The sequence below is a fragment of the Schistocerca americana genome, chromosome 2 (genome assembly GCF_021461395.2).
Source record: "Schistocerca americana isolate TAMUIC-IGC-003095 chromosome 2, iqSchAmer2.1, whole genome shotgun sequence".
Lineage (NCBI taxonomy): Eukaryota > Metazoa > Arthropoda > Insecta > Orthoptera > Acrididae > Schistocerca > Schistocerca americana.
This window is the reverse complement of record NC_060120.1, coordinates 718,429,230-718,573,408: the sequence shown is the minus strand read 5'-3', so window position 1 is coordinate 718,573,408 and position 144,179 is coordinate 718,429,230. Positions and strand designations below refer to the sequence as shown.

The window sequence follows — 144,179 nt, the reverse complement described above, 5'->3', positions numbered from 1 at the left end:
TGAGCCATGACACAACTGTTGGCACTGATCTATAGGTACTGTTCCATGTAATAACATCCATCAGGAATTGCAAGCAACTATATATGCATCTAACAGCAGCGACTTCTCCACAGTTAACTATGACTACTCAGTTCCTCATGCATATTAATCAGTAGAAACGGCCCGATAAATACTCATGGAAATCAAATGCATTTGTACATCGGAAGACCTGTTTGTCGTTTTTAGTACAAATTATCGATGGAAAGTCAATAGAATCCGTGAAACATGGTCGTCCTTTCTGTAATATATAAATGCCACAGAATGGATGAATGCTTGAGGCACAAAGTAAAATGGTAATTAGTTAATTGGGTAGTTACATCTCTTGTGATGTAGCTCTTGCCGCGAAGAGGTTCTTTCAGTTTAGCTAACAGGTCGTAATCACGCGGAACCATATTAGGTGAAGCGGTGGATGTTCCCAGTATCTTCCGCCTCCACATACGTAGAACCTTCTGCACAGGTTTCACTGTGTGGTGTCATGCAGTATCTTGAAGGATGGTGGGATGCAGAGCCAGAAGGTGCCGCCCCTTTCTTCTCAGTGCGGGACGTTGGTGATGTCGCAAGAAATTGCATAAGCAGGCTGCAGCCTGAGCCTGTCTCTGAGGTAATACGTGATGGATGAAGCCATAATAACCATCACTTTGGTGCCAGCTGGTTCACGACGAACTTTCTGTGGGCGAGGAGAACCAGGGCGTTTCCATTCATTGGATTATTGCTTCAGTCGTGATTCGTACAACCAAGCACAAATTTCGTCCATAGTGACGATCCTTCCAGGAAGGTCTTCACCTACCCTTTGATAGTGATTGAGAAATTCTTCTGCAGGTGCCTAGCGATGCCACTATTTCACCTCGGATGTTGAATGCAGTCCCCAATGTGAGGGAAAACTTCACCAGTGCCGTAGGGCGGTCCTTGCGAAACTTCGACTGAGATGGAGAGCTGACAGTGAAGGACGTCTCTCATCTCTGTTCGAGAAGGTGATAGGATCGAGAAGCTGAACGATTATATTGAGGGCGTGTAATAAGGTGAACGTCAGTCAATAAAGGCTGGTAGAACATTATGACCACCGACCTACAATCTATATAAACTCGTTCAGGCGATAGCAGCGTCACCTGGCGAGGAATGACGGCAAGTAAGACACATACACACACACACACACACACACACACACACACACACAGACACACACACACACACACACACACACACACACACAGTGCATGTAGTATCAGTAGGCGTGCTCTCCGTGTGTAGAACAGGGAAGGCGTGCAATATATCTGAGTTTGACCGATGGCAGAGTGTGATGACCCACAGGGTCGACACAAGCATCTCGGAGACTGCATGGCTTGTCGAGTGTTCGAGAAGTGCTGCGCTGAGTGCCTTCAACATGTGGCGAAACCAAGGTGAAGCCGCATCCAAGCGTCGTTGGGTTGGGTGACCAGGCTTCATTACACACGTCGCACGTCGTAGGTTGGGCAGACAGGTGAAACAGGACAGGTGGCGAACTGTGACGGAACTTCGAACAGACTTTAATGTTAGGCCGAGTACAAGCGTGTCTGAACACGCAATGCACCGAACACTCTTAAAAACAGGCCTCTGCAGCCGACTACCCACGTAAGTGCCAATGTTAACACTACGACGTCGGAAACTACGACTGAAATCGCCATGTGACAATCGGCACTGGACATTGGCGCTGTGGCAGAGCATTGCATGGTCTGATGAATCGCGTTACCTTCTTTATCAACCTGCTGGGAGGGTGCAAATCCGTCGTCTTACAGGGGGACAGCTCATTGACACCTTCCCTGCCGGACTGGGGTAAGCTGGCGGCGGCTCCATTATGCTTTGAGGAACATTCACAAGGATATCCATGGGTCCAGTAGTGCTCGTGCAAGGTACCGTAATTGACAAGGAGTATCATACATTGGTTGTAGACCACGTACACCCCTTCACGACAATCATGTTTCCCGACGGTAGGGTTTTAAACAAGATAGAGCGCCATGATGTCAAAAGACCAGGAGTGTGATGGAATGGTTCGAGGAACAAAATGGCGAGTTCCAATTAGTGTGCTGGCCTTCTTAACTCACCAGGTCTGAACCCGATCGAACACATCTAAGACGTGACTAAACGTGGCGTCAGAGCTCATCACCCGCCCCCCCCCCCACACCCCCCCCTTCCCGGAATTTACGGAAATTAGTGTGGTGCCAACGGCCCCCAACGACATACCAAGACATCATTACTTCCGTCATGCCACGGTGCGTCCGTGTGAAAGGTGGTTTTTCGTCGGTATGCAGTTTTCTCATTTACGATGGAGTGCTTACGACGATTATCTTAAACGAATCGTATGCAGGTCGCCCAATTCCATAAAGAGCTACTTCAAGGAGACTTCTGGTGAACACCACATGTTACTCTTACTGCTTGCTTTTGTGAGATCGATACTTCCTTTCAGGTGATGAGTTACCCATTGACGAGAAAAATGCTTAGTTAAATATTTTTCTAATAATTGAGATTGGCTTCCACCGTCATCTCTGAGGGTTTGTACTACTTATGAAGAAAATTCGTGCGGTTCTTCAATATCTTCAAAGACTCGCAATTCTTTTTTATATATCATGTAATGAGCGGCGGTACTAACTTGGATTTCTGGTTTTACCTCTGCCATGGGATGCTTGAACATTTTCAGCATTATTGCTTAAGGCAGTTCCTTGGTGATACTATGCTCTGCTCCATTACAAGTTACTGTTTCATTGTATGTTGAATTGATATGTCAAAAATTCCCAAATATGCAGCTGCTTGTCAATTCAGTTGCCTCAACAGTAATATGATGTCCTGAAAGGCAAAATCTTGTCTTTGAAAAGCTGAAAGGCATCAGACCTTTTCCTGTAATTATCCTACAGCAAAGTCTTTGTATTGATATTTCACAAGCAATTAACAGTCTGCCTTTAACATTTACATCCAAATAATCTTTCCAGACTTCTTAATTCTTCAGAATTTGTTATGCCTTTCTCACACATTGTAAGTAGGCTGTTTAGGTTTTCTTATTGGTAACGCCACGTAGCGCTCTGTATGAAAATCACTGGCTGTGCTGTGTGCAGTCTGTGGTTGGTTACATTGTTGTTCGCCATTGTAGTGTGTAGTGTTGGGCAGTTCGATGTTTACATTGCGTAGCGTTGCGCAGTTGGAGGTGAGCCGCCAGCAGTGGTGGATGTGGGGAAGTGAGATGGCGGATTTTTGAGAATGGATAGTCTGGAGGTGTGTCCATCAGAAACAGTAGATTTGTAAGAATGGGTGTCATGAACTGCTATATATATTATGACTATTAAGGTAAATACATTTTTTGTTCTCTATTAAAATCTTTCATTTGCTAACTATGCCTATCAGTAGTTAGTGCCTTCCGTAGTTTGAATCTTTTATTTAGCCGGCAGTAGTGGCGCTCGCTGTTTTGCAATAGTTCGAGTAACGAAGATTTTTGTGAAACGTATAGTTTAATGTTAGTCAGGGCCATTCTTTTGTAGGGATTACTGAAAGTCAGATTGCGTTGCGCCAAAAATATTGTGTGTCAGTTTAAGCACAGTGTTATACAGTTTTTCTAAGGATACCTCACAGGAATCTTCTGAAGTTTTCTTGTAGTTTGTGTAATTAGTGTAGCTATTGTTTATTGCTAGCGCGTAATTATAGAGAGAATTTCCTTTATAGTTGTAGTTTTTCATTGTTGTACAGTAAAACACTTGTGGCATGCATATAGATTTGCACCAAGTATTTCGCAGCTGCGCTTGCAATTAACTAGATATTATTTTCTGTGCTATGTAATGTGTTTTCTTATTTTGCTCTTCAAATTGTGCTTTTCTGTGTTGTCGTGTGAAGTATTGTGACAATAATGGCGTGTGAAAAACGTTATACTAGGCTCCAAAGTAAACTGAGAAATGACAATGAGGACGAAATGGTTCAAATGGCTCTGAGCACTATGCGACTTAACTGCTGAGGTCATCAGTCGCCTAGAACTTAGAACTAATTAAACCTAACTAACCTAAGGACAGCACACACATCCATGCCCGAGGCAGGATTCGAACCTGCGGTTCCAGACTGAAGCGCCTTTAACCGCACGGCCACACCGGCCGGCTACAATGAGGACGAAAGCAGTGTGTTAGTGCCACCGTGTAATGAATTAACTAATGTTCAAACTAGTAATTTGGTAATTGTGCGTAGGGAAATGGAGCGGGCGGCAAATAATGGTGTAGACAGTGAAACAAGTAGTGAACAGGGAAGCATTATCGGTCGATCGGTCGGCAACAGCTCGCCTCAGGAATCCGAAATGACAGAAAACAATATTGCAAATACTGTAGACGCAGGCTTGGGTCCTCACCGTTTTCTCAAATAAGTCAAGACACATTTTCTGCTCGTCAAAATGTAAATGTTGCCGGTGCAAATGCACTGCCGAAAAGCATAGAGGAACAGATTCAAGACACTAATACATTATTATTGCAATTAATGCAGCAAATGAAATCAGAGACAAACACAGCAACAGTTAGACACAATGGAACAAAATCTTCAAAAGTTAGACACAATGGAACAAAATCTTCAAACGTTACACACACTGGAACAACACCAGAGACAAACACAGCAACAGCCAGCGATTTTCATACAGAGCACTACGTGGCGTTACCAATAAGAAAACCTAAACAGCCTACTTACAACATCTACTATTAATATTGGTATGTGCCTTTAGCTCAGTTGTTTCTATATGTCATGTCTTTCGCAATCCTTATCAAAAGATGTTGATCCAGTTGACTGGTGTTCTCAGTTTGGTACTTCTAACGCCGTTCTTTATTGTTGTCCAGAGATCAGACAGAAATTCAAGCTAGAAGGCCTCTATTAGTGGAAAATAAGTTATCAAGAAAGTCACTATCCCTCAGACAGCTGTTGAGGGTCAGTTCCTATTCAGTGGAGAATCCCAGCAACAGAAGTGTATTGTTTAGTTCCATGCAGACATGCAATACCGATATATCTCATGTTAAACTTAAACTGCATTTCTGCTGATATTTGATCCCCAGAAGCATTAGTCTACCAACAGGAGAATTCTAGAGTCACGGCCAGAAAATTCTCCTTGTCTGCCTCTGTACACAGTTCCACCTCTTGAGCAGATCCAAGGTTATCCAACCTCTGCAATAAATACATTCATCACGAAGGAAAACGACTGGTCACAACTGAATTCGAAAGCCAATGAATCAAACCGAAAGAGAAACTGAGGCAGCACTAACGGCTTTTAAATATGCACAAACTCGTAAGAACTACCACGTCTAGATTTCGGGTGGATGGTGACCGAGTTTGCATTTGTAACTTTCCCACGATTTCGACAATTATAAATCACAATTACCTGTGCAGCAGCCAGACGTTCCTTGCGCTTGTTTCTTCTGACTAACCATCGCAAGGCGAATTTATAAAACTTCATTTCAGACAGAAAGAAGAGACTCCATATCAACTAAATATTTTGTTTTCTAGTGGAAATGTACTTAATTTTTTACGATACCTGAAGCCTGCGTTACGTGAAAGAAAACTGCGCTTGACCTACTCTGAAAATGTTTCTCAAACATGAAAGCATAACATTTTACTGGGCACAAACGCAAGAAGCAAAGAACAGCAGAACACTCTTAGTAAGAAATGATTTACTGAATTATTCAGACCTATTCGTGAGCTGCATTAATATTAGATATTCTTTGGCAAAGAGACTGTCTCACAAAATATTCATTCGATGAAAATATCGGGCTCGTTAGTAACAAATAAGTAAAATAGTTATCTTGTTACAACGAACTGTCCATTAAGTACAGTATTCATGCAGAATAAAATCATTGATCTTCTAAACGTCTGCGTAACGAATAGCTTCAAAATTTATCATTTTTTATTAAGTTATACGAAACGCAGGCATAGTGTAGATATGACTTGAAGAGTGATATTTTTGTATCTAAAGCATTTTATCTTCGTCCATTGGAACAGCGTTCACAGCACTCTCTTGTTCGGTTTGTAGAGGAGAAGGGCTACTTTTAGGAAATATGGTGCGAAATTGTGATTTAGTGTGTTTCAGTGCGTGATGCGCCAGCCTCACGGCAGACGGCGGGCGAAGGCTGGCCAGTGCGTTATGTAGGTGACACAGTTTTGCAACGAGCTTCGTTATGTGTGTACATGCACGGCAGCCATCAACAGCCAGAACGCAGCATTAGCAGAATTACGCAGGCACGGGCCACGTGTGGCGCGGTTGCGTTAGCCAACTCATCGAGAACCTTCTAATAAACACGGCACCGCGTAACCGGCGGATTCAGCAGCGGTCTCCACTATTTAAGGGCGTCAGAGGTGGGCGTCGGCTTCAGTTCGACCGACTGGGAGTTCGGTCGCTGTTACGTGGTCGTCATAAGTGACGCTGTTCCCGAGGACCGGCCGGCGGAGGGCGTTGCCCGCTGCTGCACCAGCGACTCCCGGCGTCGTCACGAGCCACAGCGTCTGCAGAAGGCGAGCTATGCCGGGCTTCGTGCTGCTAACCCCCTACCGCCCATGCAGCCGCTGACCGAGCGTGGCGTCGCGTTCCCCAGGCTGCACACATCAGCACGTCCCCACCACGACACGAGTGGTGGGGCTGAGCTACTGAAAATGTATTGGAAGAACCAAGAAAAAAGAAAAGATTGCTAAAAACAGCCACCTTTTTCTACCGAGCCATGCTCTACAACCCCGGCCATGTCACCTGCTCTGGTCATCCTATTACAAATTCATTTAGTTTCACTTCTGTGGCACATCCCCACCCACCCAGCCACCCAGCCACCCACTAAAACACACACACACACACACACACACACACACAGAGAGAGAGAGAGAGAGAGAGAGAGACAGACAAACAAACACTTGAAGGCGTTTCATGTGGTAAGGAAAGTATGTAATTGGAGCAGTAACGAGGAGAATATGCCTTTAGGAAAACTACTGGTTGCAAATAAGGAAATCCACAGGCATACGTTAGTAAACATTGCTTGTTACAGCAGTCCGATGGCTGTGTCCAGACAATCCGTCATCCATGTCAAGGGCTGCTTGAAGTTTATCACCTGAATACTCAAAACTAGTCCGCTATCATTTATGGCACTTTACTCACAGCTGTCTGTCTTTATCGCACATTATTCTGTGATTCATGACCAGTTTTGGCTTTCTCTCATCCTCCAATCACTGCTACAGGAAAACAAAACATTCCACTGAGAGTGTCGCGAGCCAGCGATGGCTGAATTGTCTTCTGAATGCACCAACGATCGTCGATACTTTCAGTTATTTACTACTGTTTTATTTAACTTTTTTTCACACTACACCTTGTTTTACTTACTTTATCATTCTGGTATGCTTTCTATCAGATGATTGTTTACCGCCCTTCCTCCTTTCAGTCTGATTTTAGGTATTGATTTTGTTGCAATTTATTGTATTACAGTTAATGCCTTAGTGATAGACACACACTTTACCGACATGAAACCATTTTAATTAATTACCACGAATATCCGATTTTAAGCTATTGACTATTGAATCTGTGATGCTAGACACTTAAATTACCTCATCACTTGCGCCTCCTACAGGCTCTAGTGTTCCGTAAGTATAGGATGCTCTCAGGCCATCGCTAACAGTTATTTATGAGCTAGTGTACAAAATGTTTGACGTTGATGTATCAGCATAATTTTCATGGTATGTTATGGCTGTCATTCTTGCTATCGTTATGATGTACTCTAAGATATTGTTCTGTGGACCCGACCTTCAGCTTATTGAACCAGTTATTGTTAAATTAGAGTTTCTTCCATTTTATTATACCTGATCAATAAGCCGAAACCCGCTATACTGTAAATTACATATTAATGTGCGACTAAGGTTCACAGTTATGCAGGAAGACTCCTCGAAAGATGTGTCACACTACGGCCATAGGAGAGATGGAGCAGCATTATGCCATATGAAATATTCACCTGGCTTCCATGGGAGCTGCTATACTCCAGTCAAACGGGCTTCTACGAACAGGTCATACTGCAACTGGTACCATGATGGGAGAAATATGTAGTGTAAATTGGTGACTATGCAGAAAAGTAGATAGAAGATGTACGTTCATTTGTGATTTTTTCTTTGGTGTTAATGAACCGCTTCAGCTGTACTTCATCCTTTATTATTGAATCACTACCGCTTTCGTGTCACTTAAAGTCAAATGCTCATGTGAACGTATAACTTATCTATTAAACATTTTGATAAAGAAACTATTGTGCGTTACCTTATGATCTTGCCTCGTACATTGGCTTCCCATGTGAGGTCACTGTCACACGCCAGCGGGAGCGGCAGAAGCAATGGATAGCCGTCCGTGTAGCGACCGGCGCGGGGAAAATTGAGACGCCTACGTCGTATACGTTGCTGAATCGTTGGTAGGGCACCGGGAAAGGAGTGCGTTTCCTTCACGACGACACTGTTGGCGTTCTCGCTTCCCGCCGTTGGGCAGAGATTGTATTTTGGAAGATCTGAATGGGCTGAAGGACAGCTGCAAGTATTTGTGATTAATTTCTGTAAGCCACAGGCAGTTTTAGCGCGGTAAGAGTCGCTATTTCTTTTTGTTAATCTTTCATCGTATAGCAACTTTGTTATAAAGGAGTTTACAGAGCATGCAAATCGCCTATGGCTGTACTGATACAGATACCGAAGCACATGATTAATTGCTAGGGACAACGGGCAACTGCCGGCCTGAAGCTCTTAATCTTCTTTTATCTCTGACAATCGGCACGTACTCCGAGTGGTTCTGTGATTTATGGAGATCTGGCTACCAAATGAATTAATTTATAATACAATTCTGCGTACAGAGAGGAAGCGATGGGGCTTGTTCTAACACCTTGATGGGAATTTCATTTTCTTTGTGCCTTCTGTCAGTGAATACCCCGGTGTCAGTTATTATCGGCTTTGTGAGACGACTGAACTCCAGCTTCCTTCTCTTTCCCATCGTGAATAATTGTAAAAACGGCAATGATGCTCTTGTAAAAAAGAACATCTATCTACTAAGTACGAATTTCCGCTTTCATTAATTCCATTATGTATTTCCAACTGTGATATTATTAATACTTTAATGAAGAGATACATGAGATGAGATTTTTAACTCCTTAATATTAACACACCGTCATGAATATCAGATATCTTGCTTTCAAACCATGGAAATAGGAATATCAACAATGTAGGAATATACAGATTGCTACTCACCGTAAAGAACACACGTCAAGTTGCAGACAAGCTCAATTAAAAGACACTTACATAAAGCTTTTGGCCACAGCCTTCATCAGTAAGAGGGGCCACACACCATTCACACCCTCAAGCAAACACACGGCACGCACACACGACGGCCAACTCCTGCATTCCGGCCTAAGATCATGGGGTTGGCGGTCGTGTGTGTGTGTGTGTGTGTGTGTGTGTGTGTGTGTGTGTGTGTGTGTGTGTGTGTGTGTGTGTATGATTGTGTGTGTGTGAAATGTGCTTGTTTGTGTGTGTGAATGGTTTCTGCCTTTATTTTACTGATGAAGGCGGTGGGCAAAAGTTTTATGTAAGCGCCTTTTAATTGTACCTATGTGTAACTTCACGGGTCTTCTTTACGGTTATTAGCAATCTGTCTTTTCTTAAAGAAAAGAAAAAGTCACACACAATACTGTTATACCATTTCAGGTTTTTGAGAGCTTGTGATTTCGCATATGCATTGCTTATCAGAAGAATTACCAACATATAAATTTCCTTTTGCACTTACCATCGCCTAATGACTGTCAGTACTGGTTCCACATTGTACTTCCCTTCTTCAGTATTTTCCTATGGCTATAAGAGGTGTTCTTCCGGGATTTCGTAACCGTTTACTACATCAGTAAGACTGTGAAAGAGAACTGAGGATGTATTAGATGACGATTAGTTTGGCTTTAGGAGAGATAAAGGCATCAGATTGGCAGATCTGACTTCGCAGTTGATAATGGAAGGAAGACTACAGAAAAATCAAGACTCGTACATAGGATTTTGGCCCTTGAAAAACGTTCGACAATGTCAAATCCTACAGAATATTCGAAATTCTGAGGAAAATAGGGGTACGCTACAGGGAGAGACGGGTAATATGCAAGACACATAAGAGCCAAGAAGGAATAATAAGAGAAGAAGACTAAGCACGAAGTGCTTGGATAAAAAATGGTGTAAGAAAGGGATGTAGTCTCTGGACCCTACTGTACAGTCTATATAGCGAACAAGCAATTATGGAAATAAAAGAAAGATTTAAGAGTGGAATTAAAATTCAATGTGAAAGTATATCAATAATAAGATTCACTGATGACGTTGCTAGCCTCAGTGGAAGAGAAGAAGTAGTAAAGGATCTGCTGAAGGGAATGAACTAATGAGCAGAGAATATGGATCGAGAGTAAACCGAAAAAAGACGAAAGTAATGAGAAGTTGCAGATATGAGAAGACCGAGAAACTCAGCATCAGGATTGATGGTCACGAGGTAGATGACGTTAAGGAATTATTGTATCTAGGTTGCAAAAGAATCACTGACGGACGGAGCAAGGAGGACGCCAAATGCGGACTAGCACAGATGAAAAGGGCATTCTGGCCAACAGAAATCTACTAGTCTCAAACGTAGGCCTTGAGGAAAAAAATTCCTGAATCTGCACTTTTGGAGCACAACATAGTATAGTAGTGAAACATCGAGAAAACCGGAACAGAGGATATTCGAAGCATTTTATAAGTGGTGCTACAGACGAATGTTGAAAATTAGGTGGACTGATAAAGTAAGAAATGAGGAGTTTGTGTCCAGAATCGGAGGAGGAATACATCAGTCAGTAACTTCTATGGTACTAGAGGGAGGGTAGAGCGAGAAAACTGTGGAGGAGTACAGCGACTGGAAAACAGCAACTAATTGACTGCTGACTAATAAATGGTAAATATGATACTTTTAAAATTTTAAGAAAACAAATATTCACATTTATCAAAAATTTCGATGACTTGAAATTTAAGCAGTTCAATGGCAAGTAAGCCAATTCCTTTTAAAATAACTGAACGTCAAGCACCTCGTTTCCAAAAGGATGCCGTTTACATGGAAGATCAACTTTGAACTGTAGGTTGGTTCCACTCCTACACGCCACCTCTATGGTTGTTTGTCTGGACTTACATCTACACTACAGTCAATCACTTTAACATTCGGATTTTGTGACATGTTAACCTTGTAGCATCATAACTATTCGTACCGAAACATACAACCAAGTATCATATTCCGTGATGTGTCTTGTAAATAATAGCGCAAACTTTATTAAGATAATATACATAAGTTCTTTTAGATTATTTAAATACAACTCGGTCCTATATTCACGTTACTTCAATATTCGGACACATTGCAAAACTAATCATTTCAAGGCAATATTTTGTGTAAGATTAAATGTTTCAATATCTTTTTCGGTATCCATTCTATTTTATCACTTTGTTCAAACACTGCGGCATACTGTAAAGGATCTTTTTTAAATAGTCCACGTGTAGACTGTCCCATTCTTCTTTTAATCGACGCTTCAGGGATTCCTTGGGCGATACTGGTGTTTTTCTAATATGTCACTCCAGTTCTCCCCACACATTTTCAATGAGGTTTAGATCTGGTGATTGAAGTGATGGTTGTAAGAATTTGGGTCAATTGTACAAAAAATATTTCTGCACAATGCGAGCCTTATGTTTCGGGCCATTGTCCTGGTAAAACTTGAAAGATTTTTATATCCCCATGGTTTCAGCACTTTTCCGTAAATTGTTCTTTAATATGTTCAGATAGATATATTTGTCCATAATGCTGTCGATGAGCACCAATTCGCTCGGTCCAAATATCGTTATACAGCCTCAGACAAGAACGCTGCCACCTCCATGCTTTACAGTCGGTTTAATATTTGTGACTGTAAATCTTCGTTCTTCGTTCATTCGACCCAAAAACTTTAAATTTACTTTCGTCGACAACAATGACGTCGTTCCACCATATTTTATCTTTTGTAATAAACTCCCCGGCAAAGTACAATCTCTTCTTTCGATTCTGTTCATTCACATATGCCGCTACGGTCGCAGGTTCGAATCCTGCCTCGGGCATGGATGTTTGTGTTGTCCTTAGGTTAGTTAGGTTTAACTAGTTCTAAGTTCTAGGGGACTAATGACCTCAGCAGTTGAGTCCCATAGTGCTCAGAGCCATTTGAACCATTCACATATGGATTCTTCCTGGTCACTCTTCCATTGCAACCACTTTCATTCAATGCTTTGCGAATCGTTTGAGGGTGTACCTTCTTGCCAGTCTCGTTCAGCAGCTCACGTGCTAATCTGGGTGCACTGAGTGTAGGATCCTTCTTTCCTTTCCGTATTAGCTGCCTCTTGTCACGCGCATCCAGCTTCGGCGGCTGGCCCTTTTGCGGTATAGAGTGATACGGTCCTCATTTTTGAATCGTCTGACGATATCTGTCTCAGTACTCTTACCTATGATGAGCGTGGCAGCAATTTGTCTACATGGTTTACATTTTGCGTGGTGAAAAATCACAAGCTGTCGTATCTCAAAACTAGTATTAGCTTTGCGTGGCGCTGTAGCGTCTAGACAGTCGACCGCGCTTGTAAACACACACTTGCCTTCTGACTCGAAGTATTTACCACAGTGTGAAGTGCAGCACTGCCGTCTGTCAAGACATTAAAGTAACGTGACCAGCGTAGAGTGCTTTATTTCAATCGTATTATTTAACAAGTGGTATACGTTGTGTTAACATCATTCATACTGTTGTCTACTAGACATCTACCTTCATATAGTACGTGGATATATTATATTTTTCTTTTATTCAGAGTACAGTTATGATGCAGCAAAGTAAATTTCTCTTCGTGTCCGAATATTAAGGACATTCACTGTACTTCTGCACACAGTAACGGTAGCTCCTCCAACACAACAACGGTTAAGGGTAACCAAATAACGTGAATAAAATAATCTTGGCTTTATTAATATCATAACTTTGCGTAGTTAGCTAATTTCAAAATAAGGCTTGTAATTTACCCAGTAATGTTACTTAACTAGAGAAGGAGCTAGACAAGTTAACCGTCAAACAAACTGACAAATTTAAATATTGAAACAAACATATTCACTTGGTGCAGTTTAAAGCAAGGAAATTATATTACTAAAAATTTACTCAACAATGAAGAAGCTAGGCAGACTCAACTGACAAGCTTAAATATGAAAAAACAGAACCACACTTCCTTGGTGCCATACTCTCTTTAAATTTAAGGAGCTCTTCCCGTCGTGTTACTGTGCGGGCATTGGAAGTAAATTTACGTCTGTTAACCATTATGGAGAACTTCACATTGGTTTACGTTAGCACAAATTTTTAGAGCAAGTTGAGTGCTTACTAAATGTAAAACTTTCATTGTGGCCTTCGTCGCTAGTGCTGGAATACCATTCTCCTCTATGTCAGCCACACTATAACACCAATCTAAAACCGAACGCGTTGCACACACTAGAACTAATAATTTGTTCCACAAGCTGTTTTCGGAAAGGCTCCATCAATGGGAAGTAAACAGCAACGGCTTTGCTAAAAGTGTAGTCCATTCGTGGAACCGAGCCAAGCTATTACATTTGCCATTTTGCAGACACTGCGCCACCAAATAATCCACTCAACTTAACACGAAGCAACTGGCACATAGAACTATCCGTCCACACAGAACACCACATACAGTGGCACTGCGTAAGGATAGCTGCACAATGGATCCACCTCTTACCTACGCGACGAAGCACTCACTCTGGGGTCACACTCTTTCTCTCTTTCTCTGTCACTGTCTGTGCTAGTCTTATTCCTCTGTCTCTCTGTCTTCTCTCCAGCACCACCGTGCGCGCCCTTTCAAGGCTAGTGTGCGCCCTTTTAAAGCTAGCTACACCAGAGTTTCTGTAACATCCGAATAGCGATGTACCATGAGCCATCGAACCCCAACCACAGCTGGAGGAAGATTGACCGCACCACAGCTCAGATATATAGAAAGATGTAATTGTTTTCCCATCTACACACAAACACACACAAACACACACACACACACACACACACACACACGCACACACACACACACGCGTGCGCGCGCGCGTCACGTTTATAAGGGAAAATTTTTGGACAGTGCAAGTATGAGCAGTTCATATTCCTTTAATTTTTTAATTTTTTTACAATTTGCCTGTCTGCCGTGTGTATAAAGGTTGATAGAGAATATGCTTCTATAACGGGACATTTAAGTTCTTGCGTTGTAGCCTCTCTGTAGCGAGACTGTAGGAGAACTTCATTTGCAGTTGCAGTCACAAAATATCTATGACACTTTTGATAGTTACGTCATATTCTGACACCATACTGTCTCACAGCTTATGATCAATCTATGGACGACGTCTCGTGCAAAATATACATGCAGCTGCTTATCATCTTACAGAAGTTTTCATCAATACACCAGCCACCTCTTATAACAGCCTATTCCTTTCAAACCAACCGAACTGCAATTATGGTAATATTGATAAAACATTGATCTGTTTGTTACAATACATCTGCGTACATATCTAGAAACGTACAAAACCCGTTGTGACTTATACACATGTATGGGTCAAACATCCGTGCACTCTTCCTATTGCATTTCTCTCTCAGTCAAATGCAATATCTGTAACAATTGTCAATTCATTTGATGATTATGTTACTAAATGTTTTCGGTATGTTACTAAATGGTCATGTTCAAATCTGAAGAAAATGGCATCTCCTGTGCAGCAAGCTACGTAAATTTAAGTATAAACTGTGTTTTTCTTACTTGTCACATCTTTTTCCGTGTGTTTTTGCTTTTAGGAAGCTTCAATTTTCGAGTACTAGTAATAGTGTTTCATAGATTTTGTGTTTGTTCTGAATACATTACGGAGACCTTTAGTGTTTATTTTCATTGTTTTCAACAAGAAGTGTCTAGTAACCATAGTTTAGTCAGCTATCAGCCGCCTTTAGTGAATTAGCAGTCTTGTTAGCAGTCTAGTTAGCAGTCTAGTCTGGTGCGAGATGGGCATACAAAAACTGTCACAGCGTCTACAAAAATGCATCTACAGAAATGGTTATTATGTCGAAAAATAGCTAAATGTTCAACCTGTAAACTGATGTAAATCGTTGTAGAAATAAACAGGTCTATGTACTTATAAGAAAATAGGAGACCTTAGTTTTGGGATTACCCTCGTATTTGAAGGGTTTTTGAAACTTTGCTTGAAGGAAGTTGTGCAGTATAATGAAGATAAAAGGTACATCACTGGATTTAATTTATAGATATGTTGAAGGCCACACACTGGAACACGGGAATATGCCTACGAAAAGAATACTGAATTTCTCTAAAGCCATAAGATAATGTTATGGCACAGTAAGGGTATTTTAAATTGTATCCTAATAATGCCACTGGAACTTCGAATACTAAATTGAAAAAATAAATCATAATATTGTTGCAAAAAAAAAAAAATGGATTTCCACATTTACATTTACTGATAAAATTCCTAATAAGCAGATGTTAGCAAGCGAAAAAGAACGGAAGATATAATGAAACGCTTTAGCATCCCGCTATTTGCAAACGAACAATATCTGATACAGCAGACGCACAAAAGCGGATTCAATATTGTGGTGGAAATGATTGTGTTTTTCAGGACATTCGCTGATGTCACAAGCAGAGATACAATAATAAACATGAGCATATGGAACGGGATGAACCTCTGGGGCTTAGAAGATCGTAGATTATAAATGGAAACATTTTCCCCTCGTGCTGAGTATGCCCGATGAAATGTCTCAGCCGGCCGCGGTGGTCTAGCGGTTCTAGGCGCGCAGTCCGGAACCGCGCGACTACTACGGTCGCAGGTTCGAATCCTGCCTCGGGCATGGATGTGTGTGATGTCCTTAGGTTAGTTAGGTTTAAGTAGTTCTAAGTTCTAGGGGACTGATGACCACAGATGTTAAGTCCCATAGTGCTCAGAGTCATTTTTTGAAATGTCTCGTTGTTAAAACTTGTCTCTGGCCAGTTGGCTGCGAGGTTTGACAACAAATACTTAATTCAGATACTTTATTCATTCATCTACTTCTCGGTGATAGCTAGAGAATTACTGCTAGATATAGACGTGTTGTAGTATCTTTGACTGTGGAGTCTAATAACGAGATAAATTAAAATACTGTACGGGCTGGTCCTGTATTGAATGTCCACCACATTGCACTATACATGCCTACTTTAACTTTTATTGCATGTGAGGATAGCTACCTACGATTAGTCTATTCCGTTTGTATATGATGTGTTCGCGGACTCTGGCTTAGTTATGGCCAGACTAACGGATTGTACTGTCTTGTATTTTAACTGCGTTAGACCAATATGTACTCCAGGTACAAACCCATGGAAATCAGTAATGGAAACCAAAAGATGGTTTATTTACTCAAATGATGTCCAGTGTGGTAAAATGCTAAGATATCATTTTGACAATTTTTAATAGCTTTATATGATGATATAGAAAGAACTTTTAGTTCTGTCTCCTAAAACATTGCATTAATTTAACAAATTTCACTTCCTAGGCGACGATCTAAACTTCTATTGCCTTAGCAAACGCTTACATGCCCTACGAGGGACGCAGCCGCAGGTTACTTATTCATTCATTTTGAATGGTTTCGAATATAATCACGGCTGTGGATAGCTAAGGATGTTCGCCTTTGACGAGCGAAGCCGCTCAAAATATGTCAATTAATATGTAACCTGTGGCTCTATTCTGACCGTTGATTCATTCTACTTCGTTTGGAAGCATGTGTTCTGTCAGCAACTGTTAGTACAGCAGCGTTTGAAAGCATATCCAACACTAACGTGTGGCAGTGGGCTGAGATAGAATTCCTGATAATTGAAACTGAAATCCTAATTTGCATTATGTAAATGCTGAGGTATGTAAATGGCGATGCTACTGTATATATTAACAAACTTAGCCATTCTGTTTGTCGTGGAACATGAGTTTGAGGAGCAGCTGATGTGACTACTTGAAAAGTCAAAACCGTCGATGGCGTCATTCCATTCTGACGGCCGACAGTAGCTAAAAATAATTAAATTGTCACTTTTGATAATTTGTCTTGTTTTTACCACCTTTTTTATTTTTAATGCCACCCTGCTGACTTGTTACACCTCTTGAACGAGGAAAAAGCAGCTGATCGTATGGTATCAATTAGTATGATCGAAATAAAAGAAATTTAAAGCTTCGTTAATTTGTAACGAAACTGACTGAGAGTGTATTTTGGGATATGAATGGTGTGCGCGTGGTTGTTTGGCCATTTAAACAGTAAATAAGCTGTTCAATGAAATGCATCTGCACCCTTAATAAATTTGACCCTTTCACGTTTAAAAATTACTTAGTACACGTTAGAAAAATAAAATGTCAAAACCTGTCTCGGTTTGTTTTAGACAATACACTTTCGAAACTAAAAAATCAATTCTAAGCTGACTGATTTTGAAAATGGATTAAGTGGGACACCTGTGCATCATGAACCTAGACCCATGTTTTAGTGTGAATTTAGGATTTTCAGAGTTAAATATTTAATTTTAGAATGATTTTCTCAGGATGGCATTTGTGAGAAGAAGTACTATAAATCATTAGGAAAACAAATTTATTCTCTTGACAAAGAAAGAAACTAATATATCGCACGCAGTTTTTCAACATAACATTTGAAGATGGCTTTGACAAACCACACATCAGTGTTTTCTACATTCTGGGGCATGTATGTCCCACTACATACAAATTATGTACAAACCAGCAGAGTAACTGAGGTGTGTAGTAATGTTTCAATACAATGTCTATGATGTGTAAGAAAAGACAGTTAGTTTAGACTTTCTTCAAGTGTCGAAGACGGTGACTTGATATGATTACTGCGAAACAGACGCACTATAAACACATGCCACCTATTTGATTGCTCACAACCTTCTATATATCCACACCATGGTCTTTAATATTTTTCTCCAAGTTCTAACAACATTTCGCTACATGCCAGCACTAGACAGAAAAGAAGTATAGACGTTTCAATGCTAAAAACTTTCCATTACTTTAGTGGTACATACAGGGTGACGATTATTGAACTGTATGAGTAAATTAGTAACAAACGTCGGCGTGCACACACTTTATTCAACATGTAAATGTCACTACAGGTATTCGGATTTAGGTTGTGACATGTTCGATATGCCTGCCATCATTGACGATGATGTGGCGCAAACGAATAGCGAACTTCTTCATGACCCACTGGAGTTTCGGAAAATCGATGCTGTTAATGACCTCATGGACGACTGTTTTCCGACCAGCAACGGTTTTGGGGCTATTTCTTTAATACACCCCACAAAAAGAAGGTGCATGCTTTCAGATCCAGAGAATGTGGCGGCCAATCGAGGCCCATTCCAGTGGCCTCTGGGTACCCCAGAGCCAGAATACGGTCCCCAGAGTGCTCCTCCAGGACATCACTCTCTGTTTCAAAGGCGTTGAAATCCGTCTTGCCTGAACCACATTTTGTCGAAATCAGGGTCATATTGAATAATGGCTTTGAAATCAACTTCACGTACCGCTCGGTAGTCACCGTGCCATCAAGGAATATCCACCGATTACTCCGTGACTGGACACTGTACATCAAACAGTCACCCGTTGATGCTCAGATGACTTCTCCATTGCGAAACGCGGGTTCTCAGTACCCCAAATGAGCTAATTTTGCTTATTGACGAACCCATCCAAATAAAAGCAGGCTTAATAACAAAACCAAACCATACCGCGCATAATAATTCCCATCACACCCCGCGGCCAACCTTGCAGTTTGACAAACTGCCTATTGGCTTCTGTCTCGGGTTCTTCGGCCGACGTTCATCTAATGATATTTCTGACGTTTCGCCAGCACGAGTGGCTGGCATTGTCAAAGCTTCACCCTCCATTGCCGGTGGTGAACTGGAGCCGAGTTCGCGGCCGCAGACTATATGTACCTGGCGCGCCAACGTCCGAGGGCTTCTCCGCGGTCATTTCCGGTGCGGTTCTCCTCTTGCTACCTGCGACGGTCGTTCGGTGCAGTACGGGAAGCCAGGATCCGTTTACCTTAAGGCTTTCCTCTTTCTTGTTGAAACTGTTCGCGTGTTTTTGTATTTCTATAGCTTCTCTGAACAAGCGCGTGTGGTAGTGCTTCCCTACAGCCAGAACTTCCGTGTCGGCGAATTTTATTACGTGGTCGGTCTCATTCAGTGCGTGCTCTGCCACGGCCGATTTCTCCACCTGTTCAAACCTGCAATGTCGCTTATGCTCTTTGATCCTGGTGTTAATTGATCGTCTAGTCATTCCGACATAAACTTTTCCGCATGTGCTTGGTATACGGTATATTCCCGACATTGCAAGTGGATCTCTTTTCTCCTTCGCCGATCTAAGACACTCTTTGATCTTCCTTGTCGGTTTGAAAATCGTCTTTACGCCATGTTTGCGCAATATACGGCCGATTCTGTCCGTCACCCTGGGAATGTATGGCAGAAAGGCCGTACCCGAAATTTCTTTTTCTGGTTCCTCACTTCGCCGAGTGTTCGGCTCTGTTACACTTCTAATATAATTTGTGGAGTACCCATTGCTCCTCAGAACCGTTTCCAGGTGTTGCATTTCTAGTTTGAGGTGTTGCGGCTCACATATTCGTCCTGCTCTCGTTACGAGCGTACTAATCAGGCCTCTTTTCTGGCTCGGGTGGTGGTTTGACAGTTTGTGCAGGTATCGGTCCTTGTGTGTCGGTTTTCTATACACGCTGTGTCCCAGGTTTTCGCCTTCCCTTGTGACCAGCACATCTAGAAATGGCAGTTTCTTGTCCTTTTCTACTTCCATGATAAATGTTATGTTGGCATGGAGGCTGTTCAAGTGTCTTAGGTTCAAATGGTTCAAATGGCTCTGAGCACTATGGGACTTAACAGCTGTGGTCATCAGTCCCCTAGAACTTAGAACTACTTAAACCTAACTAACCTAAGGACACCACACACATCCATGCCCGAGGCAGGATTCGAACCTGCGACCGTAGCAGTCGCGTGGTTCCGGACTGAGCGCCTAGAACCGCGAGACCACCGCGGCCGGCCAAGTGTCTTAGGAAGTCACCGAGCTGTTCTTCACCATGGCTACACACCACGAAAGTATCATCGACGTACCTGTACCACACCTTAGGTTTGCAAGTCGCCGAGTCCAGTGCCTGTGCTTTGAATTGTTCCTTGAAGAAGTTGGCCACCACTGGACTGAGAGGATTACCTATGGCGAAGCCTTCCAGCTGTTCGTAGAAATCGCCATTCCACGTGAAATAACTCGTGGTGAGACATGCATGGAAGAGCTTTTTGATGTCTTGCGGGAACATGGATCCGATGTGCTCCAGAGCGTCACTGAGTGGCACTTTCGTAAATAACGAAACAACATCAGAGCTGACCAGGATGTCGTTTGGTGCAAGTTTCAGTTTCTTCAGCTTCTCAGTGAAATGTCCTGAGTCCTTAATGTATGTGTCGGTCTTCCCCACGTGTGGCTGGAGCAGAGAGGCCAAGTGTTTTGCCAGTTTATACGTTGGTGAGCCAGGAGCGCTAACGATCGGTCTCAGTGGAACGTTGTTGTTATGGATCTTGGGTAATCCATACAGCCGAGATGGTAGGGCTTCCGTGTTGCGCAGGTTTTTCTGTATGTCCGCCGGCAGAGAAGACGCATTGATTAATCGATTCGTATTCCGAGTATTACGCTGCGTCGGATCTGCGCTTAGTTTTCGGTACGTCGTCGGATCTAATAGGTCTCGGACCTTTTGCTCATAATCTTCGGTCCACATTACGACGATCGCATTCCCCTTATCGGCAGGCAGTACCAATATGCTCTTGTCGGCGTTGAAACTGTTTCAACAATCGGCCGTGGCAGAGCACGCACTGAATGAGACCGACCACGTAATAAAATTCGCCGACACGGAAGTTCTGGCTGTAGAGAAGCACTATCACACGCGCTTGTTCAGAGAAGCTGTAGAAATACAAAAACACGCGAACAGTTTCAACAAGAAAGAGGAAAGCCTTAAGGTAAACGGATCCTGGCTTCCCGTACTGCAGCGAACGACCGTCGCAGGTAGCAAGAGGAGAACCGCACCGGAAATGACCGCGGAGAAGCCCTCGGACGTTGGCGCGCCAGGTACATATAGTCTGCGGTCGCGAGCTCGGCTCCAGTTCACCACCGGCAATGGAGGGTGAAGCTTTGACAATGCCAGCCACTCGTGCTGGCGAAACGTCAGAAAAATCATTAGATGAACGTCGGCCGATGAACCCGAGACAGACGCCAATAGGCAGTTTGTCAACAAGTGGCCACGAAAGCCTTACAATCTTGCAGTTTGAACCTCCTAATGCAAATCGTCCAGAGGTTATGACGATTCTGTTCCATATAGTTCAATATTGGTCACCCTGCATGTATGGCATCAGCCACGAAAGGGTTAGACTACATCTTCACCGGCTTTGTCCACTAAAAACAACAGTGCCTTTGCGTGATAACCCAAGTCGAACCACGACACGCACCAGTTGAGAAAGGTCATGGCGATCCTCGATTTGACGCCGAGACTACAAATTGAAGGCCATCGTTCGCTCTGGAACGGCGTTAGTGAGTTTTGGTTCAAAATGATTCAAATGGCTCTGAGCACTATGGGACTTAACATCTGTGGTCATCAGTCCCCTAGAACTTAGAACTACTTAAACCTAACTAACCTAAGGACATCACACACATCCATGCCCGAGGCAGGATTCGAACCTGCGACCGTAGCAGTCGCGCGGTTCCGGACTGAGCGCCTGAACCGCTAGACCACCGCGGCCGGCAGTGAGTTTTGGTATTGAGGAATGTATGTCATTGTTCATAGATGGGTAAGTATTTGTAGTACTGACTGATATGAAGATAACGTTGAATGCGTGCTAACGGTGGCAATGGTTTGGTTCTGTGTAAACTTTTCTTGGTGCTCACGTGAATTAAATGAGATATGAGCTGGAGGTATTGCTTCTGAATAGCGTTCGTGCGTGGTCAGTATAAGTGAAAGACCAACGATTACGGCTTCAGGTACACAAAAAGGCGGGAGCACGGACCTGCGTTTGCCGCGGCAGTGCTTTGTGTAACGTCATGACAGCAGAGCCACTGTGTGGGGCTGGCGAGTATTCAGTGTCCGCCCGGGAGCCGCAGGTCGCGTATGTGCGAGAGGCGACGCCAATTGTAGGCCCTGCGTGGCTGCCGCACGCACTGACTCCTTTGTTCCCGTGACGTTGTGTTAGCAAGAGCGAGTGCGCTGCGCGGCCATTGGCTTTGAAGCCGCTCGGGTCTCAGTTACGAGTATTCGTATCCATCCCTCAGCAGCGGCACAGTCAGCTCTGCACGTACATGGAAACATAAAGACCGAGTTAGGCTGTGTGAATGTGGCTACTCAGTAAACGGCCAAAGCATAGTTTCCTACCTAATTACATAGCATACCTGCTGCATTTCCCACTGCAGCAGAATGCATCACATCTATTTCAGAGGGAAAACCTTTGCTCCTCTTAACAAGAAAACCTGGATATGGGTTTCATCTCTTTAAATAATCGTACAGAATTAGTTTCAGTACTAATTTTTCTAACTTTTCAAAATAGTCGAGGGAACCTACCTGCGGGTTATTCTTTCATTAACTTTCCAATAAGTAAAATAACAGCAAAGCGTGGAATATACTGAAAGTAAGTTGTTGTGATATTGCCGAATAGCTGAAAAGTTTGGTGATCACGTACAGTATTAACGCTAACACTTCTGACCCAAACCTAAATAAACCAGCTTGAAAGATGGTTTCCAGTTTCAGGAAAAGGTAATTTTATCGCCATCCATAGTTGAAATGTCACAAAGTGTCCGACATATTGTGACATTTCTACATAAACTTCAGAATGGCTATAAAGTAGAAATCATAGCTGTGTGAAATATTAGGTTGGTACATAACTTCGTAGCCTTTTTCCGTAAGAATAGTAACAAAACGTACATGTAACAGAGACTTTAGTCATCAGTAATATATTCTCCTTTAACATTTACGACAGTTTGCCGACGCTGGGGTAGCTTTTCGTTCCTCGCCTGCAGCTATCACGTGGTTTTGAGGCGAAGAACTCGTTGACCCATGTTCGAAGCGCATTTTCATCTGGAAAGGAAATTCCTTGGAGGTTGTTCGATAGGGAGCGGATGAGGTGAAAATATGAGGGCACAATTCATAGCACAGCACACCGTCGCTGTTCCACAAAATGCGTAATATTATCTTTCACGGGTGCGCGCAGGTCTTTCTACGGAAGTTGCCGCTTAGTTTGGGCTCAACCATTCCTTCTTTTGTCATATGTTAGCATGAAGACACCATTTCTCGTCACCAGTAACGATACAGTATAGGAATGGTTTGTGTTTTACACGAACCAGCGGATGACGAGCAAGCAGAGATGCACATATGGCTAGCAGCTAATTTTTGTGATTTTGGCTTAGAGCATGCGGTACCATCACCCAACTGTTGAACCTTCCTCATTAGACGCAAATGTCGTACGACGGTGGAATGATCACAGTTCATCGCAATTGCAGCTCTGGAGTACAATGACGTGGATCATTGTGGATTAATGCGATTAAACGGTCTTCCTCAAACACCGAAGGTCTTCCTGAACGTGGAGATCACTAATGTCAAAATAACCCATCCAAAACGAGAAAACCGGTTCCCCACTGTGCTCTGTCCAGTGGCATTAACTCCATATACGTTGCAGATGTGTCTGTCTGCCTCTGGTGATGCCACTCCTCAATTGAACACAAACAGTAGAATATGTCGTAACGTTCCGATTTCTCCACATGACACTCCATCTTCTAGAGTCCATAGCTTCACTCACTATCTCCAAATGACAAAATGACATTACGTAAACTGAAATAGCAGCAGTGAACCACAAATAAAAAATGACAATCTATAAATAAACCCATAGCAACCGGAATACCAACAAATTTACGCACCAACATAATAAATGAATAGAAATTATAGTCAAATGGCACAAATTTCTTTCAAAAAGTTCACGTGATTGTGGTTCCTCCCGAAGGAAAAATCTTCAACATGCCGTTTAAATTCTTTGCTTTCAACACATGTACATAAATTCTGTGGTAGGTGATAAAATTGTCATTTCCAAGCTGGTGTATTTACCCTTGAAGTATAAGGTAACAGTTAAGGCACTACGATATTTGTTGCATGTGTGGTCTAGTACGAAAGAGTCCTCAAGTGCAGTCAACGGATTTACTGAATCTATTCATATACTTCAGTCGTATTTCTGCTTCAGCAAAAATGTAACACGTCGGTTTCTCCGAAGTGTTCTGTCCATTAGAGCTCTTTGGCTACAGTATCAAAAGTGTCAGGATGAAAATTTACACGTTAATTATGAATATTTTCGTAACAGTTTTGATAAGAATTACTACAATGGATGAATCTCCAGCTACAGACTGCTTTCAGATCTTAGTTGATACGTAATGACACAGAAATGTAACAAAACCTACAGACTGGTTTAAATATTTCTAAAAATAAATTTCGAGATATTTTTGTACATATGAGATTCGCGTACAAATAAGATCTTACAGTCATAAGAATCATTTAATTCGAAAACTCGTCACGAATCGGCTTATTATTTTTGTCAACTATACAATTTCAGTATGTGTGAAGAAACTTCTAAGGACTCGCAGGGAAAATAGAAAACTTTTCCATGTTGTTTAAGAAAGGTGCTAACCAATTTTCATCGACACTGTACCAATTTTCATTAACACGGAGAAGCCTGGCGAACCCCCGTTTTGTCAACCCCTTTTCCGATGCCTGGGACTGATTTAACAATAACAAAATGATCATCTGTGTTCTTTACAAGATCTTGGTTGAAGATACTGTGCCGTCCAACACATAAAATAATGCTATTGTTTCTCTGTGTAGTGTGTTCATACATCCTAAGTGATAGAGTTTTCATACGAATGTACGCTGAGTTTAAAAACACCACAACTCTACTGGACGAGAATGCGTAACATGTTTACCAGCATGCAACAGTGACTCATTTGAGAATGAACTTTTCGTAATGGACCGCATGAAAGCAATTTCCACGCTACTTAAACATTCAGTTAACTGAGATTACAGGCTGCAGGTGAATCATGAAGAAAAGCACCAGATGTGAAAACTGCGCCGTGAGACGTCAAGAAAACTGCAAAGACTGCCTCAAAGCTAAAAGCGTATTAAACGACTACAGTTATCTCACCCACCGTCTCCAGTGCAGAAAGAAATAACTTCAGACAAAAAGACTTGAATGGGTGAATAATCTGCTAATGAAACACAAAGATAGACTGAGTGTAAAACAGAATATTATTGACATTAAAGCATAGTCTGAGCAACAACACAGACTAGCAAGAGATACAGTTGACTGTAAGGCAGATGTATGAGATTTTGTTCAACACTACTCTTAATTAATGTTATGATACTGACGAATAAAATGTAGACAAACACATATGTAGGAGTAAATCTATTTTTTATTTGAAGATTCTAAAGTAAGAGGGAGTTTGCAAAGAAAATTATAAGTTTTTGAACCGAGGTATTGTACAGTTTATTCCTTCATTCATTCATAATGTACTACATTTTATGCATTGCGTAACATCTCAGAATAAAATACATATCACAATACTTTGTGCGTGTGTGTGTGTGTGTGTGTTTGTGTGTGTGTGTTTGTGTCAGTAGTAACAGACAAATACTGCTACAATATCCTTTTTGTTCCTCAAACGACTACAAAATCTCGTAATGCTCAAGAGCATTTTGTTAAGTTAATTACACGAAAATAAAAAGAACTTATCTCCAGTATTGTTGTCGTATGGCGAAAATCATCTTCTATCTTCTCTAAATAAGGCAGCTGCAAATCTTAAGGAATGAAAATTTTTTGCGTGTTGTTGTCCTTTTTACTTACTTGGATATGACGAGCGGTAGAACACGACGATTCAGTCATTTACATAAGAGGCAACGCAAATTGTACTCAATGACCCGATTTTTAAAAAAAATGAAACTGAATCTGAGAACGTTTTGCGAACGTATTTTACCCCGTGGTTCGGCTTCAGCATTAAAAGAGGTCAAGGTTCGTCGTGAAGGCAGCGTTGCGCACCCGTTCTGTTTGACGATTAGCTTTGAACTGGGCCTCTTTCTTGTAGCATAGCAGACGAAACCCTCGGAGATGCTATAATTTGATGCAGCGTGTAACGCTTATTACACTCAAGTGAAGACTACCTGGGAAAAGAAGTTAAGTTCACTTCTTTATCAAAATAATTTTTTTCTCTTCATTCGTGTAGCGTAAGGTCAGACTATTTCAATACAGAAATACTTTAGGCACGAAAGAGATAAGTCACAGAAGTTGAGTGTTTTAATATACATCTATTTAAGGAGAGAGATGTATTATTTTCCACTTCTATCCGTACGTTAAACCATACGATCAGCTTCATTGCATATCGTATTTTATTTGAAGCAAAGAACACAGACGCGTCTAAACCACTCGCTTAGTAACGAGTTCATTCAACTTTGGAAAAACAGCGATTGATTCAACTAGCTCTTGGTAGGTTTCTATATGCCTAAGCACAGGTCACGCAATTCCGTAAATTATGGACCGGTGGTTTGTGGGTAAGGAAGAGGCGCCCGCTGTTAGCGGAACACAGATGTTTCATCGGGTTCAGATTAGGTGAATTTGGTGTTCAAGCGATCGTCGGGTGATTGCTATTATACCCTTCAAACCACTGGAACAGAACAGTGGCATGGGCAGTTATCTTACATCTAGATAAATAATTCTTTATTTAATTACTTAATTAACTTGTTTGCGATATACTGAAACTTTTACTAACTAGAAGATAGAATGCAAATCTGAAATCAAGATGTAAAGCTGTAAAGCCGTAAAACGCATGTTTGTCAACTTAAATCTTATAATTCTAATATTTACTAATCTTAAGCATATTGCGTTCATGCACTGAATATGTTGATGGTGTGATTGATACACCTAGTATAAGGCCAAAACAGTCCAGAGGACAGTTACAAGATATTATCAAATCTATACTACACATGCTATGTCAGTTAACGACTTATGCAGGCTACAACCGGTTGTACGTGGTGGCAGCCAGTCAAGGAATATTTTAGCGAATTTGTTTAAAAAATTTATTTCGAAGGCCCAGTCAAAATTTTACAAGTTTACTCTTAGAGCAACTTACGCTGTGCCTACGTGACACAAGTTGCCCGTCTTTCAAAACCGAGGCGGTTCCGTCCTGTTAAAGCTGATGACAAGAGACACCCTAAGACCTCTGTTGAAACTGTTAGCGAATTCAAGCCATTGTTTTTAGCCAAGAGCAAGCGTGGGATACAGGTCACGTTTGTGGACGCTGGAGAGTTCTGCGGTGCTGTACACAGTTGCCTCACTCTCTTGTAATCCACACCCCGAGCAGAGCAGACTTCGTTTTTGTAAGGCACAGCCTCTGGCTCTGTTTTCCACGACCGGCCACGAACGTAGTTAACATGAACCGCTTCCCCTTCCGTTGCCCATTTCAGTTAATTGTTCGACCTCCTAGACTGGCCTAAACCTGGTAACCTCCGACCCTAGGCGCGCCCCTTGCATACCATGCATTGAAATATATCCTCTTTATTGTACCTAATTTCTTGTTTTGTCATTTGGCTCTGAGCGCTATGGGACTTAACTGCTGAAGTCATCAGTCCCCTAGAACTTAGAACTACTTAAACCTAACTAACCTAAGGACATCACACACATCCGTGCCCGAGGCAGGATTCGGACCTGCGACCGTAGCGGTAGCGCGGTTCCAGACTGCAGCGCCTAGAACCGCTCGGCCACACGGGACGGCCCTGTTTTGTCATTTAACGGCAGCCCTGGATGCTCACTCTTAAATCCTGACCATTCGACCTCCTGCACACTGTCTTCATGAGGCAGATGTAACAACTTTCTCACCCCTTCCCTGACCGTATACATTAACACTGGTGACCAGAAGTGGGATCATATACATTACCTCGAGTGAGCAGTAGATTATTTCCTGTTTTTAAGGCCTAATGGAACATGTAGTCGTTGTATCCATAATAGCAGAAGCCATGTTTCAGATGGAAAGCGATAACGAAGCAAGTATCCGAGACCTGCTTAAGGAACTTGTAAAATTCTGACCTCACAAGCTCTGCTCTTTACTTCATTATTATGACTGGCGCTGCTACAGGTGACTGCATTGACTGTATGGAACGTACTCACGATAAGACAGTTACTCCCTGTGCAACATGTGTCACAGGGGATGGTACGACAGTACAAATATGTGTAACTATGTTACCAGCTCGACTAATGAGGCATGAATGTAATGCTGGTTCCGCAGTGAGATAGAAATTTTAATTGTTAATATTTTAAACTATAACGCACCTGACATCTGAAGGCTGATGTGGTAACGCCCCTCAACACCATCATCAATAATATAGGCGTTAAGCTGTTCTGTGACTTGTCTATACAGGATGAACCAGAATTCCACCGACAAATTTACAGTTGCGGTAGTACGGAGCAAACGAAGGAAAATGTACCTAGCAAACATGGGTCCTATATTGCGTGCAACGTATCTCTTCTACTGCAAGCTCTTTGCCTTCCATTATTTGGGACCAGATAGTCACTACAAGAAATAAATATCCAATAAATATGGGGCCTAAAATGCATACCTTAAGAGCTATGGGCACTTGTTCAGTAGAAGAGGTGTGTTTCACGGTAACGAAGGTGAATAAATGCTCATAGCTAATACGGTATACACTTTACAGCCCATTTTTTTTCCTGTATTAGTCCACAATACAACATCTGGAAGATTGTCGGAGGAGTTCTGGTTCACCATGCATATTTTATGACAATCAGGAACTATCTAACTGATTACGGCCCACAGCGAACGAGGCACTCCTTGTCACTCGTGGTACTAGTCAGGTGACAGTGTGTGATACGCACCTAAACGTCTGCAACCCGCGGAACTACAGGTAACGCAGATGATCAAAGTGTTACTAGTCATAATTATTTGATATAGGTCTTACAGTTAGTGGCAATGTCACTACTTACATATCTTTTTTATTAATGCCTTTTTTTCATTTGAACATTCATGTCACGTTGCTGTAAACCTAATAAATGCACTGACATACAAATAACTATTTTATTCAAGAGGTATGCCACTATGATATACCGTAAAAGAGTGGCAAAAATTCGTTCAGAGCCGATTCCAGTGAGTTCTACTCCTCAGGAATGAACAGCTTCGGCTGAACAGTACGGGTCAGTATGCATTAACGAAAATCGTATTCGGATTGGATGGTAGACCGTCGACTTCGCTCAGTACATTCAAACATCAGCCACGCAGTCTACTATGAGGCCACTCTGATAGTTACCACCCCACGTGATTTCACGGCCAGAGTTTGTTTGGACGATATATGGCTACCCGACCACACACTGCACATAATTTAGAGAAATCATGGTGAACCTAGATCATCATCATTTGTTTTGTTCTTGCCGATAGCCGGTGAGTATCACGTAAATGTTTCTCGGTGAGAAGTATGTTTTTCCACCTTCTTATGAGGGCTTGAGAAATTTTCATTTCAGGAAATTAAGAAATGAGGCTTGTGACTCTCCGAGGCCTTCTGGAACGCTGTCTGTGCATGTCCCATCAGAAATGTTCAATATTGAAGGATATGACAGGAACGATCATTCGAAGCAATAAAGTCTTTTAAACATGGAGCCTAAAATGCATACTTTAAGAGTTGTGATCTCTTGTTCATCTTCGCTGCTGTGAACAACATCATTTCTACTAAATAAGTGCTCGTAGTTCTTAAGGTATGCATTTTAGAGCCCATGTTTACTAGACAATTTTACTTCGAATGTTCTTTCCTAGCATATCCCTGAATATTGCTCTTTCGTCCTAGAACAACCTGTAGAGAGCGAAGAAACTGAATAAACGGCTTTAGCCAAGCGGTATTTTCCTGTCTTGTCAGTTATTTTTCTAGAACAAGGTTGGCCTACTTACCAGTTATTGGTGTTGAAGGCAACTGCACTTGACTCGTCGAACAGGCGATATTGAGTGTCAGTATTCATAACGAAACAGCGCCAACGAATCGAAACACTGAATATTAAACTCGTTTGTAAGAAAAACATAGGTAGTAATAACTGTCTTTTAGTTGCACGTATTAAAGACAAATGGTATATAGGGCTATTTTTATTAACGTTTGGAAACCCTCGAAGCGACGTACATGACCTTCAGACAAGTAATTTAGTATAAAAGTCATGGGCCGCAAACGGAAAATACGCCGAAGTGGATGCCAAATGTTGAACATTTGAGTCACCAGATGACGTACCTCACCACACGTGCTGGGGTTGGGCTTGTCGATCCTACCTTCACCGGTAGCGGGCAGTGCTGCACATTGTTCGCTAAGCTAGAGCACTTTTCGTAAATGTGATCTGACGTAAACGTAGAAATTGCAAAATTATTGTCATCCCTGTAACAGGGCAAATGCTGTTTATATTTTGTGTTTCTTTCCTTTTGTCCCTTCAATTTTTGTTTACGGACTTTATTTAGTAAAGAGAACATAGATCGTTTACTGGTAGCGACACAGTTCGGAAGCAGATACGCATGTAATTGTGACGCAATAAGCTAGGTTGTTGTTGTATTGCACTTTGTGATAGACCAGTGGAGACCGCGAAACCGATAAATAAAATAGAAAATCAGACCTCAATGTAATCACATATTTGTCTGAAACAATAAAAAAAATTACTGACTGCCAGACGCAAGACTCGAAGCCTGAGCCCCACGCGCTGAAGCCGTACGTGTAGGCTCGGAGCCACACCTACATGAATACGTGACTTGGGTAGGGATGATGAGGTATGACAGACCGATAGGTTCTACCGTTGCACGTGTGGCGAGGTACGTCCTCTGAGGACGTCACATGCTCAACATTTCTCATTAAATTCTGGGTATTTCCAAGCTTTTCGCCCCACGTGTATTACATCAAATTACTTATTTCAGTGTCATCTACGTCACTTCGGGGATTTTTATACGTTAATAATAATCACGCTGTACATCAACTATATCATGCAATGGTTTGTGTGTTAGACACATACCTACACAGCTAAAAGTCATCCGTAGATTTTCCTTCGTGTCGATAGCAGTTCATGTTAGTTACATTTAAATGTTGTTTATAAAGGGCTTCATATAGCAGTCTGTGGTAGTAGCCACATATCTACAAGCCTAAGAATATAGCACGTTCAATAAAACTGTTTATTGTAAGATACCATCAGAGCAAAACAGTACATATGCCACACAATTCAAATTGTTTTGTACAATGTAGCTTCCTTATAAAATAAGTGAAAGAAACGTTCTGAAAAGAATTTTCATAAAATGCACTGGAAGATTCTACGATAAAATTTAAGTAAAGAGAGTGTATTATCTCACTTGTAATTGTACAATAAGGTGGCACGTGTGCAGACAATCATAAAGGGGACAGAGCTTGTCTACATTCACAGTCCATAATTACAAAACAAACACGGGGAGAACGATATGAATTTCAGGGAAACAATAAATAAAACGTTTCAGTTGGTTATGACGTGACAGCATTGCCTCTTCTGCAAACTGTTTTTAACACGTACATGCGACCGTTGTGTTACGAAAATTTAATAACACTTATTAATGAGGCTGTATTTTCGGCGCAGTCTCGTATGGTTACAGAGGAGTAAACAGAGAAGCTTGTCGGAAACTATGGCCCTACTGTTTCTACTTCACATAGCAATGATGATTACCCAGTGATTATTTTGTTTAACAGATTTAGGAATTGGTACATGTGACGTGTTACAGTTTTCTAAGTTTATAAATAGTAAATTACAATGATAGATGTAAAACATTTCGCTTTACAGAAGATAGAATTAAAATTGGGACAGGGCACTTTGAAAGTGAGCGCCGACATCGGTCAGCCGGTGTCTTGTGCGTTCGGCAGCCATCGTTCATCTCCAAACCAATGTGAGACCAACACGTCATGCTGGCACAACAGCGAAAAGACGACTCTTCTTGACGAAACGAACCTCTTTCCAGGGGGTGCCATTTTCCCTCAGACTTCTCACACTTCGTTCAACGCATATTCTCAGAAAAGGTTTGCGTATGTCCATTTTTCACAGGAGGATGTTGGTAACATGTTGAAAGTATAAATGCCGACTGTGTCTCTAAAAACCTGCAAAGAACACAGAGAAGTGTTGTAAGAATACATTTTTGTATTCATATATTAGAGACACTAATGAGAGAACAGTGCGCTACTTACAAATGAAACCAAATAAATATCGTATTAGGAAAGCTAGCAACGCAGCAATCAGCCGCAGTCCCATTGGTTACTTATTATTGTTGCAGATACAGCTTTCAGCTGTGGGAACGGGCCTGCGACTGGTAGCTGTGTACCTATCTTTCCTTATAACAATATATAGTCACTGTGCACAACTTTGCCTTAGGGAATCAAAGTTTGTGAACAGAATAAGTGACAAAAATTGTGGTGTTCGTGAGCGTACATGCCAACTACATAAGCAGGAAAGATAGAGAAAATACATATGTAGGTATAGAAGATCTATTATAATTTGCGAAAGTGTGTGAGTGGTAAGATCGTAAAACATTTTTAGCGAGAGAACAGGAATATTATATTTTACTTTACGTCGATGAAGAACTCATTAAGGACGGAATACGAACTCGGATTGGGGAAGGGTACGGAAGGAGACCGGCAGGAACCATCCAGGCATTCATCGTGATTCATTTAAGGTCATCACGGAAAGCCAATCTGTGGATGCCACACAGGGATTTGAACCTCGGTCTGGCTTTTAAACAAACTAAATCGCATATATCGTCTTGAAGTCCGTAATCAAAACCACTTTACGAAGGTGTCTATAAGGATGTAGGAATACACGATTTACTTTTTAAGTCGAGAGCTAACTCTAAAAATGGGCAGCACAAGGGTATCTTTGGATTCTTTGGATGAACGATTGTTGTAGGAAAGAATACTGAGTATAGTAAGAGATACTACGATTTTTACATATATCTTAAACAGCAACGTCAACTTTCTTAGCGAATGGCAATATTATACGGTAAAAATTACGTAGCTTCGGCAACTATTACAGTGACTTCCTTGTCGGTTAACAATGTTGTCTATTTTCAGTGATAATTTTCGTGAGATCCACTTGCAACTAAAGTAACGAAATTTGTGACCTGTCTATGCTTGCTAATTTTTTCTTTTTTTTTTTCCTTGTTTGATCCCTCACTCTTCTGTCTGGTTTGATGCGGACGATTTCCTCTCTTGTGCCACCCTCTTCATCTCATAGTAGCACTAGCAACCTACGTCCTCAATTATTTCCTGGATGTGTCCCAGTGAGTGACTTCCTCTATTGCTTTTACCGTCTACAGCTCCCTCTAGTACCATGGAAGCTATTCCTTGATAACACATATCATCCTGTCCCTTCTTCTTTTCAGTGTTTTCCATATGTTCCTTTCATCGGCGATTTTGCGGAGAATCTCATTCATTATTTTACCTGCCAGCGTTATTTTCAACATTCTTCTGTAGCACCACGTCTTAAAAGCTTCGATTCTCTTTTTTCCCGGTTTTCCTGTAATCAATTATTCTCCGTCCTACAATTCCATGCTCCAAACAGGCATTCTCAGAAATTTATTCCTCAGATGAATGACTATGTTTGATACTACTAGACTTCTGTGTTTTATGTCTTCATTGTTTGGGCCTTCATGGGTTATTTTGGTTTCACGGTACCAGAACTGCCTAACTTCGTCTACTTCATGACCAAATCCTTTCACCCTGAATATCCTCTTAAGCCGTTATTTTAATTACGTCTTTCTCCGCAGCTCGTGGTCTTGTGGTAGCGTTCTCGCTTCCCGTGTAGGGGGTTCCGGGTTCGATTCCCAGCGGGGTCAGGGATATTTCTCTGCGTCGTGATGACTGGGTGTTGTGTGTCTTTCATCATCATTGAGTCGTAAGTCGCCGAAGTGGCGTCAACTAAAAAGGACTTGCAATACGGCGGCCGAATTTTCTCGCATGGGGCCTCCCGGCCAACAATGCCATATGATCATTTCATTTTTTTCAATTCCGTCTTTGCTTCTTCGATGTACAGATTGAAGAGACAGGAAAGAAAAGATAGACAGCATTCTGTCTTTTTATCTGATTCGTCAGTTTCTGACTGGTTTGGTGCGGGTCGTCAAGAATTCTTTTGTGCCAACTTCTTCATCTCAAAATATATCACTTGCAACCTACGTAATCAGATTTTTGCTGGATGTATTCCAGCGTGTCTTCCGCTACAGCTTTTAGTCTCTACAGCTTCCACTAGCACCACGGAAGTTATTCCATGATGTTCGTTCTTGAATTTGCAGTCTCCTGGTTCTTGTATTATTATTAGTCTTATAGAGTAGTCCTATTTTTTTTCAGTATTTCTGACACATGCTATGTACATGTCTTGATTTGTCTTCAGTTTTACTTGAGCTCTCAAGCGCAACGTGAGGCCTGCCTCTGTTTTCGGATTTAGTTTTCCTAAAGTCAAAATAACCGTCATCTAGCAGTTTCTCGATTTTCATCTCCATTATTTTCTTGTGAACAGCTCGGGTGCATGAGTTGTTAAGCTGTTGCGCGATAGTTCTAGCACTCTCTTACTCTTGTTATCTTCTGAATTGAATGGATGATATTTTTCCTAAAGTCTGGTGGTATGTCTCCAGTGTAATAGAGTCTACATACGGACTTAAACAGCCGTTTCCTTGCTATTTCACCCAATGCTTTTAGAAATTCCGATGGAATGTTACCTAAGGCCTTATTTAATCTCAATTATTGTAATTCCGTTTTACACCCGCCAGGATAGCCGAGAGCTCGAACGCGCTGCTTCCTGGACTCGGGTAGGTGCGCTGGCCCCGGATCGAATCCGCCCGGCATATTACCGACGACGGCCGGTGTGCCAGCCAGCCTGGATGTGTTTTTAGGCGGTTACCCACATACTACTAGGTGAATACCAGGCTGGTCCCCACGTCCAGCCTCACACGATTCGGCAGACATTTGAACCACATTCACACTATTTCACGATTTACACTAGACACAGACAGCTGGGGTACACTACTAATTCCGTCCCGGGGGGTTATGGGGTGGCGGTAGGAAGGGCATCCGGCCACCCCTTAAAATTAACCATGCCAATTCTGTACTTAACCCTGCCGACCCTGCGCAATGCGAGATAAAGGCAGTAGCAAAAGAAAGAAAAAGGAAGATTGTAATTCCCTTTTACGTTCTGACTGTATTGCTGGATTCCTCCCAGCACACCTGTTAAGAGCCTCTCCTACCGCACCTGTTAGAGCCTGCGGGCGCTGGCGGCGGCCCAGGCGGCGGCCGCTGCGAAAGCGACTGCCAGGCGGGCGCCGCCGGCGGACCCACCAGGGGCGGAGGCGCGGCTGCAGACGGCGACGCCCAGCTGGCGGCAGAGCGGCGAGTACACCTGCAGGCTGGACAGCGTCTCGCCGATGCGCTGCAGGAACATCGCCTCGGAGCGCCGGCAGCGCGCCCGGCTCGCCACGTACACGCACACCAGGAAGCCGTGCTTGGCGCTGGACGACCCCCAAAACGAAAACACTCGCATTAGCCAGTCCCCTCAATGATGCTAGCTCCGCTTTCCGCACTTGAAAAAATTGTCATACTACTTGTCTCTAAACACTCACCCGTGTTCCTTCATGAGTCAAAAGTGAAAAAGAAACAACGGTGGGAAGAAAGTATGTCGTCCTGACAGTGGCAAATTGTGTTTTATGCAAGAAATTAACACGTAAATCTCACCTAAAAAAAGTAAGAGTAAATAATATCAAAAATACCTATACGATGTAACTCAGAAGTAGCTGATGTGTCAATTGAACAAGTGGCGTACTTTAACTATAGCCGACCACTGTGGCCGAGCGGTTCTAGGTGCTTCAGTCCGGAACTACCCAGCTCCTACGGTCGCAGGTTCGAATCCTTCCTCGGGCATGGATGTGTGTGATGACCTCAGATGTTAAGTCCCATAGTGCTTAAAGCCATTTGAACCGTTTAACTATCCGGGGACTGTTAATATTAGCTGTAAAGACTTAACCATGGAAGAGGAAAAGCAAGTGCCAAATGCAGTAAGAGTAGCTGTACGCCTGCAAAATACTGAATGGGGAAAAAAATTTATGGCAACTGAGGGGAAAATAACAATGTGTGAAACAATGACATACGCAACAGAAACTAGAGCTTAAACGAAAAAGATAGTTAGTTGATTTGGGGTAGGACACCAAACAGCGGGGTCATCAGAATGAGATTTTCACTCTGCAGCGGAGTGTGCGCTGATACGAAACTTCTTGGCAGATTGAAGCTGTGTGCCGGATCGAGACTCGAACTCAGGACCTTTGCCTTTCGCGGGCTAGTGCCCTACCATCTGAACTACCCAAACACGACTCCCGCCCCGTTCTCACATCTTCACTTCTGCCAGTACCTCGCCTCCGACATTACAGAAGTCGTGTTTGGGTAGCTCAGATGGCAGAGCACTTTCCCGCGAAACGCAAAGCTCCCGAGTTCGAGTCTCGATCCGGCACACCGTTTTAATCTGCCAGACAGTTTCATATCAGCGCACACTCCGCTGCAGAGTGAAAATCTCATTCTGGAAACATACCCCTGGCTGTGGCTAGGCCATGTCTTCGCAATATCCTTTATTTCAGGAGTGCTAGTTCTGCAAGGTTCGCAGGAGAGCTTCTGTAAAATGTGGAAGGCAGGAGACGAGGTACTGGCAGAAGTGAAACTGTGAGGACGGGGCGTCAGTCGTGTTTCGGTAGCTCAAATGGCAGAGTGCTTGCCCGCGAAAGGCAAAGGTCCCGAGTTCGAGTCTCGGTCCGGCATACAGTTTCAATCGGCCAGGAAGTTTCAGCGACGTCATCGATCCCATAGGATTAGGGAAAGATGCGGAAGGAAATCGGCCGGGCCCTTTCAAAGCAACCATTCCGGCATGTGCCTGAAGCAATTTAGGGAAAACACGAAAAACCTAAATAAGGATTTGAGCCGTCGTTCTCCCGGATTCGAATCCAGTGTGCTAACCATTCCACGGCTTCGTTCGGTCGTAAAATATAAGACAAACGTTAACTGTAGAGGAAATGAAGAACATAAGAAAGATCGAGGGAGTAACCATGTGGGGGGGGGGGGGGGGGAGGGGGGGGGAAGCTGTTGATAAGCGAACAGTGTCGAATATAAAATACAAATAAAGCGATGAAGACAAGGAAAGGAAATTGGGAGGAACGTATGGAAAGGTTGGACACTTGAAAACTAGCTAAACTTTGTAAACACGCACGGGCGCGTGGGAAACGACTACCTGGAAGACCACTCGAGAGATCGGCGAGCACTTGGTCCAGTACATCCACGAAATGAGGCAGACAAGCGGGAGCAACGCTACGCAGCAGAGAAGGAGAAGAAGAAGAAGAAAAGCGAAAAGTTAACACACCTAGTACACGTTTAGGTAGCAATAATTGTCTTGACGCTAAAAATCAACCCTAATCTGCGGATTCGAAACGCCTTCAAACCATTCACTAAAATCTTCAAAACAGCGTTTCGGTCTCTGTTGCAGGCGGCCATTGTCAAGGTGATTTGTTAACTCATGCAGGATACAGCACCCTGTAGATGCGGCTTGTAAAGCGAGCGAAACAGATTTGTAAACAAAAAAACTACGATGTTACGTACATTCAAACTTTTTATGGAAGGGACAAAGATCACAGATGTTTACGCTTGCATATATACAGTTAAATGTTACCATAACTTCTTCAGTGGACTTAAATATTTTAAACTAATAAACATACACAATGAATTTTGTTTTCTGATGAACGGGAAATTAAAAAAGTTTTTTTTTTCATACCTTTTCATAGGTGTTCAATATGCCCCCCTTGAGATGCAAGGCATATGTCAGTGCTGTATTCAGATTGTTCCCACACTGCAGCGAGCATGTCTTGAGTTACAGCTTCCATAGCGGCTGTTATGCGATTTCTCAGTTCATTCATTGTTGTTGGTAACGGAGGCACATAAACAGTCTTAAAAACTCCCACAAGAAATAATCACGTATAGTAAGGTCCAGTGACCTTGGAGGCCAGTACTGTGAGGATGAGTCATTTGGTCTACTACGAAGGATCCATCGTTCAGTAATCTTTTGATTTAAAAATTTCCGCGCTTCCAGATGCCAGTGTGGCGGTGCCCCGTCCTGTTGGTAAATGAAGTTGTTCGAATAGGTCTCCAACTGTTGAGAAAGGAAGTTCTCAAGTACATTGATATATGTGCTTCCTGCAACAATGTTCTCGGCAAAGAAAAATGGACCATACAGATTTTCCCATGAAGCTGCACAAAACACATTAAGTTTTGGAGAGTCCCTCACATATAGCACAACTTCATGTGGTTGTTCCGTACCCCATATTCCTACATTACGACGTTCCAACTTTCCATTTAAGTGGAATTTTGCCTCGTCACTAAACACTAAGCCACGAACGAAATTACAAAATTCGACACGTTGTTGTTTGTCACCACGAAGAGCTTGCAGTAGCTGAGTTTCATATGGTTTCATGTGTAAACGTCGACGCAGCACAGCCCAGACGGATATTGGGGCCATGCTGAGCTGTCGAGCTGCACCGCGAACGGATTTCTGCGGACTGCTTGTGAAACTATGGCGGATGCGTTGGATGTCTGTGACAGATACTCGGTGACAGCCGGCCATTTGCCTTTACACAAACAACCCGTTTCTCGGAATTGTTCATGCCATTGTCTAATGCTCTGTGTAATAAGAGGAGCCACACTATACCTAGTCCGAAAGTCACGCTGAACAATTATTACTAACCCGCACTGCGCAAAACGTAGAACACAATACGCTTTCTGTTGTTCCGATACCAGTTTACTAGAACTGAAGTGGCTACACACTGCTCTTACCTAGCGGGAACCACGTAAGGCTCGAGAGTTTGTTCTTTCCAACAGTACGTTGTCACGCATTTATCTCAAATAACATAATAGTTATGATTTTTTTTAAATCGTATGATTCTTTCTGATACACCCTTATATCTTCAAGTGACCAGTCAGCGCAAGTGACTACCGTTTCTGTCAGCGGTTTTTCTTTGGCCCATTCAGACTCGTAAGACTAATTCAAGAGTTGAGTTCTGTGAATGGAAGCAGCGGCTCCAAAGTTTGCAAAGCCATCAACGGCTGGCAGAGTGGCATTTTGACTCCATGCCCGTCCGTATCGCACCCAAATGACGCCACTGGCTGAGGATGACATGGCAGTCGATCGGTCCCGGTTAGCCAGTCGGAGACCAGAACGGAGAAGTTTTTTTGTTTACACATCCTTAGGTGAGTGAATATAGGGACGGCAGAGGATGAGAAATATGGTGCGAATAAATGGTTGTTTGAAATCTCTCAGTTCTTCCATAGCTCAAGCACCTCTGTGGACAATTGCACTACCGTGAGTTTTATTATTATTATTTCTATCATTATTATGACTACTTTGTTAAGCTGACCATTTCTCGCATATTCTCTTTGCGGACGGCTTGCCTATTATTAGGCAACTACGAAAAATAAGTGAGAGGTATCACTTTTACATCACAGAATGCCTTCCCCGTAGTTACTATCAACTCCTTCTTTTTCGTTTCTGGAACACCTCGTTGGTGAGAAATTAGTTTTCACAATTGAATCTGATCAGCATTCAAACCAGTTTGAACAAAGGGTGTCGTGCTCTTTCCGGTCGTAAGCTTTGCGGCCCGTCGCGTCAAAGTGGAGTTCCCGACCACAAATATTTTAGCCGAGGGTTTTCTGAACGTCAAAGGAAGCCTCGATAGTGGGAGAGGCTCTGGCGACCATTTTCTAATAAGTACATCCCTTCAAGTTTTATTCAGGCTTGGGACTGCACATAGCACATAGCTTTTTTTAAATTTTTCTTTTTTGAGTGTGATTACATCTCAGCGCTGGGTTCGTCTTTGAAGACGATAATGTAGGAGCATACTGCATTCATTTGAAATCACTCGAATGAAATGACCTGCTATGTCAGCTGACATGTTAAGCATGTTTGTCACCGGCTGCAACTTGCAATGCTTGTCACTCATCGCAGGGATACTCCTCACTCACTGGATGACCTTAAGAAGGCTACCGTCAAAGACGGCTTGAGTAGCAATGTCCGGACCACAGGATGATGTGACAAGGCTGATTTTGGTTTCACAGATGGCTGAAGATGAGTACTTTAGGAGAGACGGCCATTATTTTGGTTATTGTTTTGCTTTAATTTCATAGTAAAGTCATTTTATTTTGTTTAATATGGCTTATCCTTTCATCCCTCACTCCCGCAGTGTCTACGCCAACACACTTTAGCAGCTATTTGGACGGTGGAAAACTTTTTATCAACATATTATAAAAGGATCCTTCATGTTTCGTCTGTTAAAGTAGGATCATATTTTACGAAATTTTAACTTGTAATCATTGATTCTTGATTACACTTTCCCGTCTCATTTTAAGAATTTTAATCTCTCACTCAATTTTTTGTAAGAAAGATTTTAAACATCCTTTTTGAAAACACATGCTATTGGAATCTCTTTTAATTTCAAATGTAGCGTATATTTTTGATTTACTGAGGAGTTTAGCTTCCTATCACAACCTTCTACACCCATTCGTGGGCTGGCGTTGGTGGCCGAGCGGTTGTAGGCGCTCCAGTCCGGAACCGCGCGACTGCTACGGTCGCAGGTTCGTATCCTGCCTCAGGCATGGATGTGTGTGATGTCCTTAGGTTAGTTACGTTTAAGTAGTTCTAAGTTGTAGGGGACTGATGACCTCCTATATTATGTCCCATAGTGCTCAGACCCATTTGAACCCATTCGTGGTCCTGTGCAACTAGCTAGAAACATTCCGTAGTTCAGTAGTTAAACTAGGATTTTCCATCCATTGGTTGACCATAATATAGTCGGTGAATTTTTTGACGTTTTCTCAAGTCAGCATTTCGTCCATTATTGTCATCCACGCTTTATTGAAACTGTTTGTTGGAATACGCGTCACTGCAGTACATATGCAGCAAAGCAGTAGGATATCTTCTCTATCCCTGCAGTCGGCCGGTGTGGCCGAGCGGTTCTAGGCGCTTCAGTCCGGAAGCGCGCGACTGCTACGGTCGCAGGTTCGAATCCTGCCTCGGGCATGGATGTGTGTGATGTCCTTAGGTTAGTTAGGTTTAAGTAGCTCTAAGCTATAGGGGACTGATGACCTCCGATGTTAAGTCCCATAGTGCTCAGAGCTATTTGAACCATTTTATCCATCCCTGCATTTCTCCGTTAACCCTATTATCCCGACAATATAGCTTGAAGTCAAAATGTCCGCCAGAAAGGGATGTTTAGGGAAATACCGTTTTCATAGATTTAACTGCAGACTTTGCAGAGTCAAGCACTACAATTTTCAGTGCCCAGGTAGGCATTTTAGTTCTTAATTCAGAAAAATTGTTTCTTCTGTATTTTGACTATTGTCTAGAAACAAAGCAAATAAATCAGAAAATGTCTTCGTCTGCTTCCAAAGTCAACGCGTATGGTGTACAGCCGTTTGAACAGTCAAACGTCTCGTCTGTTAGAGTAGTTCCATTTATGCACAAGATTTTTCTCCGTTTCTTCACAGTACCAAGAGTTATTAGGAACAGACTTGTCACCAATTGTCAGAAATTTGTTACATTTTATTCACTTAATTTCGAAATATCTTCGCTTAGCTGAATCTCCGAACATATTCCAAGGTTCTGTGTCTTCCCAGCAGCGCCCCTTTTTGCTTTACACGGTGTTGTCTTGTTCTCATAATTTGGCATATTTGCCCTGAAATCTAAAACTGCATTTTTCAAATCGTGAAATTCCTCATTAATAATGTAGGAAACCGGCATTCTCTTCTCTTCATGGTGTCTTTTCCTGCAGTCACGCATGCGTTTCTTAATCTGCACATCTGCTTTGCCAGATGGGCAAAACTGTTGCTGTTTAGCCATGATTCTGCCATTTGTTACTTTTAAACGGCCTTGACACTTAATCTGTTCGGAATTCACGCACAACCAGTTCGTATACTGATCACATTTTCCGTGCAACCGATAGCGATGGGCATTCTTGACAAGGCTTTGACTTCCCTTTTGTTATTATAATCATTTCAATTACTCACATTGTATAGAAATCAAGTAGCTTAGGGCTACGAAACCATAGGGAAACGGAGGCTGTAGGCGAGGGCACCGCTTGACAGACTGTGACAACACATCCGCCGGTGAACGACCGGTGAAAATCAGAAGTGGGGGAGTCGCTGGTCCAAAACCTCACGATGCAAAACTGCTTGGTTGGAAGTCTCACGGTTCCTGTGGCGTCCATAACATGTTCGGAACCACCACGGTCGGAAAGCCCACGTAACCAGAATTTGTTTTATCTTGATTAGTTCTGTGTTTCTTCTGATACGATTTAAAGGTCTTTCATATTCTCCTTATAGCCAGTCATCCAGTGTTACAATCTGTACTGCCTTGATAACTTTATATGTGGTCGCCCTGTATATGGAATAGACGAATACCAAAGTTTAATTCAGTTGTCAGATTCTGAACAACTGAAAATTTAATTCCTGAAGTCCAGTTTACTCCAGAAAACCATATGAATTAAACCACAGAGCAGTAAAACTGAAATCAGCAGTCCTTACCGAAGCCATATCTGCTCAAAATTACAATTTTCTCGTATAAAGCATCATCCACATCCAGAATAAATCCATTACCATGGAGCCTAACGTACATACACTAAACAGTCAGAAAGTTCGTCACAGCTACGGTTCTCAAAGTGTAACTGAGTCGTCGTACGATGTATCCTGATTCAGAAATGTGTCTCCAGCAAGAAATGCAGGAGAACATCTGGAGTGTTTGAAGATTTTGTGTATACGAAATGCTTCGAACTTTCTCAGTAAAAATCTTGTTTTCGTACTATATTCATCAAGGTCACCAAGCATACACACACAATTGGCAAATCTCTCATAGTTTCGTCACATCAATAACGGCAAGAAAACTAAAAAAACTCCGCCAGAACAGGCCATGAATGTCCAACGGTAATGTCCGGCCGCCGTGTCATCCTCGGCGTTCAGGCGTCACTGGATGCGGATTTGGAGGGGCATGTGGTCAGCATACCGCTCTCCCGGCCGTATGTCAGTTTCCGCGACCGGGGCCCATACTCCTCAATAAAATAGCTCCTCAGTTTGCCTCACGAGGGCAGAGTGAACCCCGCTTGCCAACAGCGCTCGACACTCTGGACGGTCATCCATCAAAGTGCTAGCAAAGACCGACAGCACCTAACTTCGCTGATCTGACGGGAACCGGTCTTACCACTGCGGCAAGGCCGTTGGCCAATAATATTAATGGTAACAGAAAAATAATAATAGAAGTAAATAGTAATATAAATGAAATAAAACAATTTCAGAGACTTTATTGGTCTCATGCAGACACTACTTTATGTATATGGACTGAAGCGCCGAGTGAAAATTTGTACCAAGGTCGGCAAACGAAACCGCTTCTATTCTTTATTAGGCAGGTGCGTCAGCCACTAAGCCACCTTGGCATATCGGTTCACACAAATGCACTGATTAGCCTAGCACGCCTCTCTCCTCTATCCAAATTCTCACTGCCGCTCAGTCCACGTTAAATTCCCCCTTACACACGAACAGAATTGCTGATATTGTTCATGTGGCACCTTGACATCGAACGTAAATGGAGGATACACCTTATACAAATGAAATTTACATTCGACGCTGAAGCTACTATTCCAGTACACGGAGAGCCTCGGCAATTCTGTTCGTGTGTAAGGGGGAATTTAAAGTAGATTGAGTGGCAGTGAGAATTTGCATCGAAGAGGGAGGTGTGCCAGGTAATCCGTGCAGATGTGTGAACCGATACGCCAAGGTGGCTTAGTGACTGACGCACCTGCTTGGTAAGCAATGCACCTGTATTCGATTCGCGGCCTTCGTACACCACATTTTCGCTCGCAGTTTCAGTATATATATATATAGTATAAGGAGAAATGTAAGCATTAAAGCCAATAGCGCAATATTTGTTTGAAATATTAGTACTAAGATTCAGGAAAATAATAAGGTAAAACGAGGTATATAAATATTACTGACAGTAACACTGTAGTGGTTAAACAGATTTGGGAAAATATTAAACATACTGTTTTTCAGAATATGTCTACAAATACCAAAAAGAGAAAAAGAGACAAAGTACAAAGTTAAACACTTCACAATGCATTACTACTTCTCGATGAAAGTATTTCTACTGCACAATCAGTCTTTCAAGTATCATACTCCATTAAGAATTACTGCAGGGTGAGAGCCACGATGAGAGTAGTGGGGCGAGTTTCACGTGAAGGCACGGTGCGGATTCAGCACCCCACCTGTGGGTTCAGCGACCTCCCGCGGTTGCAATCCTTCACCCTCCACCACGGCAGAGCTTCGCTTTGTCATCTTTTCAACGGCTTCAGGTGGAGGCAGCATGGTATCCTGTGTGAGCGTTCGTCACGCTTGATATCTGCTTTAGTTGCATACTGTTGTGGTTAGTATTATTTTCTTGTTTTTGTTATTGTTGTTTGTTACGTGACACTTAACAAAGTGAAAAGTATGTTCATCACATGTTATTTGTAAAAACGTTCCACGTCATTCTCTTGTCAGAATATTAACGTTTGTCAGCTGAGAGAAACACTCTCATCGTCACGTATCAAATTTGAGGGAAAAGAGAAACAACAGAGGCTCGCGCATCTGCGAAAGAACTGCTGCAGCTCTGAATATGAAACAAAATACTGTTGTGAAGTTTTAAAGCAATTGTCTGAGAATGAAATGGACGCTATAAAATTATTGAAGCTATACAGTATCGGAAAAAAAATGCTGTTTGCAAAAGCGGATTATGAAAGTAGATTTATTTGCGGCGGATATGATACGACCTGTTGCTTGCAGTTAGCCCTACGTCGCAGACAGGAACAGCCGACACTCTGCAAATTACCATCCTTAAGGAGGCAAGTACTTTCGAGGCGGTCCGACTTTGTTATAAAGCAGAACAGCCTGAGCTGTCGCTACGACTAAACAGAAAAAGTAGAGACAGGTTAACTGCGAAACTAGTGGTCTTTTTTCGTATTGAACTACAACGGACGACTGATAAGCTCTTTATGGGCGAGCGCTAAGATTCAGTTTCTTTAACGTGGGCACTACACCTAACAACAGTAACTAAATTTTTCGCTTGCCAAAAAAGCTAACATCTTCGGGAAATGTAGTTTCGTGAAGTTGCTGCAAATAATGTTAAAATTTTGCTGTGGTAAATATACAAAGATGAAAACATAGTGCAGGACTTCGAGAACGCAATGATACCAGTTCCATCTTTGTACATCGAATAATTTGCGAGTCTGATCGAGGTTAATGAAACGCAAGGCTATCCGCGTGTCCCGTGAGGGATGCGACAGGTTTGTTCAACGCCTCCGCTGCACTTTCAGTTGTGTCAGCCCTAAAGTGATTTTGAACAGAGTGCAGTACGATATGAGTGTTCTTTCCTACTTGCATTGCATTTTTTCCCGAAAATTACTTTCTTAATTACGAGAAAAAGTATGAAACACCAGAAGAGAAATCCTATGAAAAAGTAAATGACTTTTTACAAATATTTTGTTGTAGTCTTAAAACAAACAGCTTTGAATTCCTCTTATCCAGAGAGCTGCCCCAACGTCAGCTGATCACGGAGAGCACAGCACGGTGAATGTGAGGAGGAGTGGTGCTCACCAGCAGAGTTCCAGCATGCGGGTGTGCCTGTCCTTGAGCGCGGCCGTGTCCTCATTCACAAGCGTCATGAAGCGGTCCGCACACTCCGTCCAGTCATCCGAGATGGCGCGGTAGCAGTCCGTGTACTGCAGGTACTCTGCAAAACACACGACAGCTGTTACTGTTGACACATTCCAACAGTCCGAAACGAAAGAGTTACAAATTCAGAACGGTTCATTCATCAGAAACGTATTTCTTGTCCCTCTCTTAAATGTAAACATATTACGCAAGTCGAATTGTTTACGAATTGTGTCATTTAAATTCTCGTCCATAACGTGTTATGACAACTGTGTTCAATCTTCCGCCGTCGAATTCTTAGTTGTTAAAATCAGTGACAGAGTATTTATCTCATGGCAATGCGGTGTTTCGGAAAACGATAGGTCAGCTTAGTTGGTGGTGATCTTAATAACGTCCTTGTAAAGTTGTCCATAGTTAAGTGGTCAGAGTGTCTGACCACTACTCGAAGAACTGGAGCCCGATTCCCAGTGCTGCAATGGATTTTTCTGAGGTGGGCGGACTGGAACGGGGTGAGCTCAGCCTCGTGATGCCAACTCAGGAACTACCTGACCGAGTAGTAGCGAGTCCAAGGTATAGGAAGCTGACCAGTCGGGACTGAGTTGTGCTGACCCCATAACCCTCGAAACCGCATCCCAATGATGCCACTGGCAGAGGCTTACACGACGGCCGGTCAGGAGTGAGTGGTGCGACAGCGCCAGTAGAAGGAGCTTAGCTGTTTGATAACCATTAAGACCCAGGACCAATTACGCATCACTTTTTGAATGTCTTATACTGACGATACATGCCGGCGAAATATACAGCGTATACGAACGTCCTTCTCAACACAAGGACTGAGTTTGCAAATAATATCCTTCCCTTTCGGGACTGGAAGACGACGGAATCCAGCTGTTCAGTCTGCACCTACTCTTTGCCAAGATACCGTATGAGAATGAAAGCTGCGTTTCACATGAGGAAGTTTTACAGAATATCCGCTGAATCATGGAGAGAAGATGCTTTTTCTGCAGTTTTGTATCATTTTTAGACATAATACTCGCTTTTTTCGACTGCTTCTGAAATTTCTTCCTTTCATATTTTAGGTCAATCGTTTATCTTTCTCCTTTTGCGGACCGCGTAAACTTACAGTATATACGAACAAGCGAAACAACAAGATTCGGCCGAAGTCGACAGTAGACGCTGAGCAGTACACGCTTCCCAGAAAGCTGTGGCTCTGCGGCGCGTCTAGTACTTGGAGCCAGATAGCGTCAGCAGGTTCAGACGGCACCATCCATCACGTCGCTGACTTCGACTCATCAGCGATCGCCATCGATTACACATCAGCGCCACGGCCGATCGCCTGTGTATCCGCCCCAACTCCTCCCTTGAAACCGGTCTCAGGCTGAATAGCTGCTGGAACCCATTCTAAGATTCGCTCTGGACTCCCACTCTGGAGTTCAAATTACCGGCCCGCCATCCACATTTCGGTCTTCCCTGACTTATCTAAATCCTTCCAAGTAAATGACGGAATTGATACTTGCAGAGGGCAGGTCTGGTTTCTTTCCTCATCTATCACTAGGCCGAACTCGTGCTCCGATGACGTCATTATCGATGGGGTGTTAAACACTAATTTTCCTATCTTCTAAGTTTCACAGTACATTTTTCTTAGACTGTTCATCTGCCTTCTTTAAACATGCGCCATTTTACTACCTTCTACCCCGTAACACGGGGATGTACAGCAGGTGGTGGTGAGACTTTTCTGTGGTGTTTCAACCATGGCGAAGTAGAATTCATTGTAGCAATGGGATCCGACTGGTCCACAAACACAGAATATTCACGGATCCTTAGCTAAATGTTGGGCAGCTTGCAATATGTTTACCGTAACAGAAGTGACAAAATGTAAGGCCGAAAAACTTCTGTTTCTACTATTTTTGTTATTGAGAACTTCGTCGTTTGAGAAATGACAATCAGCCTCTTAAGAAGAAAATGTGTGACAGTCATAATTCACTTAAATATTTGTGTGGCTATGTCGCTTTTGACTTGACATTTCTTGTCAGTATCCCCATAAATAAAAGTGAGGAAAAGATGCATTACAGGAAGCCATTGAGATTACTACATAAACACATACGTACACCCCAAACGACCCCACAGAATGAGTCTAGGCTGCATCAAATACGTTGTCATCATACAATACACGCACTAGACTGGTAGGCCATGCCTATGGCCACGAGTAGCGACACGTGTGTGAGTTTTTTTACTATTATTATCAATCTTCTGACAGGATCGGCGTGACCAGTAACGTATTCCACACCTGCGTTAAGCTCTTCATCTCAGAATAGCACTTGCACCCTGCGTCATCACTTATTTGTTGGATGTTTTACACCATTTTTGTTCCCGCACAGTTTTCTCCCTTCATAGCTTCCTCTAGTACCATGGAACGCATGCCTCAATTTTTTAACATGTCTCCTACCGCCCCGTGCCTTCTTCTTCAAGAAGATCCGTTCTTCACTGTTCTGCGAAAAACCTACTCGTTCCTTACTTCATCAGGCCATTTAATTTTCAATATCCTTATGTAAAACCACAGTTGAACCTCTTCGATTCTCATCTTTTCTAATTTTCCCGTAGTCCGTGCTTGACCGCCGTAAAGTACTTTGCACTGTCGGAAATTTCCTCCTCAGATAAATTCCGATATTTGGTACTAGTAGATTTCTCTTACATTTGGATATAGCCCTTCCCCCTTTTAGGTATGGTGATTTGGTTTTCGGATCCTCCTTACTCTGTCTGTCATGTGCTATCTTGCTTCCGAAGTACAAAAATTTCTTAACTTCGTCACACTTCCTGGTCCCAAATTTCAATGTGTGTATCACTAGTTTCATTTCAGCTATTTCTCATTACCTTCATCTTTGTTCTGTACTCATTAGTCTGTTTATTCTAATCAAAAGACCCATAATTCTTCCTTATTTTCACTGACGACAGTCATCTGCGAATCTCATCACTGATATCCCTTTACCCCGAATTTTAAAACCCACTGCAGAGCCTTACTTTTATTTCCGTCATTATTTCCTAGTGATAGAGATTGAACAGTAGGGACGAAAGACTGCATCCTATATATGGCGTCGAAAAAGTTAGTTTTAGTGCATTGGTTTAGCACCAGCCATACGACATAATGAAAGTCCGCTGTGTACAGCAAATAGTTCGGATAGTAGCTTTGGTTGCAATGTATCCAAAAAAATTTACTGTAATTGTGAAGACAAATGTCTAAATATTATGTGTTATTCAATATTCTTTACAAAACGGCTATCAAATTCTACATACTAACAGAATAAGTATGATCAGATGTATATCGGATGAATGTCTGCTGACTTCTCATTTATGCATACATTTATAGGCACATTCATAGGCACATAAATGCAAATTTCAAATCCTTATTACTGACAAACTACAACAGATAGAAACACATTGTACTTATCACTGGTTACAGGAAAATTTAAATTTTTGATATAGCTACGTTACTGTTTGTTTGTAACAACATAGCGACTAACCCACAAGAGAAATCATTTCGTGTGTTGGAATTTACGCCAAGTCAATCCACTGCTCAAGTAAAAAGAGCATTCCGTCGTTTATTCAGCAAGAAACCGTTTCTGCGCAAGTATATTTATGAGTGGCGTATAAAATTCTTGGAAGCTAATTGCAGATGCAAAGGGAAGAACGCTGGTCGGCCACGCACGTCTCTTGAAGACGTCGAGCGCATCCGGAGTCCTCAACAACAAGTCCACAACACGTGCAGGCCAGGAACTTCAGTTTCCTCAAACAATGGTGTGGAGTGTTCTGAAATGACACCTGCACATACAGCCTTACATGTGACAGTTATTGCAGCAATCTCGTCGCGGCGACCATGTCAGCCGGATACCTGGCTGAAAAAGACTTACAAGTTCGTGGAGCCCTCCATCGGTAACGTTGGAATTCAGTATGGTGTTGGCCCACCCTTAACCTTGATGACAGGTTCCACTCTCGCAGAAACACGTTCATTCAGGTGCTGGAAGGTTTCTTGGGGTATGGCAGCCTATCCTTCACAGAGTGCTGCACTGAGGGGAGGTATCGATGTCGGTCATTGAGGCCTGGCAAGAGGTAGGCGTTCCAAAATATCCCAAAGGTGTTCTATAGGGTTCACCCCAGGACTCTGTGCAAGCCAGTCCATTACAGGGATGTTATTGCCGTGTAACCATTCCGCCACAGGCCATGCATTATGAACTCGCTCTATCGTGTTGAAAGATGCAATCGCCATCCTCGAATTGCTCTCGAACAGTGGGAAGCAAGATGGTGCTTAAAACATCAAAGTAGGCCTGTGCTGTGATAGTGCCACGCAAAGCAACATGGGGTGCAAGCCCCCTCCATGAAAAACACGACCACACCATAACACTACCGCCGCCGAATTTTACTGTTGGCACTACACACGCTGGCAGATGTCGTTCACCGGAAATTCGCCACTCCCACACCCTGCCATCGGATAGCCACATTGTGTACTGTGATTCGTCACTGCACGCAACGTTTTTCCACTTTTCAATCGCCGTGAAACACGGAAAAGGCTCACCAAATGCGGATGTGCTTTGTGCTGTTTCTGTTCACAGAGGTTTAGGATATTTCGTTTTGTGAAGGAAACTGTGACAGGAATGTCATACCTGGACACGTTGCAAAACTGTTTGTTTTCTCTTCACAAAGATTAAACTGATTTCCTTTTCAAGCATGCTGTGCCGCGTTTTTTGCTTTCACTTTGAAGTGCGGCGTTATCTTAACACCACCATCCCACAACTTTGGGCTGGAAGCGGTGGACAACAAGATCCTGTTTATTGCTTTTGCTCTCCCAGGTCAGCATCTATATTTCGTCATTTTTTTGCTTTGTGAGCAGAAAGAAAACCCAGTTTTCGTCCCGCCTACGGCAGCTGATCTTCAAAGCTGTCGATTTAGTGAAGATGGACCAGCTGACTCATATCTGGAATGAAATGGAGTACCGTTTTAATGTTTCTCGATCAACGCATGGCACTCATGATAAGGGTACTTTGAACCTTCCTCTACCCAGTGAAATGCGCGGGGTCTTTCTTTTTTTATAGTTTTTGTGTAATATACTACTGAGAACTGATCTTTCTCTTTGAAACACCCTGTATTTGGATGCATAACACTGAACTTGAATAATCTCTTATGGTTTCCCAAGTTGTTTATGTTTCAGGCGTGAAAATGTTTAATAATAAGTTACAAATACACTACTGGCCATTAAAATTACTACCTCGCGAAGATGACGTGCTACAGACGCGATATTTAACCAACAGGAAGAAGCTGCTCTGATATGCATATGGTTAGCTTTTCAGAGCATTCACACAACGTTGGCGCCGGTGGCGAAACCTACAACATGCTGACATGAGGGAAGTTCCCAAACGATTTCTCATACACAAACAGCAGTTGACCGGCGTCGCTGGGGAAACGTTGTTTTGATGCCTCGTGTAAGGAGGAGAAATGCGTACCATCACGTTTCCAACTTTGATAAAGGTCGGATTGTAGCCTATCGCGATTGCGGTTTATCGTATCGCGATATTGCTGCTCGCGTTCGTCGAGATCCAATGACTGTTTGCAGAATATGGAATCGGTGGGTTCAGGAGGGTAATACGGAACGCCATGCTGGATCCCAACGGCCTCATATCATTAGCAGTCAAGATGACAGGCACCTTATCCCCATGGCTGTAACGGATTGTGCAGCCACGTCTCGATCCCTGAGTCAACAGATGGGCACCTTTGCAAGACAACAACCATTTGCACGAACAGCTCGACGGCGTTTGCAGCAGCATGGACTATCAGCTCGGAGACCATGGCTGCGGTTACCCTTGAGGCTGCATCACAGACAGGAGCGCCTGCGATGGTGTACTCAACGACGAACTTGGGTGTACGAATGGCAAAACGTCATTTTTTCGGATGATTGCTGGTTCTTTTTGCAGCATCATGATGGTCGCATTCGTCTTTGGCGACATCGCGGTGAACGAACATTGGAAACGTGTATTCGTCATCGTCATACTGGCGTATCACCCAGCGTGATGGTATGGGGTGCCATTAGTTACACGTCTCAGTCACCTCTTGTCCGCATTGACGGCACTTTGAACAGTGTACGTTACATTTCAGATGTGTTACGACCCGTGGCTCTGCCCTTCATTCGATCCCTGCGAAACCCTACATTTCAGCAGGATAATGCACGACCGCATGTTGCAGGTCCCGTACGGGCCTTTCTGGATGCAGAAAATGTTCGACTGCTGCCCTGGCCAGCACATTCTCCAGATCTCTCATCAATTGAATACGTCTTATCAATGGTGGCCGAGCAACTGGCTCGTCACAATACGCCAGTCACTATTATTGATGATCTGTGGTATCGTGTTGAAGCTGCATGGGCAGCTCTACCTGTACACGCCATCCAAGCTTTGTTTGACTCAATGCCCAGGCGTATCGAGGCCAATATTACGGCCAGAGGTGGTTGTTCTTGGTACTGATTTCACAGGATCTATGCACCCAAATTGCGAGAAAATGTAATCACATGTCAATTCTAGTATAATATATTTGTCCAATGAAAACCCGTTTATCATCTGCATTTCTTCTTGGTGCAGCAATTTTAATGGACAGTAGTGTACAATTATGCCCTCTTTTAGTTAAAATTGTTCGATCATGATATCGTATTGCATGCAGGCCTGGCAGATAATGGCGTTCTTCAGCCGACCGGCTTGCCGTTTTCCACATTCTTGTTCCCAGACTCCGGGTCATACCACTGTCCTTTCATAAGTCGCCTATTTCAGAGAGTTTCGCAATTTCCGGCCCGTATCGTCGCGAGAATGATTCCTTTCTCGTTCCTCCTTCGCGTATAAATTTTATTCACTGCGCCACGAGCCTGCAAATTCTCCCAATCATAATATTTTGGTTATCACTATATTTTACCGTTGGCTTCCTGCAACAGTAGACAGTATGCCGATCGCGTTATTGTACTTTCGGATGGCTTTGTCGATTCCGATTTCTCACGCAAAACCGTTTGAAGCGAAACAGATGGAGAGCATATAGAAAAAGTTCACCACTTCATTCAGAGTTCCCTGTCATGTTATTAGTCGCCATACGTTTTGTCGTCATTCTGAAATATTTTTCAGAGTGTTATTGTTTATGACTGATTTTATAAGGTATACAGCTCTTAAATTTGTTTCGTTAATTTGCTCTCCTGTACGCGCAACGCGTAAATGCACACAAATTTCTCGACAAAAATCAGAAATTGCTGCGCATGTTTTAAAATGTTTTGTTCCTGTGCTGTGTTGTGTTTACATTTATGTAGTTGTTTACTTGTGTAATAAAAAAAATGGCTCTGAGCACTATGGGACTCAACTGCTGAGGTCATTAGTCCCCTAGAACTTAGAACTAGTTAAACCTAACTAACCTAAGGACATCACAAACATCCATGCCCGAGGCAGGATTCGATCCTGCGACCGTAGAGGTCTTGCGGTTCCAGACTGCAGCGCCTTTAACCGCACGGCCACTTCGGCCGGCCACTTGTGTAATAAAACTGGTTTTATAATAGTTGTCCTTGCCATGTATCTTAAATTTCCATATAATTTTGTGTCGATGAAAAATCTTGCAATCAAGAGTGTAGCATTTCTAAAACTCTGGAAATGTATTTCCGTAAGTTATTGTTGTAATGGAAAACTTCAGTGTTGGATGGATCATAAAGAAGTACAATTTTTGGTGACTCCGGTTTTGACAGTTGCAATGTTTTACTGTAATACGTTCTGTCGTAGTTGCATTAAATCAGGTGCGATTTCTCATTAGGAAATACCAGGTGTTCCACGCACGCACCGCTCTCCGTTGACATTAGTTTATCCCGGATACCACACACGCCGAAGGTTTGCGTAAGCAGAACAGTAATGCGGTCTCCACAACAAACGGAGAGGAGACCCTGCTAAATGTAACAACAGCGCTGGAAAACAAAAACTTAACTGTTGTAACTAATTTACCATTGCTGTGGGTCTCACCGTAGATCAGTATCATATCGGTGTATAGATGTAGTACATTGCATTTGCTGCATGTTTGATAGTAAGACCTTACTCGAGTTACAAACAGACAGCCATGCGACCTTATCAGAGTGGACCCACAGAAAATGCACGCAGATGGCGGCACAGCTCGATCAAGGTTTGTTTGTACACGCACCTCCCCTCTGAACAGCAGTGAGGAGGCAACCCTTCTTGCAGCAACATATGCTGGAAACACAAAACTATAGAGGACTTGCGTAGGCCTGCTGGTATATACAGACCAAAAGATAATTTCCTTTGAACATATAGTTACTACAATCAATTTATAACTTCAAATACAAACGGGAGCTCTTGGTACGAAATTTAAATTACTCTATGAAATTCAATGTCGGCATCGGTTTGATCATGGGTTTAAATTATTTTACGAAACTCAATATTGGTGTCCATTTGTACATGGGTAGCCATTTTGCATAATTTGGAGGTATGTAAATAATAATGAGCAAATGATATGCGGTTTTAGAGGAAGACGATGCAGCTAGAATTATCTTAATTTCAAAAACTTACTGTGAACCAACAACTTCATTTCATATTCAATTGACACGGTTTATTCGTCGGATTATTGCTGATCTGTGAGGCGGAGCTTAATTATTTTATTTATGTAATAAAAAATTATTTCAAATTCAAATTAAAGTTACCTACACGATACAGTTTACATTAAAGTAAACCATTTCTGTGCCCGCCGTAGTGGCCGAGCCGTTCTAGGCGCTACAGTCTGGAACCGCGCGACCGCTACGGTCGCAGGTTCGAATCCTGCCTCCGCCGTGGACATGTGTGATGTCCTTAGGTTAGTTAGGTTTAAGTAGTACTAAATTGTAGGAGACTGATGACCTCAGAAGTTAAGTCCCATAGCGTTCAGAGCTGTTTGAACCATTTTTTGAAACCTTTTCTATTATGTTTCCCTCAACTCTCTGCTAAACTCTCATACACATTTCGCAATTTTTCTGTGTTAGATATGTCTTTTGTGTAAAAAAAAGGATGTATCTAGCCAAATGGAGACCATTCATCAATAGAATATTCCGGAATATGTCATCCCAAAATGAATGTCACAGAACTGATAGTTAAGACTGCAGTATTTACTGTGTCGCTGACACAACTGAAAGATGATGTATATCAAGTACTCGAGCTTTATAATCAGGGAATTTTTTTTCAATTGCTGATCATTAGTAGTAGTAGGATATTATCTTGTAATTACTTGACACTTTAGCCTATACCATGTTCGTTAGCTTTGGAAATACGGGATGCCCAAATATGTTCTGTGCCGTTGCGGTGTTGGCTGTCTGCGGTATTCTGTCTCTTTGAATACATGGTCTCGTTGTCATTTTATCCATCCAGTGCAACTCTGTTCAGTGGAACTCAGTCGGTCGTTTCTTGCTAGGGCCGTCCTAACTGCCTTACTGCATCTCCGTGTTCTATTGGTTCCCTTCTTTCCTCGCTTGAAACAGTATTATTTGTTGCTATATTATTGTCGTACGGCACATATGCGCTTCCTCGGAAATAAAAACAGCGCAGACTTTAATGTACTGTACACAGCATGAATGTAATGGTTAACAGCAGGGAAACCACACATATCTCGGTGTAAGTCAGACCGTTTCAATCTTCATCCTAATGTTCATCGTCTCTCCATATCACTGTCATTGTCCAAAAATAGTCACAAGCTAGTAGTTTTTGATGGGATGTAGGAGAATTACTAGTAAGTTTCAACCTGTACCCACTTCTCGAAAGGCACTTGGCACGTAGCCTTCATCAAGAACCAATAATTATTCTTCAGGGCACCAGAAACTCTATGTGATCAAAAGTATCCGGACACCTGGCTGAAAATGACTTACAAGTGCGTGGTGCCCTCCATCGGTAATGCTGTAATTCAATATGGTGTTGGCCCACCCTTAGCCTTGATGACAGCTTTCACTCTCGCAGGCATACGTTCAATCAGGTGCTGGAAGGTTTCTTGGGGTATGGCAGCTCATTATTCACGGAGGGCTACACTGAGGACAGAAATTGATGTCGGTCCGTGAGGCCTGGCACGACGTCGGCATTCCAAAACATCCTAAAGGTGTTCTATAGGATTCACGCCAGGATTCTGTGCAAGCCAGTCCATTACAGGGATTTTATTGCCATGTAGCCACTCCGCCAAATTCCGTGCATTATGAACAGATGCTTGATCGTGTTGAAAGATGCAATCGCCCTCCCCGAATTCCTCTTCAACATTGGGAAGAAATAAGGTGCTTAAAACATCATTGTAGGCCTGTGCTGTGATAGTGCCACTCATAACAACAAGGGTTGCAAGCCCCCTCCATGAAAAACACGGCCACACCATATCACCACCGCCTCCGAATTTTACTGTTGGCACTACACATGCTGGCAGATGACGTTCATTGGACATTCCCCATACCCACACCCTGCCATCAGATCGCCACATTGTATACCGTGATTCTTCACTCCACAGAACGTTTGTACACTGTCCAATCGTCCAATGTTTACGCAAGCGAGGCGTAGTTTGACATTTGATGTGTGGCTTATGAGCAGCCGCTCGACCGTGAAATGAAAGTTTTCTCACCTTCCGCTTAACTGTCATAGTACTTACTTGCTGTGGATCTTGATGCAGTTTGGAATTCCTGTGTGACGGGCTGGATAGATGTCTGCCTATTTCACGTTACGACCCTCTTCAACTGTCGGCAGTCTCTGTCAGTCAAGAGACGAGGTCGGCCTATAGGCCTTTGTGCTGTGTATGTCCCTTCACGTTTCCACATCACTATCACGTCGGATACAGTGGATCTAGGGATGTTTAGGAGAGTGGAAATCTCGCTCTGGCGCACAGACGTATGATACGAGTGACACCCAATCACCTGACCGCGTGCGAAGTCCGTGAGTTCCGCGGAGCGCCACATTCTGGTCTCTCACGACGTCTAATGACTACTGATGTCGCTGATATGGAGTACTTGGCAGTAGGTGTCAGCACAATGCACCTAATATAAAAACGTATGTTTTTGGGGGTGTCTGGGTACTTTTGATGAGAAGTGTATCATTCCCATTCAAACGTGAAGCTAAATTCAGACTACAAAACTGTAAAGAGAATAAGACATTTTTGTGAACCGAGTAGTTTAGGTCACGCTTTTTATTGGAATGTAACTATCGGTGTCGGCCAAAATTGGCTACCAACAACGTCATCATCCACTTCAAGCACTCGCAGAAAATACTCGTAGATTAATTAAAAGTTAAAAGATTAGTACGGGATGAAACACGGTATTAAAACCAGAAGAAGAATTTTTGTACAAAATTTTAAAAAGCATGTTGAGGTATTTAAATGGAAATGGCGCAAAACAGTGGTGAATTAATTATTGTAGATAAAACCCTGAGTAATCTTATGAGAAACCCTCTGAAATAAAATACAGTGAAATTTAGGTTTTACGTTCCATTAATAACCATTACGTCTTATTCTATGACTATTAGTGATTGTTATTACCAACTCCAATGACTAGGAAGTAAGCCTAAATACGTAACTCGCTGTTAGAAAGCACAAATTTCTCATCCTACACGAGAAGTATGAGCACTGTTAGTAAAGCTTTATGTCGTAATAAAATAAAATGCCATCAGTTTACGTTCCCCTTCACGTAATGTATCCGCTGTTTGCTTGAACGATGACCTGGTAGGAACCAAATCCAATATGTTTGGTCCGGTACACTACTGTCACTTTTGACATTTGGACATTATCGATCATAGGGAGAATATCTGTGAGTTGTTTTACTGTAACTGGGTCATTCTTTATTCTTTTATTTATTGTGACTTAACTTCCACAGCCCCTCATTCCGCCACAGAAAGGTTTCTCAACGACGCAGTTGGCCCCTATTAAACGAAACTACTTTCCGTCGTTAAACGAAACTCATTTTCTTCTCCTGCAAAAGAAGCACTTTAAGAATATGTAAAATTGTACATTACACAAGTGTTTAAATACTCTTGATACCGTACTGATTTTGAAATCTATTTGCCATCTTCTGTGAGTCTTTTGATGGAAGTGAGGACGGTAAAAAGAAGCTTGCCTCTACACTGATCCTAGACACATCGCTTGAGGCCCCAGAGCATAAGTATGTGGAGGGAAGTCCGTGTGGTTCTGTGACGCATAGGATACTAATAGAGTAGTGGGCTGACGTGTGGTGAGAATGTTATTTGGTAGCGTTGGCTGTAGTTGAAATTTCTGCTTGGGTTCAAATAGTATATGAACACAGAAGCCTTCTATGGGTAGGTGTAGAAAGGGATGCGAGGAAAACCGTGAAGGGTAGAGTGGGATCTGATGGGAGGGATAAATGTCCTGCAGGGTATCTATATCTACATACACGCCCTGGATATCACAATGAAGTGCATGACAGAGGATACTTTCCATCGTAATAGTTATTAGGGCTTCTTCAGGTTCCAGTCACATGTGAGAGACAAGGAGTATGATAGTTAAAATTTCTCTCATCTCATTGTAGTTGGTCTTATCTTGCCTGCGCGATGCCTAAATCATTGTCCTGCTATTCAGAGGGTGCCTGTCAGAAGGTTCATCGAACCACCTTCTAGGAGCTGCTCTACCGTTCCACTCTCGAACAGCGTACAGAAGAAACTTAAATTTTTCCGTGCGATCTCTGATTTCTCTTACTTTATTACGATGATCGTTTCTCGCTATGTAGATGGCCGCCAACAAAATATTTTCCCACTCTGCGGACAAAGATGGTACTGAAGTTTCATGACAAGGTTCTGCCGTAACGGAAATGCATTCATTTTGATAACTACCGCCACAACTCGTGTACCAATCTCATTTGGTCCATTACGATCATGGGACATCGGTTGGTAAGCCTTTTTTAATGTTATTAAACTTTACCGACAGCCGTACACTTCAAGATATTTTATTTTATTCAGGAAGCGACCAGTTTCGGCAATTCATTTTGCCATCTTCAGGCCTCATACGCTTTTTTCAAATCAACGAACTTAAAACTTAATATCGTGAATTCCAATCATTGTGCAGGTGCTTCATACGAAGACGTGTGTTGCTGTCACTTCTTTGTATGAAGCACGGGCACAACGATTGAAATTCACGATATCCAGGTTTATGGCTCTATACGAGAAGTTCGTTGATTTGAAAAAAGCGTATGGGGTCTGATGATGGTAAAATGAATCGCCTAAACTGGTTGCTTTCAGAATAAAATAAAATATCTTAAAGCGTACAGCGGCTAAAAAAGTTTATTGACATTAAAAATTCGTGTACCATGTCCATAGTACTCTCTCCCATATTTCCTCTTTCCCACATTTCGCGATAGTACAAAATAAGCTGCGGTCTTTTGACTTTTTCGGTGTCCTCAGTCCGTCCTGCCTGATGCGGATCCCACACTGCACATCAGTAGTTCAGAAGAGGACGGGCAAGCGTAGTGTTCATCGGTCTCTTTAGAGGAACTGTTGCATTATCTATGTGTTCTGCCAATAAATCGCTGTCTTTGGTTTGCCTTCCCCAAAACTTTATTGATGCGATAGTTCCAATGTTAATTATTCATAACTGTAATCCTTAAGTATTTATTTGAATTTAAAGCGTTTCGTTTTTCATGATTTATTTTGTAACCAAATTTTAGTGAAGTTCTTTTGGTTCTCATGTGCTTGACTTCACACTTTTCGTTATCTAGAGTCAATTGCAACCTGTCGCACCGTACAGATATATTGTCCAAATCATTTTGCAATTTGTTTTGATCATCTGTGCACACAATCCAGGAGGGCTGGTAATGTTGTCTCCCAAATCGTTTACGTAGACGAGTAACAGCAGAGAGCCTATACCACTTCCTTGAGGAAAGTCAGATATCACTTTTGTTTAACTCGATGACTTCCCGTCAGTTATTATGAACAGTGACTTTTCTGACAGTAAATTACGAATCCAGTCACAAAGCTCAGGCAATACTCAATTGGCATGCAGTTTCATTAGAAGTCGTATGTTAGAAACGGTGTCAAAATCTAAAAATATGGAGTCAATTTGAGAACTCCTGTCCACAGTACTCTCTACTTCCTGAGAATAAGAGCTAGTTATGTTTCACAAGTACGGGATATTCTCAATCCGTGCCGGCTATTTTTCAATAAACCATTTTCTTCGAGGTGATTCATAATGTAAGGCGTTGTACTATTTCTCTTGATTCAGTTCAATTCGTTCGGTACCTCCGTGACACACTCCCATGAGTCATATAGACATGTGCTCATTCGTGCCATCCTTATCTCTGTGCGTTCAGTACTCCCCGTTAGTCCTATTTTGTGTGGGTCACAAGCGCTCAAGGGCTATTTTAGGATGGACTGTACAAATGTTTTATAAGCAACCTCCTTTGTAGAGCAGCTACATTTTTCTAGTATTCTGCCAATGAACGAAGACTGTCAGGTACCTCACTCGTGACTCAGCTTATGTGATCCGTCTATTTCAAACAACTGCAAATTTTTGCGCCCAGGTATTTGTATGACATAAGCGATTCCAGTTGTGCCTCGTTGATAACGTGACCGTAGGGTTTTACTTCTTTTTCCTTTTTTGTTCATATTTTTATTTTTCTGAACCTTTAATGCATATTGCCATCGTTTGCACGAGTTAAAAAACTGATGAAGATCATACTGCATATTTATGCAACTTTTGTTGAGACTGTACTTTATTATAGATAGTTTGTGATGATGTAGTTAAATTCAAAGAGTAATATCTAAATTTTTTTAGTTAATTAAACAGCATCGAGTGAAAATCGATGGAGTAAAATGATCGATCTTATACAAAAGATTACTGTTAAGGAAACCTTTATGACAATAGGCGCAAGTGTAATATCAGTGAAAAATGTTCGATGGAAAGAGAGGGTATTTTGTGAAAAAATTATAATTTTATGAAGAATAAATTACAGAAAAGAACGTAAGTTATAAATGTACTGACTGTAACAGTCTGAAGGTATTAGAAAATGTAATTGATTTCAACAAAATGAAATCATAAAGGTAGGGAATCCACTATGGTGTTTTGGAAGACCTTGGTGCTAGCACAGAGGAGAAGAACGAAGAACAAGAGCAGTTGTAGTCGAGCCATAACAGTGTACGTAGCGTGGTGTGTCATGTCTGGCGATTTGAGCCTTAAGCCATAACAATTCGGAGTGAACGTACTTAATATTTGTTATGGCAGTGGTTTATAGTTCCTGAAGTCGTCTCCAATTTATTTTGTGTCGAAAAGCAAGAATATCCAACTGGTTTGATATGATGGAATATGGAGCCAATGATCAAAGAGTAACCATGGGACACAAGTATGTGGCAGTTATAAATTAATACCAACATTGGAGACGTGAAGAGTCAATCCAAATTATAATAAAGCAAGCACCAACTTCAACACTGATACGATTGGAACGAACAAGGCAGTCTTTATCAGTGTATCAGAATGTTACAGTCAACCTCACGGTCTACCAAAGTTCTAATATACACTACTGGCCATTAAAATTGCTACACCACGAAGATGACGTGCTACAGACGCGAAATTTAACCGACTGGAAGAAGATGCTGGGATATGCAAATGATTAGCTTTTCAGAGCATTCACACAAGGTTGGCGTAGGTGGCGACACCTATAACGTGCTGAAATGAGGAAACTTTCCAACCGATTTCTCATACACAAACAGCAGTTGACCGGCGTTGCCTGGTAAAACGTTGTTGTGACGCCTCGTGTAAGGAGGAGAAATTCGTACCATCACGTTTACGACTTTGATAAAGGTCGAATTTGTAGGTTCTCGCGATTGCGGTTTATCGTATCGCGACATTGCTGCTCGCGTTCGTCGAGATCCAATGACTGTTAGCAGAATATGGAATCGGTGGGTTGAGGAGCGTAATACGGAACGCCGTGCTGGATCCAAACGGCCTCGTATTACTAGCAGTCGAGATGACAGGCATCTTATCAACATGGCTGTAACGGATTGCGCAGCCACGACTCGATCCCTGAGTCAACAGATGGGGACGTTTGCAAGACAACAACCATCTGCACGAACAGGTCGACGACGTTTGCAGCAGCATGGACCATCAGCTCGGAGACCATGGCTGCGGTTACCCTTGACGCTGCACCAAAGACAGGAGCGCCTGCGATGGTGTACTCAACGACGCTCCTCGGTGCACGAATGGCAAAACGTCATTTTTCGGACGAATCCAGGTTCTGTTTATAGCATCATGATGGTCGCATCCGTATTTGGCGACATCGCGGTGAACGTACAATGGAAGCGTGTATTCGTCATCGCCATACTGGCGTATCAGCCGGCGTGATGGTATGGGGTGCCACTGATTACACGTATCGGTAAACTTTTGTTCGCATTGACGGCAATTTGAACAGTGTACGTTACATTTCAGATGTGTTACGACCCGTGGCTTACTCTTCATTCGATCCTTGCGAAACCCTACATTTCAGCAGGATAATGCACGACCGCATGTTGCAGATGCTGTACGGGCCTTTCTGGATACAGAAAATGTTCGACTGCTGCCCTGGCCAGCACAGTCTCCAGATTTCTCACCAACTGAAAACGTCTGGTCAATGGTGGCCGAGCAACTGGCTCGTCACAATACGCCAGTGAACTGTGATATCGTGTTGAAGCTGCATGGACAGCTGTACATGTACACGCCATCCAAGCTCTGTTTGACTCAATGCCCAGGCGAATCAAGGCCGTTATTACGGCCAGAGGTGGTTGTTCTGGGTACTGATTTCTCAGGATATATGTACCCAAATTGCGTGAAAATGTAATCACATGTCAGTTCTACTATAATATATCTGTCCAATGAATACCCGTGTATCATCTGCATTTCTTCTTGGCGTAGCAATTTTAATGGCCAGTAGTATAGTTTTGTTAAAAGTGTTTATTAGAATCTCTGTCCCAAAGTCACACATCGGTCCAAAGCTCCCCGTCCTTTTCGTTCAGACTTCACTTGTGTGTCAATCTGTATAGTCAAACGATCGTAATTGGTTCATCTTGGTGTTACGACAATCTTGTTGTGTCACATAAAAGTAATTTCCAAGAATAATTGTTTACTTTAAATTTGAAAAGACAATAAGTGTGGTCGCTTTGATATGTCATTGTAAAGTTCAATTTAACTAGATTTCTTGCTTTTAAATTTGCTTTATCAAAATGTTAACTTAACGTAATCATTTAATTTCGAGATGGCAGCGATTAAGCCACGTAAAAATATATCAGTCTGCACCCTCCTGTTTCCAAGTAAAATTGTTGCCTCATTGGTTATTAATGTAAATTTACTTGTGACATATTTAAACAAATATAAACTGAAATAAAGTTGTCAAAGAACTCCTTCAGAGCTCACGATCAAAACAGTCTTCACATACATGGTTTTCTTTCAGTGAATCTGTCGTAAGGTAAGGATAGAAAGCTGCAAGCTGTTTGCTACAGAGGTGCGGATAAAACCAATTCCAGGTAGGCCATATTTAATGTTGTGTGTGTAACAAATTGTGTGGCGCACCAATCCTGAAAATCGAACCTCAGTATCCGTACTTCCCTTTCGAGAGAAGTTTGGAACATAAATATGTGCCTTTCTAATAACAGTATTCTGTCAAGTAACACGTGTCAAAATTTGTGTGAGAGACTGTTGTTAACGTTAGTAAAAAAAGTGCAATGTTGTGCAGTTACAATGAAAATGTTCAGCTGGGCGAACTAAAGGCTACATTTTTCTGAGAAGTGAGACGTAGTTAGCGCGGAAAGGACGTGGGTCACGGCAGGTAGCGGCACACGGGAGGAGTGCCATAAACCCGCCCGTTAAATATATTCACTTCCCTCAGCGTGGTCAACGCTACAAAACAGTACAGAAATTTTTTGTACATTATGACTTTCATTTTATGCAATATTAGCGATTCATACAGCTATATATTGTCAGGTTCGTAGTTAAGAACCATTCTTTTCCGTGCTATGTAACGTTAATATAGGTTTGATTACTCGCGATTTGGACATTTACAGCACAAAGGCGAATGGGTCACCCGTGGAACCGGCGAATTCGGTTTCAAGCAGCACCATCTGCGAAAAATCTGAACTTGTCAGCATACAACATGAACGGCGAGGGTCCACACTTCCTTGGTTCACTATTGAAGTTCTTTCTCCATCTGTCGATCACTCTCCATCCAAGATAAAATGCTGCATCATCTCCTACAAGAAACCCTCAACCCCGCTACTTTCGACAATAAACCTAGGCATATGGTTACCCTATACTGGTGAAAAATGTAATTTGTGGATTCTGCACCATTCTGTGGCCTCACCCTTTGCTGAATCATGTCTGGGTAAATGCCTGTCGAAAGCGCCAGCTCAGTGAACAAAAAGAAACCGTTCTGCCTCTGTGCTGACATTGCACAGGACACTTTAACTGCAAGTCAGTCGCCGAGATGCTGAGTTACACATGGAGGCTTTTTTGTATCAAATATTCGAATGTTCTATCCACTGAACTATATCACTTACGTACAAAGCTGTCTTATTGCTAAAAATGAGACGTACAGCAAATGATTTTTCCTTCACAGATTCCAGCACTGCCGTAGCATAATTCGTATGTTTGACGTAGTCTTTCTGTTTCAGTTTCAGCTTCAATTTGAGAACACGCCAAACAGTTACTTGCAGAATTTACAACTTTCTTCTGCATTCCTGCGTGTATTTCCGTGAACAATGTTCAACTAAATACGAACTCTCTCGACGTTTCATGCTGATAAGGTTGTTGATCGATACTATTTACTTTACAAGAACATAATGTCTTCTCAATGGACCGAAGCCATTGACAGATTTTGTCGGTATTTGCAGGTGTTTGACTGTATCACCGCATAGTGAAGACAGAACAATTTTTAAATTCTACACGTATAAAACATTCTGTACGAAGTCAGAATTTTTGCTAATAAGGCGGAACACTTCACTTGTTCATCACCACGCACGCTCCAGTTTCCCATTCACTGCACTTGAGAAATGATCAAAACTTCGACCTTTCTGTTACATTCTCTAACTATTATCGATATATTGCTACGCTTTAAATAGCTGTAGCCGTTGATAAAGTCTCCTCGGGTTATTAGCCAAGTCAAGGCGTCGTTCCACAGAAGGACGCCTTCACTCCGTTGATAACTTGAGCAGCCTTAATCATTGAGATTCGCCGAGAAAGCCTAAATTCGCATGCAGCTGCATCCGTTTTTAACCACTATATTCATTTTGCAGTGTCCTGTATTATACGATGGCGTTCTGAAGTGTAATGCATCCCAATTTTTTATCCTGTTCTCAATATTGGCCTAAGTATTGCATAAAATGCTGACCCAAGCTGCATCCTACCGCCGCTAGAGGGCTCTGAAGTGTAACGTATAACATGGTGACGTAACGTATTTATGTCGATGCATCAAGGTGCTGTAATCGAGTTTGTAACCAAAGAATTCGCTCATATGTGGAGACTGTATCCTTCAACCTAACAATGCCATGCAAAACATAAGCGCTGTGACATCTCCAACAATCTGACACATTGGGTTCACTGTCATCGACTATCTTCCGTATCGTCCTGCCCTGGTCGATTTTAATCTGTTTGCAAAACTAAAAGAACGCCTTCGACAACTTCAATTTGATTTGAGGACGTGGTGCAAGCAGTGGTGAAGTGGTGGCTCCGTCAACAAACATTCTATTGTGAAGGTACCAACAAGCAAGTCTGTCACCATGATGACTACGTTGAGAAACAAAAAGATAGACATGTAGACTATAGATGTAGTACGTTAATAAAGTTTGTTTTATTTAAAAAGCTTCAAGAGCTTTTTCATACAAAATTAATGGGCATTACTTTTCAGCTCGACCTTGTAGTTAATCTCATTATTTAAGTAAATTGTGATGATAAAATATCGCTTTTCAGTGGTTCTTCGTGTTCAGACTGTGTACTGAAAAATAGTAAGAGAGGAGAGTAAATAAAAGGGCACATATCGTAAGCGTCAACATATGCTCCTTGATAAATTCCTGTATCAGATGTAGTCTGAAGGGAAGTGCGGCTGCTGGGGGACTCACCAGCGCGGAACTGTGCGTCGTCGCAGAGGAAGCGGAAGGTGTAGCGGGCGCCCTCCACCTGCTGCTCCACCAGCCGGCGGCTGCTCACCGACGCGCACTGCAGGTACTCGTCCACGCAGCCCATGCCGGTCTGGAACGCGCTGCGGCAACCACAGCACAAGCGACGCGTAAAGCTTATTTGGCCAGCCGTGGCAACTGACTCTACACGTGTCTAAAATATGACGAGCTTTATTAGGTTCAAATGGCTCTATGGGACTTAACATCTCAGGTCATCAGTCCGCTAGACTTTGAATAACTTAAACCTAAGTGACCTAAGAACACCACACACATCATATGCCCGAGGCAGGAGTCGGACCTGCAACCGTAGCAGCCGCGTGGTTCCGGACAGAAGCGCCTCGTCCACAGCGGCCGGCTGAGGTTTATTAGGAACCACACAGGTGTGATATGTAGAAATCTTAATAATGGAATAAATAAAGTACTCAATTACTGGTGGCCGAGAGGTTCTAGGCACTACAGTCTGGAACTGCGCTATCGCTACGGTCGCAGGATCGAATCCTGCCTCGGGCATGGATGTGTGTGATGTCCTTAGGTTAGTTACGTTTAAGTAGTTCTTAGTTATAGGGAACTGATGACCTCAGAATAAAGTCCCATAGTGCTCAGAGCCATCTGAACCATTTTTCAACTCAATTACTTTTTTGTTGTTGTGCAGCTACTTTTTTGCATCCCTGCTACACTATGATATCCTCGCCACTTGAGGACCCGAAGTCCAATGGTGCAGCCTACTGATGAAGTAAGGAGTCCAATGCAGCAACGACTACAGCAGTTATGAAACAGAGAAAATGTATTGCGAATACAGTCAACCTCCAACTGCAGAATGGAACGATGACACTGAAAATTTGTGCTGGGCTGGGACTCGAACCGAGAGATCCCGCTTATCGGGAGCGCTTGCCTTAAAACATTTTTTTAAATTTTTTAAATTTTTACGATCCTTTTGCCTCCTCTTAATCCTTCCTTACGCTTGCCATAAGCGCTTTTGTCGGTGTCGCTTCATTTGCGACCATTGTTATTCCTATTTCCATAACGTAAGTGTCTTGAATGAAATAAGTAAACGATAAGTTCATGAAACAAAGAAGAAACACCTACTAAATGAGCAAAATGTGATGATAATACAAGAAAAGGGCTCTGTGGCTAGAAAATAAAAGAAGATTTCTTCACAAAAAAACAATATTTCTTGAAAACATAAATAAGTATGCGTTCTCAACACCACTTCATCCTTTTTTTTTTTTTTTTTTTTTTAGCAGAGCACATGAGAAAGAAAAACAAATAAGGCTGCAGATCCAGAATCATCCGTGAATAAAAATGCATAAGAAAAAAAATGTAGAAGATGAAGAGAAATACGAAGTTAAAGAAACTAGGAAGACTTGCATAGCCATGCTCTACATCTTCGCGCCAGCATAACAACGTCTGCTTTATCGTTCGAAGGGGGACGTGGGATCGTCCTGTGTTGACTGGCGCGTTTCTTCGAGATTTCGGGTCCTGGGCGGATTAGCGAAAATTATTTGTAAACAGTTCGTGAAAGTGGCTCGATGGTGTCGATGTCGGTGCAGGGTGTGGTGTTGTACTTGGAGACGTGTCCAGAAGTCCGCCGGATCGACGATGCCGTCCCGAAAGAGGTAGTTGTCACCATGCCTCTGATCCATGTGATGGCACGCCACATAGAAAATATGTCGTGTCGGAATATATCAGCATGATAAGAGAGACGTGACGTGGAGGTACTCAGAGGTAGAAAGCCACGATTTTCTTTACAGGGGTCCCGACAGCTGCTGATGCGCCACACTCGAAACGGTGTAAATCCGTATCTTCGACATTCCACTTGAGGCAGAGAGCTGACTTCGCTAGCGCTATGCGATGCTGTTTCTGTCTTGTAGTATATTTGCCGTTGACGAGAAGGCACCACGTCGCAGTGGTACTGGTGTGGTATGTTTGATGAATCGTAGGCCGTGAAACCTGGGGGTGAAGTGCTTCAACGGGGTTTCGGGGTGTGTGCAGACTGAGGAGGCGATAGATGTCGCGAGTGGTCATCTTCCTGGTTCTGGAGAGCTCGGTGCATATGTAACTGATTCCAAAAAGAAACGGCCAATGTGTGGGATATGAGCCAATGACGGTGGTGGGCGTCTCGAAACAGGTGCGAAGTCGGTGGTCAACATTCCAGTGAAACTAATATCTTTTCTTTCCCACAAGCGGGGATTGTAGCTTTCACGTTAACCAATTATAGGCCACAGTACCGCTTAAGTTCGGTCATCAACTGGACTTCGAAGATGTCTCTGGAACATATAAAGTAGTCAAAAGCGTCCTATAGGCTGTCAACAACCATTTGAGCTATCCATGGACGCTCCACGCCAGACCCAAAGTCCCATAAGTCGTCGCCCTTGTGTCATTAACCTGCACTCGTACACTGGCTGTAATTCTCGTACCGGCATGCATGTCCGAAGGAACGTTGCATCGTACTTGTTACAGACACAGCCACTACAGGATCGTACTTGTCTGCCAAAACCAAAATAATGACTTTCCATTAAATGTCTCCCCTGTACTGGAATTACAGTAGGTATACAAGTGACTTATGGACGACAACCTATAAAACTTCGGGTCTGGCCATCAAGTGTGCACGGATAGCCAAAATGATTATGACGACCGCTCGCGACAGGCAAGATATCCGGGTCCGAGTCCCGACCCGACACAAATTTTAAATGTCGTCATTCCGTTCTACAGTTGGAAGTTGACTGTATTCGCAACTGCGGATACATTCTATGTATTGACAAATTGCCGCATTGTGCTGTAATTCGTTCTCTGTGCGTGCAAAAAACTATTCCCAGTTAGCGGTACTTTACAGAAACAATATACCATAGCATCACAGTGATTAGGTGGGGCGTACGTTTCCAGTATGTAGCGTAGCGACATGGTACATATAACATGGCCACACTGATAATGCTTTAAGTCTAGCTGTCTGCACAAACTGGTAACACCGTAGTCTGCAGCAGTTGCTGGAGGAAGTCTTGTCTTCCGTTCGAGCTATTTCGCCACGTCTACGCACATGGTCTACCAGTAAACCGTGCGTCTCCTGAATGCAATGACTCACTGAAGAAAATGTCTGTTTATTTCATGCATTACGCGACAGTGACGGCCTTACGTTAGATCTACAAAAATTACTATGTGAAAACAAAAATCACAACGTATAGCAAATTAAATTTTAAGTAGTTTCTTTCTCATGACTCGATCCAAGACAGCTCAACCGGCCAAAAAGATGCGAGAAATTGCAAAAGTGAGGTTTTCTTAAATAAGCATACTCCTATAGCTCTGATGGAAGAATGCTGAATGAGAAAGTTGTAGGGCTTAAAAACATGTATGGACTGATTTTTGTTTGCTTATTATGACTACCGATTACTTTATTTAGTTTCGAGGTCTATCAACAATACCGTTTAAATTGGGTTCTCTTTAACTCGTTAACATTCACTTTCTCATACTTTCTATTTGCTGTAAGTATGTAAGTATAGACTGTACTAACTCAAAATAATACCTGTTTGAAAAATGAAAAATATTAATTGTTATTTTACATACATCGACATTTTGAAATAAAAAAGGCGCTCTCAATAATTGGCTAGATCTTCTCAGCTGATGACTCTGCAGTAACGATTTTGTGCTTATTTTCTTCGGGAGGAGTTGTGCTACCACGCTTTTAAATAATTAATTGTAAGGATAAAAAAATGATTTCGAAAAGTTTGCGCTTTTGTTGGTCGTGTCTTTTTAAGTAGCAACATTTTTATATGATGAAAATTCTTAAGAAGTTGCTGCCATTTTTTCACGAATTAAAAAAAATCTAGTGAACGCAATTAACATTTTACACCAGTGCGCATGATGGAAGTTATACTGAATGCTTATATTCTCAGGAAAAAATTCTAGGATATGTTTAATTAATTTTTAGCATTAGCAACTGCGTAATAAAATGAAACATGCAAGCGCGCAGTGCGTCAGCTGCAGCGGGCGGCAGAGTGAAGGGAACTGGCGCGCGCCACATTGAAATGTAAAATATTAAAAGTAAATATTTCCGGTGCTGTTTTACTTCTAAGGTGAAAATTACTGTAACATTTGTTATTATCTCGTCAAAGTAGCACGGAGTAAATATAAAATGATTTTTGTATGAGGTTCAGAAACCGAGATATCGGAGACTGAAAGCGTGGGCGATTTATAACCATTTTTCAGAGAGGGTGCGCTGATTCGTCCCCTCCCCACCAACCACTCTCCCTCCTCCACACTCCGTCGCCCACTGTAGCTGACGCACTCTGCGCTTGCACGCTTCACTTTATTCCTCAATTACTAATAACTGAAAACCAGTGAAACATATCCCAGCATCTTTTTATTGGATATTCAATATTAACTTCAATATTAACTTCCATCAAGCACGTGGCAATAAAATGTTAATTGCATTCCCTATTTTTTTCGTGTCTGCTCCCGAAGTTTGTGTGATTCTTTTTTGTATTTATTTAATTTTTGAAAAAATGTCTGCAACTTTTTTCTTTAAAAGTTAATTTCATAAACTAAAAATTGAGACAGTTAAAACAATATGACCAACAAAAGCGCAAGTTTCTCGAAGTCATTTTCGATCCTTAAAATTAATAAAATCGTAAAAATTATTTAATAGTACGATACGACAGATCTTTTCGAAGAAAATAAGTCTAAAACCCTTACTGAAAAGCTGTGCAGTGAGAAGATATAGCCAATAATGGAGAGAGCCCTTTTTTTCAGAAAGGCCATATACCTCGGAAAATAATTAACATTTTTTAATTTTTAAATCAAGCACTTCTTTGACTTACCGCTGGCTATACATGCAGTAAATAGCAAGTATGAGAACGTTAATTATTTAACGTGTTACATAGAACCCAACTTCTAACATTTCTTTCGATAGTTCTCGAAAAAGCAGTCGACAGATCTTTTCAAATCCTACAGCTTTCTCGCTTAATATTTTTCGATTGGGACTATAGTTTTCTTTGAGCAGAACTAGTTTTCTTGCAAATTTACGGATTTTGTTGGCCATGTCCGTCATGGAGTTTCATAAAAAATTAAAACTTAATTTCCTAAAAGCTCAATTTTTTTGTTTTTCCATAATATTTTTTGTAATCACTACTCCACAATCCCTAGACTATTTGTGTAAATTTTTATTGCGTTTCTCGTCTGAATGCTGATATCTTGAGTGTAATGGTGGCATAGCTACAGTGTATTTCACTTTCTGACACATCGGTAATAACAGGTACGTCCAATAACATTTTTGCGAAAGATTTCTCGACGGTCTGTCTACCGTTGAAGGCCACAAAGACCAGAGGTCTCTCACGCCCATTTGCTGGCACCTGGTAGCTTCAGATATCGTTCTTCTTTCTGAATAGTATTAAATGATTTAGTGATTTTGAGCGATGCTCCACAGAAAACGATTTGCATTCGACTTTCGTTAGCTACTGAGACAGGCGACCCGTTTGAATGTGTTGAGCATTGTATTACTCTAATAGGCAAGAAGTATCACCCAAAACTAACTATATGTTTTGTGGCATAGTCAGAATACCTCACTACAATGTTTAACGTTATTAATAATGATTTACGTATTGTTTCTTTTCGTTTTAAATGATTTCCTTATGTAGTTTTTCGTCAGGAATTAGTATGTTTTAGTCAAACCACGGTTAGTAACTGTGGTGTAATGCTTTTTACTGTCATTGTTTGATTTTTTAGCGTAAATGTATGCGATAAGTCATGTCACTACCTTGTAGTGCATGGTCTATAGCAACACAGGCAGTCTGCACATTTTGAGGTCCACAGGTCCACATATGTGTTCATGGAGATCTTGAAGCTGACCGAAAGTGATAGTTAAGGATTTCAGCCTAGACTTAAACCAACATAATTGCCCATTTATGAAACTATACAAAATGGAAAGAAGTCGCTAACGCTGGTATAAGTAAACGTGCCTAATTGGTATCACATACATTTGGGTCAGTGGAACTACTGTATATTCACTTCATAACTATTCCATTGACAAATGGGTTCTACCCGTAGAACAAGCCTCAAACTCGCGTCGTTGACGGTCATGTGGAAGTACTTCAAAGACGTTTGTATAATGAAGCAGCAAGGTGTTCACTAAGCAGACATCTATGACTACATTCACATAGTTTACTGAGTCGAGCTTGTGATAAAATTTAATATGTTAAAGTTTTCTTAGCATTTTGTTAAACAATTTCTTCTAGCAGCCTACAGCTCCATTCAACAAAAGGCAAAATAAGAACTTAATATGCACTCGCCTGCAGTGACGTTAGAACTGACATTCATACCACCCTTACATCTCAAGATATGTGCGAAACCACTGAGTTAACAACGTCTTGCCTACGGCCACGCTCTTTCAAGGCGATATTGTTCACTGAGCCTTATAAAGTAACGTTATAGATAAGAGCAGTTGTTCATTATGTGAAGTGCGACATTTCAGCAGTCTCAGTGTCTCAACTTTTTGAATGTTATGTAGCATGAGGCATCGAAGTAGAAAGGAAATCCTAAGCTAATTTAGCAGAGCAATTCAGGAAAACACATGACAGTAAATTCACTATCGTATGATTGCCAAATAACGATGACCATGTTTACAATACCTTAGCTGTGTTAGGGGTGGCTGTATAACGGAGAGCTTGTAGTGCTCGTCTTATATGGGCTGTGAAGAGAGAAGGCGCTAGCGCGTTTGACTTTTACGTAAAATCTTCTCCTGATAATTTCTAACGTTGCCCTTCAGGCTATCTAGTTATAAGTCATTCCCGCGACATTCCACATTTTTAAGCTTTCCGGTGTCGATGTGTCTGTTAACGCCGGTGTTACGAAATTAAGCAGGGTAGTAAAGTTATTGACAATAGTTTCCACTGATGCAGCGTACGGCATCTGAAACGTTGAAGTTTATAATTTTCCATCAGGATTAAAATATTTCCAAAATTCAAATGAATACAAAAGATACAAGGACAGTTTGAAGAGAAGCTCATTGGTATGGGATGAAAAAGTAATTAGAAATCAGCTTTGCCCCACATGTCACGAAACAGAAAGAGAAGTACAGTTAACTAAATTTCGATGCCACACAGTCAACATTTGAGGATACAGAATAGAATAAAATGAAAATGATGTTCATAACACAGAAACTAAACTGTAGGTATGGGCAATGTTCAATTCTATCCTTAACACGTTCTTCGCATTGAGATACTAACTAGCATTTTCTTTGCCTTCGTGGTGTTGCCCTCTTGCTTGGTCCTTAAATGATGAAAATAATTCAAATACGTCTCACTGATGGTTTTTTGAGTCTTTCCCAAGACTTTTTTGAGTTTCGTCGCTTGACAGTCGTGAAGCCGACCTACTACATTGTGGCTAGAAGGCTTATGAAATGTATTAGAAATCGAGTGTCACAAGAGAAAGAAGTATTTCTTTGACCGAAATTTCCATGTTAGTGTACTTATCTCTGTAAATGAAAGCAAGATGAAACCCAAATTTATGAACATTCGAACAGCATCAAAACAAAATTACCATAGTCTTCCATTTACAGATGTAACACTACAAACAGCAGCTGAACCAATGCTAAACTACACTCGTGGTCACAAATGAGTAACTAACTGTAGCAGTGTCATAGTCCATAGTACTTATTTCCTTGTTGAGTAATATACTGCGACACGAATTTATTTGTCATCGCGGTGTTGATTCAGCGCAAACAGTTGCAGAGTTCTGCCTGCGTTACTGGCCTCCTGTTGTCTTTTCCTACTGGGATTTTCCTGCAGTCCTGACAAGAAGACGCCGAGGTAAATGTATATATTTGTCGTGACGGAATATCCAATGTTCCTTTCTTCCATATTCACTGGTCATTTGCATCGGTATCAACTAGGAGTAGGGAAGCTCTTGCGAGTGAATTAATAACAACAATAATGGTAACAATAACAAATTAATAATGACTGAGCTTTTTGGATTTCAGAAGAAGTTGACGATTAAAAATAAAAATATGCTGATTGTTCATTTGGCGCAATGCAAAGGCTTTCTTAACATTTTGTTACTGAATTCCGTTCTCACTGCAGAGAGAAAAGAAAAAAAAAAAAATGAAGCGATACGCATCAGTAGTCTAACGAAATCTGAACCAGCAACTCCCCTTGCCTTAGATCACGAGGCAAGCATCGCTCCACAGAGCAATCGTGACACAGCTGCGTTCAGCTCTCTGTCATTGCTCTGGTCGCACTTATTTTTTTGAAAACCCTTCGGAATATGAAATCAGTATCAGTCGAAATGTAATCATTTTCTTAATGTCGAAAATTTAAATTTCGACCGAAAGATGTTGCACTCAGAAGACGTCCAGTTTACTAAAAGACGACGTGCGTATACATACTGCAACAGCTGAAATTGAAGATTTCCTCCAGGAACTTCCACAGCCCATACTGTTGCCATTTTGCGCACGTAGTCTTGTCAGCGTGGCCATGTTGTACGTCCCATGTCGCGCTCGGTGCAGACATACACTATGCGGCAGCCGGGCACCGGTGGGGCTATATGTCAAAGGCTGAGCATTCGCAATAGAAAAACAGAACGATTTCAAACACCTTGTCTTAGAACGCCAATCCTACACACCGAGCTCGGCACCAGTGACTGTTGTAAACGTTTAGAAACCGATTAAAAGATTATGGCAGCGTCAGACCCAACTCAACCGTACTACCTGTTCACTGGAGAAACGACGTGCAAAATATGTATAAAAATAAATGTGGATCAAACTGAAATATCCATACTTATTTCGCCTCAAAATCAAAGGTGTTCTTTGTACTGCAGAGGAGTGGTGAATTATACATGCTGTATGTTCCATGAATTGGTACTAACAAACCCGTCGCTTTCTTGAAATTTATAACCCTGCTACGCCAACCCGCTTATACCATGAATTAAATCGTCTCACAAATACAGATCATGTCAGCTACCCTAAAACCAGCAGTAATCCTTGCCAACTGCAACATTATAGAACTACCCTGCAGTAACATTCCTCCCTTTTCCTGGAACAATCATTGCCCAGACTGTGCGGAATGGCCACGAGAGCTGCTAAAGCAAATCACTTGCATGAATGGCAACATGGATCACCAGATTCACGTTCAGCTTTGCAGTCAGGGACCACGGGATAGCCACAAGAGTGCTCCTGCTGAACATGGTACCCAGCCCATAACGTCAGGCCTAGGTCCATGGCGTCTATCACGCGGACAGGTTGGTTTCAGGTCCTAGAGTGCCTTTCTTTTAAGGAATACACGGCCGTCACTGACACGAAGGCAGAACTAGCTTTCATGAGAAAAGACAACAGTCACCCCTTCCAATGAACTCTCACTTGACGTAACTGATGTTTCAAATGGTAATGGTCTGGAGTCAGTGGAATGTACGCTACAGGACGTCTGGCTCGGAGTTTTGTTGAAGTAACTGATTTGTAACAGTTTGTTGTGTCACTGTGGTGCCAAATGCTGCTCATATTGCCGCTGAAGGTGTAGTACGATGCGCCAGAGCCATAGGCAGAACACGATGGTCTTCCCTCTAGGTAGTGCCACGTGGTCTTACGTAGCTCGGTCTCCTTGCGAATGTACATTCCCATGACCACCGCTGCTAGCAGGCATGTGCAGTGGATACAATCCTACCAAGTCTTTGAGCAATATCGCAGAAGAAACATCCAACTTCTTGTAGCAGCTGTAATACCTCTCTTGGCCATTCCGCACAGCCTGGGCAATGATTGTTCAAGGAAAAGAAAAGGATGGTGTTCCAGGGTAGTTCTATAATGATGCAGTTGGGAAGGATTACTGTAGGTTTTAGGGTGGCTGATATGATCTGTACTTGTGAAGCTTTTTAATTCACGGTATAAGTGGGATAGCGTAGTAGGGTTATAAATTTAAAGAAATCGATAGGTTTGTTAGTACCAATTCATGGAACATTCAGAAGGGATAACTCAGCACTACTCTGCAGTACAAAGAACGCCTTTGATTTTGAGGCCAAATAAGTACGGATATTTCAGCTTGATCCACATTTATTTTTATACATATCTTGCACGTCGTTTCTCCAGTGAACAGGTAGTACGGTTGAGTTGGGTCTGAAGCTGCCATAAGCTCAGATCAGTTGTGGAAACGGATGGAAGTCAAAGGAGCCGAACTCGATGCGTAGGATTGGCGTTCTAAGACAACGTATTTGAAATTGTTCTGTTTTTCCGTTGCCAATGTTCAGACTCAGTGAGGTCTTTGTGACCATAAAGCCATTTTTGACTAACATCAACTCACCACGTCCAATCGCAAAGGCAACTAACGCTCACGACCGTTACAGCGTGTATTTGAAGCAAATCTGATTTAACTACTAGCGCCACTCTTACGCGACTGGGGCGAAATTTTCATAGATATCATCGTCGCGAAGTAGAAACACGTCAACCAACCTTCGTTTCTATCGTACAGTTCCTTGTCGCTCTTGGTGTTCCTATTTTTCCGTCAGTGTGTACAGTCACGAAGCGATGCAACACAATTATGAGTATTGGACACTATGATCATGTTCAAACAACAGATCGTATGTAACCCGGAACTGATAAAAATTTGTGCCCCTTGGGAACGAGTTACAGAGGGGAAAGGAATGACTTCAACAACGTTTATACAAACGCGGACATTGAAACCCTTGCATAGACTGATAACTCTGGTTGGAGAAGACGGTCAAACCTGAGGTTTATTCGGAGCAGCAGCTACACGCAATAGCAGCGGAAATGTCTTTCGAAGTTTGTTGGCGACTGAAAATGATACTGTTCTTTACATGTACATCGTAGTGACTAGACGTCTTGATAGATTCTTCACACAAATATCGTGGAGTGTGCTATTTGGCCAGTCAAGCATTCAGATCACACCGCTCTTCATTAATCTGTAAAATACTTACCTCATGATGTGTATAGCAATTAAGGGATCTGACACATCAGCTGAACCCCTCCAGCACACACATAAGCTGAGGTAGAGTAAGCCTGTTGATTGGCTTCTGAAGCGCGACCGAAATTTCAGTCAGGCATATTTTTCTGGATCAGACAAAGTAAGGTGAAGTTGTGAAACGGCTTAAAAACCTATGCAGTCAAACCAGCTAGATGAAGTGAGATGAAAGGGTTTTACTTTCTGGCGCAGTAGCACCGCTATTCTGGATTGATACGTTGCATCCAAAATATCGCGGCAGACTAATGGACCAAAGCAAAGACTGCGAATATAGTACGCTAAACATCCGCCGGCCTCAAAGTTCGTGTGTGAGACTTTGCTGGCCACATCCATTTTCCACATGATCCAAGTATTGTGACGGGCGGGTAACACGGGCACCAAATACAGCAAGTAGGTTAATGTAGAAGCTTCGCCTCAGGATTACGAAACCGCTTTGCATTCTAAAATGAAAGAAGTCATAAAAGTCGCAAAGATCGATCCATAGCTTGAAGCACTTCACAAATTCACGAGGATACCAACAGGACCATAATCGCGATATTCCAACAAAGGGAGTGCACTCTATTTTAAAAAGGGCACGACGGCGCAAATTTCAGAACGCGCACGCTTAATGTTGTCACCCTTGGTTTTCATTTCACCGAAAGCTGTTTACCCTTCCCTATGTCACGAACCATCGTTTCGCTTCTGATTTCTTGTCATTTTTAATGCAGCCAATTCGCATTGGTTTATCTGCGTTTTTATTTATTTCATTTCTTTGTGATTTATAATGCTGTATTTTTGGCATTCACTGAATACTTTTCTGCTTCTTCCTTTCTTCAATCAGCTAAAGTATTTCTTCTGTTATCCAAGTTTTCTTCGCAGTTATCTTCCTTATGGCTATTTTTGTCTGTCCATCATCAGTGACTGCCCTTTAGAAGATGTCCACTCGTCTTCCTTATCACAACATCCACATCCTTAGAAAACTTCAAACGCTTTTCATCATTCGTCAGTACTGCTTTTCATCATTCGTCACTACTTTCGTATCCCTCTTCCTGTCACGTTGATTCATTTGGACCATTATGCTACACTTCAGCCTACTCTTCACCACCAGTAAATTGTGAACAGAGTCTATTACCTGTTCTTGCTACCCTTGCAATGCACCATTCGCTTCTGGAATCTTTGTCTGATCACGATGTAATCCAGCTGGCACCTACCAGCGTCTCCTGGCTTTTTCCAGATATACTTCCTTTGCTTCTGATTCTCGAACATAGTAACTGCTAGTACCACTGGAATATTATTTTAGATTTCAGTTACCGTTTCACACTCTAGCATTCCTACTAAAAGCCCATATTCTCCCCTAACCCTTTATTCTACTCCTTCCCCTAGCCCGGCATTCCAATCCTTCACGACTATTAGATGTTCATCTCATTTTACGTAGTGAATTACTTGTGCAATATCCTCGTATACTGCCTTTCTCGCCATATTCTGCTTGCGACGTCGGGATGTTTATCTGAACTAATGTTGCTGGTTCTGATTTAGTGTTGAACCTTATGAGAACACTCTGTCACTGAACGTTTCACTGCCACTCACTCTCTGCACCACCTTCTTACTTACAACGAATCCTACTCCTGCATCCCATTTCCTGCTGCTGCTAATATTAGCCCATAGCTCTCTGATCAGAAATCCTGGTCTTCTTTCCATTTCTCTTCACTGACCCACACTATAAGTAGATTGAGCGCCACCCTTTTCAGATTTTCTAGCTTCCCTATCACGTTCAAATGCCGACTCGTACAACGTTACCCTTTCATTTGATGTTCAGTGTTTTTCTCATGGTCACCTCCCTCTTGGCAGCCCCTTCCCGGGAATCCAAATACGAAGACAATCAGGAATCGTTGGGCAACGGAGAGATCATCATGACACTTTTTTAATTATGGGTCAAATGTGTTGTAGATACACTATGTGTTTTTTTTTTTAATGCAGTGGGTTCCGTTATCTTGTGCACCCTCATGTCTTTAATCATTGCAGATATTTCAGTCTTTTAAGGGCAGTTTCCCACCCCACGGGCAAAAGAGTGTCCTGAAATCTGCCCGCTTCTCCGCCTTCTTTGACAAGGCCGCTGTCAGAATGAGGGTGACCTCTTGTGCCGAAAGTCTTTGCCTGGAGTTACTGACGATTTTTATTCGGAATTTAAGCACTGACTGGATTTAGTCCTGCACCCAGGACGTTATTCTTAGACCATTGGTCTAGGGGAGGACAGAGGGCTTAAGAGATTAAAAAAGGGGCTCAGTCCATAGAGTACTTACCCTTGAGTTCCAAGCTAGTTCACAGTAAAAATCTGCCTTAAGGTATCGAATGTGCACACACTCCCCTGCGCAGTGAAAATTCTTTCTGGAAACAATCCATCAAAATTTAAAAAGAATGGCCATTCTGATATCCTTTTCAACGCTAACCATGAGTATTTCAACACAGAGTCAGATACCAGAGGTGTACACTGATGCTGTACGACAAAGTCGAGGTCATGTAATCTACACGAGACAATACTCACTCAGGTCCTATAGTCGTCATTATTATTATTGTTATTACCATTATTATTATTTAATATCACAGGTTCTCTCGAGCTTTCGGGTGTTCAGCCGAGTTGTTGTTTCCATACTGTGCACAATATTTCGACGATCGACCCATCCGTCTGCTTCAGGTGCTGCGAGTTTTGCCCTTGTGTGTACTCGCTGCCTGGAATCCAACCACACTGTGACCTATTACTGGTATCATGCCACTATTTATAGCCGAGATCGATTCCCGACGTCATCACACCCATTGATGATCTTTTGGTTTACAGAACACGCACTGCTTCTCCGTGAAACACAGATTCCCTAAACGTTTCCCAACTCTCACGGAAATGATGGTCGGCAAGATTTAATAAATTGAGTGCCACACCCAAGTGTTATTTAAACTGGAACCTCCATCGTTCGTTTCTGACATTGTTATTCCAATAGGCTCCACAATCATGCTGTCCCAGAAACTTGACATTTGGGCCATGATGCTGATCTCACCATATTTCAATTCATGATTATATTGGAGTCTGTTGTTGGTTTATTTCCGTCGGGTGTGTCGCTGATGTTCCTTGAATCTCTCTTCGATTGTTCTTGATAGTCTGTCAAAATGCCACATTCGCATGGAATGCGATGCACAACCGGATTCCGGGGACTTAGATCCTCATTAACATTGTAAAGAATACCTTTTACCTTAGTTGAAGGGACACTATCAGAACAGTCGAGGAGAGATGCAAGGAACATCAGCGACACACGTAACTAAAAGAATCATGCTAATTAGTTGTCCCTTAGCACTGCCTCGGTTATAATAACGAAACGAAATACGATAACACCAGTACAGTGGAGCAAAATCCAAGTTTCTAGCACAGAATTATTAAGGAATCTATCGGGATAAAGATATCAGACAACCTAATAAATAGGTATGGAGTTCTGAGTTTAAATAAAGCTTCGGGTCCGGAACACAGTTTGCTATAATGTCGTCGACCGTCATACCCACTAGAGCTGAGAAACGCTGACTGAATATGTTTCCACGAAGTATCAGTACGTTCTCTGTAAAACAGAAGAGCATCAAAGGGCATGGTGGACGTCGGCAATCTAAGTCGGCTATAAACAGAGGCGTGAGACCAACAATAGTTCATAATCTGGTTTGCGTCCAGGCACCGAGTATGAAACGTTTGGTAGAATATCAGTAAAAAAACTGTGAAACCTTTAGAGCATTGTACGTGCAGGCTTCCAGTGAGCCACTTAATCCTGTTACGCTGAATCTACTGATTGACAGCTGGTGCTGTCGTATTGTACCCAGCAGGCTCCTGAAACTCTGAATCTCGATTTCTCGTAAGTGCTTATAATCGATAGAACAACATCAGAATTATTTACATCTTACTACGCACGTAAAAAAGTGCGAAATATGAAAAAGTATGACACTTCGAGTGTACAGTTCCTTGTCAATTGCACGCGACGTGCTGGGAAATACCCCATCTCGTCATCTGCTTTTTAGGTAACTTCCAGTGCTTATGAACAGTTGAAACCAAGTTAGCAAATATTAAATGGCGTTAACCACGAATAGCAAATGACTACGGTAGGTTTCGACATGGCGGGCCAGACGTCACTGCTGCAGGTGAGCACAGCCTAGCGCCTCCGTGATGATCCGTGTTGCGGGCAGCGGCCACTCGCCTGCAGTAGATGTCCAGCTGGTGTGGCGACGTGGGCAGCCCGCTGCCGCTGTCCTGCAGCATGCCGGGCAGCTTCTTCAGGCACTGGTCCAGCCGGTCGGTGCGGTTCTCGCAGCTGCCTGCGCTCGACGCCACCAGCCACCCCCCTGTCAAAGATAAGCCCTTATTAGGCACTATAATATCTGCTGTCATCAAGAGTGGCTAACAGTATCTTACGAAATAAAGAAACAAGTACAGACTATGCGCCACATCTCTTACGCAGATTCTTCCAATGTCTGTAGCAAGACAAGAAATCCGGAATTAGGCCCGAAGATGCAATCACTTGCAGCTTCAACTCTACTTTCCTTTTTCCTGCCTGAATCCAGTCATGAAGTATTTAAAGAGGACTCATTTTCATTATGCGTGGTGCTACATTTCGCTAGAACAGCAAAACGTTAGTTACGCCATACGTGTATTTGGGAGCCAATATTTCATTACTACACTATTAGGCTGCTTAAAAAAGGTGTTACTTATCTTAACAAAATCATGTCTACTGTCAACAGGTTTTGTTGCTGTGGTCTTCAGTCCTGAGACTGGTTTGATGCAGCTCTCCATGCTGCTCTATCCTGTGCAAGCTTCTACATCTCCCAGTACCTACTGCAACCTACATCCTTCTGAATCTGCTTAGTGCATTCATCTCTTGGTCTCCCTCTACGATTTTTACCCTTCACGCGGGCCCTCCAATACTAAATTGGTGATCCCTTGATGCCTCAGAATATTCCCCACCAACCGATCCCTTCTCATAGTCAAGTTGTGCGACAAATTTCTCTTCTCTCCAATTCTATTCAGTACCTCCTCATTAGTTATGTGATCTACCCATCTAATCTTCAGCATTCTTCTGTAGCACCACATTTCGAAAGCTTCTACTCTCTTCCTGTCTAAACTATATCTCCTCCACGTTTCACTTCCATACAAGGCAACACTCCTTACAAAAACATTCAGAATCGACTTCCTGACACTTAATTCTATACTCTATATTAACAAATTTCTCTTCTTCATAAACTCTTTCCTTGCCATTGCCAGTCTACATTTTATATCCTCTCTACTTCGACCATCATCAGTTACTTTGCTCCCCAAATAGCAAAACTCATTTACTTCTTTAAGCGTCTCATTTCCTAATCTCATTCCCGCAGCATCACCCGATTTATTTCGACTACATCCAATTACCCTCGTTTTGCTTCTGTTGATGTTCATCTTATATCCTCCTTTCAAGACACAGTCCATTCCGTTCAACTGCTCTTCCAGGGCCTTTCCTGCCTCTGACAGAATTACAATGTCATCGGCGGACCTCAAAGTTTTTATTTCTTCTACGTGGATTTTAATTTCTACTCCAAATTTTTCTTTTGTTACCTTTACTGCTTGCTCAATATACAGATTGAATAACATAGGGCATAGGCTGCAACCCAGTCTCACTCCCTTCCGAACCACTGCTTCCCTTTCATGCCCCTCGACTCTTATAACTGCCATCTGATTTCTGTACAAATTCTAAATAGCCTTTCGCTCCCTGTATTTTACCCCTGCCACCATCAGAATTTGAAAGAGAGTATTCCAGTCAACATTGTCAAAAGCTTTCTCTAAGTCTACAAATGCTGGAAACGTAGGTTTGCCTTTCCATAATCTATTTTCTAAGATAAGTCGTAGAGTCAATATTTTCTCATGTGTTCCAACATTTACATGGAATCCAAACTGATCTTCCCCGAGGTCGGCTTCTACCAGTTTCTCCATTCGTCTGTAAAGAATTCGTGTCAGTATTTTGCAGCCGTGAACTGATACTTCGGTAATTTTACATGTCAACACCTGTTTTCTTTGGGATTGGAATTATTATATTCTTCTTGAAGTCTGAGGGTATTTCGCCTGTCTCATACATCTTGCTCACTAGAAGGTAGAGTTTAGTTAGGCCTGGCTCTCCCAAGGCTGTCAGTAGTTCTAATGGAATGGCGTCTACTCCTGGGGCCTTGTTTCGACTTATGTCTTTCAGTGCTCTGTTAAACTCTTCACGCCGTATGATATCTCCTATTTCATCTTCATCTACATTCTCTTCCATTTCTACAATATTGTCCTCAAGTACATCGCCCTTGTGTAGACCCTCTATATACTTCTTCCACCTTTCTGCTTTCACTTCTTTGCTTAGAACTGGGTTTCCATCAAAGTTCTTGGTATTCATGCAAGTGGTTCTCCTTTTTCCAAATGTCTCTTTAATTTTCCTGTAGGCAGTATCTACCTTAACCTTAGTGAGATAAGCCTCTGCATCCTTAAATTTGTCCTCTAGCCGTCCCTCCTTAGCCATTTTGCACTTCCTGTCGATCTCATTTTTGAGACGTTTGTATTCCTTTTTGCCTGCTTCATTTACTGCATTTTTATATTTTCTCCTTTCATCAATAAAATTCAATATCTCTTCTGTTACCCAAGGATTTCTACTAGTCCTCGTTTTTTTATCTACTTGATACTCTGCTACTTTGACTATTTCATTCCCCAAAGCTACCCAATCTTCTTCTATTGTATTTCTTTCCCCCCATTCTTGACAATCGTTCCCTAATGCTCTCCCTGAAGCTCTACAACCTCAGGTTCTTTCAGTTTATCCAGGTCCCATCTCCTCAAATTCCCACCTTTTTGCATTCTTTACTATCTATAAAATCGGACACGTGTGGTCATACATTTCAATTATTTGTCAATATCCAGCCAACGATTACAAAGGCATAGCTGAGCCACGGGCAAACAATACACAGTTCAGAGCCTCAGAGCCTGTATACATGTTTCAGAGTGAAATTCTCATTCTGGAAACATCCCCCAGGCTGTGGGAAAGTCATGTCTCCGCAATATCCTTCCTTCCAGGAGTGTTAGTTCCGTAATTTCCGCAGGAGAGCTTTAGTGAAGTTTGTAAGGTAGGGGACGAGGTACTGGCGGAAGCTGTGAAAACTGGTCGTGAGTCGTGCTTGGATACCTCATATGATACAGCACTTGCCCGCGATAGGCAAAGGTCCGGAATCTGGGTCCGGCACACAGTTTTAATCAACCAGGAAGTTTCATATCATCGCACGCTTCGCTGTAGAGTGAAAGTCTCATTTTTGAATTATGTACGTAAGTTTTTAACAATGGATATATTTTTTTTCATTTCCTGTAACTTAAGTTACAATCAATTACTTAATAATAATACTTCCGTCAAACTTACTAAAGTCATAATATTTTATCTATTTTCTTTTTTTCTACCATAAGTACATACTTTTATCTGAGTTACGTTACGCTTATCATAACTTTTACACATTTCAAAGGCTTTAAAACCGGTCCACGCCTATAGAGTGATTTATCATAAAACGTAAGTGGGAATAAATTTTGTTTTTATAGGAAACTAAACTTCATGTAAAATTTTTGAATTTATGTTACCCACACTATGAAGCACACTTGCGTCTTTAACATTATTAACGAAAAATAACTTCAAATGAAAGCAGAAACCAGCACCAGAACAAAAGAACAAAATCCAACAACGCATCGTCGTGGTACCTTTTTCGTTTAAATAATGGGCTCCTCCAACTGTAGGTAAAGTTCGATACTACTAACGTAACTGTTGTCTATTCCGTCCGGCATGTCCGACAGAACAGGCAACAAACTATATGACGCGGCCTGTACTACAGAGGAACAGAGAGGAAAGGAAAAGGGGCATTGCGGAATTGCAGTGTCGAAAGCTGAGAATTTTTACCAGAGCAGGACTCGAACCCCGAGGATCTGCTCCTGTAGAACGGTTGCGTTAATCGTCTCGAACAACCGGACACGCCACCCGTCAGACCCAAGTTCTCAGTTTATCGCACGCCGCATTGTAGCGTCCGTCGCCCGTTACACCTCCTGCTCGCAAATTCTTGATTCCCTTAGGGGTTCGAACGATACTTGTGCATCCGCAGTGAAACATATTTCATGGATGCGTCGCAGTGGATTATATTAGTGTAACAAAGTCCGTCGACAGAATAGACAGCACTCAGTTACATTAGTAGTATCGAAGTTTACCTACAGTCAGGGAACCCCAATATTTGATCAAAAAAGGTATCACGATGACGCAATGCTGAATAGGTAGTAGGGAGATTTCCCACCAACTGTTTTCCCTTTCTTCTCCTTTCTTCTGTTTCAGAAAAATGTTCGATAACTCATTGTCGTGATGGAAGAATATGACAGTGATTGTTTGTATGCAACTAATACAGTGCGTGAAAGTGGTTAAATTCATTCTTAAGTACTGTTACATCATATTCCAGTTTGAAATTTTTACTTCTTGGAGTCAGCAGTTTGCCATAAAGTTAGCATACTTTTATGATTACACAAGAAAGCTTGTGATTTCTGTACACATTTATGTACTTGGTCCAATAATTCAGAAATTTGATGAATGTTATTTTATTTACGGTTTTAGTTTGTGTGTGATTTGGTTAGTGTACGTATAGAAACATTTTGATGGTTCCATTTATAATTTCGATAGTAGTAGCTGATCAAGCTTAGAGCTTTCATTAGTGATACAAAAGTGAATGGATTACCAGTAAATAACATTTATACATGTATAAACGCTGTAATCAACAACGAACAGGGTACCGCATCATGTAGGAATGAGAATGGGAATCACGGCAATAGTCAACAATCGTCATAGCTACTCTATATATTACGGGAACCCGAACTCCTCCAACAAAATTTCTGAGGCTGTTCATGGGTATTTTCTGTTTTGGTATTAGGCACCCGTTTCTCTAGTGGGTCATACCCAGTAATTGAATTTCGTTTGATTTATCATCCCCATTTATTTTTGCACAGAAAAAATCTGCACAACAGAGGCAACGTCGATTATGTGTACCGCGAGTCCTGTTTGGAATCAAACTATTTCAGTTCATTGACAGTACGTGCTAGTCACAGCTGTAAAGCCCACTTCACTCTTCACGCCCAAGCATGCACTTAGTTCTTCGGTTTATTTTTCGGCAGTGTTGTACGTCAACAGTGATGTAGAGCCGTATGTTAGGTGTTCCAGTGAGGAACTTGCCGATAAGTACCTCGTGGCTAGTGTATGGATTCACTGAATATGATGGAAGAGCGGCACAACGAAGATGTAGACAATTGTACGTGTTCCGTCCAAGGAATGTTTCATTATTGTGTGTTTTGAGTTCTACGTTTTAATGATTGCTTATTACAAGCATTCTTACTGCTAAAACGTACTTTCACAGAAAGAACTGTAGTACGGGTAACGAAAAGAATTAATCACAATTACAGTATAGCTGTGTTACGAGCCACTGGAGACCATCTGACCTCTGTACCAAAGTACTAACAAAGTATTCCTTAAAAAGATTCAGAATCGGTCAGTGGAATTCCGGTTCACCCTGTGCATGACTCTAAAACTATCATTTGTACCTGAGCCTGGTGGTGTGGAATACGTGTTCAGTGAGTTTTGACGCGATACGATGCGTCGTAAGTTACTTACTTCCTATTAAAAGCGTATTTGTTCAAACACATTTCGGAAGTTTAAAACGCATCGTAGCACATATTTTCATTCAGCGTTGTCTTCGTCGGTGTGGGGTGAAAATGCAAAGCTCCTACATACATTTCCCCATATCTGGTGCTACTTTCCTACTGACCGTGCCTTTCCAGTTCGACAGGAGGTTTTTTCCCTCTGGAGGGTATAGAGTTACGACAATGTTAACAGATCTGTCACGTTGCGATCATCCATTCGCTGACAAAGTTACAGCCAAACAATAACAATCAGCTAGTTACTAATTCATCGAAACAACTTCCAAAACTTTATTATTTGTAGTGCTCCGTTGAATAATCATAGGTATCTTGGACATATCACAGGCTGGTCACGTAGAGAGATTTATTATTTATTTTACGTATGGCTAATACAGACATCATGAAATTAAATTACCTATACATATGTACATATTGACACACAAGAAACTTAAGTTTGTCTTTACAACTAAATATCCAGTCCTTCAATCCAGCACATTGCATCTCGAGTTGCTAGTAGGAAGCCCTCTTTGGCGCCGTGATAGGCTCGAATTCTTCTATCACTGTGGTGAACAGTCTGGTATGGAGCCCCGCAGTCACAGGCTGGATCAGGCAGCTTCTTCCACTTAAAGAGAGCATCCCTGCATCGGCCATGGCCGGTATGGATTCTGTTGAGAATAGACCAGTTGTCGCGTGGTAAGTCAAATCCACTTGGAAGTTTAGCACCTGAGAAACTGTTATGCAGGTGCAAATCTGTCACTGCTTCCCACCGACCTTTCCATTATTCAAGAGGTTTGAAATTCTTAGCAACCATGTCAGCAGCATCGCACAGAGTTCGATGGCGTGATTTCAGTCTCTTGCGATTTAAAAGTGGCAGGTCGCTATGCACGGGTAGGTTAGAATTCCTGGAGATCTTGTGGAATTCTCTCATAAGGGCAGTACATCTGCGTAGATCAGGAGGCATTGTACCGGTTAACAGTGGAAGCCAATAAACTGGAGTAGATCTGATTGCGCCATATATTATGCGCATTGTTGTATTCAACTGCGTATTAACAAGCCTTGTATGATGACTGCTCATCCAAACAGGTGCACAATACTCAGCACTTGAGTACACCAAGCCCAGAGCTGAAGATCGCAGGGTGGTTGCTGAAGATCCCCAAGGAGTTCCGCATCGCTTATGGAGGATGTTGTTTCGAGTCCTCAGCTTTTGAGCTAAGTTAAGAAGGTGTTGTTTGAAGCATAGTGTACGATCCAGGATGACACCAAGATATTTTGGGTTCCAATTATGACGAAGAATTCTGCCTCTGAAACTTACTTCCAGTTTTACGTTCGCCAACTGGTTATTTAGATGGAAGCAACACACAGAGATTGAATAACTACAGGAAAAGAGAAGGATTTCAAGAAACTGTCGCCAGGCGAAAATAATGTTAATGGTGAGTTTTTTTAACTGTGCTCTTGAAGAAATGAAACACATTTCAGCAAATTCCGACCTTTGTTGTACACACTGTTTCATACTCGCATGGTGCTAAAATAGCTCACATTATAACCTTCGTTTTTGGAAAACAAAAGAAAGCTGTGCAAGAATTATAAAGGGGAGTTAAGATAGCTTCACACGAAGTAAAAAACTATAACCGCAATTGTAAATGGTAGACTGAGAAACACTGAAAAGTGCACAACTTCAATAAAGTAATATAGTTGTTAAAGCTATGAAAGTATTGGAAATTCAAAAGCATCGTTCAGTACTGCTCAGACCAAAAGAGAGAGCTTGATCTCAGATTCAGAGAAGTCGAAACCTGACAAATTAAAGCTGAAAGCGGCGAAAATGAGCATAAGGAGAATTATGAGAGAAGCGTTCAATGATTCTGAAAGTAACATTTTGTCAGTCAGTCTGAGTAACATCTCTAGGAAGTTTTGGTCTTATGGCAAATCAGTAAATGGTTCCAAATCGTCTGTCATTCACTGTGTGACCATACTGGCATAACAGAGAGAAGACTAAAATACTGGATTCTGTCTACCGAAAGTGTTTCACCGCGGAAGATCTTAATGTAGTCCTCGTTTCAACCATCGTACCAGCGACAAAATTGTAGATGCTGAGATGACAAGTTACTACAACCACTTGGTACCGGAAAGGCATCGCGACCAGATGATATGCCTATAAGATTCTACAAAGACGATGCGAAAGAACATTCTCTCTTTCTAGCAGCATTTTACCGTAGATCGCTGGAAAAAACGAAGGTTACCTAGCGTAGGTAATTCCCGTTTTCAAGAAGGGCCGGAGGACACACAGACACAACTGTAGATCTGTATCGTTGAAGGCGAGCTGTTGTAGAGTTGTGGTACAAGTTTTATTCTCCAGGATTATGATGGTTTTGGAGCACGAAAATCGGCTCTATAAAAATCAACATGAATTCTGCAGAGATCTTGCGAAACGCAACTCGCTCTGTTCCTCCATGGGATCCATAAGCCTGTCGACAACGGCGCTCAAGCTGGCGCCGTGTTCCTTGACTTCAGGAAGGTATTTGACACCGTTCCGCACTGCCATTACGTGAAAAAAATATAACCTCATCGAGTATCGGACCAGATTTGAGATGGATTCAAGACTTCCTTGCAAGTACAACTCATCACGTCGCTCTTAATGGAACAAAATCAACAGATGTAAAGGTAAGTACCGGAGTACCGCAAGGATGGTGATAGGACCGTTATTGTTTACAACGTATATAAATGATCTAGTGAAAAGCGTCGGATGCTCTTAACACTGTTCACAGATGGAGGAAATGTAATTCATCCACAACAGAAGCGGTCTATAATGCACTTGTTGGACAGATGCTTGAGTATTGTTCCTCATTCTGGCATCCTTATCATGCAGGACTGATAAAAAGATGGAAAAGATCCAACTAAGAGCCGGAGCGTTTCGTCACGGGATCGTTTAGTAGACGCGAGACGCTACAACAGAGGCGTTGTACACCACGGAGAGGTTCATCTGGTACTACTGAAATTTCGAGAGAGCACTTCCCTGGACGTCATCGGTCTAGGATATAACTTCCTTCTACATACGTCTCGCGTAATGACTATGACGAGAAAATTCGAGAAATAAGAGCCAACACAGAGGCTTACCGACCATCATTGTTGCAACGCGTGACTCGCGAGTGGAACTAGGTAGGGAGGATGAGCTAGTGTTACCAGAATATCTTCCGCCACCCACCGTTCGTTGGCTTGCGGAGCATGATGTAGATGTTATAGATGTAGATGTGCTGATTATCGTAATGCGTTTGTTTAAAGTATTGGTGGACGTACACGACTGCAGACTAGCAAAGAAATATTCAGTATAGGTGATTGTCTTTTCGTTTATGTTATGATGTGATGGACTCTCGTGCGGGATTTCAATAATAGTTTGTCACTTCTACTATCTATGCAAATTTCTGACGAAACAGTTGGGTACTGACACAGAACAAAAGTGAAAGACGAATCACAATTAATTTTGAAAGCTGGTACAAACTACCGTTCTTGGGGAAGACGAAGTGCTCTAATCTCAGTTGTGTCCATTGTTTCGAAAGGAGGCTTTCTAACAGTAGTGACAATCATCCACTCTGCGATATTGCGGGCCACAAATGGCGCGTCCTCTGAGTGTCGTTATCGTTATGGCCGTCGTTAGTAGCGGTCCCAGATCCCCTCTGACAGATGGCAGCTCCGTGACTTCCGGCGTTTATCACGCTGCTCTTTTGTGCGGCCACGACCAAGGTCGCGGGGTGGAGCGCCTCTTGGCGGCCGACGGCTCCTGGAAGGCTCTCAAGAGCGGGCTCAGCAGCCGCCCGTGATCGATAGCTCTGGCACCAGCCAACAGGCAGTAGGCGCCGCCGACAAGTAGCTATGCGGAGATCTCGTGGTGCGGAATCTCTGACACCAGAGCGGTCTTTATAAGTATCATCAACAGATGAACAGTTATCCTCGTAAATATTTTCACGAAAATTAAATTTTCTGAAAGTTAGGAATTCAGATTGGCATTTATTTAACAATAAGCATTCTGTTTATGAAGAACATCATTCATTTCGAGACTGAACTCATAGAAGTTGAATTTAAGTGTGCCTCGGTATCCACACTTTATAGTCTACCATAGGGAGCGGAAAGAATGTGACACATCGATTAACAGTGTTGCGCAGCATCGGCCTAAATGTCTCTGTATTGGTCTTTCAGTAAAATGATAAATGGCTCTGAACACTATGGGACTTAACATCTGACGTCATCAGTCCCCGGTCTTTCAGCAACCTTAGTAATATATTGTTGTCCATTCCGTAACATTTTCTATCGGGATCGTCGGATTACAACACTATTTGTCAATATAAAATTGCCTTCTACATCTACATCTACATTCATACTCCGCAAGCCACCTGACGCGGGCGAACAAGCGTACTGTAATCTACTTCCTTTGTTTTCGGATTGCATTTCCTTAGGATTCTTCCAATGAATCTCAGTCTGGCATCCTGTTATTTTTACTGCCATTGTCGTGAGATGAGACGTATTGGAGAAGACAACAAGTTATATTTCTTGGTTTGCTTTCCAAGCCATACCACATACAAATCTGACTACAGATATACAGACCTACAATCGACAACAGATTAAGTCTTACTGTGTAGAGGAAATTTAGAGAATTTAAAATAAAGGAAAGCTACCTGCTGATAACAGAAATAGATCTTATCGGTCACAAGTTAATGTAGAAGTATGTGCGACATTACTCTACGTCCAGTTGCTTAACAGGTTGAAACTGAGTCTAGACATAGATAAAATAAACAAAAACCTTGTTACAGTGACTATAAGAGAAAGAAGGTCACCGTCAGTCGTACTATCATTTGTATTTTTCATTGCAGATCTAGATATCAGCTGACAGTGTAGCTATCATACGTGCGTTATAGGTAGTCAAGTATATTAAAAGTGGTTACAACAACACATATTCCAATATAACTTAGGAATGTACAAGCATTTCTCCAATCTATAACGCACTGATGATAACTGCGACCTTATCTGAAACCTAGATCTGCAATAATAAAAATAGACGATAGCATGACCGATGGTGACCTTCCGTCTATCCTAGATCACATCACAGTCGTAGCGCACGGTCGTTTCCGTGGAATCGGACATCATGATTATTTCTGGGTGCTTCAGGATTGGAAGCATCTATGACGGTGCTGAGCTGATTACCAAAGTGCTAGCTGGTTTTGCATACTTCAAATCCTTGTTTGACTTGCCGAATTACATTTTGCCACAAAATTAAGATAAGTGTTCATTCAGTAAAAGTGAACAGTAATATTTATCTATTTTATTTATTTTTGCATTCATTTCATCTGCTTACGACGTTCAAGCCCTCTCTTACATCTAATTAGACGTCCGTAGAGAGTAAACTTTACAACATTACAGTGTATGAGCAGTACATAATGTCATTAAAAATAACAATAGAATGGTCATTATTACAGGTGTAGTAATGATTATATACAATTTAAGAGTTGAGGGTCCTATTAACATCATGTCAAGCAATTTCCTCATTACGCTCAGGATGCATAATGGCAATGATGTCTCACAGACATGTGGAGTAACAACACAGGACTCAAATGTTGAGAAGTAGTTGACCAGTCAAAGGAAGCGCGAGAAACAATGTATTTCATTAAGTAGATAACATTACTCCTTGTAGATATCGCTAAACCTCCTAGAAACCCACTCAATTTCCTGTACAAGAACTCGTTATCGATAGTTTTGGCTAATAATTAATACTAGTCGCATCTCAATTTTGAGCACCCTACTATAACATAAAACGGAGAAATAACGTCCACATTGATCTGGCGATTATTATTTACCATCCATATGGTTCAGTGATCATCGAGTCTTCAGTTACACACTGAGGTGACCAAAGCCATTGATACATCCTAATATAGTGTCCGGCCTCCTTTTGTCAGGCGAAGTGTAGCCACTCGATGTGGCATGGATTCAACCAGTTGTTAGAAGTCTCCTGCAGAAATATCGAGCATGCTGCCTCTATAGCCGTCCACAATTGCGAAAGTGTTGCTGGTGCAGGATTTTGTGCACGAACTCACCTCTCGATTATGCTCCATCAAAATTCGATGGGATTGAAATCAGGCAATCTGGGGGCCAAATCATTCGCTGGAATTGTCCAGAATGTTGTTCATACCAATCGCGAACAACTGTGGCTCGTTGACATGGCGCATTGTCATCTTTATAAATTCCATCTTTGTTTGCGAATATGAAGTCCGTGAATGGCTGCAGATAGTCTCCAAGTAGCCGAACATAATTCATCTCCGCTCAAAGGTCGAACCAAGAGGATCCAGTCCATTTCATGTAAACATAACCCATACCATTAAGGAACCTCAAACAGCTTCCACAGTGCCTTGTTGACAACTTGAGTGCATGGCTTCGTGGAGTCTGATCCACACTCGACCGCTACCGTCAGCTTTTACCAGCTGAAATCAGGAATATGCTGACCAGGCCACGATTTTCCATTCGTCTAGGGTCCAGCCGACATAGTCATGAGCCCAGGAAGGCATTGCAGTAGATATCGTGCTGTTACCAAAGGCACCTGCATCCATTGTCTCGCGCTATAGACCATTAGCGCCAAATATTGCCTCACTTTCCTAATGTATACGTTAGTCGCATGTTCCACACTAATTTATGTGGTTATTTAACGCATTGTGTCTTGTCTATTAACAATGACCACTCTACACAAACACCGCTGCTCTCGGTCGTTAAGTGAAGGCCGACGGCCACTACTTTGTCAGTGATGGGAGACAATGCCTGAAATTTGGTATTCTCGACACACTCTTGACACTGTGTATCTCGGAACATTGGATTCCATAACGATATTCGAAACAGAATGTCGCATGCGTCTAGCTACAACTCCATTCCGCGTTCAAAGTATGTTAATTTCCGTTGTGCGGCCATAATCACGTCGGAAACTTTTCCACATGCATAAACTGAACACAAATGGCGGACCTGCCAATGCACTGCCTGTTGTACCTAGTGTACGCGATGCTACCGTAACTGTATATTATGTATATATCGCTACCCCATAACTTTCGTCAGTTCAGTGTACAGAAGGTTATGTATTTATCTTTGTTCGACGTGGAGCGTCAGTATAAATATAAAAGTAAGAAAAACAATGTTTTGTCTTTGTAGTTTACGACAGGCACTCTCAAGCCACTTTTATTTCTGCGCCGGCCGCTGGTGGCCGAGCCGTTCTGGCGCTACAGTCTGGAACCGCGCGACCGCTACGGTCGCAGGTCCGAATCCTGCCTCGGGCATGGATGTGTGTGTTGTCCTTAGGTTAGTTAGGTTTAAGTAGTTCTAAGTTCTAGGGGACTTATGACCTCAGCAGTTGAGTCCCATAGTGCTCAGAGCCATTTTTTTATTTCTGCTCGACAATTGGAACTTGGTTGGTTGGTTTGGGGAAGGAGACCAGACAGCGTGGTCATCGGTCTCATCGGATTAGGGAAGGATGGGGAAGGAAGTCGGCCGTGCCCTTTCAGAGGAACCATCCCGGCATTTGCCTGGAGCGATTTAGGGAAATCACGGAAAACCTAAATCAGGATGGCCGGACGCGGGATTGAACCGTCGTCCTCCCGAATGCGAGTCCAGTGTCTAACCACCGCGCCACCCCGCTCGGTCTACAATTGGAACTGTTTGCTGTTGTATCCATGAGCTTCACTACGCTGAGGAGGACTCTAGAAACGTCTCCAAGTTCAAACGTTGTAATCTATTGTGCAGTATTATGTGTATCTATGCTGGCTGGCATTAACTGTCGTATAAAATACCTCATAATCGGGCTTAACTAAGTATTTTTTTAGGATTGTATAAATATAAACTCTCCGAGTGAATTTTCTGTATGTCAATAACCTTTCGATCCCATTCCTTCAATGCTGATTATTTTTAACACTAGTTTTAATTGAAGTAGGTGTCTCTCTATTGGTATTTGCTTTTCCGACTTGAAATACTTATTTCTTAATGAACACTGCTCTTTCCAGAAAATGCTGGTAACGTGCGGTGTTATATGCTACGAAACGATTATCATATTTCACTGCACAAAAGTATCAGAAGTGTGATACACATTCAGCTGCCAGCTGAAAATTAGTTATGCAAGAGGATTACTGCGTAATATATTTGACTGTTGGTGAGCAGACACCTGAACACTTTAGCAGTGCGTCGGCGCTTGTAATTTCATTTGATGCGTTGTCCTCGGAGCTGGTCACCGTCATCAGCGAGGACGCGCGTCAGTCAGCGTGTGTTGGAATCCGCGTAAGTAGCTAGACCAGGAGTATTCAACTGCCACCCAGTTTTGTTTCTCTGTTAGTAGCAAAATGTTACAACAGCCCACCAGTACCAAAGTAATGGTATTTATAAAGTAGGGAAGCAACCTTACGTTACAAAATTCATAAAGCAGAGGCGCAACAAGTTAAATTTGTAAATTTCTGGTAAGTTCCTGTGGGACCAAACCGCTGAGGTCATCTGCCCCTAGGCTTACACACTACTTCTTCTAACTCAGACTAACTTAAGCTAAGGACAACAAACACACTCATGCCCGAGGAGCAAGTTAAAGCATATAATAACAATAATTACTTACAAAATACATTATGTCAAAGTTTTATGAAAATCTAATGAAATAATGTTTAACAGGCAAGCGTCTACTGCCCAGTATGAAAGTTCAAATGGCCATTAATGAGGTGTAGGGACCAGGCTGGCTACCACTGAGCTAGACCGTGCAGTATCCTAATGTAAATCTCGTTATGCGGGAAGCAATGACGTTCCCACTGATGCTTTATTGTAGTGTGGTTTCAATGTTGTGAAAAATCGGATGAAAAATATTTTTATAGGAGCGTTCTGTACTCGCTAAACCACCGTATGGTCATCTAATTAAATGGTATACACACTGTGGTCTTCTAACTGAATTCCAACTCCCCTGCTGACGCGTTGAAGTATTTCAGTGCGGCGCGTATCCTGTAAAATCCCAAACTGTGATGACATTAGAAAAGATTACTGCACGCTACAACCATAAATTTTTAGAAACATGCACGACAATTTAAAACAAGCATCACGTGCGTTCTACGCTGATATTAACACTAATGAACATGCTTCTTTAAAATTCTCTCCAGTCTGAAGTTCCGTCCAACAACAAATTTTCATCCGAATAGTCACACGTGTCAGCAGCCTTAGACTCACTTTCCGGCGACGTATTAACAGAGTGTAAATACACAAAAACAAAATATTCGCTAAAACACAAAAATAAGTTACGTAAGAGGCGACGAGGAAAAATTTCAGCTGGGAATGTCATTTTTTGCAGAGCGTAACAATAAATTCGGCTAACTACATTTTAAACGCTTTTTAGAGTCACAGCACTTAAATAAGTGTACTGAAGTAGACTTGTGTATTGTAAGCTAATGTCATGTACATCCTACAAATGGTATAATTCTGTCTATCTCGAAAAATGTATCACGGAACCAAATGAAATAAAGTAATGATGCAGCTAAGATCATCAGCAGTGCCTGCTACGTCTAGATTCACTCACCACGCTGTAGTACAAGGTGGGCGAGAAGTCCCCGTACCAATGTAACATCTGTTTGTATCAGATATTGTTATGCACGGTGATAGTTATGTTATTTATTATCAGTTGTTGGAATTCATGTTTACATGTTTTCGCAGTCGCAGTCGAGACAGAATATTGAAGCATTCCAAGATTTCCAGGACTGAATAAGGCCTCACAGTGAAAGAGAGCACTTCTGGGTTGGGAAGGACGTGCTTTTGCTTTTGGCAGTGTTAAAGGCAGGCCGCGGAGTGGAAGGAAGAAGACCCGAGAAGAAACATGTGCCGGACTCTCTGCTTCGACTGAACTGTCTCCTATGAAATGGACAAGTAAACGTGCTTCGGGACTCGGAACACCGAGAACAACAGCGCGTGACCACGTGGAAACAAACATAAGGTCAGGCCTTTTCGACGAACTTTCGTAAACGAATCATCAGATACGGACCGGAATTGCACCGGTTTTAGCATGCTGTGCCTTGTTAACTCAATTTCCAAATACAATGAACCGAGCCAAGGTTGTGTGTTCAGACAAAATTTCATTTATCGTAGCCCACGTACTAGAAATATCGTCGTTTGGGTCAAAGCGAATCCTCACTACACAGGCGAGTTAGAAAGCAACCCGCCTCGCGTAATGATATGGGCAGCGATGACATCAGAACATCTGCCAGGACAGCAATTTTTTGATTGACTATGAATGGACACATTATTGACACATCTTACAAACGTGGTCAACACTTCAGCTTGAGGAAAAGGGGCTAACAGAATACATTTAGTTTCAGCAAGATGGAGAACCTCTCACTACGCAGTTGCAGTTTGCTAGTTCCTAAATAAAACATTTTACAGGACGGTGGATAGGTCGTTGTCCATCAGCAACGCCAGCTCCCTTGAAATGTCCATCAAAAAGTTATAACCTCAACACACCCGACTACTCTTTATGGGTAGCCATAAAGCTGCGTGTGTCTCCACGTCGTTATACTGCAAACGAAGAACTCCAAAATGCTGTTGAGAATGCATTTCGCACTTGCTCATAAATAGGTCAAGAGGAACATGGAGGCTTACTGAAATGTGTTTACACTGTGATGGGGAACATACCGACATACTGGACGACAAATAAATATGTAAGTACTTGAACTAAAACAGTTCAAATCAATTAGCATTCAATACTAGAGGGTAGGGGGACATCTCACTCACCCACTATAGTAAGTGGATTCGACTGTCAGGATGTCAGGCGGTAAATTCCATTTATTCGGTACGATGGAATAAAGAATACACATTTACGAATTTTGTGATTAAACGGATTTATTGAAAATTTCAATGTTACTGCTTCTCTCACGAAGTTACTGATAATATCGCAACGAATTTCAGTAATTAAATTCGCATTTTTAGGAGAAGAAACCTATCAATTATCTAATATACTATGATATGCGCAGTCGCGTGTTCGTGTAAGCGCGATGTACACCATCATGGCTCTACACTGTGATCAACAGTGCAGAATTTGTATATCAACATGTTCCTCAAAGTATAAATCATTTATCGCGCAGATGATAATGTAACCCCTGAAATGATATTTTTTTTTTACTCAGTAAAATAAAATGAGATAATGCCCCCCCCCCCCTCCCCAGCTTGAACCAAGGCAGTTTCCGAGGAGGGGTGGCTTGCACGCCTCAGCGATGGACGTTGCAGGGTCAGCAGTATGGATGTTTGACAGGTCTGGTCTTGTATCATCAGCCAAAGTGGCTTGCTGTGCTGGTACTGCGAACAGCTGAAAGCAACTTTCCTCGAACACATGCAGCTCTACTGTGTGGTTAGATTATGCTGAAATTTTCTCGGGTAAAACACTCCGGATGGAAAATAGACCCCTGTTAGGATATGTGGATGGGGACTACAAATGAGGATGCTGTTAGGAGGAAAACATAAAAAGGGCATTCTACCGGTCGGGGCATGGAATGTTGAGCCCTTAATCTGGCAGATAGTTTAGAGAATTTGGAAGCTAATCAGGCAAGTACGTGGTTGTAAATACAAAATGCAATAGGGAAGTTTTACAATTCGGTCAGTAAAATACCTAATGATGGTCAAAGTAGAGAGAGTATAAAACGTAAACTGGTAATCGGGAGGTAAAACGTGAACGAAAAGCAGCCTTCAGAAAGGAAAGGAATAGAAGCCTTTGAAATGTGGTGCTGCAGAAGAATGCTGAAGTTTATATGGGTAGATCACGTATCTCATGAGGATGTGCTAAATAGAAATGAGGAGAAAAGAAATTTGTGGCAGAACTTGATTACATGAAGGGGTCGGTTTGTAGGACACAGTCTCAGACATCAAGCAATTATCAGTTTAGTGTTGGAGGGAAGAGTGGGGAGGTAAAATAGCAGAACGAGACCAAGAGACGAATACAAGCAGGTTAAAATGGATGTAGGTGTTCGGAGACGAAGAGGTTTGCACAGGATAGAGTAGCGTGAAGAGCTGGATCAAACCAGTCTACCGACTGAAGGAGACGACAACTACATACAAAGCAAAAACTTAAAAGTCAATTTCGATATGTTTTCTAACATACAGTACAAAGTGATTTTATTGTAATAATCCATCTATAAATAAGTATTAATGTTGCAATTTCTCTTCGTCCACCACCCTTACGATAACAATTTATCTATAGTGTAATTGGAAAATGATTGTGTGTGTAAGGTTCATTCAACAACCATTTTATGATTATTCTGCGTTGATATGCTCTTGTATCTTGCGGCGTTGAAAGATTATCTTCCTATTTAAAGAAGTTTGGAGAAAACGAGGGTCCGCCTGTAAGTGTTTATTAAAACTCTGAAACTATGGAAATACTACCACTCGCATTTGGAATTTGTGGCTGCAGTACATCAATTTGCTAGTGATCAAGTATCTTCCTTGACCGATGAGAAGGCAGTCGGTTAAATGATTCAACGTAATATACGCCCATATCTTGAAAGAAGGGCGCAATTCTTCAACACTGGAAATTGCTGAAGTTATGCAGTCCTATTGTAGTAAAAGCAAAGCAATTTTGCGAAAAAAGAAACATTGTAAAAGTTAGTGGAGTTTTAAAATTTCTTGTTGAACCTATCACATTCCAAAAGTTATTTAACAAAAGGATTGACTCAGATAAACATTGTGCGACACAACAACTATGTAGAAATACAGAATTGTAGAATTCGTATTTTTCAGATATGAAAAGCAAATATTGATTTCCGCTTAATGTAACTGATCTGGTCTGTTTATCCCATGTAATTCACCATGACAAGCTATAAGGAATGCAGTATCAGTTTAGCACGTCTGCAGTATTTCTAACACTAATAGATAAGATGCATAATTCACATGTTTCATATTCATATAATTAAGTTTCAACGTCTGCGTTGACAGTATCAGATAGATGCTCGAGAAGACTTGTCCACAGCCACCCATCAACATTTCTTTAACATAGAACAATTGCAAGGCATTTTTGGCTAAAATCTTCTCTACTGTTCTAGTCTCTTTAATGAATCTGTTCTTGCATCACCCTTTGTCAATACTTGGTCTCTCAACTATAACTGTTTAGTGCAAGAGACTGATTCTACGAGTATATACACATCTACATCTGCATAGATACTCCCCAAGCCACCGTACGGTGTGTGGCGGAGGGTACCCTGTACCACTACCAGTCATTTCCTTCCCTGTTCCACTCGCAAATAGGACGAGGGAAAAACGACGGTCAATATGCCTCCATATGAGCCAAAATTTCTCGTATCTTATCTTCGTCGTCATCACGCGCAATGTATGTTGGTGGCAATGGATCGTTTTGCAGTAAGCTTCAAATGAAGGTGTCGAAATTTTCCTAATAGTATTTCTCGAGAGGAACGTCGCCTTCCCTCCAGGAATTCTTATTTAATTTCCCGAAGCATTTCTGTAACACCTACGTGATGTTGACCCTACTGATAACAAATCTAGCAGCGCGTCTATGAATTGCTTCGTTGTCTTCCTTAAATCTGACCTGGTACGGATCCCAAAACACTCGATCAGTACTCGAGAATAGGTCGCACCAGCGTCTTATATACGGTCTCCTTTACAGGTCTATCGCTCTTTCCTAAAATTCTGCCAATAAACTGAAGTGGACCATCCGCCTCCCCTACCACGGTTCTCACATGCTTGTTCCATTTCATATCCTTCCGCAACTTTACGCCCACATATCTAGACGACTTGACTGTGTCAAGCAGGGTACCCGTAATACTGTATCCAAATACCCGTAATACTGTATCCGAAAATTACAGGTTTGTTCTTCCTACTCATCCTCATTAACTTACATTGTTCCACATTTATAGCTAGCTGCCATTCATCACACCAACTATAAATTTGTCTAACTTGTCCTGTATCTTCCTACAGTTACTCAACTTCCACACCTACAGCACAGCATCATCAGCAAACAACCGCAGGTTGGTGCCCACCCTGGCCGCCAAATCATTTATGTATAGAGAGAAGAACAGCGGTGCTGTCATACTTCCCTGGGGCACTCCTCACGATACCATTCTGATGAACACTCGCAGTAGAGGACAACGTACTGCGTTCTGTTACTTAAGAAGTCCTCGAGCCACTTCCATTGACGTGTATGGACTGTAATATAGCGGCTTTTTCTCCCCGAAGAATTTAGTTATTTAGTTTCTGAATACAGTGTATTGTTAAAAAAATGGTTCAAATGGCTCTGAGCACAATGGGACTTAACATCTGAGGTCATCAGTCCCCTAGAACTTAGAACTACTTAAACCTAACCAACCTAAGGACATCACACACGTCCATGCCCGAGGCAGGATTCAAACCTACGACCGTAGCGGTCGCGCGGTTCCAGACTGTAGCGCCTAGAACCGCTCGGCTACTCCGGCCGGCCCTGTATTAGTCTCTTCTGAAAACTACTGTAACCTCCACCCATCTTAATCTATTTACTGTATTCATCGCTTGATGTTTCTCCATAAGTTTTAACCCACAAACTTTTCTCCACTACAAAACTGACGATTTATTGATCCTTCACGAACTGTCCATCTATTGATCGCTTCCCTTAGTCAAGTTTTTGCAAAATTTTCTTTTCCTCCAATCTGATTAAAGCACCTACTGATTAGTTGCTCGCTATATTCATTCGATTTTCAGCATTCTTCTGTAGCATCAAATTTCAAAATCTTCTATCAAGACAATAATAGTACATAAAAATACGAAAACAAATACATCTGAATCGTTTTCAAGTAACGTTTGTATTTCGTTTTTGTGTGCCTATTTTGATATTCAGAATTATTGTAAAATAACTTTTTATTAAAACTAGATTTCGCCTTAAAAGACATTATAGCCCCAATGTGAGTATTTCATTTATTGTCGTAAATGTTATTAATACGTCTGTTTACAATATTTATAAGATCATTTACTTTACGTATTCATCCTTTAGTCTCTGTAGCTCCTCTGTTGATTGCTGTGATTTGATTCCCAGAATGAAAATAATATTCAAAATTACACAAATCGAAATACGATCCACAATACAACCGGCTGATTGATGTAGGCCAGTTTTGTTTTTTTTCTTCTCTTTCATTCATACCAACGTTAAAACGTTCGGACTATGTATCTAAAAATCTGTGATATTTAAAGTATCTGTACTGTGTAACTTAATAGACCATTGTATGACGTGATTCCTTACCGTATCGAACAAGTTTATTTTTGTACAAACATCAGTAAGAGGCTTCATTCCCTTTGTGTGCGTTTTGCCGCATTCTGCAAACCACTAAACAAATAACGTGATCTTCAAAAACTAAACTCACCTGTTTACACGGTAGGTATTGCAAAGGATATTGCAAAACACGAGGCTGTCCAAAGCATGTTGACTTGCGACACTTTAATGTTCCGGGATATCAAAAGTTTTCAAAGCATTAGTACTTTAACACCGATACTAACAATACACTGCCGGCCGCTGTCGCCGAGCGCTTCTATGCACCTCAGTCTAGAACCGCGCTGCTGCTACGGTGGCAGGTTTGAATCCTGCCTCGGACATGGATGTGTGTGATGTCCTCAGGTTAGTTAGGTTTAAGTAGTTCTAAGTCTAGGGGACTGCTGACCTCAGATGTTAAGTCCCATTGTGCTCAGAGCCATTTGAACCATTTTTTTAACAATACAATGTATTCAGAAACTAAATAACTAAATTCTTCGGGGAGAAAAAGCCGCTATATTACAGTCCATACACGTCAATGGAAGTGGCTCGAGGACTTCTTAAGTAACAGAACGCAGTACGTTGTCCTCCACGGCGAGTGTTCATCAGAAACGATGGTATCGTGAGGAGTGCCCCAGGGAAGTATGACAGCACCGCTGTTCTTCTCTCTATACATAAATGATTGGCGGCCAGGGTGGGCACCAACCTGCGGTTGTTTGCTGATGATGCTGTGCTGTAGGTGTGGAAGTTGAGTAACTGTAGGAAGATACAGGACAAGTTAGACAAATTTATAGTTGGTGTGATGAATGGCAGCTAGCTATAAATGTGGAACAATGTAAGTTAATGCGGATGAGTAGGAAGAACAAACCTGTAATTTTCGGATACAGTATTCCGGGTACCCTGCTTGACACAGTCAAGTCGTCTAGATATGTGGGCGTGAAGTTGCGGAAGGAACGTGCGAGAGAGAGAGATGTCCTTAGGTTACTTAGGTTTAAGTAGTTCTAAGTTCTAGGGGACTGATGACCTCAGAAGTTAAGTCCCATTGTGCTCAGAAACATTTGAACCATTTTAGACTAACACAGGACAGGCTCGAGTGGAGATCTGCATCAAACCAATACCCAGACTGAAGATCAAAACAAAACTGATACCAACGATCATTCCTTTACTTTCTACGAATCTAGCAGAGACGGTTAATGAGCCGAAAAGAGAAAGTGAAGAAACGCGTGTACAGCAGCTATTAAGTCACGCAGTCAGTAGTGCCATCAGTAATGGAAAAGAAACCTCATTCCGAGCAGTCCGTCATTAAATAGCCTAGAGTTCTCGACATGTGATTTGCCATTATTGTAAGTCAGAAAGGAAACATCCTTTACCGGTGCGTAAGCTAAGAGGTTCGGCTTCTGTTGAGTAATTGGAAGGAATAAACAATGAAAAGGTACAAGCATGTTCATATGTCCGCGAACAATGCGGGAAAATATAAATATTTGCACTTCGTATAAGCGTAGGGCTAATGACCTTTGATTACATGACTAGTGGGTCGCAGCTGGACCCCACGTGATACGAATTTCTGCGATAACAATGACTGTAGTAGTCACGTTGTCTCAGATGACTTTGATTTAGTGGATACCTAAAGCGAAATGCAGTTTGTTTACAAAAAGGAATGCTCACTAGATACTTGTACGATGTATGCCGGATTACTGCTGTAGTTTGTGGACTCCGTATCAGTTCATATGAATACAGAATACCAGGATCATACAGAATAGGGTATAGGAACGACTACAGGAATCTATGTCACACGTCGGTGTGGAACGCAACAGCTGAGAAGAAATGATAGACATTCGAAGAAAGACGCTTAATAAGTCGCGGGGAGCAATTCTCCCTGTAGATTAATGCGACCATGCATACTGGCGTGCAAACATCGGTTTATCCACACTGAGTCATTAAATAATGCAGGAAGGAACCTTAATGCATGGCACAATGAGAAGACATCTCTGCCACATTCTTTATTGTGATTCACAGAGAAGAAACATCTAAGTACACAAATGAACGTGATCACATACGTAAAATATATTATTTGAGTCGGTAATCACAACTTGACTAGAAGAAGGGATCAGCATACAGAACGCGTTCTGAGAGCTCAAGAGATCACTAGCTTAGTATTGAAGAAAAGCGTGGAGAGTAAAATTCGTAAAGGGAAGCCAAGAGGTGCATACGTTAAACAGATTCAGATGAATGTAAGCTGCAGTAGTTATTCGGAGATGGAGACGCTTGAACAGGACACAGTAGCATGGGGAGCTGCATCGAACCATTCTTCTGACTGAAGCCAGAACAACGACAACAACAGCCACGGAAAAAAAAACAAAGGAGCTAACAAACCTGACTTAAATTAACAAATGAAGGATTTACTCGACGCGTTATAAATTTCTTGCTAATGGAATAATAAGGAACTGCTAAATACTTTAGATTTTTAGCACACTTTAAAATCCTGGTCAACGCAATAGTAAAGAAACGTCAGCGTTAACGTAGCTCGCATGCCAATCCGCTTCAGAAAATCGATTTTTGTTTTCCACCTTAAACCGATATTTAGAGTTTTCTGAACAAAATAGTGGTTAAAAGCACTGAATTGAGCATCAGGAGGTTGTGTAAAAATCGAAGATCTCTCGGTGTGCGTCCTCACCTATGTTATCACAACTTTCACAAGTCAGTATTGTCATTAGATCGTTGTTTGATAACAGCTGATTTTCAAGTTGACAGCCCTCTTAGAGAATACGCTTTGCGACGACCTTATGTTTCCTTGTGTATTATTGCAAGTCAGAAAGGAAACATCCTTTACCGGTGCGTAAACTAAGAGGTTCGGCTTCTGTTGAGTAATTGGAAGGAATAAACAATGAAAAGGTACAAGCATGTTCATATGTTCACGAACAATGCGGGAAAATATAAATATTTGCACTTCGTACAATGCGTTATTTGCATTATAAACTTTTCTGTAGTTTGAGTTGTTGCTTTTTTGTCATCGTCGAAGGTTATTTTGCATGTAATTTGTTTTCGCAAGGGGCAAATAGCAGGTGTCAAGTTCTTGAGTAAATAGGAATATATCCTGCGTGTAATATGAGTTCATCAGTTTTAGCAACTGATTCCAAAGAGTGACCAAAGCTGAAGGGTGGGCCCTTGAGGCAGATAAGGACGCCAGAATAACAAGGAGGAACAAGGAAAGGAAGAGAGAAGATGAGGAACATGTAAACAAAGAAGATTAGGCTACTGTAAATTATTAGGAACAACAGAATTGAGTCACAAATCAAATTTCACTCTGAGCTGAACGTAACGAGAATTAAGTTTTCAGGCATATTTAATTTTATGAACAAAAATATATTTAAGCTAGAGGTCTGAAATTTTTAGTTTTGCTTCAGCGTACTAATTGGAGGATAATAGTCTACAGGCACTAATGTAATATAAACAGGAATGAAATTACGTGCTGATTAATTATAAAAAAATTAATCTTGATTTCGTTATAAGATATAAACATTTCTAGAATTAAAAATTTGTGACTGAAATAACATCATGGTACTGTACCTTTGAGATATACGTGTAGTTAATGTGTATTTCAACTTTCAAGTGTCTAAGTAAGACAGTTAGTCAGAGCGTAGATTTCAAGTATGGGTTGGGATATCAAAATGTAATTTACTGATCTTCACAAAAACACTAACTAACGTTATGAAAATATTCAGGAATAAACACTCCCATAGTCATACAATTTTCATCCTACCAAGAGTTCACGTTGTTTAGTTAGAGCGCTGTAAACTTCATGAATTTTTTTTTTTTTTTTTTATTTATTTTCCCAGGTGTTCACAGGCAAGGTACCTTACGGTACAGAGAAATCAGCATTAACTGGCTATTTGATGACATCGATTTTCACAGCGGTAAGAGACCAAGCCGTCTATTCAAGACGAATAGCATAAGCAAGTAGATGGCTACGAAACGCGAAATAATTCCCAGTCATTCAGACACAGTATTCAGTCGTTAAGAAAGCAAAGGACTAAAATTAATGACTGTGTTGTAGAGCCTTCTACATTCGTCGCTTTGTGCTCATCTTCTGTAGCAGAAGGCTCCAAGTCATTTTCAAATTTCGACAGATTCCGACTTACCAGCGATGAACACAGCGAGCGATACCGCCGCGATGCGCGCCATGTCTGGAGAGGCGGCGTTAGCTGCGCTGAGCCGGGCTGAGATGAGCGCGTGGCGGCGCCTGGCGTCGCACTGGAGGCGCCGCCGCTGGAGACGACGCCGGCAGCATCGCCGCCGCTGGGACGCTGGGCCGGCAGCCGCCCGCCGCGGCCAACACGCACGCGCGCCGCCGTGCCAGCGCATGCGCACGGAGGGGCCTCCCGCCAGATACTTACATACGTCATGTTGCTAATGTGCAACAGGCCTGCGATACCTCACAGTCTGCCGTAAAATCCAACAAAGACATCATCATGAACATGAGCCTCTTTGACTTTGCCGCCCACAACAAAAAATGGATCTGAGCACTATGGGACTTAACTGCTGCGGTCGTTAGTCCCATAGAACTTAGAACTACTTAAACCTAACTAACGTAAGAACATCACACACATCCATGCCTGAGGCAGGATGTCGTAGCGGTCGCGCGGTTTCAGACTGTAGCGCCTAGAACCGCTCGACCACTCCGGCCGGCCTCGCCCACAACAAAGCGTGGTTAATATTCACGACGAGCAACCAGGAAAGCTCTCCGAAGAGCAAAAAAAAAAAAAAACATAGTTTGCAGAGATGATTGTGCCTTTTGGTTGGAAGCCACGTGGAAGGTATCAACCAAAGGCTTTACCGATTCTATGACGGTCTCGGCTGCAGATTTTTGGACGTGCAGTATCGGCTGTGGAATTGTAGGACTCACTTGAGAGGTCAGGGGTCCACTACACAAAGGAAGTAGCTATTCGGGTAGCAGAGTAATTGTAGAGTACACATGGGTTCTTTTGCTAGGCTACGTGGTAGTTTGAGATACTCTGATGCACACTTGCCAATCGGTACGCAGATAGCGAAATCAGGCAGCTATGACTGTCAAAAGTTTATCAGTAAATTGTCTGAATATTCGTATGAAAATTTTCGAATTTACTTGTTACCAGAAAAGTTCTCGCAGTCAGTATTTTCTTGACCCCTAGAGGTGGATGAAAACCGAAATAGAAAGCTCTGCGATATTTAGACTCAATAGGAGAGGGAGTGTTCATAGGAGTTGACAAAAGTGACGTCTCTAATGAGGTCGAAATTTTGAGTGTGACAGTGAAGTTATCTGGTTGCCTGTAACAGGTCAAGATGATACCGAGATAATTGATACATGTTTTTACCAGCCGCCCGATTCCGCTGTGACAGTTCTACAGTCGTTCAAAGAAAGTCTCGTCAGTAGCTCGTAAATACCCACTAGTTGGAAGCGACTGTAAGCTGGAAAGTGTGTTTCATCTGTAAAAGAGACCGCATATAGTACACGAGTGCAACCTATTCTTGAATACTACTCGGATGTTTGATATCCGTACTAGGTCAGACCAAAGGAAGCAAGTACAAGCGGAATGCTAGATTTGTTTCTCGTAGGTTCGCACAGGAATCTAGTATTACGGAGATGCTTCAGAACTCCAATGGGAATCCATGGAGGGAAGGCGACCTTCTTTTCGATGAACGCTGCTGAAAAAATATAGGGAACTGGTATTTGAAGCTGACTTCAGAACGATTCAAATGGCTCTAAGCAATATGGGACTTAACATCTGAGGTCATCAGTCCCCTAGACTTAGAACTACTTAAACTTAACCAACCTAAGGACATCACACACATCCATGTCCAAGGCAGGATTCGAACCTGCGACCGTAGCAGCTGCGTGGTTCCGGACTGAAGTGCCTAGAACCGCTCAACCACAGCGGCCGGCTCCAGAACGACTCTATTGTGGTCAACATACATTTCGCGTAAGGACTAGGAACATAGGATATGAATTAGGGCTCATATGGAGGTATACAGAGAGTTGCTTTTCTCTCACACTGAAACAGGAAAGGAAATGATTGGTATGCACCGTAATGTGTCTTGCGGAGTATCTATGTAGATGTAGACGTTGAGTACCCTTATTTTGCAACATTCAGAACAGTTCGTAATGGTGTTGCACATTAGGTTGTACTCAGGAATAATTTTTTTAAAGAAAAAATCGATATGTTACTCCGTTTCTGAGTTCATTAGCAATGAAGTTAGCCTATCAGGATGTAGCGCGCTCAAGTTCAAGAGGCCTAGCAGATGTAATTAGTGTCAATTATTGTCATATCTTAGATGATAGCGCACGAGGCTACTCAGCCTTTGGGTCATTTCGATCCTTGTTATCGTCTCATAACCAATTTTTGTAGCCCTCTCTTGTTCGGGTTTAGGAAACCAAATGAAGAACACCTATGGCCACACCGGCTCTGGCGGGCCGCTCTCAATGGCTTGATTCGCTATCCTCAATCTTTATTAACTCTAAAATGGATTAAACGTAACGAAATTTTTTTCTTATAAACTGTTCCCCAGCAAAACCTACCCTTCACCACCATTACAATTTGTTTCAGATTTTATATAAGTAACTCACTAAAACAGTCATCATTCATTAAGGATCAGATTAGTGGCTTTAGAAACAAATCAGTCGACAAATGCTCAGCTTCAGAGTTACCAGTCTGTGTTTCAGCGACTTATGGGAAGTTCATGAACTGCTGTAACAAGGATGTCGAGCTTCGCACCAACTGCAGCTCACAAAAGCCAAACTGATGTTGTTGATGTATACTTTTGTGGGAACCCAACCAGTGAAAAACATATTAATATCGTCGAATTACAGGTTGCTAGAAAACGTGTGTGCCTTGCGATAAGCTCAACACGTTGGAATGGTGTGCTGACAATAGTAATTCCTTATGGATGAACGGCTTTGTGCAAGAGTTGCGTGCTCCTAGCCTAGCCTAGTGCTGGGGAAATGACACCTATTGTTTAATGTGCGTGCTTAGTTAACTGAAGAAAACTTTAGGCGTGTTCGTTGTAAAGCTGTTGGGTAAAGTAAAGTAAAATTTATGCTTCCACAGACATCCCTAATCGAACACCTGAGCTAATAGCTATGCCACAATACACGTAATTGCCAACAATTGCATGAATTCACGTCATTACTGAGTGTCACATCAATGGTTAGTCTTCAGAAGCAGTTACACACTGTAACGACTAACCATACCGTTTTGATATAATGGAACTGGTATAAGTATCCCGCAACTGTCAACGTAAGATAACCCACTTTAGATCAAGCTACGTCGGATAAAGATAATTTAGACATTAAGAGAAATTAAATGATAGATGTTTTAGCTAAAGAGGCCACTCATGATGAAGAATGAACTCATTGTGTATTCCGCAGCTAAACGTTTCCTAAGAAGAGCTTAACCTTAAGCGGGGGTAGTATGGAACAAAACTCTGTTTACGTGTGAACCGTGTGTCGGCTCTCAACATATATTGCGCTGTAAAGATTGTTCTGAGTCCTTCCATTCCATCGTTAATTGATTCTTTCATATTTATCGTTATGCTGCGTACGATTCTGTTGAGATTCCCCTCTGGTGGCGTGTCTGGTCTTATCGATCTTCGAGTCGTTGCTTCCTGTTAGTCTTATGTAACGGAATGAGAACTTTGGAGGGATGGCCGGTTGGTTGTCTGGCGGTGACGAGTCGGTCGGTCGGTTTTTAAAATCGGGAATTAGAGAATGTCGTACGAGGAGACCGCGGCGTGGCGTGGCGGTGGAGAGTTGGCTGTTGTTCCGAGAAGCCGCGTGGTCTATCCTGGCGGTGCGAGACGTGTGGGACGAGCTGACGGGACAAGGCTGTAAGCTCTTGCTCTGAACACACGGGGGCCACGGCTAGATTCCAAGTCACCACTTGGTGGGAGCGGCAACGGATGTCTTTAAATTGTTCGTCTGGAGGCTGGAATGATGGACTAGTAAATCGCCTAACCTGAGGAGTGGTATTTCGCCGCCGTGGCTGCAAAGAAGCGAGGGCTCCGGTGACTGAGCGCGTGGCTGCGTGACTGTACGCAGTTGGGTACGCTGACGACGTGTACACGGTCGGGTGTGAGGAACCTTTGCATCGGAGTTCACCTGCTGTTTCTCTGATAGACAGCAAGTTAAGTTGGTTAAAGGTTTACATGTTAATTGAAGAATTTTGGTTTGTGCAACCAGCGTCTTTTCTGCCTTGTGGCCTCCTGCGTTCGGGTTTCCTGTCCCTGTCCCGGGGTATCTATAGACAAGGATCTTTTCCGCTTCTTATTAGTACTGCCCGGTAGGAAGTGTATTTTTGGGCAGTGATTATTGTTTTAGATAACATTTCTTTTCTGCCTTATGGCCTCCTGCGTTCCGATTTCCTGTCCCTGTCGCCGGTGTAATTACAGACAGTGATCTTTTGGCTTCTTATTAGTACTGCCTGGGAGGAAGTGTATTTTTGGGCAGGGATTATGGTTCCTGATTTGATTCCTCCTCCTCCACTGGCCTCGCGTGAGGTCGATGTGATTGCTGAATGTGAGGCGTTGTGGGTCTGTTAGTCCGCTTCTAGCCTGAGCATCCTTCGGGAGACAATTGTGGCCGCCCTTACACCCAGTCGGTTAATTATTTCTATCCCAGGACATTTTGGTGGCAGGACATGGTATTAAAGTTGTTAGTTAATGTAAAATGTTAAATGGTTGTATTTTACTCTGATTGTTTTTGGCCACTGTTTAAAAAGGTTAAGTTTGCCTTTCATTGGTGGGTTTTTAAAATTACGTGGCTTTAAAATTGTTGGTTATTGTAAAAGGTGAATTACTGTATCTTTACTTTGATTGTTTTAATCTACTTGACATCCTTTGAAAATGCTAGTTCTGCCTCCCCCTTGTAACTTAATATCTTGTTGTGCCAAAGTGTAAAAGAAGTTGGCTCCCTACATGTTCGGCAGTGAAATTGTATGCAAATTGGTGGTTACTTAGTTCTTTACTTGGAAAGTTTTAATTTGGTTACTAAATGCTTTATCAGAGTCTGTTTTAAGTAAAATGGCTTGTTTATTAACGGTAAAGTTTTTAATTTCATTACTTGGGAAATTTTCATTTGTTATCAAATCTTTATCAAAATGGGTTTTATGTAAAACGGCTTGGCCGTTAACTGTAAATTGTTTTGAAAAGGCACTCATGCCTACTAGCTTTTTGGATCTGTTCCTGGTCAAGTGATATGGAAATGACTTTTAATGGTTGAAGTAATCAATAAAGAAATTCTAAATTGCAACTCGGCAGTAACCAACTAATTTTGGCCCCGTTTCCCAACTGGGAGTATCCTTGATTAATCGTAACACCCGTCTCAACGTGCCTCTGACGAATGATAAGAATTTACCCGGGCGATGTTAGCATTACAGCTGTAGATTTTCAAGGACCATCAGAACTGCCATCGTACGCCTGATCTTCAGTCATTGCTGCATCAAAAAAGCATCTACATCGCTCGATCTTACACCGTTTCCGTTGTGTGCATACGGTGAAGAAGAAAATGTGACGTTGCAATTCAAGCCAGGCTCGCCACAGGCGAGGACATAGGGAACGCGCGTGGTCAGATGACAAAGAAATAGGCCCCGATTAATTAAATTCAGGTTTATATTCCTGTGGAATACTGATCTCCTCGTTAAATTAACATTTCCGTGTACATCATTTTGTATATCACTTTTTAATATTAATTTCACTTCGATGAATGTGTAACTTTATAAGGAGATTTCCTGCTTAAAGAGAAAGCGGGAGGTAAAGAGACTATAGTGGTCAGACCCCATACTTCCTGCAGAGCGGTATGCGGGAATCTAATCTGTGACACAATCACCATGAGAGAATAGATTACTATAGTGTCTTTATCTGACAATGTCTGTAAACTCTCAAGCAATGTTCCTTCGGCGTTGCATCGAACTTTACAGACACTGTCAGATACAGACACGGCAGTAATGTACTTCATACGAAAGCCAAGCAATCAGAGGAGAAAAGAAATTAAGTCTATCCCTGTGTGGGAATCACATAACTGTACGAGAGCTATGGGAAGCAGACACTGGGACATGGAAATTTGTGATGTCTGTCTGTGAAGCGAGCTCGGATAGCCGACGCGGTTAAGACGACCGCTCGCATACAGCGGGAAATACGAATTCGAGTCCCGGTCCAGCACAATTATTTACATTAATTCGTACATCTGTCGCCGTTCTGCTTTCACTTTTGCGAATACGTTTCATGAGATCATGTGAGATAGTGACAACCGTTAGATTGCGCTGAAAATTTCAAAGGCTTATTCCTTTTAAAAGGGCGACTGGATACAGAAAGCATCCTTCTGCACATCTGTTGGCCTAGGCTGGGTGGGAAACTTCTGACGAACGAAGACTTTATCTGCTTTCTAGCACAGGATTTACGTCGAATGGGGTTCGGGCTTTTGCTTGTGCAGACGTTGGTTTCACTTAAACACTTAGTGTATTTCTACTCAGTTGAAGTTAAATAAAATATCACAGAAAACAAAATATTTCTGTTCGTGTAAAGATCTTTTAGTAGAGGAATCTGTACAAAATATCTTCAATTAACTAGAGAAACAAAATTCAACTTTTGCCCGAATGTAGATATCTGGGCAATAACATCAACAGCTTACTCGTATAATGCCTGGTCCCCGACCATAACCGATCATCATATCTGTTACAAATACAGCAGTGAATCATTAGATGGGAAAATATCTTTCAGATGCGGTCGTAACAAACAGCTATACGTCGTTGTTCGATACATTAGGATGTAAATATAAAATTGAAGCGTTTGAATTATTTCATATGTTTTCAACAGTTGTTAAATAAAATTAGACAACACTATAATGATGTACTTGACAGTTTTCATGAGAACACAGACCATGTAAGTGATTAACCCTATCTTCCTTCTATATAAATAAAAATGTAAACGTCCGTTTGAACAAAATCGTAAATCTCCGGAAATTCCTCACCGATTTCTTTGAAACTGCGACGCAACGTTGCGTTGGAATACGCACGTGTTTTTGTACACCTATTAGAGCGCTACATATTATACGTGTAATTATAGGGAAAATTAATGAAATTTAGATGTTCGTTCGACAAAAACGTAAATCTCCGAGTAGTTTTAAGCAGATTGCTTTGAAATTTTGACTCAGTGTTGTATCGTATACGCGTGTTTTTATATCTTTGCTGAAGAGCCAATTGAATATAAATATTTATAATGTGTGTGTATATTTATTAACGTATAGCACTGCAGTAGACATATAAATGCACGCGCTTAATTGAATGGTACGTTGCGTGAAAAAATCGAAGAAATCGGTGAAAAACTTGCGTATATTTGAGACAGTGAACAAAGAACAAGAGATTTTTTCAAACAAAGTATCGCCTCAGCATCTTCAGTATGTATGCAATAACAAATGCATATTCGAATGCAACGTTGTCTTGCATTCGAATAAGTTTTTATATAGACGCTAGAGCACCACATTTAATATATAAATATATATGTATGTAACAATTATAGTGGAAATTTACATAAAACTGTAAGTGTTCGTTTGTTCGAAATCTGAAATCTCTGAAAGTTCTTCACCAGTTGCTCATAAATTAGGAAACAACGTTGCTTTTGTATACATCTGTGTTTATAATCTTAACATATATATGTATATAAAGAGGAAACGTTATTACCAAAAATCTCGAAAAACTATTGACCGATTTACATAAAAATTTTACACCATACGCTAATGAACAACAGATGAACAAGAGATACATATTTTAAGGGAACAAAAAATAGTGAAACGGTGATAGCAAACAAAGTTGTATTTATGGTTTATCGTCTTCTGATTAGAACACTCCCGAATCTGAATATGCCATAACAATAAACAAGGCTCAGGGACTGAGAGAGGGGAGGAAAGGAGATGTGCAGAAGAGTGGGAGGAAATTGTGACAGAAAACGCACTGGAGGAGACAGAGAGAGAGAGAGGGGACAGGAGGAGATGGAGAGAGATGGGGTGGAGAGGACGGAAACTCGAAAGGGGAAAGAGATGGTGCACTGAGAGAGGAGGGAGAGGTGGATAACGAGGAGATGGAAGAGAAAGAAGAAGATGGAGAGGGAAGGGGGAAGAGATGATGGACAGAGAGTGAAGGAAGGAGGAGAAAATGGACAAAGAGAGAGGGAGGAGTAAGTGATCAGTGACAGGGGAGGAAAGGAGAGTATGTCAATTATCAAATTCCCATACACGTCAGAAGTTCTGGTCTTTCTTTTCCATTAAATCAGTATTAGCAAAAGCAACATGTGGCCAGGAATGGCTTGTTAACAAAAGAAATTGGACAGAGAGTGGAAAGGAGGAGGTGGGTAGTTAATAGGGGATAGGAGGTGGACAGAGAGGGGAAATATAGATGAACAAAGATGGAGTAGGAGGAGATAGTGGGTGGGAGGGGAGACAAAAAGAGGTGCAGGAAGAGGGACTGGTAGACAGAGCGAGGGTGAGAAGGATATCGACAGACACAGGAGGAGGAGGAGGAGGAGGAGGAGGAGGTTAACCAAAGAGAGAAGGAGATAGGGGAGGAGGAATAGACAAAGAGAGGGTGGAAGAGGACAACGGCAGAGAGAGGGGGTGGAGGCAGGTGGAAAAGGAAGAGGGTGCAAGCATACAGGTGGAAGAGAGTGTGTGTAGAGTAGGTACAAATGGTGGAGGTTGAGAGGAGGCAGGTAGAAGAGGGCAGAATGTGAGAAGGCAGGCTGAAGAGAGAGAGCGATGAAGCAGGTGGAAGAAGGGTGGGAAAAATTAGAATTGTTTATGAAGTTTCGAGTTACATCTGTGTGACATGAACTGTATAATTTTGCTATTGTACTAATCAAATTTTATCATACATGTTTATTTCTTTGATTATTTTATAATTTATATTGTTTCGTTCTAAATGATATTTCTTCGATATTACACTATAAAGGGAGTTCATTTTCTTTCATTCTAGTACGTGAATGGAATAAATAAATACATAGGAAACGTCAACTATTGAACTAGTTTATTAAATAAAAGGATCAGTTTTTTCAAGGCACCCAATCAGAACACATTACCGCGGGATGGACAGATTACACTATTCGTATTATTTTTGGTTAGGGTCCGCTTTTAGCAAAAGACAATTTTGTTTTTTAACCCAAACATGTTTCACTGCAGTAGCAGCATCTTCAGTGGGAATTTATTTTTCATCTGTTAAAGACAAACATTGTTGCATACTGTTTGTATAAATGTAACTATTAGTTTTTAAATCGTAATTACAGATATTTAAAAAACACATAAATTGTGAATTCATACCTTTTTACCACATGGTGTGGTTTTTCTGACGTGTTGGGTTTCCATAGTGCTTGTTTTGCTCCACAGTTTGTCATCTGAAACCACTTATACCTTAAAGTAGATAAATTGTTTAAGCCAAAATTACGATTTGAAAAATTGTTATTTCTGTGACTGAAATTATTTAATTTTGTGTGTGTCTGTGTGTGTGTGTGTGTGTGTGTGTGTGTGTGTGTGTGTGTGTCTGTGTGTCTGTACGTAATGTTTCACTCACATTTTCCTTTTATTCGTCTTCATCAGTATCAAACACTATATATTGAGTTGCCACTGTCTCTGTTTCACTACCAGCTGTAAAAACAAACATCGCAGTGGAACAGTAGGCTATTTTTACCCCTTGTTTTTTCAGCATGTTGCCTATGCTGTGGACTGCTTTGTTGGTGTAGGTGAGAGTTAACCACCTGTTTGCCACTGTGGGTGCTTCCCGTTCGTGTGTGCTCATGTGTGGTTTCTGTGTGTTTGTAAGTTGACGAGGAGGCTTTTGTTTTTGTGTGTTGGGTGTCCTTTTTAATTTTGTTTTAATTTTGTGGTTCAGTTTGCCTATAGTGTTTGTGTCATGTCCTTTCTCTACTACTATTTGTTTGACTGTCTGTAATTCATTATTGTTGTTTTCAGTGAGTGGGGTTTTGTTCAGTCTGTGTAGCATATTTCGGAAGCTGGCTAGTTTGTGTGTAATCGGATGATTAGAGTTTTGTGAATGGCTGTGCTGGTGGTGGTCACTTTCCTGAAGATAGAGAATTGGTGTTGGCTGTTGTGCCTGTATATTGTGAGATCAAGGAAGTTTAACCTTTTGTCGTGCTCCGTTTCTATGGTGAATCTTGTTTTTGGGTGTACTTTGCTTATATCACTGTGGAGTTGTTGGATGCGACTTGGTGTTTCATCTACATAACGGTACCAATACATTATCCGGTATTGTTTGGGTCTTACTATTGTAGTGTTGGCAGAAGAGCCAACACTGTTTTTCTAGAGGAGGCCAAAATGCACGCGTTTAATTACACGCTGACTGGCGTGAGGTCTGGAACAGGACAATATCTTGAGAATTGTAAATAAACTACGTAGATGATGTAATACTTAACTTTAATCCACAATTGTAGAACATCTCTCTTGATGATACATGCTTCACATAAATAATATCAATTGAATACGGCGCTTTGCTAGGTCGTAGCAAATGTAGCTGAAGGCTATGCTAACTATCGTCTCGGCAAATGAGAGCGTATCGGTCAGTGTAGCTTCGCTAGCAAAGTCGGCTGTACAACTGGGGCGAGTGCCAGTACGTCTCTCTAGACCTGCCGTGTGGTGGCGCTCGGTCTGCTATCACTGACAGTGGCGACACGCGGGTTCGGCGTATACTAATGGACCGCGGCCGATTTAAAGGCTACCACCTAGCAAGTGTGGTGTCTGGCGGTGACACCACAACTATTCTATCAAATATTTTATTTTCAATGTGACTGAGAAAAATGTTGGCTAGGAGTCCACTGATTGGTGACCCCATCGTTTCAGAAATCTTCCTTCTAAGTCTTTGGCGAGAGTGGAACGCGACACAAAGTAGCAGAACCACCCCGTAGGAGGTGAATGACTCAGTAGTCGCAGCCAAACTACACAGTACTCTTAGTGACTCTTGACTAAATTACGAGTACTTAACACTCCTGTCACCTGGGGTACTAGTGATCACGTAGGTGTTAGTCTGGTGGATAACAGCTGGTGCCATTCGCAGAACAAGTTAGCGGAACTAAACCGCCACCGTCTTTAATCCTTCTCCAGTCAGTCAAAGGCTTTAATTATTGAGAGACGATTTAGCTGCTCATAGCTGTCTAATAATGATTTATAGCTCTGCTATTGTTCCTATCGGATTTTCTTGAGCTTAATGACTTTCATTATGGAAAGAAGTAATTGTGATTTTATTACTCGTTTTTATTCCGTAGTAAAAAAAAACACAAGCTCAATATTTTGACTCGTTGAAAAGGATTTAGCGGGTGACGAGCAATGATAAGGTAGAATCGACATAATGAGCATGGCATTGAGTGGCTAAGGAAAAGGACTTTCCGAGGTCAACGCAACTGTGACCAAGAAAGTGTGTGAGCTTTGAATTATTTCATAGCTTTTTACCGCTTTTCCTGTTTGGAACTCTGCCCTACAATGATAAACTTTCTCCAGCTACACATTTGTCTAACGGTAATATTCTTGCATATATAGTAGTGAATGTTATCTTTCTCTTTTTGTATAATGTTACTAATTTGCCTCAAACTCTTCAGAGAAGTACAGAGCAATTTTTCGTTTTTGTTATTGGTGGGTCGTAATCAATGCTCGAGTTGATCGTCAGTGGTGGAATAAGTATTTCAAACGTTCCTATGACGTCATGTCTGTGTATTACATCGAACTTAACCGCCACCTATAGCGGAATGGCTTCGTGCAGTCGCTGTAACGTACCCCTCCTCACACTAGGAAGTGCTTTCAAAGCCCTCTACCGCACCTCGACTCAGATAGCAGGAAGATCTTACATGCGCCAGAGTTTCATGATAGCGGGTTCCAGGAATTTATGTGCGTCGATTAACCGCAAAACAATACCCACTTCCACAAGGTCATAAGTTCCTAGTTATGACAGTGACAGTTTCATGTCGGACCCAGTCGGCAACGCCCGTATACGATAAGTATCTGGTACAGTTCTTAGATCGGTTACTGCTGCTACAATAGCAGGTTATCAAGATTTAAGTGAATTTGAACATGGTGTAATAGTCGGCGCACGAGCGATGGGATACATCATCTCCGAGTTAGTGATGAAATCGCGTTTTTCCCATAAGACCATTTCACGAATATACCGCAAATATCAGGAATCTGGTGAAACAACAAATCTCCAACGTAGCTGAGGCTGGAGAAAGATCCTGCAAGAACGGGAACAACAACGACTGAAGACAATCATTCAACGCGACAGATGTGTAACCCTTCCGCAAATTGCTGCAAGTTTCAATGCTGGGCCATCAGCCTGCGAACCATTCAACGAAACATCATCGATATGGGCTTTCGCAACCGGAGTCCCATTCTTGTACTTTGATGACCGCAAGACACAAAGCTTTACGCCTCGTCTGGGTCCGTCAACAACGACATTGGACTGTTGACGACTGGAAACATAATCCCTGGTCGGACAAGTCTCGTCTCAAATTGTATAGAACGGATGAACGTGTACGGATATGGACACAACCTCGTGAATTCATGAATCATCAGGTGACTGTTGAAGTTGGTGGAGGCTCTGTAACGTTGTAGCACGTGTACAGTTGGAGTGATATGGGACCCCTGATACGTCTAGATACGACTCTTTAACAGGTGACACGTACGTAAGCATCCCGTCTGATCACCTGAATCCATTGAAGTCCATTGTGCGTTCGGACGTATGTGACCAATTCGAGCAGGACAATGCGAAACCGCACAGATCCAGAATTGCTACGAAGTGGCTCTGGGAACAATCTTCTGAGTTTAAACACTTCCGCTGGCCACCAAATTCCCCAGACATGAACAACATTATTGAGCATACATGGGATGTCTTGCAGCGTGCTGTTCAGAAGAGATCTCCACCCCGTTTAACATTTACGGATTTATAGACAGCCCTGCAGGATTCACGGTGTCAGTTTCCTCCAGTACCACAGAGCCCATGCCAGGTTGTGTTGCGGCACTTCTGAGTGCTCACGAGTACCCTAGACGATATTACTCACGTGTACCAGTTTTTTTGGCTCTTCAGTGTATAAAGAGACTTTCAGTCAGCAACTTACTGTCGCGATATCAGAGTAAAGAGATTTCTACAGAGTTTTATCGACAAAAAAAGCCACAAAAGTCATAGTACAAATTGTTGGGACTGTGTGCTTCTGCCCAGCTGTACGACAGCAGGTCTTCAGTAGCGCAAATGTTCTATTGCCATGTTTGCATACACTGATTATGCTTTGTCCAGTAACATCGCTGTTTCCATAAAACCTAGAAGTTAAGCGAACTATTTCATATTATTTTCTTCATATATGGAGAACGCTATAACTGCTTCTATGCACTGAACTGACAAATGACGCTGCTATGTTATTTCAGCCGGCCGGTGTGGGCAAGCGGTTAAAGGCGCTACAGTCTGGAACCGCGTGGCCGCTACGGTCGCAGGTTCGAATCCTCCCTCGGGCATGGATGTGTGTGATGTCCTTAGGTTAGTTAGGTTTAAGTAGTTCTAAGTTCTAGGAGACTGATTACCTTAGAAGTTAAGTCCCATAGTGCTCAGAGCCATTTGAACCATTTTTTATGTTATTTCACAAATAGTTTTGGGTTTTGTTTATAATGAGCTTTGTAGTCGAATCTGAAAAGTGTTCTCTAGTAAAGTAAAGGAAGATCAATACCTTTACTTCACCACAGCAAAATTTTCAGATTCCACTACAAAGCTGCTTGCGTACCAAAACCATATCCGGTCCTGAAATGAAATAAAGAATTGTTTAGTAATTTGAATGTTCATTCATCAATATTATACATGTGTTTTAGTTAACTTGGAGATCCACCTTTAATCTGAAGCATCAAACTAAAGTCCTAAGGTTCCTTGAATGAATCATTCTCTTCTCAGCGTGGTATCCACTGTTATGATAATTCCTGTCGGATTAAAACCGCGAGCCACCTGGAGACCCGAATCTTTCGTAAACATCGCGAGCGCCATCTGAGCTGCATCGGCACTACTTACTTATCGGCCTCCTACTTCGAATGCTCTGGTATCCGTCTCCTGCAACCTATACCTCACAGAAAATCTCATGGAAACCTCGCTAGACTAAACCAGCATGATGTTCCATGAGTCAGACCACTGCTGGATTCAACATACAGCCAGCAAAATCCCAGATAAATAATTAACACTTATACTTAAGTAATTTTAATCCCAACAGTTTTCCCAAAGATATACCACTGAAGGAATATATCAGCACAGCTCCTGGTGTTGGTATTCCATCGCAGTAGGATGATCACTGTGACTGAGATTGAAGCACATCACTGAAATAATGTAACACAAATCATTGGGCAACATTACTTTCTTTACAAAGGTGTTTTGAGTACTCAGCTGTACAACGATTTCTTTAATATTGAATAGCAAGAATTTTCATCACATAGTGTAATTATTTATAGCAATCGATCATACTATTCCAGAGAACGTATTGTGGTTTTATTCAGCTCTCCACGCTACTCTATCCCGTGCAAGCCTCTTCATTGTAAATAACTGTTGCAACTTACATCCTTCCGAATCTGCTTACTGTATTCATTTCTTGGTGTCCGTCTACAATTTTTGCCTCCCAAACTTCCGTCCAATACTAAATTTGCGATCGCTTGATGTCTCAAAATGTACGCTATCGAGTGATCCATAATGCTAGTCAGGTTGTGCCACAAATTACTTTTCTCCCCAATTCTATCAAGTAGCTTTTCGTTTCCCAAAACTGCTCTGTAATCTAATTAATAACTCACTATTCAAATTACTACCATTTCAATTATATTACAAACGATGTACGAAGTATGCAAGTGACTGAAACAAGCACCAGTGACTGTGGAATTAATAAGTAATTCCTCATTTGATGTCCAGACAATGCTGAAAGATATGTACACGTTTTCTGTGTGTTCAGTCCACTGGTCGACTGTGTGAATGCGAGAGTCACAGGAATAGAATAGCAAGCGGGTCGTAAAACTGTTTTCCACTAAAAGGCAGAGTACCGTGCAATCTTTGGGTGATGGACACTATCTGGAACCGAGCTCGGCGCCTCATTGATGTCTACAGCAGGGGACAGGGAAGCGAACTCAGCAACTTGTAAACTTGCATTGTGACAAGCAGCGAAAAGAGCACATTCTAAAAGGACAGGGGATGGGGGAACATGAGACACTCAGAGCGAAAGGAATCTGTTGGAACCAAAGTAGGTCAGCAGTACTGTGTGTGTCAATTTTGTAAGGAAGCCCAAGATCGGCTCATGAAAATTATTTTTATAGGAGGGATAAAAACTTGCGAGTGTCTACATTCAATTCCTGTTATTAGCTAAAACGTGAGACTAACCTTGCAATGCTAGATAATTTCAGCTTTCTGCTATCTACAAGCGAAATTTGTGTGTGAAATCTTATGGGGCTTAACTGCTAAGGTCATCTGTCCCTAAGCTTACACACAACTTTGCCTAAATTATCCCAAGGACAAACACACTCACCCATGCCCGAGGGAGGACTCGAACCTCCGCCGGGCTAATCACAGTAGATTCTTTAAGAGGAGGGAGATTGCTAATATTTTCATGAATTTTTAATTGGACGGAACTTACAGGGTCCAAAGCGATTGGGTGATGAGAATCTGGTGCAGAGAGAACCAGCCATAAACACACTTGGTACTAGAGGAACTCCAGAGCGTCTCCAGCTGACAACGCTTTAACTGACGGTTATTTTGAAACTCTTACTCGGAGCTGATCTGAGATGCAGGGGCCGAACTTCTAATTTTCAGACGTCACTGCAGCCATTCGCTGCATTTAGGTTTTACAACGATGGTAAGCATGTACATCATTTGGGCATGACATGAAGAAACGGACACGAAGTCATTTGTTTCAAGTAAGTATTGCGCTCTTTTCAAATAATTCGTGCACTCACCTAGTGAACCCAGCACGTGCCTAGGCAAGGGTACTCTTTTGTACTTATGTGGATCTTTCCTTTAATCTGTTAATTAACTCTGCGATCATTGGTATCTTATGTGGACACAATAATTGCATGTCCTCATCATTACCTTTCCAGCCGCACTTAACTGTGCAAAGGTGCTAGTGTGTATGTTTAATTATCCATTTGAATCATTGTGCACTGAATAACTGTTTGTATTACATACTCGGTTGAGGGTCTATGCAGTTTAGCAATAAACAGCACGTTATTATGTCCTTTTGTTTCACTCCATAGAGAGATGAAACCCCAATCATTTTATATTTGTTAGATAAGGTACCCAAATTTTGTGTATGACTGGGCCACTTCTATTTAAATTCAGATGTGTCACACATTTATCCACAGTATGTCTTTTGTTTAATTATTCACATGATCTTTTGGGGAACTATCTGCCCCTTGCAAGGGTCAAAAAATTGAGGTCTTAGTAACACTACACAGGTATGCTTAAAGCCCAACCGTAACCTCGCAACAGCCACTATACTTCCAGCTACATTTTTCTTATTTGATTCGTGGTTTTTACAACTCAGACACCATAAAGCCACTCTTATTCTTGAGATGGTACTCGACTCAACATTTTGAGGCTCACATCTGAAAGGCATACTTTCACTGACGGCAGCCAATATTACGAGCAGATATTTGAAATGCAGTGGAACACTCGATACTGTGTCCCAGAACATTTACCCGCTAATCTTCGCATGACGTGTTGACCATGTTACTAAAGTTTGACGTTTCCGATGATTAACAAAAGTTTGGTATACTATCACAGACGCAATGGCAGTGCGTGGTATAATCTGGCTTGAAATAACCATACTTCCTGAATTGTTACGTTTATAAAAAAAGCTTACATTGATTTTTCGTAGGCCAATTGGAATTTATGAGTTGGTGACCAAAGGTCAGTTCAGCAATTCTTGTAATACTATCTGTACACGACCCTCCTGTTCCCACATCATATAGACGCTCTTGGTACAACTGATGAGTATTGCACTTCAAAGTCAGTTATACTGCAAGGTTACGTAAATACAGCTTTTCTTCACAAAACAGTTGAAATAAAAAAAGAAAAACAGCATTTTCAAATTCAACCTTTATATCTTGCACATACTACAATAGCCACATGCAATTCCCACAAGGAGCAACAGTATGTAAATTGATCAGTCGATAGGCCGCTGTTACTTTTTCAGGTTTCACTGTGGCGCTGCTAATACCTGTGATAACATATACAACTAACACCTGAGATTTATTTGCTAGATAGTACAACGTGCTTCTCGGACTGGTCACACGTAGCTGATCTAGTTCACAGCAGGTTAAAACCAATATTCCACAAGCAGCGCTGCCGAAGCAACGTGCTAGCGTGTCATACAACTGCAATCTGCCTACGAGTTTACTGGCAGCCGTGTAACACCAGAGACACTGCTTGCGTCGGACGTGAATGATCTGATGTGAAAGACTGCCTATCTTATAGTGTAAATGAATTTCCTGTGACCTGGGCACAAATAGGCTCACAGAGACCAATTTCGTGCTCCATCTCTAATGTCGCCTTCTCTTGATGTAAATTTCGTTTGCGTCCTCCAGCCATATTTGAAGAATGAAAACTGCAACACAATTTGGTATCAGACTGCATGAGCTAAGTTATTAGGTTTCCCGTACATTACCAGATTTCGCACAATGAATAACTTCTGCAACTATGAAAAATCACCAAATTCACCTGAAACGAAGACCTAGTAATTAAAGGAGTCCTTTTTCGACGCATACTTTCTTATCCACAATTATATGACTTGATTTAGTGTAATATACGATCAAGTTTGTGCTTTTTCATAATCAATAAAAATTATACTAAAGCATTTCTGTTTTATACTTTGAAACTAAAACTTCCATTTAGGATAAAACTTCATTTACTCAGTTAACGCAGGAACAAAATTTTCCGTTACGAGTCAAAGTTGGACGAATGTGAGGCTCCAAAGAAAGACTTTTTCTCCCCACTCTTGTCCCCTGCTGGTGGTGAAAGACATCTGTTTCAACCACTTTCATGGAAGTATTATTTGTAGTAGTAAACTCGGCTTCATCTAGTTCAGCAGATTGCTTTTCTGCCACTTGCTTACCCCACGCCTGTGAGAAGAACTGCGTATTGAACCAACTTCACTGATTTTATTTCCTTCTATTTCATATCAGCATCCTATGTTATTCGTTAACCATAACGTAACCACTGAGCGTACTGTAATGTAAGAATATGGGGTTTATTTAAAGTGTATGTACGAATATAGGATCAGAGTAGCTTACTTGTAGGAGCATGCGAGCAGACACTGTATGTTAGCTCCGAGCTGGCTTGTGGGCTGGCCGAAACAGGCAACATTTTTATCCTTATCTTTCTCAAAATTTAGTTTTACAATTAGTCAACGAAATCAGTGCGCGAACTGTGTAATTTTCCATTGAACTCTTGTTCACATACTGTACAGTAGACTTTGGAGAGGCTTGAGTAATGGGCGGTGGCACTTTTACCATCAGCTATATTGAGCAAAGTGCTTGGCACCGCGGGGTAGGTTTTCGTGTCGATTGACCGCCCACCACCCCTACTCAGGGATTTTGCACCAGACCAGCGTCTGAGAAGTTTGAAAAAGTTTTGCAATCTCTTAGTCACGGTAACGGTGCGGTGAGTAACACGTGATGCTTTCAAGTGCACTTAAAATAAAACTTTTTGGCTGAGATTGTGGTTACACGATTCTTTTCATAAGATAGGTAATCCGCGCAGTAATTAAATTCATTTATCAATGGAACTATGTACCTAAATTTTGTATGTGTGAATTTTATCAATTTTCAACTTACCTTTTGGAAGTGTACTCATGTTAGGACAGAAGTTGAGAATTAAACAGAGGCAGACGATCAGTAGCGCCTGAATCTAACACAAAGAACAATGGGTATTTTTAATGGGAGGAAGGAAAGCGGTCTTTTCATAGTTTATTTTACAGTCCACATTTTGTCCTTGTTCTTCTGCAGATGGAGAAGCTATGAGATTTGGACAGGCTTACTCATTACACGATATCGTGAATATGTCTCTTCCCTACTGTTACCTCCCCAACTTTCTCATCTTCGGTCTTACGTCTGGCTTTTAATATGACTTTGACAGTTACTGTCCTCCAACTCTCCCCTCCCTCCCCCCCCCCCCTCTCTCTCTCTCGCTCTCTCTCGCTCTCTCTCTCTCTCTCTCCCGCTCTCTCGCTCTCTCTCGCTCTCTCGCTTTCTCTCTCTCTCTCGCTCTCTCTCTCTCTCTCTCTCTCTCTCTCTCTCTCTGTGTGTGTGTTTGCCTTTCTCTTTATATACATGTCTAAAATACACTGTTGATCTCATTATTACGACCAGTTTCTGAGAATAGCTCAGATTTACAGGCACATAAAGCAGCTACATAGCCCAGCTAGTAGGTTTCTCCAGCCTAGTTTTCGGCAGTGCTGTTCACAAATGCTTTTGTTATGCTGTTGGCTCTGAATCCTGCGGATCTTTGGATTGGGTAAGTACAGTAGAAATCTTGATCATGCTATCCACGTATTTTCAGCTATATGACAAAAACGCTGTAATTCTGGATTGTCGCATTCTTCTCTAGGAGCAGAGACATTATGTAACAGTGATTGCGATCGCCAAGGAACATTTAATAACTGAGTCGTAAAGAATCAATAGTCTAGGAAAACGGTGGGAAGACATTCCACAAACTACAAGACTACTCTCACTGTTTTTTACTTCTCCACAAAATATTTATCAGTGTTACATGGTTGTAGGCCGACATGATGATGTTCGTCATATCTGTGAACCGAAGAACGTAATTCATGTGCGAAGACCGTCCGCCGCCAGTTAGAACCTGTTTCGGTGTTCTGAACCGAATTTCAAATTTCTTCTTCGATACAGTGTTATAAGCGTGGATGAAGACATTACCTTGCGGTACAAACGATTATTGACATCTGGTTTATGAGGTGTAAGGTAACTACTCGCTGTTGTCGGAGCTACAACTGTCAGTCGTATGTGTGTAACGACCGGCGACAACACGCAGGGGACTCAAACACAGTGCATCAGAGAATATATTTGTTCCAAAAGGATCACGACCGGAAAAATGTTTCGGAAAGAGATACACTTTGACAGAATATTAATCGTTAAATAATACACAATGTGAAAATTGTTCCGTCACGAGATTACACTAGCTTTGGGCCAATAATCCTCCTCTATTCATCTTTCACCATGATACGAACATAAATTTCATGATGTAGTGACCTGATTCTGAATGAAAAGAGGACCGCATATTTGAATGACTGCAAAGGAAACACCATCATATAATCTTAACCGAAGCATAGTGGTTCTCAAAGAAAATGCCCGAGTGTCGTTGAAGAAGGGAGGTCCCGTCGGAATACAATATTCCCAACCTGAACTGAAACTAGGTGCCACGCCTGAGTCAACAGAGAGCCAATATTCTCATTGCTCTATAATTTGTTTTTACTATACAAACTGAGAAAGTTTTCGTTTTATGCTATCGAAAGTACATACTTCAGAGTGCAGCTGATCACACAGATTTTGCAGAAACTGATATAATGTCCTTGGAGGAAATCCGCAATCATTGTTTGTAAAACAGATTTTGTGTACAGTTCGTCTTGACTGCTTTAATTTTTTAAAATGACAGGTTTCGTTTCAACATGAACCATCTACAGATCTGATTGTATCAGTCAATCTTGCATTGGTTTCTATTGTAACCGATACAGTCAGATCTGAAGATGGTTCATCATGAACGGAAAATGTTCACTTAAGGAAATTGAAGCAGTTAGGAAGTACAATCAAAAAACACTGATCATACAAATGTTGGCGATAATATTGACATCGTTGTTAAAAAAAAACCATCACCTCTTAAAGAAATCCACTCACCTGACTAACTGGTCGAGTACAATCGCGAAATGTGGATGAACCTATTACTGGGAAAGTATATCGATGCACCGTGACGAGAATTATCAGGACACCGAAATTCTCCGACCCCATTGAGAAACCGTTTATGCCAGCTTCCCTTTTCTCCGTGCAACGCCCCTCACCTATAAAACAGAGTTTTTGCTACTCACATTCCCTATATCCGCATGGCTCCGTGTAATGGGGAAAAACGATTTGAATTTAACGTCACATTGGCCATGAAACCGTTGGGGCACAAGAAGTTTGTACTGCGAATAATATGTTAGGATAACAGGCGTGCACTTTCAATGGAAACATCGCAACATTTTCCTTAAGAAATTTAGGAAAATCAAGGAAAAGCTAAATCTAAATAGTGTGGCGGCATTTGAACTACTATCCTCGCGCATCAGAGCCTAGGTTTCTTGCCAATGCACCACCTCGCTGGCTTCATAGGATTCTGTTGTGTACTGGGAATGAGTGGATTGCTCTGCAATATCCTCTCAGACAATATGCAGCCAACTAGAAAATGCTATTTCATTTACTAATAAAGGACGTGTTTGACTATGTTATCATTTATATCGTTCTGTTACAATGAGTGGAAAACTGGACGACTAGCTTTCATAATTAATTATTTTGACGACGATGATTTCGTTGCTGAATACCTAAATATACATTTTATCACCTAGTCACACAAATACCTTACACTCTCCTTCACGTAAAAAATATTACCTCTTTATTTCAAAAAACAATGATCTTACCATTATAAAACCGCTTGATTTCCCACTCCGCTCGGGAAGCAGCAAACAAAATGTGAACAGACAACCTGTCAACACACGTTATAAGACGTACAATGAGAGTTCGCATTAGGCTTCTTCTAAAATACAGAAAAACTATGCGCCATTTACTAAACAAACGTCTTCTTAGCCAATAGACATGAACAGGATGCTGAAATCGTATACTGCTTCAAGACAGACGGTCGAATAAGCAGAGAAAACTTCATTAATGGGAACCTCTTGAACCCAGTGTGAAATTGGAGACAAAACTGAAGAAAACATATTTAAGTGTAGTAACTGTAGTTACACTGGGTCACATTCAGTGTGATTATAATAAGAGAAGATCGTATACAGGTAATAATTTGTTATGAGCCAAACCAATAAACAGTGGTGGTAATTTAGCTTCCAGTCACAAAACGTTTGTTGCCGAAAACATGCTTTATATTGGATGGAGGGACGAACATATGGGCTCCATTGTGCAGGAAGAAGCAACCTAAAGCAATTGTATGGGTTGTCGCATACCTGAGAGATATGCAAATAGTGATATAAAACTCGCCTCCCTCCTTTCGTAGATACTAAGGATCCAAAACAAAACAGTAATCTTGCTCCAACGTCTTTTAACAAATATGATGAGGATACTCACAAATAGAGGCGTTCCAACGTAAGGAAATGTATTTAAAGCAAATCCGATATGTCAATACCGTGTCGTCTGATGGTGTTCTAATTCTCATTTTACAAAACTAATAACTTTAAATTGCGCTGCATCATCTACATCTCTTAGGCAGAAAGTATAGATGAATTGTTTTAAAGTATCTATCTGAATGCTATTACTATTTCCTCTAGTGTACGAGTTGCACAAATGTTTGAATAATGCGGAAGGTCAACTGAACAGCACCAGCTATCGCTCAGACGGGGGTAGGAAACTTTTCACAAACTACATTTGGAAGGAGAGAACACTAAGTTACGCCCGCAGACTAAGCTTCACTTACGGCATTCGCAATAAGAGTTGTTAAGTTCTTGTTTCCTTGTCCCCCAGTTCGAGATCGATATAAAGCGACCACCTAGCTTGGGTCGCAGCCAGCGGCGGGAACACTGGAACTAGACGCTACGAGGCGGTAATGGAACTGCGATGTCTACGGCGGCAAGCAATATCTTCGCAGATGAAGAGTGCGGAATTTGGCAAACATGCTGCAACGCTCGTGAGAACCGAGTAAAGCGTGTTTTCACTGAGTATGTCACTGAGTATGTCTTAGAACTGGCACTGTTTCGATATTACTTTTAGTATTGCAGCGAATACTTTCAGTTATTCTTGCAGAATAAGAATAGTTACAAAGAAAAAACTGAAGGTTTCTATGAGGGAGACGAACTGTATCTTCACGTGAAAGAGGAAGAAATGGGAGTCGACATGAGAAACATAGGGAATTCAGCATTGCAGCAGAGTCTGTCACGGCTTTGGAAGACTTGCGACCAGGTACAAAGGAAGGCACAGAAACATTCCTTTGCAATTTCTGTAATCAATGAGGGGAATAAAAATGAAATTATCATTCATGTTGGTTTGTAGAATGTATGAGACTAGAGATACTGCATCAGACTTTCGGCAAAATATCAGCCACACAATTCTGAGAAGGACAATAGAGTGCACATAATTGCAAAAAATAGCATTCATCGTAGTTGCTGACAAGAATAATTTTCAGAAGAATAAGAGAAAGCTTATAGTCTGTTAGGTGAAGATCAGTTTGGCATTAGGAAAGGTAGAAGCATGACATAGACAGTTCCGATAATTCGCTTGATAATCAACACAAGACTTCAGAAAAGTCAAGAAGCATTTAAAACATTTTTTGACCTATGAAAAGTGTACGACAATGGACAATGTTGGTGCAAGCTCGAAATTCACAGTAAAATAGGCTAAAATCATAGAGAAAGAAGGGTTATACATAATGGTTACTTAATCAAGAAGGACCTACAAAAAAGGAAGACGAAGAACGAAGTGCTCCTATTAAAATGGCTCTTCCCTCCTTTCTCCAACACAAGACATAAGAAAATTCAAGAAGCATTTAAAACATTTTTTGACCTATGAAAAGCGATCGACAATGGACAATGTTGGTACAAGCTCGAAATTCACTGTAAAATAGGTGAAAATTATAGAGAAAGAAAGATTATATATAATAGTTATTTAACCAAGAAGGACCTACAAAAAAGGACGACCCAGAACGAAGTGCTCCTATTAAAATGGCTCTTCCCTTCTGTTCCGTCTGTACATTGCTTAAGCTATGAGGGAATTAAAAGGTAGATTCAGTATTGAGATTAAAATTCATGGTGAAAGAATATCAATGATAATAAAGCTGATAGATTACTATCTTCAGTGAAAGAATGGAAGAACAACGTATTGAGCACAAAATTTGAACTGAGAGTAAACCGAAAAAGATGAAAGTAACGAGAAGTAGAAGATATGAAGTTAATGAGAAGTGTGTCATCAAAATTGGGGAACACGAAGTAGACGAGGAGAAAGAATTCTGCTACCTTGAAAGAAAAATAACGTATGACGGACTGGAATACGTATGAGTCCCGTTGTATACAGAGATTGTTGAATATAGACAACGGAGAAAAGCACAACTATCGATCGCGAAGTCCGTAATTTATTACAGCGAATGATGCCCCCACATAGTAATCACATCACATAGTAATCTTCAGTGCATGCAGCAACAGGTGACATTCCATCAAAGCGTCACGCAGTAAACAATATTGGTTGATGTAGAGCATACAGCAGTCTAACATGAATTCCAGCATGCACGCATCAATCATGTTACACTCCTGTAAGCTCTGCATCAACCAATATTGTTTCCTAAGCGATACTTTGGACTAATTTTACCTGTTAAACGCATTGAAGATGACTCTGTAATAGTGGAAATCTATATCTGCTGTATTAAAACGACGCATTTCGCGATCGATTGATGTTCTTTTCTCCCTTGTCCGTATTAATCATTGCCTCAAAAATGAAGGTACTGAATAAACATTTTGTTTCTTTCGTAGGTACATGTCTAAAGTTCTCATAAACACTGAATCCTCCGAGCCACAGTACCGTAGCAAACCACTAATGTAAAAAAATTAAAAAAATGCGCAGCTCATTCATAAAGTGGAGTATTTTGCGGTAATTGTTTTCTGGACAATGGGGAACAACGGGCAACAGTCGATGCTGAGTTGGTGGCAGTGTATGGCAGAAATGTACCATCATATAACACAGATATTGGGTGGGGATGAACTTGCCAGTGAGTGCCAACAAGTCTGAATGACGAAGAACTAAGTTGCAGTCTACTACCCTGTGAAGACGAGGGAATTCAAAAGGGGGTTGGAGGCCATGGTGGTAGAAGACCAGCTGTTTCAAATATAGTTGATAGAAGAAAAAGAGGTCAGTACCTCGCCCGACATTTTGCGTATGACAAAGGTCGCAGTCCACAGCTGCTCACAGTCATTCAGAATGCCCGTGCAACGGAGGCATCAGTGTCAGGCGAATCCACGTTATTTCCTTATCCATCTGACAGCCATGGAACCATGTTTGGCGTATAACTGGGATCTGGAGACAGAACATCAAAGTAAGCATTGTAAACAATGTTTTCCAAAAGGTTATAAAGTGGTTCTCAGAAAGTAGACTTTCCCAAAATTTTGAAAAAAAATGAAACCACGCCTTATTCCGTTCTGGCACATGAGCAGGAGTCAGTAAATACATGCTCCAAATTTTTGGATATAAACATGGGTGAAAACTTGAATTTTTTATTAAAACTGTCAGTGGCTCACGTATAAGTTGAATATACAGTAACACTAATTTTTAATCATTTGCCCAGTAACACAAGCGGGGCCGATTAAAAAGGTTCTGTTTCATGACGCTGTTGTAGTGTACTGGTTAAAAATGCCTGTGTTCGTAGCATCTGTGATATTCGGCTCTTTGATCATATTTCATCATCATATGCACAGCTGCCCTGGCTGCGTGCAGGCAGTTGCAAATATTTACATACCCAGTATCTTCTCTATTGTCTTATCAACGAACACTGTCCCTCATATCTCCTCTCGACCTTAAGGCTTTTGTCTGAACAACATGGCCGTTCCTTTGAGAGCAAAATCTTTTCTCTCCCACTCCAGCTATATTCTTGAAGTCCTCCTCAGTGGCATCCGAAGCTGGAATAAATCCCCACGTTATATTAGAGGGTTGAATAAAACCTCCAGCTTCAGAAGACAATTAACGACATACCTACATAAGCAACAACAAGAATTACCATTGTTCCCATACGCACTCGGTCGCAGGTTCGAATCCTGTCTCGGGCATGGATGTGTGTGTTGCCCTTAGGTTAGTTAGGTATAAGTAGTTCTAGGGGACTGATGATCTCAGATGTTAAGTCTCATAGTGTTCAGAGCCATTTGAACCATTTGACCCATACGCACTCGTTCCCCTTGTACATCTTTGTTCCAATCAAATCTTTCTCATTTCGCAGTATGCTTAGCTGATGCATTCTTCTTAAATTTCCTTTCAACAGAACTCGTTACATCAAAAAAACATCTCTTTTGGGAACCTATAAATAATTTTTATATCTGCCACTATCATACTGTTATTATTGACATCATTATCGTCATTATTATTGTTATTATTGCTATTATTGAATATTAATGACAGTAGCTGTAGTACCAAAAGGCTGTCAGTATTAACTTTATTAATTTATAGTCACTATTATTTACTCACCTTCCCAAATCAGACACTAGATCCATTTTAATATTATAATTCCTTAGGCTTTCCCAGCGAAGCGTGGTCATGTTGAAAAATCAGGTTTCTTTTGGTTATTCGCGTCTTTCTTGTACGGTGTTTCACCTGCGTGATTTGCAGTCTTTTTCAGGTGCTGTCTGACACGGATTTGTAGGCGGATCTGCAGTCTATTTTATGTAATGGTCAAATGAATGTGGTACGTTTATTAAAGTTTTGTGACTTGTCCTACGATTTTAACTAGATTCTGGGGAGATGTTTTTAATGTGTCCACAGGGTGGCTGGCTCACCCAAGTTTTTTGTAAGTGGTCAGTCAGTCACATGTCACTGTGCTGTTCTTTAAGCTCTTCTGTGTGTTGTTTTCTCTCTGTTTTAATTTATTGAGCAGCTATCTTCCCTCCTCATTGGTTTAGTGCATGTGAGAGTCCCTGTACAATAGAGGGATTGTGTGGTCGTTTCGAGTGAATGAGTGTACGACAATTTTAGTTCTTATCCACATTCGTTTGTTCCAATAAATGTCAGGGCGCTGATAACCTCACCGTTGGGCGCCCATAAGATCTCAAAACACACACACACACACACACACACAGGCGCGCGAGCGCGAGCGCGTGCGCGCACACACGGGTGCTGTCTGATACTGATTCCAATGTGGAAACAATCCGGTACTCATGCATATGTTGTGCAGTTCGCACTGCGTCAGGCGCTCTGTCCGTTGTATGCGCCGACCAATAGTAGTGACTGTAGTGTTATCTTCTGGCTGTGCCTGTTCCAAACGCTGTACGCGTGCATTGTGTTTATTATCCGTTGTTAATCTTGTCATATGTTCTCCAAGTCGTCCGACTGTCGTCATTTAAACCCTTCTATGGTCTAGGACGTTCTGTTATGCAACCGTAACATATTATAGGAGGCTTGGATATTCCTTTTGTATACCCTTGTTCGGTGAGCACGCTGCCTTATTGCCGCGCTTGCTACTCTCCCGTTGACCGTTCGCTTCGTGCCAGATTTCAGCTCAGCTTCCCGTGCCCTATGTTTCTCCACCCGACTTACCATCTTACTCGCTGACTAGCGATAACCAGCCAACCAGTCCAAAAGTAGAGCGCTACGAAAATTTTGCCAGCTACACGCTCGTAATGTCACAAGATATTCTCGTCAAATATTAGTCTAGAGGTAAAGCAGTATCATACACATTCACCGAAACACCGTGGAAATTGCCCGCATCTCGTGGTCGTGCGGTAGCGTTCTCGCTTCCCACGCTCGGGTTCCCGGGTTCGATTCCCGGCGGGGTCAGGGATTTTCTCTGCCTCGTGATGGCTGGGTGTTGTGTGCTGTCCTTAGGTTAGTTAGGTTTAAGTAGTTCTAAGTTCTAGGGGACTGATGACCATAGATGTTAAGTCCCATAGTGCTCAGAGCCATTGAACCGTGGAAATTAGGGATGACGTAATGGGCCTCGTGGTCGGTGGGCTTGCCAACCTTCTACTCAGTTGATGATCTGACGAATATCATTAACAGCCAGGTATAGGCATGAGGAAGTGAATTAAAGAGTGACACTTAACAGAAATATGTTACAACTGGGACAGGCTTCATCTCTGCATAACTATTGCAAGCTATATAAATTTGCACTTGCTTACAGCGTTCAAGCCGGCCGCTGTAGCCGAGCGGTTCTAGGCTCTTTAGCCTGGAACCACGCGACCGCTACAGTCGCAGGTTCGAATCCTGCCTCGGGCATGAACGTGTGTGATGTCCTTAGGTTAGTTAGGTTTAAGTAGTTCTAAGTTCTAGTGGACTGATGACCAAAGATATTAAGTCCCATAGTGCTCACAGCCATTTGAACCATTTCAACAGCGTTCAATCCTTGGACTTCCTGTCCAGTTTTACGCTTGTGACATATACATCCATTATCAAATTGACACAGCGATATCTCATGGTATGTCTTATCTGTCAATTGTTTCTATCACATTCTACAATTGTGTTTTCTTCCTGTTTCTCTTGACTAACTCTTCATCAGTTCCCCAGCCTCACAGACAACGAAGAAATATTGCTTTCTTCTTCTTCACCTTAAGCGTTAGATATTTGCCTGGGAGCTATGAAACAACTGTCTTCGTTCACTGCTTAGTATGTATGGTAGCGTAATGTTCAGACAATATCGTAGACGCAGCGATAATAAAAAGCCCTGTTACTTCAACGCTAAAAATGATCAGCGAATGATTCAGAATGTTCCAGAAACATATGAGAGCAATTTAAGATTATGCAACTCCAGCTAACAGTATCACATCGCCACCCTTTCCTAAACCATCGTGAAGGTTAAAAAATCTTGGGAGATTAATGTGTCCCATGTTTGGATGTTGTACAGTTTGAACCGTAAAGTGTTTAGAGTAAACTAGAACATATGAGTAGACGTAGCAAGAGAAGCAATTCGTTCCTTATAGAAATATTTAACAGTTTACAATGGATACTGTAACAACGAAAGGTACAATAAAAACGAAAGTAAAAGTAAAAGAGCTGGTTCGTTTTAATATAATGAAAGAATCTTCTGTGGCTGGGGACTGACAGTTAAAATATGCTTCGAAACGATTTTTTTTTTTTTTTTTTTTTTTTTTTTTGTCATCAGTCTACTGACTGATTTGATGCGGCCCGCCACGAATTCCTTTCCTGTGCTAACCTCTTCATCTCAGAGTAGCACTTGCAACCTACGTCCTAAATTATTTGCTTGACGTATTCCAATCTCTGTCTTCCTCTGCGGTTTTTGCCCTCTACAGCTCCCTCTAGTACCATGGAAGTCATTCCCTCATGTCCTAACAGATGTCCTATCATCCTGTCCCTTCTCCTTATCAGTGTTTTCCACATATTCCTTTCCTCTCCGATTCTGTGTAGAACCTCCTCATTCCTTACCTTATCAGTCCACCTAATTTTCAACATTCGTCTATAGCAACACATCTCAAATGCTTCGATTCTCTTCTGTTCCGGTTTTCCCACAGTCCATGTTTCACTACCATACAATGATGTACTCCAGACGTACATCCTCAGAAATTTCTTCCTCAAATTATGGCCGGTATTTGATATTAGTAGACTCTTTTGGCCAGAAGTGCCTTTTTTGCCATAGCGAGTCTGCTTTTGATGTCCTCCTTGCTCCGTCTGTCATTGGTTATTTTACTGCCTAGGTAGCAGAATTCCTTACTTCGTGACCATCAATCCTGATGTTAAGTTTCTCGCTGTTCTCATTTCTACTACTTCTCATTACCTTTGTCTTTCTCCGATTTACTCTCAAACCATACTGTGTACTCATTAGACTTTTCATTCCGTTCAGCAGATCATTTAATTCTTCTTCACTTTCACTCAGGATAGCAATGTCATCAGCGAATCGTATCATTGATATCCTTTCACCTTGTATTTTAATTCCACTCCTGAACCTTTCTTTTATTTCCATCATTGCTTCCTCGATGTACGGATTGAAGAGTAGGGGCGAAAGGCTACAGCCTTGTCTTACACCCGTCTTAATACGAGCACTTCGTTCTTGATCGTCCACTCTTATTATTCCCTCTTGGTTGTTGTACATATTGTATATGACCCGCCTCTCCCTATAGCTTACCACTACTTTTTTCAGAATCTCGAACAGTTTGCACCATTTTATATTGTCGAACGCTTTTTCCAGGTCGACAAATCCTATGAAAGCGTCTTGATTTTTCTTTAGCCTTGCTTCCATTATTAGCCGTAACGTCAGAATTGCCTCTCTCGTCCCTTTACTTTTCCTAAAGCCAAACTGATCGTCACCTAGCGCATTCTCAATTTTCTTTTCAATTCTTCTGTATATTATTCTTGTAAGCAGCTTCGATGCGACTAACGGACTGAATAATGATACACAATAGGACAGGGAGGGGGATAGCAAGTGGTAATCTACCAGGGAATTTTTAACCGGATATTATCATATTGATTTTATTAATTTATTCTTGTACTCAATACTAAGTACAAAATTTTATGCAAACATATTTCCACATTCCATCATAGAAAAGCATAACTTAATACAATATCAGAAAACAAATATCGGTGAATCTAATGACAAGTACAACCTTCTGCTGGCTGAATCGATTATCGACACGTACCTGAAATACACTCCTGGAAATTGAAATAAGAACACCGTGAATTCATTGTCCCAGGAAGGGGAAACTTTATTGACACATTCCTGGTGTCAGATACATCACATGATCACACTGACAGAACCACAGGCACATAGACACAGGCAACAGAGCATGCACAAAGTCGGCACTAGTACAGTGTATATCCACCTTTCGCAGCAATGCAGGCTGGTATTCTCCCATGGAGACGATCGTAGAGATGCTGGATGTAGTCCTGTGGAACGGCTTGCCATGCCATTTCCACCTGGCGCCTCAGTTGGACCAACGTTTGTGCTGGACGTGCAGACCGCGTGAGACGACGCTTCATCCAGTCCCAAACATGCTCAAAGGGGGACAGATCCGGAGATCTTGCTGGCCAGGGTAGTTGACTTACACCTTCTAGAGCACGTTGGGTGGCACGGGATGCATGCGGACGTGCGTTGTCCTGTTGGAACAGCAAGTTCCCTTGCCGGTCTAGGAATGGTAGAACGATGGGTTCGATGACGGTTTGGATGTACCGTGCACTATTCAGTGTCCCCTCGACGATCACCAGTGGTGTACGGCCAGTGTAGGAGATCGTTCCCCACACCATGATGCCGGGTGTTGGCCCCGTGTGCCTCGGTCGTATGCAGTCCTGATTGTGGCGCTCACCTGCACGGCGCCAAACACGTATACGACCATCATTGGCACCAAGGCAGAAGCGACTCTCATCGCTGAAGACGACACGTCTCCATTCGTCTCTCCATTCACGCCTGTCGCGACACCACTGGAGGCGGGCTGCACGATGTTGGGGCGTGAGCGGAAGACGGCCTAACGGTGTGCGGGACCGTAGCCCAGCTTCATGGAGACGGTTGCGAATGGTCCTCGCCGATACCCCAGGAGCAACAGTGTCCCTAATTTGCTGGGAAGTGGCGGTGCGGTCCCCTACGGCACTGCGTAGGATCCTACGGTCTTGGCGTGCATCCGTGCGTCGCTGCGGTCCGGTCCCAGGTCGACGGGCACGTGCACCTTCCGCCGACCACTGGCGACAACATCGATGTACTGTGGAGACCTCACGCCTCACGTGTTGAGCAATTCGGCGGTACGTCCACCCGGCCTCCCGCGTGCCCACTATACGCCCTCGCTCAAAGTCCGTCAACTGCACATACGGTTCACGTCCACGCTGTCGCGGCATGCTACCTGTGTTAAAGACTGCGATGGAGCTCCGTATGCCACGGCAAAGTGGCTGACACTGACGGCGGCGGTGCACAAATGCTGCGCAGCTAGCGCCATTCGACGGCCAAACACCGCGGTTCCTGGTGTGTCCGCTGTGCCGTGCGTGTGATCATTGCTTGTACAGCCCTCTCGCAGTGTCCGGAGCAAGTATGGTGGGTCTGACACACCGGTGTCAATGTGTTCTTTTTTCCATTTCGAGGAGTGTAATATTGCGATTAGTAACGTTAAAAAAGTAAAATACGTTTACTAGTTGTTTTGATTTATCACTCACTCTTATTTCAAAACAATAAATGAAGTAATATTCTGGTTCATCGGTTTTTACATAGCGAGTTGACTAGCACCTTTAAATGGTAATAAGAAATGGACATTATAATAGATAAAAAAACTATTGTGACAGACAGGACGCAACAGGATCAGAAACAACACTTAAACCATTAAAAACATGAATTTGAACACAAAACAAATCTGCCCTCTTAAGTCGCTGAGGATGCACAACATACTCGGTTAAAGCTTTAAATCATTTAAAATTACGACATAAAGCAAACATATAGTAGTGACTAAATGCTGGTAACTTATATCCTGCTTTGGCGCTTTCGAAACCGACAACTAATAGTTATTTTCGAATGATACCACAGCTTACTTAATAATAAAAAAGAAACAACATTCAACCGTTACCATGCGACTCAAAAGAATATCAGGACGTGCTATCACTCAAAATATATGACAATGGTGAACGCAAACACAAAATGACGCCATGGCTGACAGCGCTAAGTTCAAGGAAAATTAACGGTGACAGCCGAAAGGGTTCTCACGAAAATAATTTTCCTCTGTGACCTTCCTGTAATAACGATTTCATAGCTGCCGATATCGTGTGCCAATGTTAATGCACTCGGACCCACTTCCTTCTTAAGGCGCTTCTCGAAGTTAACATCCAAGTCTGGACTATAGGAAATGAGAAGAAACAAAGGCCCCAAGCAGAAGTCTCCCGCTCGGCCACAACAGGGCACGATAATACCAAGCATCGCGTCTAACTCCCCACGAGCAGAGACACTGTCCTCACTTCCTCCAGCACACTACTTTTCCAGGGAGTACGACCGTCCTGCTTAAGTCGGCATACGCCGGTTGTCCCCTCTGGGTAGTAAGATAAGCACGTACTCTAGAGTCTAGCAAAGATACAGTCACACACACATTATCGATACGACGCATTCGTACCGGTCAATATACACAGGTAAGCCAAAACATAATGATCACTGCCCACCGCAACGTTGGGTAACGCCTGGCGTCGTAGCAGGCGCGTGACGCGGTACCAAAAGTAGTGTATGTAACTGGAGCGCACATGGTAGGGCTGCAAATGGGGAAATCCATTGCGACAAGTGACTTTGACAAATAGCAGATTATTATTACGCGGAGCCTGTGAACGAGTATTTCGAAAACGGCGAAGCTGGTCGAATATTCACGTGCTAGGGTCGTGAGCATCTACGGAAAGAGAAAGAAGGACAGTGAAACTACCACTAGCCGCTAAATGGTTGGACGTCAACTACTCTATACAGAACGCGGGGATCGGAGGCTTGTCTGTTCTGCAAAGTAAGGTAGATGGTCATCTGTGCATCTCTGCCAAGATAGCAGACTGCTGGTGCACGCACAAGTGTTTTGGAGGACATCGTTCATCGTACATTGTTGAACTTGGAGCTTCGCAGCAGACCACCCCTACGTGTTCACACGTTAACCCAACGACATTGTCAATTACGATTTAAGCGGGTAGGGAACTATCGGGATTCGACCGTCGATTAATGGAAACGTGCCGGCTTTTCGGGTGAATCACATTTTTGCTATACTATTATCGAGGTGAATCGCGGCTCGAAACGAGCAGCGCGCCACCCACACACCCCGGTGGGAGCAGTATTATGCTACGGGAGACGTTCTCTTGCGCTTGCTGCAACTTGTGATTGTAATCGAAGACACGCTGACAGCTGCGAACCACCTGTATCCCTTGGTGCTTGATGTATTCCCTGACGGTGATGTCATCATTCAGCAGTCTAATTTTCCGTGTCTCGGAGCCAGAAGCATGCTACAGTAGTTTGGGGAGCATTATACTGAACTCACGTTGATGTCTCGGCGACCAGATTCGTGTGACGTAAATCCTATGGAACCTATCTTGGTCGCTATCGGGCGCCATCACCACACACGCAAATCAGCGGCCTGTTATTTACGTGAATTACATGATCTGTGAGTAGACATCTAACGCCACATACCTCCAAAACCTATCGACAAACTGTGTGATCCCTAATACGCAGAATAAGTGATGTATTTCGTTCCAAAGGCAGACAAACAAGCTATAAAGCAGGTGGTTAATGAACCAAATTCTGTGGTGTCAAGAAAAACCAGATTCGTTACTGACTTAGATCATTACATATAAGCAGTTAAAGCAGAAACCACGCAACATGTGGAATGTTAAAAGATTAAGAAACCATTTTAGTAAATGACCACTGGACCAGGAAAAAGTGTGATCTCTAGTTAGAATACGAGGAGTGCATCAGAAGTACAGTATATCAACAGAGACGATGTGCCTACGGTTCTCATTTTCTAGTTCATTCTTATGTCTGATTCCAATGACTATCAGTGTGCCTCTGGTTTCACGTGTGAACTGCGGCTTGTATCTGTGACAGGTGGGACAACTACTGTCGTACAAATGACCTCAATGATGCAAGTTTTGTTCTGCGGTCTTCGTTTAAAGACGGACTTTGAGAAACTTGTCTATAAGTTTAATTACTTATCTTGCAAGAATTTACAGATTCCGATTGTGAAACGAAATATATGCATCTTTAAGACGTATTTTCTAATGAAAATACTACAACTTGTATAAGCGTGACCTTCGACACTATTACTAATTTTAAAAAGTGAATTAATTTTCCTTTCATTTGAGTGCTACCGGCAACCAGACTCAATTAGCAACTTGGTGGATTATAGAGCTCTGACAAACGTATTTTTCTGTGTAGTGTTAGTTTCATAATGACATTCATATGTTTGCAGAAAGATTTGAGACAATCCTTGTTGGTCTTGGAATGAGTAACTACGTGCCTAACTTCAAGAACTATGACTTATGGAAAAGAATATGCTATATTTAATAGGTTTGTAATGACGTATTACACAGTGAAAGGTTTTACAGGTAAGTGTAAGAAGCATGTCTGCGAGAGGCATTTAAAGTGGGACTCTTTGTTACCTTTTGTTATGATCTCGCTCTCAACGGGACGTTATTACGTGATTCTACCACAGACCACAGACCCCTCCTAATACCCTTATCTTTAGATCTGAAAAGGTGAATTTTCTCTTGTGCACAGTATCAGGAAATATTTTCCCCTCCCGCCAAGTAGTCATTAAATCTGGGTGACATATCTACATAATTAACACCAGCGTTCAAAAGCCGCTGTGAAATTCAGTGGCACCGAAACATTAGCTACAAAACGTTTGACATCACTGAGCCGCCCGGTGTCGCCGTGCGGTTCTAGGGGCTTCAGTCTGGCACCACGTGACCGCTACGGTCGCAGGTTCGAATCCTGCCTCGGGCATGGATGTGTGTGATGGCCTTAGGTTAGTTAGGTTTAAGTAGTTCTAAGTTCTAGAGGACTGATGACCACAGCTGTTAAGTCCCATAGTGCTCAGAGCCATTTGAACCATTTTTGATATCACTGATTGCGTTGATTTAATTCCGTCGCGTCACCGAGCCGTCTGAACTCCCGCCGAACACACCAGCACATGCTGGGCGCAGCTGGTGGATGGCTCCGGTGTTGTGACTGACAGTTAGCAATTTTTCACAAAAACAACTTTCACTGATGTAAGTTCACAAGATTGATGACTGAATAACAAATGAAAGGTAACAATAACGATGCCAGGAAAAGTCTCCTAATTGAGACAAACAAAAGTTCACTTCTAATATTCCACAAAGGTTCGTGGTAACACACACACTCACTAGTAAAAGTCCAATTGAGAGACTAAGACGTAATCTTCAGCGGTCGAAATACACGGAATCGGCATCAAGAGTGATCTGCACTTTGGGTTCAAATGGTTCAAATGGCTCCGAGCACTATGCGACTTAACTTCTGAGGTCATCAGTCGCCTAGAACTTAGAACTAATTAAACATAACTAACCTAAGGACATCACACACATCCATTCCCGAGGCAGGATTCGAACCTGCGACCGTAGCGGTCGCTCGGTTCCAGACTGTAACGCCTAGAACCGCACGGCCACTCCGGCCGTCTCTGCACTTTGGGGCTGGTTCCAGTCATTAAATAGCTGTCTCCAGCCAATCAGGTTTTGGCGTAGTGATACTTCCTGCAGGCCGTGGCTCGAGCTCCCCCTGCAGGAAGTAATGCTCAGAATCTCTGTTTCCATTAAATTGTATGTAAATAGCCGGTGTTTACCATTGTGCTTTTGGTACGCCTTGGACATAGAAAACCTCGTCCTCCGTAGTCTAATATGGGTTGCCGGCCTTCAGGGGCTACCTTGGCTCCCGCATAACATCCGGGGTTCGCTACGGGCGACGCGGCTTTCTGGAGAGTGGTCTCCCCTGCTGAAACATCAATAAGATGGAACCATCTGCCATCAGACCGGCGGTGCGTGCGTTTATCCCAATGTGCCTCGACCTGGAGAGAAATTGGACTCATCAACTACATTTACTGTCAAGATATTATTTTCGGTCATGTTGGCTCACTTTGGCTTTTATGCAATGGGTATCAATGGCTCCAAACGAAATGTTGCATTCTTAGTTCTCTTGAACCTGTCGTATTTCAGCGGAACTGGGCTACAAACGACCTATACATTTTATTAAAAAGTGTCGTACTATACCGTACTCTCACCTCGGTAATAACACATGCTCACATGGACGCTATTGTCAATGTAATCGTCTTCCTCTTAATTTGAACAAGTGTTTTTCTATTGATTACTGTTAACAGTCATAGGCTCTAAGTTAGTTCACGTTGCCGATTAAATGGCAGTTGCGAAATTTCAAAAAATGGTTCAAATGGCTCTGAGCACTATGGGACTTCACATTTATGCTCATCAGTTCCCTAGAACTTAGAACTACTTAAACCTAACTAACCTAAGGACATCACACAACACCCACTCATCACGAGGCAGAGAAAATCCCTGGCCCCGCAGGGAACCGAACCCGGGAACCTGGGCGCGTTGTGAAATTTACTTAGAGTGTTCGTGATAATTGGTAGCCACCTTTACGGCTAACACTTTGGGTGTTGCGTGTTTTGGTGGCCCTGTTTAGATTAAATAGTGTTTTCTGGAACCTCTGATTATTACTGTTAAGGAGCTGATATTTTGGAAAGGCCAGTCTGGAGTTTTAAACTCATAATGGTCCGAATGCTCGAAGTAACGAGGATTGTGCGATGTACTAACAAGTGTGAACAGGTAGCCAACGTACTCGTACGAATACGTGTTATAGAATTATTGTAAACGAAATGTAAAGGTTCAAATGGCTCTAAGCACTATGGGACTTAACATCTGAGGTCATCAGTACCCTAGACTTAGAACTACTTAAACCTAACTAACCTAAGAACATCACACACATCCAATCCCGAGGCAGGCTTCGAACCAGCGACTGTAATAGGAGCGCGGTCCCGGACGGTAGCGCCTAGAACCGCTTGGCCACAGCGGCCGCCGAAATGTTAAGGACTAAGATCGTCAGGGTATTTCTCTTCCTTTTGGCATTGGTAGCTGGGTATAGTGTTGGAACATTTTGAATATTTTTGCAGAAGTGATGCTACCTTCTATTTTTTGTTTTTTAATAGCTTTATGTTGTGATTACTGTAAGCTGTTTATTTCTGTCTTTGACTTGCCCTCTTCAGTTACTTCTAGTATCGTGGAGATTATTCCCTGATGGCTTAGTACATGTCCTACCATTGTGTCCCTTCTTCTTCTCTCTGTTCCTTTCTCCATGTTTTCTACATGTTCCTTTCCTCGTCGAATCTGCAGAGGACATTCCTCATTCCTTATCAGTCCACCTTATTTTCAAAATTCTTCTGTAGCACTGCGTCTCAAACACATGAACTCTCTTCTGTTCCAGTATTCTCACATTCCTTGATGCACTACAATACAATGCTGTGTTGCAAAGGAAGAATCTCAGAAATTTCTTCCTCAAATTAAGGATTATATCTCATACTAGTAGACTTCTCTTGGCCAGGAACGATCCCTTTTCCTGTGATAGTCTTCTAGCTTCGTCCGTCATCAGTTACACTCCTGGAAATGGAAAAAAGTACACATTGACACCGGTGTGTCAGACCCACCATACTTGCTCCGGACACTGCGAGAGGGCTGTACAAGCAATGATCACACGCACGGCACAGCGGACACACCAGGAACCGCGGAGCTGGCCGTCGAATGGCGCTAGCCGCGCAGCATTTGTGCACCGCCGCCGTCAGTGT

At 42.0% G+C, this 144,179-nt stretch overlaps 1 protein-coding gene across 1 annotated transcript; it reads right to left on the bottom strand.

Annotated features, from left to right (window-relative positions):
• Nucleotides 1–31,388: 31,388 nt before the first annotated feature.
• Nucleotides 31,389–106,372, bottom strand: LOC124594375. Its single transcript, XM_047132744.1, has 7 exons — nucleotides 106,364–106,372; nucleotides 106,109–106,235; nucleotides 81,225–81,369; nucleotides 66,020–66,159; nucleotides 45,888–46,023; nucleotides 35,443–35,698; nucleotides 31,389–32,306 (listed from the first exon to the last, which is right to left on the bottom strand). Exons 1-6 carry the CDS (start codon nucleotides 106,370–106,372, stop codon nucleotides 35,446–35,448), a joined length of 810 nt encoding a protein of 269 aa, XP_046988700.1. The 3' UTR covers nucleotides 31,389–32,306; nucleotides 35,443–35,445.
• Between the last annotated feature and the right edge of the window lie 37,807 nt (nucleotides 106,373–144,179).

Excerpts from the sequence above, each read along its gene's own strand:
- LOC124594375 (XM_047132744.1), bottom strand. Across the intron at positions 81,370-106,108 it reads GCTCGCTGTGTTCATCGCTG|GGGGGTGGCTGGTGGCGTCG; the intron begins GTAAGTCGGAAT and ends TATCTTTGACAG. Across the intron at positions 46,024-66,019 it reads CGACGCACAGTTCCGCGCTG|AGTACCTGCAGTACACGGAC; the intron begins GTGAGTCCCCCA and ends TGTGTTTTGCAG.